The sequence below is a fragment of the Cervus canadensis genome, chromosome 1 (genome assembly GCF_019320065.1).
Source record: "Cervus canadensis isolate Bull #8, Minnesota chromosome 1, ASM1932006v1, whole genome shotgun sequence".
Taxonomy (NCBI): Eukaryota; Metazoa; Chordata; class Mammalia; order Artiodactyla; family Cervidae; genus Cervus; species Cervus canadensis.
Window position 1 is genome coordinate 34,501,311 of NC_057386.1, and position 144,179 is coordinate 34,645,489.

Below are 144,179 nucleotides of genomic sequence, written 5' to 3' on the forward strand. Positions count from 1 at the left end.
TTTGACTTGGGGCAAATTTCTTACCCTCTCTGGGCTTTTGTTTCATGGTACCTAATCCTCAGGGCTGTTGTAAGGATTCCTCTCTCGTTCCTTTGAGGCTTGTGAGGGGCAGGGGCCCAGCTTCTCCATGGGGGATTGCTGGCTGCTCAGCACTGCCCTGGTTTGTCCACACAAGCCCTGAAAGTGGGATCTTTGAATCGAAAAGACCTCCGAGATTCCAGACTTTCTAAAATCCATCATGAGTCAGGCGCTTGAGCAGGGCAGTGAAACCCATTCTATCCTTGTTAACTAGACAATTGCCTCATGTCACTGATGTGTATTATTATTTCCTCTGCTATAATGCATGTCTTTTAAAAAGAAAATTAGGATCTGTCAAGCATCATTACAGCATGAACCCGGCAAAGGGGCAGCCAATGGTTGCGCATCAAGCATCCATCCCCAAGGAGGCAGTCCCCCAAGGGGAGCAACTGTCTAGGGCCAGGTCATCATAGATGATCTGGAGGACAACTCCTAGCCGAGGTGTCCCTTCTGGGGTGTCTCCCCTCCCCCTCGGTCCCTGGCAGGTGTCCCATTTGTGGAGTGGGAAGGATTTGATACAGTTCTCTGGCTTGAGGAGCAAAATCCACTTCTGAAAGTGCTTGGAGTCCCCTGCCTGCCCCACAACTGCGGTACGTGCATACTAAGTTGCCTCAGTCTTGCCAGACTCTTTGCGATCCCATGGACTGTAGCCCACCAAACTCCTCTATCCACGGGATTTCCCAGGAAAGAATACTGGAAAGCTTAACTATACCCTCCTTAAGGGGATCTTCCTGACCCAGGGATCGAACCCAAGTCTCTTACGTCTCCTGCACTGGCAAGTGGGCTTTTTACCACTGAGCCACTTGGGAAGCCTCCATAGCTGCAGAAACTTGTGCAAATGAGAAAGATGGAAGAGCAGGTGAGGCACCATGATCGGAATGGCTCCTTCTAGTGGTCCCATCTTTTTGTGCCTGGTGACACTGTGGAGTCATCACTCAATCTTTAAGAGGGAAGCCCATTTCAGAGATGAGGAAACTGAGTCTTGGAAAGAGTCCAGCCTGGAACTGGTGAGTCTGACCCCAAAGCTCCATAGGTGGTGGTGCCTGCTTGCTTTCTGTGGGTCTGTGAGATATGGGTGAAGGAAGGCCAGTGATGCAGGGGGATTTGGCTTTTATCTACATCAGATGGAGCCAGCCTAGGACTCCTGTGGGACTGGCCAGTCACTCAGACACACTTTTGATTTCTCATGGTGCTGGCTGGTTGCTGGCAGGAGCCACTCTTTCCTTTCGATTCAAAGATCCCACTTTTAGGTCTGAATAGATGTGACATAGGACAGTTCTTTAGTGGTGGGTAAAAGATGTCAGATCAGGACTTCCCTGGTGGTCCAGTGGTTAAGACTCCTCCTTCCAATGCAGGGGGTGTGGGTTCGATCCCTGGTCGGGGCACTAAGGTCATACATGTTGTGAGGTGCAGCCAAAAAGAAGAAAAAAGACGGTAGTTTAGATGCTGTGTCCCCATCGGGTCTCCTAACTGGCCAAGAAATCCCATAAAACCCGACGGTGTGGTCCAGCATGGGCCCCGCCCTGCCCTGTGCTATTCTTCCCTGCCTCCTCCTTCATCTTCATCTCCCCTTCCTTCCCTCCCTCCTCCCCCTCCGCTTTCCCCCAGACAGCCCATACAGCTTCTCACCAGCCAGCACATGGGACTGGGAGAAAAAGAGAGCCAGCCTCACATGTGAGGAATTAAATGCTGAGCTGTGACAATCCTGCCTGCTTCAGAAAGAGAGGTTTTATGTAGTTTTTGGCATTTACAAATCCTTTGTGAAAAGGTCACCCTGTTCTTGGAATCTTTTATTAATGCTGAAGACTGGCCCCGGAAATGTCATGTCTTTTTACCAAGATATTTACTCAAAAAAGTATGACTAAGCATCTGAAATTCTATCAGGAGCTCAACCCAGACCAGGCTGGGGAATCTGCAGGGGACAAGTGGGTCCTGGGCACTCTGGAACAGTGGGGCGGAGTGGGCCCTCCTCCCCACCCCGAGCCCGAGTGAAGGGAAGGAGGGATGGACAGAGGCCACATACCCACACACACTGTCGTCCAAGCTCCTTAGTATCTCCCGAGAGTCAGAGCTGGAAGGGATCTTGATCTGTGTGTACAGTTCAGCACCCTCATCTTACAGGTGTGGAGACCAAGGCCCAGAGAGAAGAAGGCACCTGTAGACCCCAGGAAGTTGGGGGGGCAAAGTAGAGACTTAAGACCAGGTGTCCTGACTCCTGGGTCAGTCTCTCTTCCTGACACCGAGCTGTTGTCCAGATTCATCCTCATGCTGAGCCTGGAAAGAGGGAAGAAAGTAAGCTTCTCTCTTCGGGTCCGAGGTGCCAGTTCCTGCATCCAGGGGCCAGGGGAATGCAGTGTGGGGGGAGATATGGGCAAGAATGGCCCTACTGTGTGCCCCACTTCCCCTCCCTGTGATGCACAAGGAGAAGTGCATAGACCAGCAGTCCTCACACATCAGCAGGCATCAGAATCACTGAGGGGGCTTATAAAACTGTGGAGGCCTGGCCCCATGCCCCTAGGTTCTGACTCAGTTGGTCTGGGATGGGACCCGACAACCAGTGCTTCTAAGATATTCCTGCTGCTGCTCAGAAGGACATAGCTTGAATCTGTCAACACCTGCCGCCGTTGTCCACCTGGCATCTGCTCACACTATGTCTTTAGCTGCAGCTGTGCCCACCTGCATTTGGTGTGGGTTTGGTCTGAGAGGATGGATGGGAAGTATCAGTAGGAGTTGGGTGGTTGGGTGGAGTGGAATGCTCCAGATCATGGACCAGGCATGCCCATGTGGCCAATTCTCCCACTCCCTTAGATGACAAGGGATACCTCTTCTAGGATGGGGAGAAGGAGCTTTGCTATGTGGTAGTTACCCAAGCATGCCTGCACCAAGGTGCTGCAGTTTATGGAGAGGTACCAGAGCTGAGAGCCTTCTTGATCTGGAGCTTGGTATCAAAGCTCAAGTTCACGTTCTGCCCCACCTTCTTCTGCTGTGTGACCTTGTGGAGTACTTTACCTATGAAGTCCTGGTCTTCTCATCTGTAAAATGGGATTGAGGAAGATGTCTTCTCCACTACCACTGTGATTGTTTTGGTAGGAGGAGGCAATGGATGTGAAATCCACAGGTAAACAGTAGGCTATGTACATACACTTACTAGTTATTATTATCATTTTAACTTTGAAAGTAAATCAGGTTTTAGGTTTCTTTTATTTTTATCCTTGTGTTTAGAAAACTCAGATTAAAAAAAAATTGGATTATATGAGGCAAAGTCCAAACTTCAGCTGTTACGTCAACTTTGTTCATTTGGAATTACTTTATTTTGGAATGCACAGCAAATGAAAATTGTCTATGTTTATGGTGTACAGCATGATTTTAAACATTTTTTCATTTTTTTGCTGTGCTGTATGGCATGTGAGGTCTTAGTTCCCCTACCAGGGATGGACATTGCACCCCCTGTGTTGGAAGCATGGAGTCCTAACCCCTGGGCCACCAGGGAATTTCCTACAATGTGATGTTTTGATACACATATGTATTGTGAAATGTTTACCACAAGCAAATTAACATATCCATCACCTCACAAAGTTACTGTTTTGGGGAGAGGGTAAAAATGATCAAGATTTACTCTCCTAGCAAATGTCAAGGATACAGTACAGTATTGTGAACTACTATACATTAGATCTCCATAACTCACCCATCCTGCATACCTGAAACTTTGTACCCTTTAACCTACATCTTCCCTATTTTCCTGGTCCCTTAGCTCTTGAAGCCACCATTCTACTCTCTGCTTCTAAGAGTTGAACATTTTTACATTTCATATATAAGTGAAATCAGGCAGCATTTGTCTTGCTGTGTCTGGCTTTTTCAGTTAGCGTGGTAGATTTAGCCATGTTGTCACAAATGTCAAGATTTCCTTCTTTTTTAAGGCCAGACAAATATTCTGTTGTATATGTACACCACATTTTCTTTATTCATTTGTCAATGGACACTTAGGTTGTTTCTGAGTCTTGGCTATTATGCATAACACTATTATGCAGTGAACACAGGAGTACGGCTATCTTTCTGAGAGAGTGGTTTGACATCCTTTGGATGTATACCCAGAAGTGGAATTGCTGGATCATATGGAAGTTCTAGTTTTAGTTCTTAGAGGAACCTTCATACTGTTTTCCATAAAGACTGTACTAATTTATATTCCCACCAACAGGACACAAGGGTTTCCTTTTCTCCCCATCCTGGCCAACCTTGATTTCTTTGTTTTTTTTGATAAAAGCCATTCTAGCAAGTGTCACACCAACTTTAGCCAGGTCTCCAGTTAACATGAAAGATGGGGGCTAATTCATTCTTTTAGGTTTTAGAAATGTTGACATTTGCTGGTTTGGGACAGCACAACCCACATTTCCTCTTCAAGGCTGAATGTTAATATTTCTCATGAATGTTTCATAACCCTCAGAGTTGGACTTTGCAAACCTTGCCGAAATACACAAGACAACTCACTGGCACAGAGTTAACTGCATTTTATGGTGTGCCCGCTGTGTCATGGAGCTTCATGAACAAGATTTCATCTTTGAAGGTAGGCAGCCTTATTCCCACTTTGGCGGTGAGGAAACTGAGGCCTACAGATGTTGTCTCTTGACAAAGGCAGTGATTTAGTAAGTGGCAGAGTCCTTACCTTTTGATTGTACCCTTGGTTTCTCATAAGGGCCATGAAAATACGTTGTAAACCGTGCTGCATTGAACAACAGTAAGGGACTGTTATTACATTATCCCACCATCGATTTTTAGTGCTCAGAGTAATTTTCTTGAGCTTTTTATTTTCCTAGTTGAACAAATATCCAGCCACTTGTGCATATCGACAGCAACAGCACTGCCTACGTGGCCCCTGCAGCGTCCTGCAGTGCTGAGAACACATCCTCAGCCCCCAGTGACCACAGGCAAGGCGGGGACAATGAAAAGAGGGCTTTATGAGTCTTCTCCATCTTTTGTCCATCAGCCTATTGCCTGGGAAAATTTCAAGCTTGTTTCCCAACCCCCCCCTCCGCCCCCCGCCGCAACTCCAAACCACTTTGTTGCACCAGCATAATTTCTTACGATAACATTAACATATCATTGGAGCTCATTACCTTTGGTGTAATAGTTCCCTATTGAACTGTGTCAGACTAATTATGTCAGTTCCTTTTCATTCCAGTTTAGTGCTTCTCCAGAGAGTCTCAGTGCAGCACCGGTAATAATGATTAAACTGCTGTCTGATGCTCCACTGGACGTCCAAACCAAACAGGGGAAATTTCTTGCCAAAGATGGGACTTGCAGTGGCCCTTGTACTTGACGAAATTTGGTGTTTTAAAAGCCATTATCCGGTGGACATTTCCCTAGGACGGTGGAGGGCTGATAGTGTTTCTTGGGGTTTGGGGGGAAAAAGAGCAAATTAGGGAGAGAAACAGCTCAGCCAGCCACATCAGCGGCTGAGAGGCAACCCAGGAGCATTCTGGTCGTCTCTGAGCCCTTAAGTTCTGATCTGGTATATCTGGATCGAAGATTTGCCACTCAGCTGGCAGAGGTGGGTGCGCGGGAAGAGGCCAGGGTAATGAATCAGGACAAGCCAATATCAAATGCTTAAAGCTCTGTTGCTAGTGTCAGACAAAAGAACCCAGGGAAGATGAATGAAAATGAAGTCACTTTCACCTTCCCTGTCGTCTCAGACAGAGCTCTTTGCTCCAGTCTAGATCGAATGTGCTTTTGTCTTTTTGCATAAAGGGCAGGGAGGCTGTCTCCTGCTCCCAAAAGCGTAGAGACAGAGGTTGATGTTCCTCATAGCTTAATGGGATGTCAACCTGTTCTGAGCACCATTCTTTTCTTTTTTTAAAAAATTTTTATTGAAGTATAGCTGATTTATAATATTGTGTTAATTCCTGTTGTATAGCAAAGTGATTCAGATACACACACACACATATATATTCTTTTTCATTATGGTTTATTACACAATATCAAATGTAGTTTACCATGAACTCCTGTTCTTGGTAATTCTTAATGATCCTAACAATAATGACTAGATATCAGCTAAGCAATTACTTTGAGCCAGGAATTGGGTTAAGGGCTTCACGTCTCCTGGCTCGTTTAATCCACAAAATAACCTGATGAGGGACCATGGTGCAAGGAGAATAAGTAACTTGCTTAAGGTCACTTGCCAGAACCCCCATAACTGATCCCCAAGCCTGTTCATTCAGTCAACCCCTATGGTTGGGGGTGACTCCAGCCTTGATCTGTGTCCCTCGGCTGTGTCTGGAGCATCACCGACAGTCTTGGCTTTCTTGGGGCTGAGAGCTCAAGCTCAACTTCAGTTCAGGGTGATCCGTGCTATAACTGGGCAAAGGCCAAGGGCTGTGAGAACACCTTCATTCCCAAGTATTTATTTGAGTGCCTCTATGTGCCATGCTCTGCTGGGTCCTAGGATGCCAGGGTCTGCAAAGCTGCTACAGACCTTGCTTTCACGGAGACGTCAGTCCAGCTGGGAAAATGTAATCTCTACTTGGCATTTATTAAACTCTTCCTATGGGCCAACCAGGGCTTCCCTGGTGGCTCAGAGGTTAAAGCACCTGCCTGCAATGTGGGAGACCCGGGTTCGATCCCTGGGTCAGGAAGATCCCCTGGAGAAGGAAATGGCAATCCACTCCAGTATTCTTGCCTGGAGAATCCCATGGACGGAGGAGCCTGGTAGGTTACCAGTCCATGGCGTCTCAAAGAGTTGGACACAACTGAGCGACTTCATTTTATGGGCCAACCTCTGAGCTAAGTGCTTTTAAATAAGTCAGTGTATTTAATCCTCATAGTAGCCCTCTGTCACTCCTACAGGTGAGAAAATGAAGCCTTGGAGAGTTCTGCAATTGGTTCAAGGTCACTGCTTCGAACCACCACATTCAACCACAGGCAGACCTGACCTATTCTTGGAGGTTAGTATAATGGGGTATATAGAATTTTTCCCTTGAGGTCACCTTATTCTAAGAGGAAGAGGTCTTTGAGACTCTCAAGCCTCCTATGGGACCTGGGGGCCTGATGCCAGCTGGGCACATTATATCCATATGGACTCTGCTGCCAAATTGGCTAAAGTGGGAAGGAAGACACAGAAGCTCTGGTTCAATACCATGAGAGATAGCAGAGAAACCTGTGATGTCTGTCCAGCAAGGCTTTGGCTCAAGGAGGGGCATACATGCCATGCCCTGTCCCAGTGGGCCATGCGCCATGCCACTGCTGCTCAAGAAACACCAGCTGATGCTCATGGACCTTTGGGGATGTAGGTGCAATGGAAAGCTGTCTCTTTTGATCTTGACATTAGCCAGTGAGGTAAGCATCACTATCAATATTTGTGAACGAGGAAACTGAGGCTGGTGAAGTTAGCAACTTGGCCAAAATCAAAGAACCAGTGAGCGGCAGAGGAAGGATTTGGACTTGGGTCTGACTTCAGAGTTCAAACTATGCCCCGCCCCCACCGTGTTGTCTCACAAAGCAAGGCCTTCATACTTAGTGCTGTGTCCCTTCTCCAGCTGTCTTGACCTTTCCATCCTTCAAATCCAAATGCTGCCATGATTACTCATTCATACCTACTCAAGAGAAATGAAAACAGACATTCACAAAAAGACTTGTATGCACTGTTCACAGCAGTATCATTTATAACACCTAAACGTATGGAAATAACCTCAATGTCCATCAAAGGATAAGGAAAATGTGGTATATCCATATGACAGCACACCATGATGTTCAAAAGAAATAAAGCATGATACATGCTGCAACATGCATGAATCTCAAACATATTTTGCTGAGTGAAAGAAACCACATAGAAACCCCTACATATTGTATGATACCATGTACATGAAATGTTCAGAACAGGCAAATCTATAGAGTTATAAAGTAGATTATGGTTGTCCAGGGTGTAAGTGGGGTGGGGGACATAAGAGTTTCTGATAATTCACACATTGTGTATCTTTGCCGTGATGGCTACAGTCTAAAATGAGGTTTTGGTGATGGCTGCAGAACTTTGTAAATAGTCAGAGAATGGCACCTTCAGAAAGGCAAATTTTTATGGTATGGAAGTTATATCTTCATAAAGTTTAAAAAATTGAAAGAGAAAAATACCTTGAAACTTCTGGACAAGATGAGCCGAAGGGCCCTTCCAGAGCTCACTGACTGAGCTTCCTGGGGCAAACCTCCTCCCTCCTGACTCCCCAGTCAATGCTCTTCCCACAAAGACAGGCTCCAGACCCTGAGCTGACCTGTTTTCTTTTTCTCCCAGGATCGAAGTGAGCTTTTTGCAGAGTTTCAGTCTCTGGAGGGGTAAAGTCCAACTTCTTATTCACCATCAAAGGCACAGAATCTGGGTCAGCAGAAAATGCACATTTTTTTCCGCAAGGAGTGAGGTCAAGGAGCAGGTGTCAGGCTGGCAAATTAAAAAGGAGGTCAGGAGGGGCTGAGACACACCATCTGCCTCTTGGCTTGGGGCTGAGAAGGAGCTTCTGTTCAGAACCTGTGCAGGTCAAACAGGTGAGTACTTACAGAGAACAGGTGAGAGGGCTGAGCCGGGAGCGGGAGCATTTGCAAACCTGGGGCAGTGGAGGTTATTCCGTAGAGGGGGCTGAGGGCAGCCGAGCCCAGATCCGGGCTGGGCCGCTGAGAGTCGGGTGAGGCTGAGCGGAAGCGGGGCAGGGCTGTCAGAAGGCAGAAGAGGGGAGAGCGACTGATTTTGCCTCGGTTGGTTGAGAAAGACTTTTCTCCCCCTAGAAGAAATTACTCCCCTACCATCCACTCCCTGAAAACTTTTAATGGCAGCATAACTTCCAGAAAGTTGCACAACCCATTAGTGTAGAGCTCCATGGAATGCACACAATGCCTGAGCTCGACCTGCCATAACAAAGAACCACAGCCTGGGCGACTTAAACAACAGACATTGATTTCTCTCTGTCTGGAGGCTGGAAATCTGAGCTCAGTGTGCTAGCCTGGTTGGATGCTGGTGATAGCCTCTTCCTGGCTTGCAGATGGCCACCTTCCCACTGTAGGTGTGTTTTTGGCTGTGCTGGGTACTGGTTGTGGTACACGGGCTCTTTGATCTTTGTTGCAGCGTGCAGGATCTTTAGTTGCGGTACTCAAGCTCTTGGCTGTGGTATTTCTGTTGTCTCATCCACTCAGGCCATTGACTTTATTATGGCAGCTGGGGCAAACTGATACAAATTGCATTCTTATGCTCAGTGCTCACCTTATCTTGCTTAATCCCCATACCAACCCTGCGGAGTAGGAGTAATTATGGCCTCCATGTCACAGACACGGGACTGGGGCTTGGAGGTTAATGACTTCTCCCAGGGGTTAACACAGGGGTGTGCCCAAACTTCTTTCCTTTTTCTGAAGATGTTCAGAGAGGCAGGCTTTGCTGTTATACCCATCTTACAGATGGGGAGACTCAAGCTCAGAGATGTGTCCTAAGTTGCTTAACCAGCAAATTGTAGGACCCAGGACTGAAGTAGGAGGCCTCTGGCTTAAGTGCTGTTGATTGCACTGCATCAGTCTGGATAGGTCAGGTTGAGCTGCAGTAATAACAACAAAATCCAGATCTTAGTGGCTTATGGCAACCAAAGTTCTCTTCTTGCTCATCCTGTATGTTCATCGTGGGTGTCTAGCCATGCTGCTTCTGACCCTTCACCCTGAATCCAGGCTGACTGTGGCCCCTCTTTCCAACATTGCTGGAATTCTGGAGGGTCTCACATTGGCAATTAAATGCTCTAACTCCAAAGTGACAAGGGCTTCTCTGGTGGCTCAGCTGGTAAAGAATCTGCCTGCAATGTGGGAAACCTGTGTTCGATCCCTGGGTTGGGAAGATCCCCTGGAGAAGGGAACGACTACCCACTCCAGTATTCTGGCCTGGAGAATTTCATGGACTATATACTCCATGCGGTTGCAAAGAGCCGGATATGACTGAGCAACTTTCACTTTCCAAAGTGACAGTCACTGTTTTGCTCAGACTCATTGGCCAGAATTAGCCATGTAGCCCTAACCAAGGGCAAGGCCAGGGTGTTCATCCTACATGAACCCAGAAGACAGAGAGGGAGACAAGATTATTGAACAGCATGGAATGAATGAGTGAATGAATGCATACGATTAGAATCCCCATCTGAGTTTAGCAGGTGTTGATGGACCTGAGGGGGCTCCCCAGGGAGCTCAGTGGTAAAGAATTTGCCTGCCAAGCAGGAGACCTGAATTTGATCCCTGGGTTGGGAAGATCCTCTGGAGAAGGAAATGGCTACCAGCTCCAATATTCTTGCCTGGGAAATCCCATGGACAAAGGAGTCTAGTGAGCTACAGTCCATGGGGTTGCAAAGAGTCGGACACAGCTCAGCAATAAACAGGAACAGCGGCAGATGGACCTGAGAAAGAATAGATATATACTTGAAACCAGTCGAGCATTAGGGCACTGGGGGCTCTTTGGGTCCTAAGAATAGGTTTAAAAATTGTGAAAATGTACTGGTGTTCTGTCCCCCTGCATCATTTACAGCCCCTGCATGTTCTTTGTTTCACCAAATTTCTTTGCCATTGACTGAGGGCAGTGGACCCATCCTACCCACACAGGCCCCATTCCGGGGGTGATTGATGACTACTGGACACACACAGACGGACACAGAAGGAAATTTCTGCTTCTTCCACGAGTCTCAGGCAGCTGCGGAGACGGCAATTTTTCATGTGAGTGTTAGCTGGGAGTCTTTCTCAGGCTCCCAAGCATAACTAAGCCCAGACAGGCTCTGTGAGATGAAAAGTAAAGCGTTGTTTTTATGATGCCATGAAAATCCTTCTTTTTCCCCCTAAAAGAGAAACTTATTTATTTCTGTGTGTGTATGGGTTTGCAGTAAGTGTGGAAGGATTAAGCCTTTGAAACTGTCGATTTATACCCATGAGCAATGTGAAGTCTTTGTCTCGGGGAGGAGAGAGACTTCCAAATCAAGAAAGAAAAAGTCAGGCCCCTTCACTACTGCACTCAGTGGCTCCTTCGCTAAAGGGTTACTGAGTACCCATTGACCGGGATCTGGTGTCAGGGGATCCGGCTTCAAGGCTGTGTTGGATCGCTTTTTAGCTGTTTGTGCCCTGGACTTAATGTCTCTGAGCCTATTTCCTTCCGTATAAAGTGGGGTTTCACATGAGGACATAAAGATGAAATGTATTCATTCATTCATTCAAGCCAATATTGAGTGACCACTATGGGCTAGTGCTGTTCTAACTGCTGAGGCTTACTCCAGAGTGGAAGGAAAGTAAAGGACCCCTGGGGGGGTGGGGGGCACAGATTTAAGTGCTATGAAGGAAAATCCAGCAGAGTAGGGGGTAAAGCACGTCAGCGTGCAATGGAGTGGGGGTGTATTGGAGAGTCATGAAAGGCTTCTTGGAAGAGGTAACATGTGAGCAACTGATACAAGGGAGAGAACAGAAATGGGATACAGGGGAGATCACCATTGCAGACAATATTTCTGTACCTGTACTAAGTGTCAGGCAGTGTTCCAAGGGCTTTACCTGGATTCTTCATTAATCCTCTCTGTGCCCTGAGAGATATCATCATTGCACCCTATTTACAGAAGGCAAAACTGAGGCACAGAGTTAAGTGATTTGCTTAGGTCCCAGGGTTTGAACCCAGTGACATGGCTCCGGCAGCCACCATCCTAATCACCACACCACACCCCAGCCAGGGAGCCCAGGCTGGGATGAGCATTAATTTGGGACAAAGTGCTTTGCAGATGCAGAAGCAAATGTGAAAAGCCATTGCTAGTATTTTCTTCAGGACGTGAAGCGAAATCTATCAGTACTCCTGGAACCCGTGGTCTGCTGCCCACTTCTGCCAATTTCCTCAAGAACAAGGGGGCATCGGGGAGACCTATGGCCTCAACTCCCTACATGACTCTCATCAGGCTACAGGAAAATGTAATGTGCTGAGGGGTGGGAAAAACTGACAAACAAAAGGGACAACTGCATTTGCTCTTTGTAAAATATATCCACATGCTGAAAATATGGAAAATGGAGAAAAGAGGAAAAGTTATCCACGTCGTCACCATTTCAACACAAGCACTGTTAATATTTTGGAATATTTCCTTTTATCCCTTTTCAAGAAGGTGAGTGTTTTAGTAGTATGCAGCAGAAAATAAAGAACTCAAACATCTTAGAATATGTAGATGATAATATAATGTTATGTAACAGGAAAATATATGATATTGCACTATCTATTTAACTTCTATATTCTCCAAAGTATCAGCTCTCCCAAACAATTCAGGGCAACATTTACAGCCCTGTGGCAGATCACTAGAGACTGGGTTACAGGTTGGACAGTTCACTCTGGGATTATCTGTCAGCCTGATGGCCACTTAACTATGCTGTCACCTGTTCCTACGGTCACCAAGCATTTTGATTGTATACCCCTCTTAGGAAAGAACACTTTAGCATCTACTTTCAATATAGGCCTATTTCTTTATAAATTGTACTACTACCAGTCTGCAGATTAAATATTAGTATGATTGTCGCAATTGATCCTTGAGGGGCACCAACCCTTCTCAAAGTAAAAAATTCAAGTATAACGTTCTAGTCAGTCCCCTGCATCTGTGGTTCTGCGTTTTTGGTTCAATAGTACTTACTAATGAAAAACAAATCTACATATAAGTGGACCCGCGCAGTTCAAACTCATGCTGTTCAAGGGTCAACTGTACTTGAACGTTAGTATAGTATTTTAACATAGTTTAATTTCTTATTTTTATATAAAAGTACAATGTTCTAATATGGTCTTCCCACATTATTTCTTGGGCTGCTCACATCCCTTGATTTAATCCCTGCTCTTCAAATCCAGAGAGTTTTGTAGACAGTCATGGGGTATCCTGTTGCAGGGCAAAAAGATGCTATTATACTTTAGGCTAAAGCCTGAGCCCTGAGAACTCGGGGATTCTGTGTTGGGGTCAATTTTCTTCAAGTCTGAAAGGACAGGGTGACCCCAGCTGACCAGCCAAATCCCCGTAGTAACTGGGATTTGGCTTCAACCTCCCTAGCCCGAGTCTTCTTTTCAAATATAATGGGGCCACAGACTACCATGTAGAGAGTGAATGAGGGCTTTGCTATGCTGGCTGGGAGGGAGCCAGGGTTCCCCTCATGTGCGTAGCTCCCCAGGGTCTCCTCTGTACGTGAGAATATTTGTAAAGTCCTTTACAGATGACAAAGCCCCTGTACAGCCATTATCTGATTTGATTATCACAACACTGACCCTTTTAGAGTGAGAACGAGAGTGGGAAAAAAATGAGAGAGAGAAAAATGTAGGAGTGAGTTAAGCTGAAATGCTGAGACTGGTTATTCTTATTTTTATTTTATCTGTTTTTGTTTTTATTAAAAGCCTGGGTCTTTTGGACACAGATATCTCTGTGTCCAGCCAGCAGTCAGGTGGGAGAAGCAGGCCTCTTCATGATCAGACTAGAGACAGCCATGGACTCTGTTTCCAGCAGTGACAACTGGCCCCAGGGGAGCTTGCTGTCCTGACCTTGAACAACGCAGAGGTGCATATCTGAGGTCTGGGTCTTGGCCAAGAGTCGGGGGTGAGGGGTCTTGCCTGGCCTCAGCCAGTTTAGCTATGATTAGCTATAGCCATGGGGAGCTGACCTTGCCTTCTTCTCAGAGGTTATCGAATAATCACTTTCTGAGGCAGGTGTTAATTTTATGCCCATTTTACAGATGAGAAAACTGAGTCTCGGAGAAGTTCACACCTGTTCGTAAGCATCATAATCTGGTCTGCTTGACCTCAAAGTTTAACGCCTACACTCTACTCTGTGAAAAAGATTCATAGAGAAGCACAGCTTACAGGAAAGGATTATGTAAAGTGACTCATTTGCCATCAATCAGACCAAAACAGCAAGAGAAAGAAATACATTTAAAAGCTCTCCAAAATTTGTCATTTGCTTGGGTTTATCCTGATTTACACAGGAATTGAAACAAAGCTTAAAAGATTGTATCCCCCAAAGGGGAAACCATAGTTTGATTATCCAGGGATCCCCCAGAAGCCAAGGACTGTTGTTCCAGGGGAGAAATTTTCAGACTCCCAAATGTGTGTGTGTGGGTGTCATAGCTGAGGAGGTGAAGGGGAGAGAGAGGCAGAGCAGGAGGAGAGAGGGTGGGACCCCCACGTGATCTCCCTGAGGGGCCGACCCCAGACTCCCCCTATCCGTCTCCTCCCAGGCTGCCCAGGGGCCTAGCTAAGTGTTTTAACTGTCGACTCTGAAAAAGGCCATTTCCCGCCAAGACTATAAAATGGAAAAATGGAGAGGCCGTATGCACGGCAAAGAATCAAATGTGCAGAGCCTTCCACGGAATTTATAAATCAGTTACCAGGAGCATTAAAACGCCTCTTGCCGCACTTAATCTCCGGCTTCCTTTCTTCTCTTCTTCCAAATACCAAACACATCGTTCTTTTTTACTGGCTCTGGTGGACTCTTCAATGAAGTCTGTTCCTATTTCAGAATAAATATATGTGTATTCTCTTCTCTGACTCTGCTTGACTGCAAAACAAACAATGATGCATGCTTAGGCCGATTCTCCAGATGAATAGGAGAGCAAGCGGTCTTGCTTGTCTTGGTCTGGGTGCTTTCTGGGAGCAGGAAGCACGGCTGAGCTGAGTGCAGTGCCGCCGGCAGCACCCACATAACTTAGGACACGTAGTCTGGATGGAGTCAAGGCTGGTCTAGTAAAAGACAGGTGCACCGAACTGTACCCCAAGGTGTCCCTTAACAGCTGTATCACTGCAGGGCTCACAGAGGCCCTCCCTGGGCCAGGCACTCTCCTAAGCCCATTACATTTATTGACTCAGTTTAATCTTCACAATAACCCCAGTCCTGTTATGATTCCCATTTATGGAAAAAGAAATGGAGGCACAGAGAAACTAGCTTTCCCAATATTAAAAAATATAATTTTGTTTATTTATGGTCAAGCTGGTTCTTTGTTGCTGCTCATGGGCTTTTCCCAGCTGGGACGAGCGAGGGCTACTCTCTAGCTGTGATGCTTGGTCTTTTCATGGCAGTGGCGTCTCCGGTTGTGGAGAATGGGCTCTAGGGCACACAGGCTTCAGTAGTTGCGGCTCTCCGGCTCTAGAGCACAGGTTCCATAGTTGTGGTGCATGGGCCCAGCTGTTCCGTGGCAAGTGAATCTGCCTGGACCAGGGATCGAAACTGTGCCTCCTGCGTGGCCGGCGGACTCTCCACCACTGAGCCACCAGGAAAGCCCGAGCTTTCCCAGTTTTCTGCAACCAGTAGTTGGTGGTGCTGGGATGTGAATCCAGGCAGCCTGATCCAGCAACAGGGCTCATAAATGCCACCCACATTCTCTGCAGGAGAATTTCCCCCCTTACCATAGTTCAGGGAGTCTTCTGGAATGCTGTTTGGAATGAGAGGACAGAGCTGTGCAAACTACCAGTCTGCTTATTCCCAGGATGTCTGTCTGCTGGGCTGGTGCGCTATGGGCTGTTCCCATAACAGAGGAATCACCACCCTTTAAAACACCTTGATCAAGTCAATACTTTGAAGCTCTGATACTTTGGCCACCTGACGCGAAGAACTGACTCATTGGAAAAGCCCCCGATGTTGGGAAAGATTGAAGGCAGGAGGAGAAGAGGACGACAGAGGATGAGATGGCTGGATGGAATCACCAACTTGGGGCACATGAGTTTGAGCAAGCTCCAGGAGTTGGTGATGGACAGGGAAGCCTGGTGTGCTGCAGTCCATGGGGTCGCAAAGAGTCAGACATGACTGAGTGACTGAACTGAACTGATCAAGTCATAGATGAGTCTTCTGCCAGGTGGAGGGCAGTTCAAGCATCGTCAGCTGAAGCAGGCCCACCCCAAGCCCCATAGTCCCTGGAAGGCTGCCCTGGGGAGAAGCCTGGGTCTGGGGATCCAGAGGAGAGAGTCTTCCTCCTGAGGCTTTGAGAAAGCTTGGCTGGGAAAAGAGGAGGTGAGGTGGTTTGAACAAAGAGCCTGGGCTGAGGGTACATCTTTAATATGCCTGTGACATATGTGGGGTGATGAAGAGCGGCTTCAGAACCTGGCTACCTGGCAATACCCCAGCTCATGAATGCTGCATCTCTTCCTGAATGTCAGATTGTCTTCCTTGGAAGGCCCACTGCATCTTCTGGTGAACACTGTGTGGGGTCCTTGCCAGACATCCAGACACTGCTGGACTTGGCCACTCACCTTACACCAAGGTCTCTCTCTCCCGTTCCTTCCTGAAATTGGTCCAAGTGGGGCTCTTGATGGCTCCCTTATGGTCCATGCCCACGCACACACCCTCACCCTCACCCACACACCCACCCCAGTGTGTCCAGAGGATCTAGGGGGTAGTCTTGGTCTGGCACCCCCAGTGGGGTTGCTTGACTTCTCTGAGCTTGGTTGAAGTTGGTACCTGGGATCCCCTTAACTCCTAAAGGCAGGGCTGTGAGACCCAGGGTGGCTGTCACCAGGAGCTGGCAGGAACAATTCTGTGTGAGGGGTGTTTGGGTGCTCCATCAGGAGCCCTCGTGACCTCACCTGTAGGGCCTCTTCCTGCCTTGAAATCCCACAGTCCTTAGTGAGAATCTAAGGGGGGATGTAGATTAAAGATGGCAGGTTATTGAGGTGGATGATGACCTGTAACTAAACAGCTGAATTGTAAGGAAAAAAAGGAAAAGAGTCAAGCCTGGAAGCCAGGGTGGTTTCACGGGAAACAAATCACACTGAAGAATTTCCCTGGGAGAATCAGCAGCCCATTCTAGTGTGAAAACATGGAAAATGATCTCACAGTTGGACAACACTTCACAGTTGGGTGGCACCTCCCTTGACTTTGATTTCTCCCCTGCCCCTCTCATAAGAGTCCTGGGAAGTAAGTCTGGGAATCTAACACCTTCAGTTTATAGATGAGAACACTAAGAGAGGAGATGGGATTGGCCCAGACTCGCTCGGCCCAGGGACAAGGTGTAGACTGCAACTCAGCGTTTCCATCTCTGCTTCAGGGCCCTTTCTGCGGTGTGCATCAGGTCTCTTGATTTTAGCAAGATATGCAAAAATTTGCACAATCTCCTGGAGGGCCAATTAGAGAAGTGTCACCAGGGTGATGGCAAGCGTGGTGACTTGAACATCAAGGCCCTTAGCTCTTTAACAACTGAATGTGGGATTCTCTGGAGCACCCCAACACAGCGGTCCTTCCATGGCAAGTGTGCTAGAACCCCAGTCGGCTCCGTTGCCTTGCTCCTGCTCCCAGGTGGAGTTCCAAGTCTTAGATCGTACTTCTCAGCCTGGGACCTGGTGCTGCATTCCAGATTAGGACAATTTTCTTTCTCACCAACACACAAATCCCTCATCGGGGTGCCCAGTTATTTTCGAGTCCTCTGTGCGCAATCTTATCCCTCATTTCCAGGAACTGCATTGGCACCCGAGGCTCTTGCAAGTAGCAATTTACTAGAACAAAACCAAATCCCTAGTCAGATTCAAAAAGCAATGAAATAAATAGAATTGCATTTTTCATTCGATGTCAGGCCGGTAGAGACACACCCAGGCAGGGGCTCAAAAGTACCTTGTTTGCTGTCCTTTTAAAGAGACACTGCTGGTCAATCAATCAGCCATTTTCATTTAAACCTGGGAGCACAGAGGGAAACAGAGAACAAAAGCCGCTTTTCTCCTTCCAAGAGTCTCTGAGACCAGCTGTTCCTATTTCTTAAATCTGCAGACCCCCTACTCCCATCCTCTGAACCTTTCTCCTACTTCTTTTCCTCAGGAAATTTTCAGCAGGAAAGGAGCATCTGGAAACACAGGTTTCCATGGAAAAGACGGCAGGCTGGGCTTTGTTCTCATCTCCAGCTGATGGAGACATGCCTTTGTGAAGGCGGCAGGGAGCGCTGTCGGGGTCACCAAGTGGTGGAAGCCTTCTCTGCCCTGCAGCACATCCTCTTTTTGTTGCGCTTGTTCCACACACCGTCTTCTCCCAGAGCTGGCTTGATTTTAGCAGGACACGGAGAGCCTATCCTGGGGCTTCTCTGACTTTTCCCTGTGTCTCCAGCCTCTGCTCCATCCCATGCTGCACTGCCTGCTTCTACCTGACCGGGAATGTGATTCAGCTCTGTTCATTTACGGCGCAGTGGTGGCCGGTCAGCAGGACCGAGCTGGCCATTTCCTTGTTAGGGACCCAGAGAAAGGGGAGTGGTGGATGTTGTAGATGTAGGGTCCAAATCTCTCCTTTACAGATGAAGACCCACAGGCCCAGAGAGACCCAGAACTGGCTCAGGTGCACAGTGAGTGAGACACTGGGTCCCCTGGCCCCAAGCTGGGTGGTCTGTCCATTGATACATGGAGCCCAAGATTTGAGTCGGCCCTCCCGAGCCATGTCCTTGGTAGGGGAAGTGGAATGAGATATCTGGCAGGGCTAAGCTCTGTGGCAGAATGATAAATGGCCCCCTTGCATTGCTAGGAAGTGGGTTCTGGGAACAAGGGCAGCCAACGCAGCCATTTATCCACCTCCCAGTCAGCCATGGGCCAGCACTGTGGGGAGTAAAGAGAGGGGAGGCTACGGGCACTCCAATTTGTTACTGGCAGAGACTGCCGTCGGGGGTGGACCAGAGCCTCAGATGTGAGGTCTGTCTGTCCTACAGGTCAGGGCTAGGCCAAGAACATCCTTTTAATTTCAACTGCATTTAAAATCAGAGCTTTAAAATTTATGTTAATGGCAACTCTGAGCCTTGAAAGTTCATGTGTGCGTATATAAGATACATAAAATTTTTTTTAATGGTGTAGGATACAGGCTGTGGTAAGATAAGAATTCTCAGACATAGGTGATGAAAGAATAATTTTTTAGAGGCCATTTGGCAAGTGTCTGTGAAAGCCTTAAGATATTTATACTCTTTGTCTTAGGAATTCGATTTCTGGAAATACATCCTAAGAAAATGATTATAGATGGAGAGGAAGATGTTTATAGCAGCACTAAATTAGTTTCAATCTTAATACTTGGCTATTGAAATACAATGGTAAACTATGGTATATCCATTTGGAAAATTATTACGAATCATTTAAAAATGAGGTAAAGAATTCTAATGATATAAGAAATGCTTATGATACAATGTCTAATGAAGAAAGTAGAGTATTGTAGTCTAAGCCTTGACTGATCTGATTTTTTTTTTTTCTGTTTTGTAATGCAAGTGTCTGACTTAAGCTTTGATTTTGAAGGCATCTATTTAAAGAGGTATCTACTTCAAAGCTTCCCAGGTGGCACTAGTGATAACCTGTCTGCCGATGCAGGAGACTTAAGAGGTGTGGGTTTTATCCCTGGGTCGGGAAGATTCCCCTGGAGGAGGGCATGGCAACCCATTCCAGTATTCTTACCTGGAGAATCCCATGCACAGAGGAGCCTGGCAGGTTACAGTTCATAGGGTCACAGAGAGTCAGACATGACTGAAGAGATTTGGCATGTGTGGCACTACTTCAAAGCTGACTATGGAGACTAAACACCTGGCCAGTCACACCAGGCCACCTTCCCTCATGGAAGTGCCTCTGTTTTAGAGGTTGTAGTTGATTTCAATAACTAACCATTTGGGACGCTCCTTCTTTTTCTTTTCTCACTTCAAATTCCAATTCTTCTGTTTTAAATTCACCAATAAAGACTGAGCTGTAGGAACCCTAGGCCCCTCCCAGGACCCCAGTAAAGGCAGAACCCCAGACTCGTGACATGTGCGCGCTCTCTCTCCCTCTGTAATCTTGTTCTGTGGCCCCCGGAAGGCTGTGTGATTTCCAGGTCTTACAAGTAATAAACCTTTATGTTTTTTCAAAGCTTCCTGATGGTTATTGCTGAGGAGCATCTTGCAATCATAATAAGAGCCACAAGGGCCTGTCCAGCTGCAGTATCGCTTATTGACAGGATAAGACCACACAACATACGCATACAACAGGCAATACATATACATATATTCATTTTTTAAAAAAAATTTACTTATTTATTTTTGGCTGCACTGGATCTTTATTGCTGCGCATAGTAGTAGTCAAAGTCGCTCAGTCGTGTTCGATTCTTTGTAACCCTATGGACTATACAGTCATGGAATTTTCCAGGCCAGAATACTGGAGTGGGTAGCCTTTCCCTTCTCCAGGGGATGTTCCCAACCCAGGGATGGAACCCAGGTCTTCCACAGTGCAGGCAGATTCTTTACCGGCTGAGCCACCAGGGAAGCCAAAGAATACTGGAGTGGGTAGGCCATCACTTCTCCAGCAGATTTTCCTGACCCAGGAATCGAACCAGAGTCTCTGAATTGCAGGCGGATTCTTTACCAACTGAGCTATCAGGGAAGTCCATTGCTGTGCATGGGCTTTCTCTAGTTGTGGAGAGTGGGGGCGACTCTTTATTGTGGTGCGCAGGCTTCTCGCAGTGGCTTCTTTTGTTGCGAGGCACGGGCTCTAGGGCGCATGGGCTTCAGTAGTTGTGGTGTGCAGGCTTAGTTGGCCCCTAGGCATGTGGCGTCTTTCTGGATTAGGGATCAAACCTGTGTTCTCTGCTTTAGAAGGAGGATTCTTAACCACTGGACTACCAGGGAAGTTCAATATATATATATATTTATCTATCATCTATCTTTTCAGTCTTTTTTTTTTCTTTTGGTCATGTAGTGTGGCTTGCAGGATCTTAGTTGCCTAACCAGGAATGAAATCCATGTCCCCTGCGGTGGAAGCACAGAGTCCCACCCACTGGACTGCCAGGGAATTCCCTCTTTCAGTCTTTTTTTAAAATTTCTACATAATCTTAGAAAGATGGGCAAGAAGGAGGCAGGTCCAGTGTCTGCAGCAGCTTTTCTCTGGAAGCGGGGGGATTTGGGATGATTTTAAACACTTTCCTTAATTTTTTTATGCTGGTCTTGTTAGCAGTCCCAAGTTTATATACACAGTGAGGCCAAACAAACTGGAACTTGAGAGTTTGGGGCAGAGAGAGGTTTATTACAGGGCCATGGAGGGAGAGGGGCATGCCTGCCCCTACCCTAAAGTCCCTGAAGAATTTCAGCAAAGCATTTTTAAAATTAGTTTTTATTAGAGGATTGTTGCTTTATAATGTTATGTTAGTATCTGCTCTACAACACAGTGAATCAGCTGTATGGATATGGATGTATCCTTATGTAACAGATATGGATATCTGTGTGTGCCTGCAGCGTGCTAAGTCGTTTCAGTCATGCCTGACTCTGCGAGACCCTGTGGACTGTAGCCCACCAGGCTCCTCTGCCAATGGAATTCTCTAGGCAAGAACGCTGGAGTGGGTTGCCATGGCACATATATCCCCTCTTTTTTGGATTTCCTTCTCATTTATCCCCCATTTTTTTTTTTTTTTTCAGATTTCCTTCTCATTTAGGCCTCTGGGTCAGGCCCCATCTTCTGGGGGCACTCTGGAGTGGATCAGGCCAGGGAATTCAAAGTTAGTTTATACTTCAGGGCACTAAACGTAGTGCCGGCCAGGCATGGGGGACGGCGGGGGGGGGGGGGGGGGGGGGGGGGGGGGGGGGGGGGGGGGGGGCATGTGATCCTAGCTCAGGGATGGTGCTGGCACCAAATCCTGCCGGTCCTAAGGAGAGAACCTGCATTCTAACAATGGAACTAGGGGAAGCATTCTAGCGATGGAACTGTGAGGAGTAAGCCGGAAACATTCAACTGTCCTTGGGCTGATGTAAAGCATCCTGACCACCTCCCAGGCTGGGAGGATGGCTCCCGGGGAGGGAGTTAACACAGCCATGGGGTGAGGGAGGTGGGAAGCTGAGCCCATGCTTCTCTGGTTTCAAGTCTTTTCCAGCTTGTCTTGGAAAAGCAAATGCATGACTGTTGGCATCCCCTTCCAGTGGGTGGGCTTGGAAGAAGCATTTAGCATCTTATTCTCAAAGCCCTGGAATGTCAATGATAGCGGTCCCTGCCGGGCTGCTGGGGGTTGCCTTCTCCATTCCAGCCACCTAGACTTGGTGTTGCCTGAAGGAGGCTCTAAAAGCCAGGCTTTATTCAGCTTTATTCAGCTGCAAAGTCAGTGGGAGCCTGGGAGGCCGGCTGGGCACGTGCAGAGAGCTGTCTTTGCAGATCCTGGGCCTGTGAGCCGCCTGGCTCTGAGCTGAGCAAGGGGGGCCAGGCCCTGCCTTTCTAAGCCTTCAGATTTCCTACCATCTGCTTAGTCGGACCGCCTGTTTAAATTCTCTACTTGTCTCGCCTTCCACAAAATAATTAGCATTCATTTGTTCCTAGAGCTCGCGTGGTGACATTAGTCATTGTAGGAGCTTTCAGTGCAGCTCACAGAAATTTCCATTTGATGTAAAGTTGAAAATGGCTTTCGTGGGACTCTGCAGGGCCCCCCTCACTTCTGCTCTCTCACCAGCATCTGGCGCCTCCGTTGGTTCCCTCCCACCCGTTTCTTTGTTGCAATCTGAGTGATGATAAGGGGGAGTGGAGGGTGATGGGGTGAGAGGGGACACCATGGGGAAGGAGACTCACTTGGGGAGAACCCATCAGGGTGGGAGGGGGCCTGGGCTTTGGTAAGGGAGCGATTTTTGTGCTGGGCTGTGAAGGAGCTCTGTCTAGCTCAGACACACAATTTGCTGCGGAAAGGCTCTCGGATGTAATATCTGCTGCACAGAACTAAGCAGAGCAACCTGCTTCCCGCCTGAGTGGCTCAAGGTCCTTTGGCTTTTCTTGAAAGCAGTCGCTTTCCCTTTCTGAGAACTCATCTACTCTAGTGTGGGTTAATTGCACACTCCTGGGCCGGTGTCCTGGCTCGCCTACAAGTCATGAACACTGGGCATGTAATTCCCTGAAATCATGCCTCACCCTCTCTAGGCTGCAAAACCCGTTCATCTACATAGTTTTCTTTGATTCTTCAAACGACTTGCTAGGTGGGCATTAAGATCCCATCTGAGACTCAGGGAGGTGGAGGGACCTGCTTTGTGATTCTGGGCCTTTCTTTGCCCATCTGTAAAAAGGCTAGGTTGAGCAAGTTGCTCTCCAAGGGGCTGTGCATATTAAGCTTCTCCCAGATGGTGTGCGTTGGGACTGAGGGATTTCGTCCTGTGTGGGTCCATAAAGTGGACCCTTCACTGGATGGCACTGGTGGGCCCTGGACCATGGCAAGCTGCAAGGTATTGTAGGATGCCTTGGTCTGAGATGTAAGACAGATCTGGCATCAATTTCAGGCTCAGCTCTTTTTTAGCTGTCTGGCCCTGGGTAAGTGGCATCTCTTAGCTGGCTCTCAGTTTCCTTCCCATGCACAATGGGTTTGGGTGGGGGATAGTGTCATGATCCCCTTTTGTCTGCCTCACTCGAGTGTGAGCTTCAAATTGATGTGAGAATGCCGTGTGGACCAGACAGATGTAAAGGTGTGTTTGATTTTTTTGTGGAAACAATACACGCAAATTGTACAAAATTTAAACACTCTGAAAGGATGATGAAAAATAACCTTCACCCTCATCCTGATTCTTAGTTTCGCACTTCTGCTCCCTAGAAACAACCCAGTCTTAATTTCTTGAGTGCTCTTCTTTAGAGATTCTCTACATGTCCAGTCTATAAACATGTATCTCATGAATAGAGGACGTTTAGGATTTTAAGGAATATTTGTTCCTAAATATTTCCTCTCCTCCTTCTCCCACGAGCATACACCCTTGCTCTATTGATGTTGGACTTGGCCATGACTTGCTCAGGCTAGTGGGATATTAGTAGGTGTGACATGAGTAAAGATTCGAAATATGCTTACTTGCTGGAGCTCTCCTTGTGCTCTGCTCTGACCATGACAGAAACATGCCCCAAGTAGATGGCTGGATGGTCCTAGAAGGAGAAACATGTGGATTACAGCTGTTCCTGGCTTTCTGTAGTCCCCCAGTCTGAAGAAGTGCAACTGACTACATATTTTTGAACCTGATAATGAATGCTTATTGTTGTATGTCAATGATTTGAGGGCTTGTTTGTTATGTTGCAATAGCTGTTTGATACAATGTCTGTTGTTGTTCAGTTGCTAAGTCATGTCTGACTCTTTGGGACCCCATAGACTGCAGCATGCCAGGCTTCCCTGTCCTTCACTATCTCCCATAGTTTGCTCAAACTCATGTCCATTGAATCATGTCCATCTCATCCTCTTCCACCCTCTTTTCCTTTTGTCTTCAATCTTTCCCAGAATCAGGGTCTTTTCCAATGAGTCAGCTCTTCCCATCAGGAGGCCAGAATATTGGAGCTTCAGCTTCAGCATCAGTTTTTCTAACGAATATTCAGGGTTGATTTCCTTTAGGATTGACTGGTTTGATCTCCTTGCAGTCCAAGGGACTCTCAAGCATCTTCTCCAGTGTTTATGTACAGTTTAAAAAAAACAAATGGAAGCAATGTTTATATATTCACATGTTATTAAGGATCTTGCTTTCTTCAAATAATAAATGTTGGGAGAAATATGTCTTAGAAATTGTTCTATATTGAGACATGTTCATGTGTTCCATTCTTTGCAATGGCTATATAATATTCCATTGTCCATGGCGGAGCATGTTACTTATTGATGGGCATTTAGGTTGTTTCTGACTTTTCCTGTTACTACAAGTACTGTAATGACTCACAATTATTTGTAGGACAAATACCTAGAAGGAGAAATTACTAGATCAAAGGGTATGTTCAAAGAAGTTTAATCAGTTTCTTCTCCCACAGGCAGTATATGACAGCTGCTGTCTCCCCATGCCGGGGATAATACTGGGAAGATAGCTCTTTACCCCAGCAATAAGCCTTCTGACTTTCCATCGACAGCCCCATGGTCTTCAAGGCTCACCACAAGGTTTCTAAAAAGCAGTGTTTTCCCAAAGTGGTATATGATTTCAGGTGGCACCAGGGAATGATTTTTAAAAGGTGCACAGACCAGACACTCACTAACACTGAATCACGTAGAAAGAAAATTATTCCCTTTTCAAGTCTCTTTCACTCCTCTGATTACATTAAGGATAAAGTCCCACTGGGCTGCTGATGTATTTTAGTCCTAGCCAGCAGTCGCTAATTTCCCTTTTATCAAAAAAGGAAGAGGTCTTGAGCTCCAAGCTTTCAATGGCAGTAATACCTGGCTTTCACTGTATTCATTTTTACCACTTACTTAAAAAAGAAGGTCTGTTTATTTAATTTGGTTGCACTGGGTCTGTGTTGCTGTGCAAGGGCTTTTTCTAGTTGCGGTAAGTTGGGGCCGCTCTGCAGTTGCTGTGCACAGCCTTCTCGTTATGTTGGCTCGTCTTGTGGTGGAGCACAGGCTCTAGGATGTGCAGGCTTCAGTACTTGTGGTGCGTGGGCTCAGTAGTTGCGGCTCCTGGGCTCTGGAGCACAGGCTCAATATTTGTGGCACACAGGCTTAGTTGCTCCATGGGATCCTCCTGGACCAGGGATCAAACCCGTGTCTCCTGTTTTGACCGGTGGGTTCTTTCCCACTGAGCCATCAGGGAAGCCCTACTGGTTACTTTTATTGTGACTAATGACTGTCTTTTTTTTTTTTTTCTCACTTTGGGTGATGATGGCATGTTTCCCTTGAAAAGAAAAATTTATTTCATTAGCAAAAGAGCTACTTTTGATGTTATAAAATATATCATATATACAAGAGTTTATGTAACTTACACAGTTTAAGAACAGTAAAACAAAGCCCATGTTTCTAAAACAGTATCTCAAAGCTACCTGGGACACAGGAACTTTTCCATGAGAAGGATGGCCATCGTTCCCCCCTCCTCCCCCAGCCTCCAACACAGGAACCACCCGGGTACCACTGATGCTTCTGCTGTGACAGCTCTGTCTCCTTTGTCAATTGCACCAGCTTCTAATTTTAATAAATGACCAAAGCAAACATTACTGATCACTCTTTTTTTTTTTTTTTATGTACCAAGCCCTATTTTGAGCACTTTACAAAGAGTGTTTCACTTAAGTCTCCCAGCAACCATGAGATGGTAGTAACAAGAGAAAAAAATTCAGTAAAAAAATAACAGTTTGTGGGGGTGAGGGGGAAAAAAAAATAACAGTTTGTGGTCAGATTCTTTTTCTTTCTGTGAAAATGATTTTAGACCTAAGAGTGGTAGGGATAGTATGGAGCCTTCATGATTACCTTTCACCCAACTACATTCACTGCTAACATCTCACACAACCGTAGTACAATGATTGAAAACCAGGAAGTTAACACTGATTGGATGCTATTGACTAATCTTATTCAAATTTTACCAGTCTTCCCAGTAAGATCCTTTTTTTGGGTCCAGGATCTAATTCAGGATCTTATATCACTTTTTTGGTAGTCCTGTCTATCTAATTTCGTTCAATCTGGGATAGTTCCTCGGGTTTTCTGTACCTTTTGTAATCTTAATGCTTTTGCAAGAACTGGCTAGTTATTTTGTTGACTCTCAGTTTGGGTTCATCTAAAGTTTTCTCATGAACACCATGGAAGTGATATATTCCACTGCTCATTGCATTATACCAGGAGTTATCTGTTTGTTTCTGATAGTGTTTTATCTTTCAAAAATATTAAGTAGAGATATTAGTATGTCTACAAACAGAGTTCGTGAAGTTTTGCTTTTAACTGAAGTGTAGTTGACTTATGGGCTTCCTTGGTGGCTCAGTGGTAAAGAATCCGCCTGCCAATGCAAGGGGTGTGGTTTCAATCCCTGGGTTGGGAAGATCGCCTGGAGAAGGAAACAGCAACACACTCTAATATTCTTGCCTGGAGAATCCCATGGACAGAGGAGCCTGGTGGGCTACAGTCTGTGGGGTCACAAAGCATTGGACACAACTTAGTGACTAAACAACAACAACATATTTGACTTACAATGTTGTGTCAGTCTCTGCTGTACAATGATTCAGTTTTACTCATGTATACTTTTAAAAATATTCTTTTCCATTATGGTTTATCCCAGGAGATTGTTCCCTTTGCTATACAGCAGGACCCTGTTGCTTATCCATTCTAAACATAATAGTTTGCATCTATTAATATTAATACCAACCTCAAATTGCATTATACCAGAATATGTGTGTGTGTGTGTGTGTATTAGTTGCTCAGTCGTGTCCAACTCTTTGCGACCCCATGGGCTATAGCCTGTCAGGCTCTTCAGTCCATGGGATTCTTCAGGCAAGGATACTGGAGTGGGTTCTCGTTCCCTTCTCCAGGGGATCTTCCCAATCCAGGGAAGTGAACCTGGACCTCCTGCATTGCAGGCAGATTCTCTACTGTCTGAGCTATGAGGGAAGCCTAGGAGGTATCTGATGTCAATATGTCTTGGGGAGATATGTGTGACTGAGGTTTGGGAAATCCTTCTGTAGGTAGAGTGGCTGTACCCTGGTGGCATTTGTGACGTGGATTCGTGTCTCCATAACAGTTTCCCCCCATCCTGGCCTCTTGCAGAAAGCTGACCATCCTCAGCCCATGTCATAACTCACGGCCCAGCTCTGTAGTGGTCTCTATAGAAACCAGCATCTGCATCCCATCCCCCCTCCCCATCCCCTTGTTTCCTCCATTCTGTCTTGAATGGTGACTGGTCTGAGACTCTACCTAGCTTTGATGCCCATGCTTTTTGAGAAATGCTCCTGCTGGCTCAGATGTATAGTGAGAGACAGCTCTTTGGATCTGAGCTTCCCTCGGATGCAGCTTTTTAGGTTAGAAAATAAAGATGTCCCAGGCAGGTGAGAACTGTGACACCCCCGACAGAAGCATCACTGCAGTTTTTCCTTTCAGCCCCCAAAGAGATTTTCCCAACTGATCTTGTTCACCATCTGTTGCCAAATGGTTTGCTTTGTTTGACTTTCCCTTTGTGCTCGGGAAAATGGACTGTGAAATCACAACCTCTCTTCCCTCTGTGATCTGAAGAAATTCTCTCTTTTGGCTTCTTTCCCACTTGGATTCTCCCTGGGGCGCGGGCCTGGGTGGGTACTTCTGGGTTCTTGGATCTGCTGTTGGTTCCTGGGCAGCCTGCATTGGTTCAGGTCTTGGATAATATTGTCCTGAGGAGAAAAGCCAATTACCCAAAGCTATGACTAATTAACTACCACAGAGGGCTGAATTTCAGAAGAAAATACCTGACTCTCCCCAGGGCCTGTTTAATGAGATGACAGCCCCACAGGGTTGCCTTGGACAATTTCAAGGCCTGAAACAGATCCTACTACTCAACTCACGCTGAATCGGGCCCCCAACATCACCTCTGCTTAACTTCCGGCTCATACCCTGTCTGGTTTCATATGCTGTCAAAGCCATCCAAAGAAGATGAGAAATAAGTTAGTCATGATTTTTTTTTTTTTTTGGTCAATATGAGTCCTTTCTTCATTTCTCTCTCTCTCTTACATGTGAAGTCCTGGTTTAGGCACCAGAAAATGCACAGGAGACTTTGAGGAGTCTCTATCAAGGAGAGGAAGTCAGGGAGGTAAAGTGGGTGCAGTAGAATATGACTGACTGCTCTAGTAGAGTCGTTGATTAACTCAACAACTATTCACTGAGTACTTACTTATATGCGAAGTGGGGCTTCCCTGGTGGCTCAGATGGTAAAGAATCTGCCTACAATGCAGGAGACCCGGGTTCAACCCCTGGGTTGGGAAGATCCCCTGGAGAAGGGAATGGCTACCCACTCCAGTATTCTTGCCTGGAGAATTCCATGGACAGAGGAGCCTGATCTGCTACAGTCCATGGGGCTGCAAAGAGTCGGACATGCCTGAGTGACTAATGCATATTTACCATGTGCGGGGCACCGTGGTTGCTGCTGTGGAAACAGCAATGAATGGGCCGTTAAGTATGATCCCTGCCTTTTTAGAGCCTGGAGTTTTGTTGGGAATTCCAGATAACATTGAATAAGAATGATGAGGTCTAAGGTAGATGCTTTGGGAGTGAGGTGAAAGAGTCCTAACCCAGTGTGGGGGTGAAGAGTACATCTCCAGGAGGGACTTGGATAGTAGGTAGAAATTATGCAGCTTGAAGAGCCAGAGGTGGATGTGTTGGTGTGTTTTGGGCAGAGGCAATGGGCCACGATGCTTAGAGATAAGAAAGTGTGGTGCATTTGGGAAGCTGTTGGAAGGTCAAATTGGAACCCAGAATTCAAGCAGGAGAGTGGAGAGAGGTGAGGCTGGGGATAGAGGCAAGGAGAGCCTTGTATGCTCAGGGGTTTGACTCTTTCTAAGAGCAATGGGGAGCTATTTCAGGGTCCTATATGAGAGTAATATGTTCCGATATTCATCTTAGAACAGTCAACATGGCTGCTGGCTGGAAAAGCGAAGCAGGAACGATGGGCAGGTGTTGCAGAAGACCTGGGATGAGATGTTGGTGACTGGACTTGAGTGGGATGGAGAGAAGGGAATGCATGGAGAAGAGGTCTTCAGTACCACTCCAAACCTGGGAATAACAGCGTGGGGATACACTGAGTCTGAGTCCTGATTGGCTCTATACGTTTTTTTTTTTTTTTTTTTTTTAACAGCCACAGATCTCTGTGAAATCAGAATTTACTCTTTGTGGCAAAACCACCGTTATTGTTTATCACACAATGAGTTATAACCAATGGAATGTGAGCAGAATTGATGTAAGCTATTTCCAGGCCTGGTTTAAATGTATCTCACGTAATGCTACAGTGTATACCCAAAAGAGTGATTTTGTAAGATGGAAAGAGCCTGGATCCCTGAGTCCCCACTAGGAGGAGAGACCCAGGGGCAACTTCCTAGTTTGCTTTGGCCGTGACACGAACAAGAAACCAAACTGCATTTTGTTAAGTCACTGAGATTTTTAAACAATTTTATTCAAGTATAGTTTTACAGTGTTGTGTTAGTTTCTGGTGTACAGTGAAGTGATTCAGAGATATATATATGTATATACAAGCATTCTTATGTGGATATATATAACACATAATATATGTGTGTGTGTGTGTGTGTATATATATATATATATGTGCATTTTCAGATTCTTTCCCATGTAGGTTATTATAAGACATTGTATATAGTTCCCTGTGCTATACAGGAGGACTTTGCTGTCTATCTATTTTATATATAGTACTGTGTATCTGCTAACCTCAAACTCCTGATTTCTCTCTCCCCACTTCTTCCCCTCTGGTAACCATAAGTTTGTTTTTCTATGTTTGTGAGTCTGTTTCTGTTTCATAAATAAGTTCATTTGTATCATTTTTTAGATTCCTCATATGAATGATATCATGTATTTCTCTTTTTCTGTTTGACTTATTTCACTTAGTATGATTATGTCTAGGCCCATTCATATTACTGCAAAGGGCATTATTTCATTCTTTTTTATGACTAATATTTAATTATGTATATATCCATACATATATATGTACCATGTCTTCTTTATGCATTCATCTGTCAGACATTTAGGTTGCTTCCAGATCTTGGCTATTGTAAACAGTGTTGCTATGAACACTGGGGTGCATGTATGTTTTTGAATTAGAGATTTCTGTGGATGCATGCTGAGGAATGGGTTTATGTATCATATGGTAGCTCTGTGTTTAGTTTTTTATGGAACCTCCATATTGTTCTCCATTGTGGCTTCACCAATTTACATTCCCATCAACAGTGTAGGAGGGTTCCCTTTTCTCCACACCCTCTCCTGCATTTGCTATTTATAGACTTTTTGATGATGTCCGTCTGCCTGGTGTGAGGTGATACCTCATTGTAGTTTTGATTTGCATTTCTCTAATAATTAGTGATATTGAGCATTTTTTCATGAGGCCATCCAGATTTTGAAGTTGTTAATTACAGGAGCTGAAGTTAATCACCGGACCATAAACCAGCTGGCTCATAGTTTTCCTATCCCTTCTATGACACTTCAGTAGTTCCCAACTCTCTTCATCCAGGAAAGAAGGAAGGGTCACATTTCAGACACAGATGGAGCAGGAAGTATTGGGTGTCACTGAGGTGGGGAATGAAGTAAAAGCAGTCAGACGGATACAGCAATGTGAGGCCCTAACAACCAAGCATCCTACAGACCTGGGAAATCATGCAGTAATAGTGATAAAGATAATAAACTGAAATACCTTAGTGTCAAGGACTGTGCTAATGTTTCTTTAAAAGATTTATTTATTTATTGACTTTATTTATTTATTTTTGCCTGTAATGGGTCTTCATTACTACACTTGGATGTTCTCTAGCTGCAGTGAACAGGGGCTACACTTTGCTGCAGTGCATGGGCTTCTCACTGCAGTGGATTCTCTTGTAGCGGAGCACGGGCTCTAGGGCATGGGCTTCAGTAGTGTGGCACGTGGGCTTAGTTGCCCCGCAGCATGTGGGATCTTCCTGGACCAGGGATCTAACCAGTGTCCCCTGCACTGGCAGGCTGATTCTCAACCACGAGGTCACCAGGGAAGCCCCTGTGCTAATATTTCATTAAATCCACTAGATAGATGTTATTATGATTTTTTTTTTTTCAGATGAGAAAACTGAGGCCTAGAGAGGTTGAGTAACTTTCCCAAAGCCACACAAGATTTGAGGCCAGCCATCCTGACTCAGGAGTCTGTACTCTTAGTCACAACACAAAGACACAACCACAGAGGGCCGGAGATGAGGTCACGCACGCACTCATGACAGAGACAGAGAGAGTTTCGACTGACCTTGTCCCCAGCGTGAATACCATTCCGTTTTCGGGAAAGAGATGGCCTGATTGCAGCGGTGACAAGAACAGAGTGTTACTTTTAACAGAGACTCACTTTAATGAAATTCTCAGCTTGCTCAGGACATTTTGTTTCTCTCTAGATAACTTCCCGATGCTATCATTTTTTTGCATACCCTGTTTATTTCACCTGCTCTGTCTTTCCCTGGCCCATAAAGGTTTGTTTGATGTTCCTTAGTTACAAATGCTCTTTTCCTGAATAACAAATAGGATGCACCCTTCAGAGGAATTTATGATTCCCTTCTTGTTCTTCTAGTTTCCAAATGGGATACTTCCCTAGAAGGGGTTTCTTTCCGTCAAGGCCTGAAATTTCTTAGCAAATGGGTTGTCAGCTGAGAATGTGGGCTTGGTTTTTCAGTTCCTGGGCTTGGTACCCTGCATGGTACCCTGTGTTCTAACCTTGGAGGTCACATAATGTTACGTCTATCATGCTCCATCGGCTGAGGCAGTCCCAAATGTCTACTAGGACCAAGAGGAGGGAATGTTGATCCCATCCCTTGGTGAAGAGGCAAGATTCTAGAAGAGGATGTGGGGCAGCAGACATCATTTGAACCAACTTTGGGAAATACAGCATACACACCATTTTATATGTGAATCCCTTCTCTGTAGCCTAACACATGTCTACATGGCCTCCACACGTCTGATGGGGAGTTTACTGCCCTGAACTGGTTAGGGTTCTTTGACTTTAAGCCACAGAAGCCAATTCTGAATAACTTAAGTTACAGAAGATTTACTGGCACGAGGTCATGGGTATTCTTGGCATAAGAAAAGGACCATTGCATCCCCAGAGGCAGAAGAATGGGAATGTCTTGCCTAGGCTCTGCCTGGGGCACAAATGGATCCCAGCTTATGTCTGAGTCTTTTCCTCACTCTGTTTAGAATTGAAGTGATAGGGAGGAAGATCTGAACGACCTTGCTTGTGCCATGGACGTAATCCCTGGCTACTTGTTAAACTCTGAGCAAGTTACTTACTGGCTTCCAGCCTCAGTTTCCTCATTTGTAAAGTGCGGACACTAATAGTGGCTATCTCCTAGGACATGTGAAATAAAATAAGATGATGCTTACAAAGTGCTAGGGCATGATAAATCTTCAATGTGAGCTAACAACCACTACTGTTATTAGTGCAACAACTATTATTATTTTGGTTAGCTTGCACAGGATCAGGCACAGAGTCAACGCTCAGTAAATAGTATTGACTGAATGAAGAATGACTGAACAAAGAAATGAATGACTTCTGCTGTAATACATGGCAATAAAGTTTTTTGAAGCATCTTTGAACACTTTTTACAACTAGATCAGAACAAGGAGACTCAACCGACAGCAGTCCCAGTGCACTTAAACATTGGATCCACCCTCCTTGTCACTGATTTCTACCTCTCCCGTCCTCATTCTGAAAAGTAATCTCTGGGATTGCTCCTTGCCCAAGTCCTTCACAGATGCTGCAAACAGTAAACAAAGAAACTCCATCCCGAGGACGTGAATAATATGCCAGCGGGATTTCATTCCACATCAATTCTTGTGTCATATTTGATTAATTTTATATCTAGCTTCATTATGTCTCATCCCTCATTTCAAAGGCGTCCTTCAGATGGGACACTCCAGGAGGCAGAGAGGGGAGACCAAGCAGGGGGCAACCCAATGCAGAGAATTCACAAGTACCCAAAAAGAGGAGTGATGGAGAAATTTAACACTCTCAGAGCCTCCCGGGTGCTCACGGAATGAGCTCATTGCTGGCGCAGCGGCCTCTCCCAGGCTCCAGTCAGGGTGCCCCAGCCACTGCCAGAGCGATGGCCACTTTGCACACTATTAATCAGCAGAGTGGCCGGGAAATGCTGACCCACTTGGCTGTGATAGTCAAGCAGGTGACCGCTCCTGGAGCTGACAGAATCTGGCCTGGGGGCATATGTCTCTGGGTGGGCTGTCTGGGGCTCTGTGATCTCTACTTGGGTGACTGTGCAGCCCGAGGTAACAAATCCAGCTCCTTGGGCAAGAACTTGCTTAAATCGGTCAGGGCAAGATTTAACTCTTTTGGTACATCTGAGTTCTGGGTCCTTCTTTTCAAGAGGGCCAATGACATCCTCCTTCCAATCTCCTCCCCATGTGTCACATCTTATAACTCTGAGGAATCATCTAGCATTTATTTAAGTCAATTCAACAACTGGGTATTGAGTCCTGTGGCAGACAACTCAGGTATTGATGTCAGGTCTGTCCTACCGGTTCACCTCTAATTTCAGCTGCAACTGTCTGGATGTGTGACCAGAGCTGTGACTATGGATGGAGGCTGAGCTTGGATCTTGGCTCCAGACTGCCTTGATCATGGGCATAGACTGAGTTCTCATCCTGGTCACAGGCTGAGCTCTGATCACAAGAGAACATGGTGAGAGGATTGAGGATGGCTCAGCTCAGGCCACCCCCACTTCTATAGTCGCAGGTGGGATCCTTGCCCTCTCGGTGGGATACGAGGAGAGGAAGAATCAGGGTACAGGCCTCGTGCTCACAGCCAAAGATGGTGACAATTACGGCAGCTTGCATTTTCAAGTTTCTAACTCAGAAAAAGCCACGGCAGTTTCAGGCAGAGCCTAATGAGGTTTTCAGATCTGTGTCTCGTTCCCTTTAGCTTATAGAGGTTATTGTGTTTTGCAGGAAAATTAACTGGCAATTAAATTTCTGAAAAAGTGTTTGAAACTCCTACAAGCTGTGCCTCATTGTTTTGCAAGATTGGGTACACAATGTAATAATTCCATCTGCAAATTAATTTTCTCTCACTCACAGTTTCTGATGTAACGGCAGTGTCATTCATTTAGTTACTCATTCATCCTTTTATTCCGTGCACATTTACTATGTACCTCATATGAACCAGGCAGTCTGGGGGAAGACAGAGGTGGGTCAGACACAGTCTCTGTCCCCCAGGCAGTTCTCTGTCTGGAAGGAAGGCAGAATTTTCTCAGAAATAAAGGTCACAGGAAACAGAATGTGAGCCTTCGTTTCAAAAGATATAGTGCTTTGGACTTCCAGATGGGGGAAGGGCAACTTCTGACTTTGTTTCTGGGGACAAAGAATAGAAATAAAGCTGTTGATAGGAACTATTTTTTTTTAATCTTTTTTAAGAATTGAAGTATAGCTGATGTACAACATTATATAAGTTACAATGTAGTGATTCACAATTTTTAAAGGTTATACTCCAATTATGAGGCTTCCCTGGTGGCTCAGATGGAAGAATCTGCCTGCAATGCGGGAGATCTGGATTCGATCTCTGGGTCGGGAAGATCCCCTAGAGAAGGGAATGGCTACCCACTCTAGTATTCTTACCTGGAGAATTCCATGGACAGAGGAGACTGGTGGGTTACAGTCCATGGGAACCCTAGAAGTCAGACACGACTGAGTGACTAACATTTTCACTCCATTTATAGTTATAAAATATTGGTTATATTCCCTGTGTTGTACAATATACCCTTGTAGCTTATTTTATACCTAATAGTTTGCACTTCTTAATTCTCTATCCCTGATTTGCCCTCCCCTCTCCCTCTCCCCACTGGTAACTACGAGCATTTTCTCTATATCTGTGAGTCTCCTTCCTTTTTGTTCTATTCACTAGTTTGTTGTATTTTTTAGATTCCACACATAAGTAACATCATACAGTATTTATCTTTCTCTGTCTGACTCATTTCACTTAGCTTAATATGTTCCAAGTCTATCCATGTTACTGCAGATTTCATTCTTTTTAATGTCTGAGTAGTATTCCACACTGTGTGTGTGTGTGTGTGTGTGTGTGTGTGTGTGTGTACACACACCACATCTTTATCCATTCATCTGTGGATGGACACTTGGGTTGCTTCCATATCTTGGCAATTGTGAATAGTACTGCAATGATCATTTGAGTGCATGTTATCTTTTCGAATTTGCGTTTTGTTTTTTTGGGTATATGGCCAGGGTGGAATTGCTGGTTCACGTGGTAGTCGCTAACAGTTATTGAACACATGCTGTATGTAAGACCCTGTGGTGGGTATTTTGGCATCTGGGATCTCACTCAATCCTTCAAACAGTCCTGTGAGGTAAGGTTATAACCACCATTTACAGATGGGGAAACTAAGGCTCAGACTGGTTAGATGATTTTCTTGGGACCATGTAGCTAGCAAATGTCGGAGTCTGTACTGGAACTCAGAACTGTCTGATTAAAACGTTTCCCACTAAATATACTACTTCTCTAAGGATGATTTCTTTGCCATGTGGGTAGCTTTCATGTTTTCTTTCAGCACAAATGAAGGAGCTGGGAAGGATCTAGTTGGCAGATATTCTAAGACTGAAAGGACATCAAATGTGCTCTGAAGAAGGAAGCTGCTGAGGTTGGAGGAGAGATGGCTGATCTATAATTTTTTGAGTGTCTGCTCAATTTCTACTTGGTGCTTTCCATACGTTTGTTCATTTAGTCCTCACTTCTACTCTATGAGCTGAAGTATTGAAAGTGAAAGTCGGTCAGTCATGTCTGACTCTCTGCCACCCCATGGACTATACAGGAGTGGGCAGCCTTTCCCTTCTCCAGGGGATCTTCCCAACCCAGGGATTGAACCCATGTCTCCCACTTTGCACGCGGATTCTTCACCAGCTGAGCCATAAAGGCGGTCCAAGAATCAGGAGTGGGTAGCCTATCCCTTCTCTAGAGGATCTTCCTGACCCAGGAATCGAACCAGGGTCTCTGGCTTTGCAGGTGGATTCTTTACCAACTGAGCTATTAGTGAAGGACCACTCTATGAATTAGGCATTGTTATCTGCATTAAAAAAAAAAAGAAAATGGAGCCTTAGAGATATAAGATGAGCTATCTAAGGTCACACAATTAATAGATGGTGGAGCCATGATTCAAGGTTGGGTCTGTCTGACTCTGAAATCTGACTCCTTTTTCAGGCTGCGCTGTGTCTTTGTTGCAGCACCCAGGCTCTTTTGTTGTGGCCTGTGAGCTCAGTAGCTGTGGTGTGTGGGCTCAGTTACCCTATGGCATGAGGGAGCTTAGTTCCCTGAATAGGGATTGAAACTGTGTCCCCTGCATTGGAAGGCAGATTCTTTTTTTTTTGTTTTAAGCTTTTTATTTTTGTATTGGGGTATAGCTGACTATCAGTGTTGTGATAGCTTCAGGCGAACAGTGAAGGGACTCAACCGTACACATACACGTATCTTATCTCCTCCAAACCCCCTTCCCATCCAGCCTGTCACAGAACATTGAGCAGAGTTTCCTGTGCTCTATAGTAGGTCCTTGTTGGCTATCCATGTTAACTATAGCGTGTGTACATGTCCATCTCAAACTCTCTAACTATCCCCTCCCCCCATCTGAAGGCAGAGTCTTAACTGCTGAGCCACCTTGGAAACCCCTGAAATCTGACTTTTTTCATCACACCTTGCTGCCTCTTGTGTGATGTGGTGTACAGTCAGCCTGGGGGTGTGATGGGCTGTCACCAGGTACACCATGGAAGTTGTTCTTATGGTTCATTTCTTTGGTTAGGAATAAAGAAGAAGAGATGATGTTCCTGGCTCAAACTCTAATCCTGATTCTATAGCCCTGTCCCTAGTAGGCATCTCAGACCAAGCCAGTTATCTTGTCTACCACTTCCTGCGAGGTGACCTATCCCATGCCAGCTACTAATGCCTAGACATAGATGATATTCTGTCCCACCTGGATTCTTCTTCTGAGCTCCAGATCTGTTTATCTCCCGGACACCACCTTCTACATGACCCAAGAATGTAAACCCAGCCACAGGAATGCAAACTTGGAACACCCAAATGAAATCCCCTTCTCCTTTCATCCTCCATGTTCCCTGTATCAGTGAATGGCACCATCTTGAGAATCTTCATTGCCAATTCTTTTTCTCACTCATCCTACAAAAAGCAGCTTGTATTGTTAGTTGTTGATTGGACTGAGTCTTATCGTTCCTTAAGAGATCTCCTTTTCTCCAATCGCATTCCACTGCCTTGGTTCAGGCATCATCCCTTCTCCCCGATGATCCTATTTCTGTTTATGATCCAAGCAGTCCGTATACTGCAGCCAGAGTGATGGTGTGTGGGGGGACATGGGTTCTGAATTGCTTATGGCACACTTCTTAAACTCTCTGTGTCTCATTTTCCTTGTAAGTGAAATAAAGATAACAGGAACTACTTGGTAAGGTTGTTGTGTGAATTTACAGAATGGTATGTGGGAAGGATGTAGAAAAGGCTCTAACTGATAATAAACACCCAATGACATTAGCTAACATTATTAGTAGGTAATGCTAATGCTATTATTAGTAGGTAGATTTGATGATGCCTACTGTTGCTCACATCTTTTTGTTTGCTTTGATGGTTTCTCATTTCCTCCCGAATGAAGTTTAAGCTCCTTATTAAGCCTTTTTTTTTTTTTTTTTTTTAAATATCAGGACTCTGACTATCTGTCTTGTGTCCTGGTATCTGGAATTCTCCCTGTGTGTGTGCTAAGTTGCTTCAGTCATGTTCAACTCTTTGTGACCCCATGGACTGTAGTCCACCAGGCTCCTCTGTCCATGGGATTTTCCAGGTGAGAATACTGGAGTGGGTTGCATGCCCTCCTCCAGGGGATCTTCCAGACCCAGGGATCGAATCGGCATCTCTTACATCTCCTGCATTGGCAGGCAGACTCTTTTACCACTAACGCCACCTGGGACGCCCAAGGCCCTCCCATCTTTCCTCACTTTTAATTCCAGGTAGCTCAGATAGTGAGGAATCTGCCTGCAATATGGGAAACCCGGGTTGGATCCGTGGGTTGGGAAGATCCCCTGGAGGAGGAAACGGCAGTCCACTTCAGTATTCTTGCCTGGAGAATCCCATGGACAGAGGAGCCTGGCAGGCTACAGTCCATGGCGTTGCAAAGACTCAGACATGACTGAGTGACTAAGAACACAGCAGCACACACATATTGATTGTTTCCAGGCTTCAGCACAGGGAGGGAAGCCAAGATCCCAACAGATTTCCTGAGCTGGGAAGCTGGTCCTGAGAGACCGGGAGATGTGGAGAGGAGAGAGCTGCACAGAGAACTCTGGAGGTCTCCAGGGTCCCACTGACGTACTCAGTTGAGAACTGACCAGAGCCTGCATGTGGGGAAACTACTTGGCATCAGGGAAGCACCATCCAAAGGGTCAGAAGTAACAGTGCCTGGTGCTCACATAGGGCTGAGAAGAATGCCTCTTGCCACCAGCCAGGTTAGAAACCGTGAGATTCGCAAGGGGGTGAGTAGAACCCAAGGAAGGCTCCAGCCCCAGCAGGAGGGAAGAGTGAGCTCTGCTCTGGTCCTGCCTGACAAATCCGAGAAGCAAAACCTGCAAGGATTAAATGTTTGTTTGCAAATAACTTAGAGCACAGCTGCCTCCTAGAACACAGCTCAAGAATATTTACAGAAATATACAAATACCCAGCACTCAACCAGGCAAAATTGACAAAATTGTGTATCCAGTAAAAAGTTATTGGGCATGAGAAGAATTAGGAAAATATGATTCATAATATTGGGTGGCACTAGAGGTAAAGAACTTTTCTGCCAATGCAGGAGACTTAAGAGATGTGAGTTTGATCCCTGGGTCAGGAAGGTCCCTTGGAGAAGGAAATGGCAACCCACTCTAGTATTTTTGCATGGAGAATCCCATGGACAGAGGAGCTGGCGGGCTCCTCTTGGTCCATAGGGTCGCACAGAGTCAGACATGACTAAAGCAACTTAGCATGCATAAAATATTCATATATTTAGGCCAGCCACTATTCACAGACTCTCTGGTATTAAGAGAAACTATTCCTTAGGGAGATTACAAGAAAGAAGTTGCAAAGCTTTTGTCAAAATATTTGGCCGCCAAAACGTTCCTGTTCGCTTAACAGAGACAAATGCATGAATGCCACAGTGCTATCTGTTCTATGCTTCATGATCCTCCCCCAAAATAACAGCCTCTGTTGACATGTTCTGGCAATCTGAGAATAAAGAAACTTGAGAAATCAATTAGGTAACCAGTTCAATATGGTGGACAATGAATATGGGGTAGCCCCAACCTGCAACCTAGCTTCTGATATAGTTAATTTAACTCTTTTAGTGTTTGTGTTGAGAATGCCTAAGATTTAAAAACAAAAAATTCGTTTGGCTGTGCCGGGTCTTAGTTACGGCATGTAGGAACTTCCCTGTGGCATGTGGGATTTTAGTTCCCCGACTAGGGAGTGAACCTGTGTCCCCTGGAAGGCAGATTCCTAACCATTGGATCACCAGGAAAGTCCTGAAAATGCTGAAAGTTTATTCTCAGCAACTTTCAAGTATAGAATACCATGTTATTAACTATAGTCACCATGCTGTACGTTAGCTACTCTGAACTTACTCTAAAAACTGAAAGTTTGTACCCTTTGATCAACATCTCATTTTTCCCCTCCTCCAGTCCCTACAACCACTATTCTACTCTCACTTTCCATAAAATTGGCTTTTAAAAAAATTCCACATATAAGTAAAACCATACAGTGTTTGTCTTTCCCTGTCTGGCTTATTTCACTTAGAATGCCCTTAAGTTCCATTTATGTTGTTGCGGAAAGCAAGATTTTCTTTCTCTTTAACGGCTGAGTAATATTCCACAGTGTGTGTGTGTGTGTGTGTGTGTGTGTGTGTGTGTCTATCAGTTCAGTTCATTCAGTTGCTCAGTTGTGTCCGACTCATTGCAACCCCATGGACTGTAGCACACCAGGTTCCCTGTCCATCACCAACTCCCGGAACTTACTCAAACTCATGTTCATCGAGTCATTGATGCCATCCAACTATCTCATCCTCTGTCGTCCCCTTCTTCTGCTGCCTTCAATCTTTCCCAGCATCAGAGTCTTTTCCAAGGAGTCACTTCTTCACATCAAGTGGCCAAAGTATTAGTTTCAGCTTTAGCATCAGTCTTTCCATTGAATATCCAGGACTGATTTCTTTTAGGGTTGACTAATTTGATCTCCTTGCAGTCCAAGGAGATCATTTTTCTTTATCCATTCATCTGCCAAAGAACATTTACATTATTTTCATATCTTGGCTATTTATGAATAATGTTGCATTGAACATGGGTGTGTAGATATTGTATCAAGATACTGTTTTCATTTCCTTAGGGTATTTGCTCAGGAATAGGTTTGCCAGATCAGATGGTAGTTCTATTTAAAAATTTTTGAGGAACCGATGTACTGTTTCCCATGGTGGCTGCATCAATTTATGTTTCTACCAACTGTGTGCAAAGGTTCCCTTTTCTCTACATCCTCATCAACACTTTCTGTCTCTTTTCCTTTTGTTAATAGCCATTCTAACAGGTGTGAGGTGATATCGCATGGTATTGATTTGCATTTCCCTGATGATTAGTGATGCTGAGCACATTTTCATATACTTATTGGCCATTTGCATGTCTTCTTTGGAAAAAATATCTACTGCAGCACTCTGCTCATTATAAAACTGGATTTTTTCTTTTTTTGCTATTGAGTTGTATGAGCTCGTATTTATTTTGGATATTAACCTCTTATTGGATATATATGCTGTGCAGTGCTTAGTTGCTCTGTCATGTCCAACTCTTTGCGCTCCCAAGCACTATAACCCACCAGGCTCCTCTGTCCATGGGGATTCTCCAGGCAAGAATACTGGAGTAGGTTCCCATGACCTCCTCCAGGGAATCTTCCCGACCCAGGGATGGAACCCAGGTCTCTCACAATGCAGGTGGATTCTTTACTGTCTGAGCTACCACGGAAGCCCATTGAGTATATAATTTACAAATATTTCTCCCATTCTGTAGGTTGCCTTTTCAATTTATTGATTGTTTCCTTTGCTGTGCAGAAGCCCTGGAGTTTGTTTATTTTAGCTTTTAGCTTGTTTATTTTAGTTTTGTTGCCTGTAGTTTTGGTATCTTATGCATGAAATCATTGCCAAGACCAAGGTCAAGGATAGTTTTCCCTGTTTTCTTCTTTTACACAATGCTAATGACTAGTATTAGAAAAATGTAAGTTTAAAAAAAAAACTCTACTGAGGTATGGTTGATGTGTAAAAGCTGCCATATTTGTACACATTTAATACACACAACTCAATGAGTCTGTGGACGAGGAATACACCCGTGAAATCATCACTAGTATTCAGGCCATAAACATATCAATCACCTCCCAAAGTCTCCTCTCATTCCCTTTATTATTGTTATCGTTTTAAAAATGTAAGTTAAATACTTGTGAGGAAAAGCTGAGAATACCAGTGAGAGAATAAATAAAATATGTAAATTCTAAACCTGGAAGAAAAGTGAAACGAAGCAGATTTTGTCAGTTCAACCAAAGAAAGGAAAAAATAAGAACAAGAAGAAAGTGTGGAAAACACAAAATTATTTGACATGAGTAAGTCTAAGTAACCACAACAATGTGTTAAATTGTCTTATTAAGAGACAGAGATTCACAGAATGAGTAAAAGAAATAAAATCCAGATATATATTATTTGCATGAGAAATTCTTAACAAAGTGATGAAGGAATGTTGAAAATAGACAAAAATATTAGCAAATAAATCTGGAATAGTGATATTAATATCAGGAAGAATGGAATTTAAGGTAAAAAGCTTTATAAGGGGCAAGTTAAAGCACTATTTATAGATAAAAGGAATAATACATCAAAGTATGATCACAAGTATGAACTATTCCATGACAACAACATAGATTTGAAATATTAAAGCAAAACAAGATAGAAACACAAGGAGAAATATACAAAGCCACAATCATATATAAAACTGAAATATGAATGCTAGGAAAAAATGGACAAAATCACATACTTTAGTCATAAGTTGACATAGAAAATAGATAAAAAAATTAAGAAAACAGGAAACGTGAGCAGAAAGTGAAAGTTTTGATTTTGTTAGTTTTGTGCTTAACACAATATAGTTTTCTTTTCAATTATATCACTTGTGATTCTAATTTAGATTAAAAATCAATCCAAGTAGGACCACAATGGAAATGTCAATAAACTCTGAAAGGCAGAAGCAAGCCATTTTTCATACAGGCTGATTTAAACAGGCCATTTCCATATGCAAAATGCAGTAGAATTAAAAAGATAATCAAGCAATCATATATATATATAAAAGCTTTAGAAAACCACATGTGCATTTTGAATTACTCAGGTTAAAGAAGAAATCAGAATGGAAATTAAAATCTCATTATATATTGAGAAAAATAATATTGTGTAACAAAATTTGTGAGTTATGGAAAAAAAAAGTGTTCTGAGGAAAATGTGTAACCATATATATGGCTTTTATAAAAATAAAAGAGCTTAAAGTCAAATTAATCTTTTAGTCCAAGAAGCTAGATGAAGCACAAATACAAAATAAGATTCCATTCCTGAGTTCGGGATCTACAAGTACACACTGCTATATTTAAAATGGATAACCAACAAGGACCTACTTACTGTGTAGCACAGGGAACTCTGCTCAATGTTAGGCGGCAGCCTAGAAGGGAGGGAAGTTTGGGGGAGAATGGATACATGTTTGTGTATGGTTGAGTCTCTCTGCTGTCCACCTGAAACCATCCCAACATTGTTAATCAGCTATTGAATTGAATTGAATTGAAAGTCACTCAGCCGTGTCCAAGTCTTTGAGACCCCGTGGACTATACAGTCCATGGAATTCTCCAGGCCAGAATACTGGAGTGGGTAGCCTTTCCCTTCTCCAGGGGATCTTCCCAACCCAGGGATCAAACCCAGGTCTCCCGCATCACAGGCGGATTCTTTACCAACTGAGCTATCAGGGAAGCCCCACACTCCAATCCAGAAAAAAAAGTAAAAAACGACTTCATTCCCTATTAAAAATAATCTCTTCAAACTAGATACAGTAGAAAACTTGCTTTATTAGAAAAAGGATATTTACAAGAGACCTACAAAGTAAGACAATAAATGTTTCTGAGATTCCTAATAAGTCAGGAACAAGACAAGCATGCTGCATACCCCTGCCCCTTCTCAGAGCTGCACCTGAGCTCCTGGTTGAGTGGTCCCCACTCCACGTTGTGGATCAGAAACACATGGGAGTAAAAATAGAATGAAACAGAAAAGAAGGATCTGTATAGTTTGATACTATTGACAAAATTATCAATATTTTTACTATGAATTTGATACTTAAAAAGTTAACTGGAAATAAATATGGATTCTATGAGCTTACAGAATCTATCTTGAAAGGAAGGTAGGGATCAGAGTCTGTGGTTCGTGGCTGGAAACTGATGCACAGGAGGCGTATGAAACCATGGGGTGCATGGAGGAACTTAAAATACACGTAGTCACCAAACATCTGGGTGCATGAGCTAAGTCCTGTGTATGGAGAATTAAGTCTAGTAGCAAGGAACTTCCATGTTGAAAATTTATTAATCATTATTTACTCAACTTTAAAAATTGCTATTGTCTCGCTCTTAGTATTCACAACAGAGCAATACAGTAAATTAAATGCACCTTCAATTATTCAAAGCTGCTCCTCCAGAATTATTATACCTAAATATTGTGTTTTAATGAACTGTACTTAATTTCAAGTGATGGCCTTGGGCTGCATCTTCCTCCCAGGGGTCTGAGACAGTCTGTCTGGTGCTGTCGGCAACACGTGGTTTCAAAAATCCTTCTGCAAACACCTTCCTGCTCTCCCACTAAGCCAGGTTCAGCAACTCTCTTCTTATTTATTGTGTATAGTTCTAGGAGGTGAGGGGGGGAGGAGAGGGGATGCTGCTTATAATTTCCAAATTGGGAGATCTTTATCCTGGAGAGAATAAAGGAAAGTTTGGAAACAGTGAATGCCAGTCTATGCTCTTAGGCTGCAGAAAACGGAAGCAATAACAGATTCACACCACTTCCCCATCCCACTTCCTTGGTGGCTCAGGCGGTAAAGCATCTGCCCACAATTAGGGAGACCGGGCTTTGATCCCTGGGTTGGGAAGATTCCCTGGAGAAGGGAATGGCAACCCACTCCAGTATTCTTGCCTGGAAAATCCCATGGACAGAGGAGCCTGGTGGGCTACAGTCCATGGGGTCGCAAAGAGTCGGATACGACTGAGCAACTAACACGCTTCTCTCCCCTTTCCAGGTATTAAAATCTGGAGACTTTGAGACCCAAGCTCAGGAATGGGAAGAAAGTAAACAGATAAAATATGGCACAGTTCAAAGTCAGCACACTTTCATTGCCCACCTTGCTGTCTCAAGTACGAGACAAATTCACATCAGACACATTTGGACAGAAAACCTCCCTCCTTCCACTCAGTTAATACTCTATGTGGCCTGAATGGCCCCCTCATTTGTCCATGAAATGGACTTGTTCTCGAAAGTCAGAGCTGTAGCATGCACTGAGGGCCTTGAAGCCTCCCTCATCCTTTCTCTCAGGGTTTCATTCAGGGAAAAAGGATCTCTAGGCCAGGCCAGGAGAGAGGTCATGACCTTTGCCCAGCCTTGGTTCCTGGAGCCCCTCCTGCCCATTTTCTGTTAAGGGCAGTCTAACCATACGGCTATTGTTAGTCAAGGTTACAGTTCAGATACCTTATTTTTTTCACCCCATTCCATGGATCCTCTTCCAGTATACTATTTATTTAATTTTGTTTATTGTTTTCTCTTCCTCTACTAGAATGGAAACTCCTCCTAAGACCAGTATTTTGATCATTTTGTTCACTAATGAACCCCTAGTTGTTTAGTCACTCAGTCATGTCCAACTCTTTTGCGACCCCATGGACTATAGCCCGGCCGGCTCCTCTGTCCATAGAATTCTCCAGACAGGAATACTAGAGTGGGCTGCCATTTCCTTCTTCAAGGGATCTTCCTGACTCAGATGTCGAACCTGTGTCTCCTGCCTTGGCAGGTGGATTGGCAGGCAGATTCTTTACCACGGAGTTACCATGAATGCCCGATGAATCCCTAGTAACTTCCTCATAAAAGCCTGTTGGATAGATGGATTGAATGAATGAAATCTTCCCTGTACTCATGTATCACGGCATGTTCTCCCCACTCAGGCACCCATCCTCCCCTAACCACTGCATTAGCCAGGACAGGTTAGGTCATGTTGCAGGAAAATTAACTCTGAAATCTCAGTCATTTAATACAACTACAGCTTATTTCTTATTGATGCAACATATCCAGCTTTGGTAAGCAGGGGGCAGGGCTGAAAACACACGGTCCCTCAGGGACACAAAGTGATGAAGCTGTGGTCACTGAAGCACCCGAAGAGACACCTGCTGCTGCTGCTAAGTTGCTTCAGTCGTGTCCGACTCTGTGTGACCCCATAGACGGCAGCCCACCAGGCTCCCCCGTCCCTGGGATTCTGCAGGCAAGAACACTGGAGTGGGTTGCCATTTCCTTCTCCAAAGCGTGAAAGTGAAAAGTGAAAGTGAAGTCTCTGAGTCGTGTATGACTCTTAGCGACCCCATGGATTGCAGACTACCAGGCTCCTCCGCCCATGGGATTTTCACCTAGAGGGTCACAAATTGGCTCTTCCATGCTTTTGCCCAGAAAGGGCACAAGTCGCTTCCGCCCATAGTCTATGGAGTAGTCACGAGGGTCCTGCCTCACCGCAAGAAGTGGCTGGGAGGTGTGAGGGGTTGCTGGACGACTGGGGGAGCATCATTGTCTCTGCCCACTCAAGCCTATTCATATTCATTTATATACACTCACACGCACCCACACCCATTCACACCTACCCATGTTCACTCTGACCCAGAGCTGCTCCTACCCACCCGTCCACCAGGCCCAACCACTATACACCCTTGTGCAATGTCTAAGTTATGCCTCGCCTATTCTCCCTGCCCATTATACGCAGCCTACCTCTCATGTCTGTTCATAGCCAAGCATATCTAATCCCCAAGACTATCTAATTCCTCTTGTTTCCTCCAAAACAAATTGCTCTTGGGCACAGGGGCACCTCTTGGGGAGAGCCCTGGATGCCATCTTTTGGGATACAGGGACTCCTTTGTTTTGTTAAAAAATGTTATGGACTCACATGTTAACAGCAATATTTGCAGTAATTTTGTTTTTTCCTATTTTTTCGCTGCATTGTGTGGCATGCGGGATCTTAATTTCCCAATCAGGATTGAACCCTGCAGTGGAAGCGTGGTGTCTTTAACCACTAGACCGCCAGAGAAGTCCTTGTAGTAATTCTTGATTGAACAAACACTTAATGTTAAGAAAAGCTGCCTTGAATTCAGGAACTTGGAACCATCTGTATCTGCTAGAGACATGATTGTGCATTGACACATAAGCATACAATTTATCGAGGTTGCAGACAATGCCTGGAATGTATACAAGTTCAACAGTCCTTTGCAATATGCCATGGTTCTTGAGTTGGAAGCTGCTGAGGCAGAACAGTGCCGATGGGCCGGCTGGCCAGTGAAGCCAACCTCAGGCGGTGAAGCTGATGCCTCGCTCCAAGAGTGGCTGGTGGTTGTTTGCAATCCTCAGTCAGCGGCTGAACTTGAACCACATTGTTGCTCTCTCCTCAAGCACAAGCCCCATTTGCAATATAGACCTCAGCTTGCAGCTAATAGAAACTGATATTTAGAAAGTGATCCATTATCTCCCCTGCTGTGGTCTACTCACCTCCAGCATTTCATTTCACATTTGAAGGCACCTGAAGATGCTAACGTTATCTCAAGAACATTCTGAAAATGAGAAGGATTCATTTAAGGGAGCTCTGCCAGAGCTGAGAAGAGATTCTGGGACATGTGGGTATGAAGTGTCCGGAGAACCAAGCCTGGCTCTCTGGACCCCCATCATCCAGTGCTGATTTCATTACTTCCTCCCACTTCCCCATCCATTCCTCCCTGCATCACCCAGAACACCCATCTCAATAGTCTGAAGGACTTCCAGCCTAGGGTCTGCTTCTGCCAAGGGCAGTGAAGGGTGGTTCTAGAAGCCATAGCTGCTTCTTAGAAGTTCCTGAGAATCCTTAGCCCAAGATTCTTTCATCCTTGGGCTGAATTAAAATTGGTTCAAGAGTGAATTAAAATTGGTTCAAGTCCCTTCTCATGTATGGTGATTCTCGACTCTGCACCCGTCTTCAGAGTTGAGATCTCCTCTTAGACTGTTGTGCACCTCACATGGGGTTTAGTAGGAAGTTGGCTCTTTCTTATGAGCACTGAGGATGGTGGGATGGGTCATGCCCCTGGACAGGGTACCTCAGTGAATGGTGCTTTGGAGGTGAGTGGTCCCCATCCTTCTAAGTTATAGCCAGCTTCCCTGAGCACTACTCTCTGCCCCCAAGTCCCCACATTCACTGCACCAACTAGAGACAGTCCATGTCCTATTGCTCTCTTTTTAAATTTATTAAGAAGTTTTTTTTTTTTTTTCAATGTATTTGACTGTGCTGGGTCTTATTTGCAGCATGTGTAGCTGCAAATTTTAGCTGTAGCATGTGGAATCTAGTTGCCTAACCAGGGATAGAACCCAGGCCCCCTGCATTGGGAGCATGGAGTTCCCTGTCCTGCCTCCGCTGTTGCCAACCGTTTTCCTCTTGTGTTACAATTTCTCCTCCGTGTTCCTTCCTATTTACCAGAAGCTGGCAGTTCCCTCTTCACCTTGGAAATGAAGATCCCTTCTACATCTTTCCTTCTTGTATAAAGTCTTCTCAGTTTCCAGGTTTCTAACAAGTCCCTCCCCAGTTTTCAAATGTGGCTATGTACAACATAGTGCGTACAAGTGTGTTAAGTTGCTTCAGTCACATCTGACTCTTTGCGATGCTATGGACCAAAGCCTGCCAGGCTCCTCTGTCCATGGGGATTCTCCAGGCAAGAACATTGAAGTGGGTTGCCATGCCCTCCTTCAGGGAAACTTCCTGATCCAGGGATCGAACCTGTGTCTCCTGAGGCTCCTGCATTACAGGCTATGTATGCACATGCTTATTTTTATGTTGTATTTATTCTTCTTTTAAACGTCTCAATTGGAATTTATGTTTCAGAGCAGTTTTAGGTTCACAAAATTGGGCAGAAAGCACTGAGGGTTCCCATAGACTCTCTACCCCCATACACACAGCATGTCTGTTTTTATACCATCTACATGATTTCTGTGGATTTGGGGGTGGGGTGGGCAGCAGCCTGGGCTACCATTTTGAGACCAGAGGTGCATTCCAGCATCTCTCTGAACACCTCAAGGATTCTTGGGTGCAGGTGCTAAGCCCCAGCCTCTGCTGAGTTCTTGATCATCCTGAATATTCTGTCCCTTCTCTCAGCTGAATTACCTCTCTGGGGATCACATCACCTCACGGGGAACCCCCCAACTCCTTCACTCCCTGAGAGTGCCACAGCATCAAGGCATGCATGAGGTACAACTCAGGAAAGTGCTGGGACATTGGGGAAGTTTCTTTCTCAGATTCACACAGTAAAGGACATAACATGGATATTAGGAATCTCTGGGCACAGAAGCCCTGGGCTGTTCCTGAATAATAAGTAACTGCTCTGGTATCCTTGTCTCGTTGGGCTCCAGGCTCTGTCGCCTTCCTTTCTTATCTCTCTGGCTCCAACCCCCAGGCCCCATTTCCCCTGTAGTTCACACAGAGCCAGTCACCTGACTCTTTATCCAGGTCCGGATCTTCCAGGCTATGCACAGATGGTCTTGTTTTCAAAACCCAGCACCCGTGGAGGTGTGTTTCTGTACAAAGATGCTTCTCCTTCTGAGAAGAACACCTGACCCACTCTCTGTCCATCCTTCTCTTTGCCTGTGATACTTTCATAGGGCTTCCCTGGTGATAATTTCATAGGGCTTCCCTGGTGGTGTAGTGGTAAAGAATCCACCTGCCAATGCAGGAAACACCGGAGATGAGGGTTCAATCCCTGGGTCAGGAACATCCCCTGAAGGAAGAAATGGCAACCCATTCCATTATTCTTGCCTGGAAAATTCCATGGACAGAAGAACCTGGCGGGCTTCAACCCATGGGGTCACAAAGAGTCTCATGTGACTGAGCACACACACATGGGATACTTACAACCTTAGATTCACAGAAGCTGGGGCTGAGTGAAACCTCAGAGTCCATCTGGTTAAGCACCCATTTGATGCTTGATGGACAGACCCGACTTACAGCCCTCCCTCCTCCAGGGTGAATGGTGGTCCAACTTATCTTGTTACATGTACAATTTACACATCTTCTCGAGCCTCTATGCTCTAATCTGTAAAAGAGAGACAATAGACTAATATTTGTCACCAGAGTTGTCAGAGGATGGACTGAGGTGTTACCATCCAGTACAGACTTAGAGATGGTTCCATATGCATTATTGCTGTCCTGTATTGGAGCAGATCTGATGGATCAAAGGAAACAGTCTCACATGCTAAGCTGATCTGTCCTTGAACCTGATTGTTTTTAGCCAGACCCCCAAGGAGGATGTCTGCCATGACAAGGCACTCTGGGCTGCCAGAGACAGGAGTGCTCCTTCTTGGAACTTCTGTGAATGACAGTGCCTGTCATTGGGCAGATTTGATTTTTATAAAACTAGAGAATTTCTGGGAGATGAGTGGCAAAAGGAGAGGCAGGGGCTTGGAGGAGCAGCTCTCTGGAAGGTTTGAGGCTGCTGATGTGAGCCTGATGAGATGCAGGCTTGCCTACCAGCTTTGATGGGACTTTAGCTATGTTGGATAATGGGCAGGTGATGAAGGCTGAGCCAGGACAGCACTCCTGTAGGAATCTTTGCGGCCTCATGACTCGACCTTAGAGAGTGGACTCTGCCTGACAAAGGACCTTGGCCACATATAAAGCCGCTATAGTGACAGGCTGAGCCCAAACCTGGCCCTCCCATCAGGCCAGCCACATACTGGCTCTCGCCTCTGGGTGAAAGCTTGTTGTCACTCAGGGTCCCTTCTCACCCCCACCCCCGCCCAGGGGCCTACACCACTGACTGCTGGCGTCAGCACTGGAGCTGGCAGATGGCACACGTCTGCCTCAGAAGGGTTCCCAGTTCTGTTCACAGCTCCCCTAGGATACCACTGATGTTCTCCAGAGGGGCTGTGAAATTCTCAGATAATTCTCAAAATAAAAGTAATTTTAATACACTTTCATTTAAAAATAATAAGTGCTAGACAGAATCAGAAAGTCAGTTGCAGAAGAAAGTCAGGAAATGAAGCCAACCACCATGAACCACCTCCCTAGGGAGAGCAAGCAAGGGTGCTCACAAACACCCTCCGGAGATGTCAGATCCCTAAATTCACCTGTGGGGGAACCCCATACCCCATCACCACTCCTGCAATGTGAGAACCTGAGCCCCAGACTCCTTGAAGGAGGAGCCTGTCCTTTGGCACTGCTAAGATGTGTTTATTGCAGATCAGGGAGGTCCAGGGACCCCAAGACAAACATGCCAAGCTTCTCCCTCCTCCCCTTGACATTTCCCTGAGCTGAGTTTATGGGCTGACATCCCCTCTCTTCTCATGCCCTCATTTCTCCTTATAGCACCTCAGTTTCTCAACCTTCCCCTTCCCTGTCTCTCTACCCTTTTCTTCAGTCTTTTTTCCCCCTCCTTTGAAGTCAGAGAAAAAAGAACTTGAAGCCTGAATAGACAAGTGTGGATAATCTGATCCAAGCTCACCCTTCTTTCAGAATATTTCCCTCCCCTCCCATCACTGTCTTTTATTCCCATGGTCTTTGACCTTCATCTGTGTGGACTTCCCCCTGTTTCTGACCCTGAGTCTTGTCTCGCCCCTTCTCCCCTCTCCATCTGTGCCCTCCCTTCCTCTCCTACATCTCAGTTCCTATCACGACCCTGTCTCTGTCCCCACATCTCAGAGGCTCTTATGCTTTATCTGCCCCTTGCCCCTGCTGCAAGAAGACAGACCTCCTCTGTCTCTATGCACACGACCCTGGTTCTCTCTATTCTTCTCACTCTGTCTCTCTGTCTCTGTGTCTTTGTCTTGTCCCTGTCTCTCTTTCAGGGACTTTCTTAAGGTCATGGCTTTAGTCCTTGTTTCTTAGTCATTTGGGAGATGCTGAGGAGTGGGCAGCCCCGTGACATCTGACAGGACTTTGGCTTGGTTGGCTGGCTTCATTCTCCCCCATCCTCCCTGCTTCTACTCACTCCAGGATGGAACCTGCACCTCCAGAGGAGCCCTTACAGTTAAGCCCTGGGTCTGAGCTGCTCAGAAGCTGGCAGAAGACAGGCTTCCTTCATCCCTGGGGCATCAGCTCTGAGGTGGTCATTTGTTGGTTTGGGGATTATCTCCTGGCTGCCACTTTTTTGAGTGGGTTACCTGGAGAAAGGCAATGAGATGCTCCTGATCTGATCTGAGGGTGATTCTCAGCTCAGATTTATTTGTATTCTAGTCTCTTGAAATTTGTTGTGGTCTTGGGAGATGGAAGAACACCTGGGTGGGAGAGATAGGGAGAGGTGGGGCAGGAGAGGGATACACACACACACACACACACACATATATACACACGTAGAGGCCATTTTTCAAGTGTGTGTCATTTCTCTCTCTTGAGCGCGACGTGACTGCCTTACTATTTCCTTCCATGGACCTTTCTATAGGTTTACCTTCTTGGCTATGCTAATTAATTCAACACTTCGGAAGTGTGCCTACAATATGCCAAGCTATCTAGTGGGTTCTCCCTGGAGGAGGGTATCACAATCCACTCCAGTATTCTTGCCTGGAGAATCCCATAGACAGAGGAGCCTGGCAGGCTATGGTCCATAGGGTCACAAAGTGTCAGACATGACTGAAGCGACTAAGCACGAAAGCATACTGGGTCCTAGGGACAGAGATGAAAAACTCAGTCCTTGCTCTCATGGAGCTGATGGGTTTATAGAAATAGATATTCTGGGTGTAGCAATCATTCATTCCTAAAAGGTCTTCTGCCTTTTCATAAAGACTCACCACTGCATCCAGACCCTCAGTCTCTCTCGGCTGGGCCACTCCATAGGCTGATCTTAGAGGGGTTCTGCCCCCATCCCATGGAGAGAGGGACCATCCTGGAGCTGGCTGCGTATCTGAAGGCACCTGCATTTCGTAGTCCTTACTCTGCCTCTCACTACCCGCAGCTGCACTGACTGACCTGTCAAGCAGGTTTCAGGTCTGAGCCACGGTCTCTAACCTCCCAACCCCAGTCTGACTCCAAACAGAACCTGGTCTGCTTGGCACCCTGGACCTGGTGGTTCCCTCCCACAAACGTCCTCCATCGCTCATGCACGAGTGAAATGGCTACATGCAGTGACCGCGTTGTTTTTTAGAGCATCAACCCAACTCTAGTTCCAAGAGTTTATTCTGATTTCCTTTTACTCAGTTGAGTTCCTAATCTCACCCACCTTGCTACAGTGTCTTGTTCAGTTAACCCAGTCAGTCAGCGCAAGGCCTTCCCCTGGCCAAATAGATTGGCTCTGGGATGGGTATGTGACCCGAATTGGGTCAACTGTCAGTAAAGAATCTGTCTGCAATGCAGGAGACCACCTGTAATACAGTAGACTTGAGTTTGATCCCTGGGTTGGGAAGATGCCCTGGAGAAGGGAATGGCTACCCACTCCAGTGTTCTTGCCTGGGAAATCCCATGGACAAAGGAGCCTGGCGGGCTGCAGTCCATGGGGTCGCAACAGTCAGACATGACTTAGTGACTTCACCACCACCAACGGGATGTAAGGAGAATTTTCCCAGGTGATTACGGGAAAGAAGGTTCCTTACTGGCCTGAGAGATCCATTGAAAGCTAACCCTCCTCTCTCCAGATGGTGGAATACAGAAGATATATCTGGAACTTCTGCAGCCATTTTGCCACCATGAGAGAAGATGACTCGAAAGAAGGCAGAGAGGAGAAAAGAGAGTACCAGATCCCTGATGATATTGTTTAGCCATTGAATCCAACCAGCTCTGAAGTCTGTCTTTCCTCAAGAGCTTCCAAGTCCTGAGTGGATAAATTCTTATATTATTTAGACCAGTTCGAATTGGGCTTCTGAATTTGGAACAAATATTCCTGGCAGGATCAGAGTCTATAGAGATTTCTGCTGACTGGCGCCTCAATCTCTGCTCCCTGCATGACTCTGCTTTGTCCCATCAGAGATGTAAATGAGGTCCTCTCTGCTGACAAGTCTCTGTGGCTGGTGCAGCATTGACCTGCATATGTAGGGGCCTTGGGTCAACTGCACATGGGCTTCAGATTCCATCCATGTCCCTCACAGGCTGTGTAGCCTTTGACAAGTTACCTAACCTCTCAGTGTTGAAATTTTCTTCTCTGTGAAATGGGACCCTGCCCTCCCAAATCAATCTCATTCTTCTCAGGGCTCTTGTGAATGAGGCCATGCATATAAAACCTGGCACACAATTAGGACCACAGCCAGGATTGCCTCCACTTGGTTCTGTTCCTTCCTCTTCACCATACAGCACACTTTCCTGTTACTCAGGCCATAAAGGAGATGCTGGTTCTTCCAGATGTAGGCCTCTCTGACTTAGAATCTCAGAGATTTCCCAAGAGGAAAACAAATCCCCTTTGCCAGAGAAGATGAACAGCTCAGCCATTTGCTAAAACAAATATTAGCTCAGTGTTGTCCAGGGAGAGCAAATGCTCCAAGCGCTGTTTGTGTTTTTGTATCCTTCAAGGAGCTGATGAATATGCCGCTGAGGACAAACATCTGGGGGGAGTGGTGGGAGGAGGGACAGCTGCTCTGGGAGCTCCCACCTCACCTCCTGTTCCTCCTGCAGGCATCATTTATCTGGGACCCAGGGCATTTTTCCCATGATGCCCTCCTTGTGTCTTAAGGCTGGTCTTCTGGCCACCACAGCCACTCACGCGTGGGGCCTGGAGCTGGCTTCATCTGTCAGACTGGCCGTGCATTCAGATAAATCCTGAGGGTTTTGGGAGGGGGGATTGAGTCCTTGCTCTTGGTCTTCATGACCCAAATGCCAACCCAGGACTCAGCCACACTGGCACTACTGATGCCATGGGTCTGGCAATGCTTTGTTTTGAGGGCCGGTCTTGTACATTGAAGAATGTTTGACAGCACCCCTGGTCTCTCCCCACTAGACACCTGTAGCTCATCTATCCCAGTTTTGACAACCCAAAATATTGCTAAAGATCCTTTGGGAGAGACCTCGCCTTTGTTTGAGATCCATTGCTCTAGCTGAAAGCAGGGGAGAACTCTGGAGTTAGCCATATCTTCAAGTTCTGATCCTATCACTCACCAACTGTGATGTCTGGCTGGTTAACAACTTCTCTGAGCCTCGATTTGCACACCTGTGAAATGGGAAGCCTCATAGTACCTGTTTCATAGAATGGTTGTGAGAGGATGACATGAGATCATTTCTGGGGAGGTGCCCGGGAGCCAGTCTCCTTGATACACGTTAGCCTGCCCCTGGTAGATTGTAAACGGCACGAGGGCAGAGATCCTCCCTGTATCGTTCACCACTGTGTCTCCAGCACCCTGCACAGGGTCTGGCTGTACAGATGCTGCTCAGGAAATAATTGCTGTTCTGGGGGCTGCTCTGGACCCTGCTGAATTTTTACTTTACTGCTACTCCACCCTCCTGCCTGGCAAATCCCTTTAGCTCGTGGCCTCCCTGGGGGAGGAAACCTTTTCTCCCTCTCATCTGGGTTTTATGTACTTGTCCGAAGCTCACACTTGCCTCCCTTTCCCTCCCAGGACACCCTGAAGGGAGGCTCTAGGAAGGCTGCTTTGGCCCTGGCTCATTCTCACCACCCTCAGTCTGCATGGTACCCAGAATATCTCTCTCCAAATTTGTATTGCTGACTCCCACGACATCCTCTAGATCATGGCTTATTGGCAGAGCAGAGATGATTGACCTATCTTGTGTCCAATGATCAAGTCCTTTCCTGCTCAAATGACCAGTTCTGCCTGCCTTACCAGGTTCCCTGGATGACTCAAACGTAAGTACCCTCGTTGGTGGACTTTCTTTCTTTCTTTCTTTTTTTTTTAATAATTTCCATATCTAAAGGCTGGTTTGAGAAGCATAACTACATTTCCAGAATTATTTCTATCGAAGGAAGAAGGATATTTCACTCCAGTAGTATCTGTCTAGACCTGTACTAGATCTTAGGGGACTTTGGAGGACAAGATAGGCTTCTCCCTGAAGGGACTGACGATTAAGTATGGAAGCCAAGACTAACAAGGTGACAATTAAAGAACATGTGAGCTCTAAACTGATGACAAGAGGTTGTAAGTGGAGATGGAGAAGCCACTCAGGAGACTGGTTTTTCTAATTCTTATTCTTCATCTCCATCACCTCCAGTGCCAACAGTGGGATTTAGGTTTCATCATCTCTGGCCTGGAATGTTTCAACCAGTACCTCTGGTCTTGCTGCTCCCATTTTCTTTGAATGTGCTTCCCTAGAGTTGCCAGGGAGATTTTTCTAAAATGCTAATATGATTATATCACAGCACACCTAGAATCTGTTTAAATTTTATCACGGTGTTATTTGTAATTATGGAACATTGGAAACAATTGGGGAATGGTTAAATAAATGCTGGTAAGGATATGGAAATATTTCATAGCCATGAAAACTCATGTTTTAGAGACTAATTAAAGGTATGAAAAATTACTTGTACCATTACAAGAAAAAAAATCTGGATTCAAAACTACATGGCACAATACAGATTTAGTAACTAGATATGTGTATATAATTACATGGAATCACAAAATTGGAATTATTCGTATCTGGGGAAAATAACAGTGGCTGTTTCTAGTTTGTAAGATAGAGAAGATATTGATTTCTTCTAGACTACAAGTTTTATGAGGTTTAGAAATAGTCTATCTGGCTTGACGTTAATTTCTGATGTCTAGTGGAGTACCTGGTGTACACAGGTACTCAAAATGTTTGTTGAGCGGAATTGAGTGTAGCTTTGTCTTTTTCTCTGGAGTGTAGCTGCTTCACACTGCTGTGTCAGTTTCTGTTATACAGCAAAGTAAATCAGCCACATGTATACATTTATCCTCTCTTTCTGGGGTTTTATAATTTCTAAATTTTGTCCAAAAACACGGGCTTAGATTGCATTTCCCCAGAAGAAGATGCTGAGACAAGGATTTGAGGGCAAGTAATTTGTCTGGGAGGGGGCTTCAGGTTGGTGGGTGGGGAGATAGGACAGAAAGGGAGGGGGGTCAATGGAATCAGTTACTGAGCAGGGTACCAGCATGGGCAATGGTGGTTTGATCCTGTTGGGCAGCTCTGGAGATCATGGAGGACACCCTTTTAAAGTTATGTATCAGGGACCAGGAAGCTGTGGTATTGATCCTCTAGTTGGCATCCTCCGTGGTAAGGGCAGCATCAGGGGCTCTGAGCCCCCAGGTGACTGCAGCAGGACAGTCTCATCACACACCAGAATGGCACATGCTGAGGGGATAGGGCAGGACACTGATAGGTCTATTACATGATGATTTAGAGATAATGAGAGAAATGTTTTAAAAATATTAAGTCATAATTAATTATGGTCTTGGGTAAGTCACTGAATTCTCTGAGCCTCAGTTAACTCATGTTCAAAGCGGGGACAGTAACACCTGCCTGATCTTACTCTTAAGACTCAGTCGGAGAGGATTGTGTGTGTCCATGCGATGAACTAAATGTATCCTTCTCGAATTCATATGCTGAAGCCTTAACTCCCGATGTGATTGGATTTGGAGGGAGAACCTGAAAGGATGTAATGAAGGCCGTGTGTGTGTGTGTGTGTGTGTGTGTCTGTGTGTGTGTAAAGTCACTTCAGTCACGTCTAATTCTCTGCAACCCTATGGACTGTAGCCCACCAGGCTCCTCTGTCCCCGGAATTCTCCAGACAAGGATACTGGAGTGGGTTGCCATGCTCTGCTCCAGGGAATCTTCCCAACCCTGGTATCGAACCTGCATCACTTTACGTCTCCTGAATTGGCAGGCGGTTCTTTACCTCTAGTGCCACTTGGGAAGCCCTGTGATGAAGGCTGAATGAGATCATAAGGGCTGAGATAATAGGGTTGGTGTCCTGCAAGAAGAGGAAGAGACCCCAGAGTTCTCTCCCCACAACACAGCAAGACGACAACTCTCTATAAGTCAGGAAGAGCAGCTTCTCCCAGGGACTGGATCTTTGGGCACCTTGATCGTGGGCTTTCAGCCTCCACTAAGCTGTGAGAAATAAATGTCTGTTGTTTAAGCCACCCGGTCTCCATGGTATTTTGTCATGGCAGCTTGAGCCGACTAGTACAGAGTGTGTATTTTAAAGCAAGAAAATGATGTAAATGTAGCTCATGTTTTCTGGGTCTGGCTTGGCAGAGGTGAAAATAAGATCTCTGTTAGAGTCAGTTCTCACTTTGGATGGCCTACGGCAAGTCTGGGCTCAGTTCCTCTTAGAGAATTCTAAGAGTGCCCAGTGGGTGGATTCTGGGTGCTCTGTAGTGAGTCCTTTCAGGGGCCCTGTGGAGCTGGCATTCTTTCCCTTCCATGTTGCTCCTGGTGGTGATGTGTTGTGACTGTCCACCCCAAGGGGAAGCAGCCAGGCAAGAGCCCGTGCCACCTGGGTCAGGACAGCCAATGTGTGGTGCTGAAGTTGGTGCTGAGGGTGTGGTCCTTCCTTCACCTGTGGGAGTTACTGCCAGGATGTCCTGGGCTCTTGATGTCCCCAGAAATGGCTATAGAGAAGTTCTTCCAATGTTTCTTATGCTTCAGTAGCATCTCTCTACCCTAAGGTCACAAGGGGGCCTTAGGGTCCTTGAGCATCACTGAGTGACGTGACCCACACTCAGAATCCCTCCCCCAAACCTGGGCTCTTGGTATTTGAATTTTGCATGTGGGTCTGATTCTTGTTGGAGTGCGCTCTTCCACAGGAAGTTCCTGCATCCTTTACATAAATACATGCATAACATCTTCAGACTGGCCCAGATATGACTTAGTTTTAGGCTGACTCTAACTTGGGCTGAGACTGGGCATCTCCTGCTGCCTGTCTCCTGGTTAAGCCTCTGTGCTCTGCAGTTGGCTTTGGCAAAGTTACTTAACCTTTCTAAGCCTTCAAGTCTCTCATCTGTAAAATAGGGGTGATAATAACACTTTTCTCATTGGCTTGTGAGGATTAAAGCAATACGGCATGCAAAGTGCTTACTGTGTGTGTGGCAGATGCTAGGGACTGAACTGTGTTCCCCCAAATTCTTAGGTTGCAATCCAAACCCTCAATGTCATGGTATTTGGAGATGAGCATTTGGGAGATGGTTAGGTTTAGGTGAAGTCATAAAGAAGAGGGGGCTTCATGATGGGATTAATGTTCTTATAAGAAAAGACCCTGGAGAGTTTGCTCCCTGTCTCTCTGTGCATATATAGTGAGAAGGTGACCATCTGCAAACCAGCAAGAGAGCTCTTACAAAAAACCAAATTGGCCGACACCTTGATCTTGGACTTCCCAGTTTCCAGAGCCATGAGAAATAAATTTCTGCTCTTTAAGTCACCCAACCTATGGTATTTTGTTATGGCAAACCTGAGCTAAGACAACAGCTAATAAGCTTTCGATGTATTTTAACTATTGTTAAATAACAATAGCAATTGTTATTGTTTACTATTTTTATTAGGGAAAGAACACCAGTTTCCTGACAAGAGACCTGTATGATCATAATTATTGCTGAGTTGGTATTGCTAAGATTAATATTTTTGAATGAAAATCAAGCTGGAAAGAATCCTAGATACCACCTAGGTGCAGATATAATACCTGGCTCTAAGCCTTCTCTGGTGGCTCAGACAGTAAAGAATTTGCCTGCAATGCAGGAGACCCAGGTTCAATCCCTGGGTTGGGAAGAGTCCCCTGGAGAAAGAAATGCAACCCACTCCAGTATTCTTGCCTAGAGAATTCTGTGGCCAGAGGAGCCTGGCAGGCTACATACAGTCCAAGGGGTCACAAAGAGTCAGACATGACTGAACAATTGATACTTTCATTTTTCCAAACCTACCTGGCAATTTTATAAACCCTCAGAGATCTAAATTCTTATTCTTGCCTTTCTGTCCTGTCCCCTTCCCAAATCCAAACATTCTGCTTGGCCCGGCTCTCTGTTCCCACCTGTGAACATCTGCAACTCAGAGTTCAAAGATCAGGATGGTCCCGGGTCCCAGGGATGAGATGAGCCGATGTTCCTAGGAATGTCCCGAACTTTTACAGCCTCTTCAGTTCCTCTGAAGGCTTCAGGATGTTTCCTGGGTCCAACCAGACTGGGTCTTAAAGCTTCTGTCCCCTGGAAGAGCAGACAGTGCAGTTCTGTGTTCACACACTGGCTGGCTGCTTCCCCCTAGCCTCCATCAATGCCCCAATTACCAGCAAATTGCAAACACTCGAGGCAACTCTCTCTGCATATTAATTCAGCAAGAATGTGTGCGTTTGGGAGCCTGGGCCCCTGAGTGCCCGTTGACGTTATTTGCTCTGCAGAACCAGGTAATTTCCTTGCTGGACCTTGGTGGGAAGTTGAAAAGCAGTGTCAGCTTCTCCTGCTCTTAATTAGGGCTGGGCTTTCTCGGGTAAATCACTGATCATTATCAATGAGCTTGTAATTTTATGTCCCAGAATTAGAGGCTGATGATGAAAGAGGAAAACTGAGGGGTTGCTGTGTAGGCCCAGCCTCTGTAGATCTGGGCATTCTTTTAATCTCTATAATTTATTCCACTGTGACCTTTTCCTACAGCTTTGCTGAGACTTCCCAGAGTTGCAACATCTCTTTCACTTTGGGAAGGGGAGGGCCGTTTCCCCTTGACTTTCGGCTGGTAGCGGCCAGCCCTCCTGGCTGGTGGGAAGTAGGCTGGTGGCGTGTCTGGTCTTTGTACAAAGAGGAGGTGCAAGGGGTGGCCCAGGCACTCTTCTCTGCCTCATTTCCCCTTGGTCCTGAGTGACCATTCCAGTCCACTGCTGGGATGGTTGCATGCAGTGCAGCAGAGCTCATGGGGCTCCATCAGCACAACAGTAGGATGGCAGAGGCTTCATTCTCTCTGGACTCTGATGCTCCACTGGGACCCTCTATGGGGCAGAGCTGGCATTTTACCTGCATCCATTCTCCTATCTTCTACCACGACATCTCACTTCACCTTTTCTCCTCTCAGTCCAGTGACGAGGGTGACGTCCCTCTTCTTTCTGTCCTGAAGCCTCATTATCTCTCCCCTGGGGCTCATTCCTCACCCCACCAGTGGGCTCAGCTTCTCTAAAGATCCAGGATCCATCCTGGGCCCAGCCAGAAGGGATCTTAAATCTTTCATCCCCAGTTCTGGGATGTAGTTCCAGTTCTGACCTTGTGGACCACTTCCCATCAGGGTCTTCTGCTGTGATGGTGTGGCCCCATCTGAAATCCGACTCCATTTCCTCTATGACTTCAGGCCTCTTATGTTTCACCTGACCCCAAACTTCGTGTGTATTTTAGCTCCTCTGGGAGTTTGGGGTCTCTTTGTTCCCTGGACCTAGTCTATTCATATTTTGATCTTCCAGCCAATCTTCTGCAGAATTAAGGCACAGTTATGAGACAGAGTGGGCACTTGGTAAATAGTAATTGGATGGATGGATGGGAAATGGCATGGTGGAAGAATGGCTGGATGGCTTGGTGGATGTACAATGTGATGATGGATGGTGGATGAACGGTAAATGGGGGATGGATGCCTAGATGGGGTTCATTTTGGTAACAATGGGCTTGGCTTGATCTCTGGATCCCTTTACTGTCATACTCCAATGCCTGGTCCTGGCACCTCTGGTCCCAGCCTACCTGTCCTGGGTTCCTGTCCACCTGCCTATACTTTTGCCCAGTGCTCCAATTCAGCTGCCTGCGGTGTGCTGGCAGGTCTGGCTGGTTTATGGTCCCTGACATCCTCAGATTTGGCCTGCCATGTGCCAGGAACCTCCAGGAGTGCCACTCACGATCAAAGCCAGAGAAATGCATGGATGAGGGCCAGCCTGGGGGAGGGTGGGGGGAGGTGTGGAGCAATGTCTTAAAACTCTGGAAGAGTCAGCTCCGGGCCCACCCACCATTCTCCATTCTTCTCTCCAGAGGGGCAGTTTCCTTGCCTCTGACAACTAGCTCTGCTTTTTCCCTTTATGAAAAAATAATCAAAGCCCAAATGCGGCTGGCAGAGTTTCTGAAAGTCAATAGAAAAGAAGCAAAGGAAAGGAGCCAGCTGAGATGGAGATAACGTTCAATGCCTCTGACTAAGGCGGGCCTAATTAAAACAAATCTTTAAAGCTCAGAACTTGGAAGTTGGCCCCAGAGGGAACGGAAATCTCCGAGACGGACACTCCTCCCGGGGTGAGCGGGTAGTGGTGCTAGGATACACACCCGGGCTCCAACTCCCTTGGCTCCTCCCAGAGCAGCCTGGCTACAGAGCAATGGGCCCAGGTCTCAGGGTCCTGATCCTCCTGCTCCCCCGCTGGACCACCCACCCCCAGAAACCCAGAGCCAGGGCTTTGGGGAGACACAGTAGACAGTCTGCCAAGACCTCCCTAAAGCAGGCAGCTCAGGAAGGGAGTGGGCTTTGCCTTTCCAAGGCTTCTGAAGGGCTTTCGAGGTCCAAGCCCACATTCCTGTGGAACGGTCGGTGCTCATCCTTCAGTTGTGTTTGTTACCCACCCACCTCTCCAGCTCTCCCTTAAAATACTCCCATCTGGCATCAGCGTCCTGATGGGTTTTGCTGCCTCTCCTGCACGCCTCCTGGCCCTTCCTGTTTGCAACCTCAAAAAATGTCCAAAAGTACCTGAAAAGATGTCACTCCTCTGACTGAATGTTCTGAGACTGGCTTGAGGTCCTTAAGAGCCCCTTGTCACCCCTAAGGCAAAAGGCAGCAGCATTGACAGCCCTTGGCAATCTGGTCCCCCCCAACTCCCACCTGTCGGCTAAACCTCAGCTATGGTTTCTCCACTTTTATTTTTATTTGATTTTATTTCCGTAAACATCACATAACTTAAGAGTAACCACTAACCATTTAAGCATGTACAATTCAGTGACATCTAGTAAGTTCACAGTGTCATGCAACCATCACCAATATCCAGTTCCAAGACACCTTTATCACCTCAAAGGGGAACCCCATACCTACTAGTAATCACTCCCCTTCCCTTCCTCTCCAGCCTCTGGCAACAACTGGTCTACTTTCTGCCTCTGTGGATTTGTCTGTTTTGGACATTTCATGCAAATGTACTCACTCGATGTATGACTGTGTCTAACTTCTTTCACATAGAGTGAGGTTTTTGAGATTCATCCGTGTCAGCACTTCATTCTTTTTTTTTTTTTTTTTAGCACTTCATTCTTTTCTGTGGTTGAGTAACATTCCATTGTTTGTATGCACCACATTTTGTTTATCTTTGTTTCCCTTGATAGACGTTTGCATTGTTTCCTCCTTTTGGCTCTCAAGAGTAGAGTTATTAATACTATATCTATTTGGGACTTCCCTGGTGGCTCAGGTGGTAAAGAAGCTCTCTGCAATGCAGGAAATCAGGGTTTGATCCCTAGGTTGGGAAGATCCCCGGGAGAAGGGAATGGCAACCAACTCCAGTATTCTTGCCTGGAGAATCCCATAGACAGAGGAGCCTGGCGGGCTACAGTCCATAGGGTCGTACAGAGTCAGACATGACTGAAGTGATTTAGCACACATGCACACTCTGGGCTTCATGTTGCCAGGTGTTTGTATTATATTATAGTTTTCTGTCTGTTTGCTCTCCCCTACTGGCCAGAGTGGGTGTTCTTTGCATACAGGATCCTATCTGGGTCAAGTTCACTTCCTTAGTGCCCAGGTAGGTGCTTATGAGAATGTCTTCTGGAGAATAAGTGAATGGGGCTCCACGTGTGGGACTTGGAGTGGAGATTCCTGGTGTCTCCATTGCAGAGATTCTCGGAGGCTGGAGCTGGGCTTTTGGGGGGCCCAAAGTGTCCCAGAATGGCCTCACTTGGCTCCTGGCAGCTCTAACATCTGTCTGCCTTCCTCCTATAGCAGTGGTCAGCAGCCAGCTCTGCGCGGAGTTGGCATGGTCATGCTTGTAGGATTGTTCTCGTTGCTATGAGCTGAGGTTTCCACTGTTGCTAGGTTGTCTTTTGTTTCATGTGTATCTCAAGATTTTTTTTTTCCTGCTGGCAAATAATCAGCACCCAATTAATTCTGAATTTCTCAATGTTTGTTCCAGCTGTCGAGCTCCTTGCACGAGCAAAGAATAATTGTTCAATGTTTTCCCTGCAATGAACTGGGAAAGTTGGCAGGGTCACACTCGGTCTTGAGGAGAAGAGAGAGTGAGGGAGACAGACACAGAAACACACAGAGAGGTTTGAGGGAGACAAATGAGACAGGGGGATAGAGACAGAGACACAGAGGGTGGAAGAGAGAGATATAGAGGAAGAGAGAGGCAGAGATACAAACACAGAGAAAAAAGATTTGGAAAAAGGACAGATACATCAGAGCCATAGTCACAGATGGACAAAGGGAGAGATGGACAAAGAGACACATACTTGCAAAGAGAGAGAGAGAGAGAATGAGAGAGAGAGCTGGGTAATAAGAGAAATGCTGAAGGTTTGGTTCTCTTCCTCCAAAACAGAGATAGCGCTCCGTGAAGTGAAACAGCAAGAATCCAGCCCTCTTTTTTTTGACAGTGACAGAGTTCTGTGAGATGAGAGGCTGGGTCAACAGCTGTCCTCCTCAGACAGAGAGACAGCACTGTATGCAAAGAAATGCTGACTGTCTGGCCCTTCACCTCAGAGAAAGAAACAGCGCTCTAGTAGAGAAATGCTGCAGTCTTGGACTTCCTTTTCTGTCAGAGTCAGCAACCTGTGAGGGGACATTCAAGATGGCCAGCTGACTTTTTTAGAGGGACAGAGCTTTGTGTGGAGAAATGCTGGATGTCAGGCCCTCGGCCTCAGACAGAAGACCAGCAGTCTATGGGCAATAATCATGGAGGGAAAGCCAACCTCCACGGCTTTCCAAGTGTGCCAGTGTGCTAAGTCACTTCAGTCATGTCCAACCGCAGGCAGAGACAGTGCTCAATCTATGAAGACAAATGTGGAATGGCCAGCCTTTCTCAGACAAAGAAAGCCCTCTGAGGAGAAATGCAGTTGTTTTGTTGCTTAGTCTCACTTGGTTTTTTGCTTAGTCTCGCTCAGTCCTGTCTTACTCTTTGCGACCTCATGGACTGTAGCCCTCTGTCCATGGGATTTTTCAGGAAAGAATACTGGAGTGTGTTGCCATTTCCTCCTCCAGGGGATCTTCTGGATCCATGGATGGAACCTGTGTCTCCTGCTGCTGAGCCAATCCTAACCCTCTCCCCTTGCACCCCACTCCCAGCCCCACCCCAACATGGAGACAGAGAAAGAGCTGGGTTAAGAAAAATAAAGCAGTGTGCTGTGTTGGCCCTTCTTTTCTGGGCAAAGAGGCAGTGCTCTATGAGGAGAAATGCCAGATGGCCAGCTCTCTATTTTAAACTGGCAGATAGCTCCCTCTAAAGAGAAATGCCAGAGGGTTGGCCCTCCTACTTCCACAGAGAGACAGCCCTCAGGAGGAGAAATGCCTAATAGCCAGCCCTTCATGTCAAACAGAGAAACAGAGCTCCAGGAGGAGAAAGGCAGGAGAGTTGGACTGTCCCTTCAGTCAGAGAAAGTGCTTTGGGAGGAGACATGCTGGAGAGACAGCCCTCTTCTTTAGACAGGGACAGTGAACTCTCCATGAGGAGGAATTCGGGATGGCCAGCTCACTTTTTCAAATGGAGAGACAGAGCTTTGTGACAAGAAGTGCCTGTTGCTTGGTTCTCCACCTCAGATAGACCACACTCTGAGGAGAAACACCAGATTGCCAGTGCTCAACTTCAGAAAGAGAGACAGCACCTTATGAGGGCAAGTCCCTAATGGCCAGCCTTCTTTTCAGAGAGAAAGCACTCTGAGAAGAAAGACACATGTCCAGCTCTCTTTTTCATTTTCTATGAGGTGAAATGCTGGGGGCTTGGCCTCCTCCTTCAACAGAGAAATAGCTCTGACAGAGGAAAAATGCTTGATGGTTGGGTACACTTTATCAAAGATAAAGACAGCTCTCCATGAGGAGAAATGCCCAATGGAGAGCCCAGCACCCTCCACAGAAACAAAGTACTCTATGAGGAGAGATTCCAGATGGGTAGACCTCACCTCAGAAAGACAGCCCTCTATTTGCAGAAATGCCCCAATGCCAGTTTTCCACCTCAGACAGAGAGTCAGCATTCTTTCAGGAGAAATGTCTATCTGTTGACTGACCCTCTACTTCAGGCAGACAGACAGCCCTCTGAAGAGAAATTCTGAGTGGTCAGGTCTCCACCTCAGAGAGAGACACAGGAGTCTATGAGAAAAAATGTCTGATGGTCAGTACTCCAACTGAGAGAGAGAGGAGAGGAGAGAGAGAGAAGGAGAGAGAGAGAAAAAAGGAGAGAAAAAGAGACAGACAGAGTGCTCTTGAGGAGACTATGCCAGATGCCTAGGTCTCCTTTGCCTACATGGTGTCAGAGCTCTAAGAGGAGAAATGCCCTGGGATTGATCCTCTTTTTTTGACACAGGAATGGAGCACAATGAGGAGAAATGCCAAATGCTGGCCTTTTATTTTAGAAAGCAAAACAGGGTTCTGTGAGGAGATATGCCTGAGTGTCACCCTCCTCTTAAGACAGAGACATCTCTCTGTGAAGAGAAATGCTGAATGGCCAACTCCCTCTTTCAGACAAGGAACCAACCCTCTCTGAGGAAAAATGCCAGAGAATTGGACCTCCTCCTCCAACACAGAAGCATCCCCCTATGAAGAGAAATCACAGGAATTTGGCCCTCCTTTATTGACAGAGACAGAGCTCTGTGAGGAGAGAGGCTGGGTCACCAGTCCTCCTCAGACAGAGAAACAGCACTGTATGCAGAGAAATGTTGATCGTTAAGAGGGAGAAACAGAGATCTAGGAGGAGAAATGCTATAGCCTCGGACCTCCTTTTCAGTCAGAGTCAGCACCCTGCAAGGAAACATTTGGGATGGCCAGCTGACTTTCTCAAAGAGAGGAACAGAGCTGTATGAGGGGAAATGCTAGATGTCAAGCCCTTGGGCTAAGACAGAGGACCAGCACTCTGTGGGGGAAAACTGTGGAGGGAAAGCACATTTTTTTAAAAAAGAGAAAGAGACAGTGTTCAATCAATGAAGACAAATGCTGAATGGCCAGACTTTTTCAGACCGGAGAGAACACCCTTTGAGGAGAAATGCAGGATGTCTATTTCTCTTTTTCAGACTGGGAGATAGCTCTTTCTAAGGACAAATGCTGAGGGGTGGACCCTCTCCAGAATGTGTCTCCCCCCTTCTCCCCCTCCCCCCTGGTTCAACACAGAGACAGAGCTCTGAGAAGATGGTGTGGTAGGTCAGCCCTCTTTTCTTGGGCAAAGAGACAGAGTTCTATCAGGAAAAATGCCAGATGGCCCACTCTCTTTTTTAAACTGGCAGATAGCTCCCTCTAAGGAGAAATGCTAGAAGGTTTATGTTATGTGTCTTTTAACACAGTTAAAAAAAAAAAGACCTGTAGAAGTCCAATTAAAAAGGGTGGCAGGGGAAAGTGGAAGGATGGATGGATGTAGGCCTGGCTGGCGAGCTGTTGGTAGAGAAGAAGGAGGGAAAAGTTTTGTGGATGCCAAGAGGGCAACTCTCCACAGAGCAATTAAGGATGGCAAGTCAGGACGGAAACTGAGATCACAGCTCTAATAGTGAACCCTGAGGTAGCAACCTGAAAAAATGCTTAGATGAAAATGACTTTTCTCAGAAGAAAAAGCAAGAACCATAGACATTTTCTTCCCAAACTGTGGATCTATGGCATGAAACTGTGAACAGTATATAAACATTGTTTTTAGGGAAAAATAGACATCTAAGTATCTTTTTTAGTGAATCAGGCAATTAAGTCAACTACTACTTTATCCCCTGTAGGAATTCTCGCCCAAGGGTGAGCCGCCTTCTGAGATGCCCCTCTCTGAGATGCCCCACTCTGAGATGTTTAATCTGGGGTCTTGTCCCCATTGCCTGGCTTGGGTTCTCATGGGGAGGCAGGTGGTCAATATTTAGGATTTATTTGCTTTCATCAGTGTAGCTTATAGCTGGAGGTTTCCTCCGGTGACAGCCAAATTTTGCTATTTGTCATCCAGAGGTTTTATTTAAAGATTAAAAAAGAAAAAACTTTGATAATGAAGGTTGAAGCACCATGTCCCTCACCACCTACCCTCCTGCCCCCCACAAAGGGTTTGGGAGAGGTGAGCAGAGAGAAGGAAAGAGAACCAGAATCTGCTAAACACCTACTATGAAACTCTGGCAGGTGCTTTCCTGAGCTTTTTCATTTAATCCCCACAGCAATCTTGTGAGTTAGGAAATATTAGTCTTATCAAACTGTAGAAACCAAAGTCTAAACTGTTCTTTAGTTGGGGAGTGAGGATTTGGAATTAGTTTGGAGGACTCCACACTCAGAGTTCTGCTCACTCCATTCAATTCATGCTGCTTATGCTTTGGAATTTAACCTTCGCGCCACGGGCAGCCGCTGAGGGTTCTGAGCAGGGTGACATGGTCAGAAATGAGTTTCAAGAAGAAGTTTCTGGCAGTGGGTTGGCTGATGGGTGGGAAGAGGAATGTCTGAAGGCAGAGAGACCAGTTCTGAGATTGTTGCCATTGACTTGGTGAAAAATGATGGCTGTACTAGGGTAGAGGCAGCAGGAAGGGGAGGGGGAGAATGTATGAACCTTATTCAGATACTATGTTATTTAGTTCTAAAAAAATGACTCAGGAATTTCCTGGTGGTCCAGTGGTTAGGACTCCGCACTTTCACCGTCAAGGGTCTGGGTTCAATCCCTGGTCAGGGAATTACAATCCCATAAGCCAAGTGGCATGACCAAGAAAAAAAAGAAAAGCTTCTTGGTGGCAGAAAGTATCATTGCTATTTTATAAATAAGGACACTGAAATGACTTGGCCCAAGTTCACCACCAGAACTTGGGTTCATATGACTCCAAAATTCCTACAATTTCCTCTAAACCATACTGCAATATCTCTTGCATGGGTGATATTGGATGGGATTGGATCTGGACTCGGGAGAAAGAGAAGATGGAGGAGCTTCACAAGTTTTGATCTTGGTAGTGGATTTTTAGGCTGGGAGAGGGCAGTCTGGGACAGCCGGTTTGGACTCAGCAGGGCATCCCAGTGTGGTGACACTGAGCCAGTATCTGGGTGTTGGAGGTCCTGGAGTCTGGAGATCATGGTGGGGAGGCTGGTTTGAGGGTCTTCAGGGCAGGTGTGCTCTCTGGAACTGTGGGAGTGAAGGGGAGGGAGAAGAAACAAGCAAAGAAAGAGGAAAGAGAGCAGAAGAGGTGAAGAGAGATGCTGTGAGGACCTTAAGGAGGCCAGTTTGCCTGGGTGGGGGGGGGGGTGGTCAAAGGGAGGAGGAGGGAGACTGCAAAGGAGACTGAGGGTGGAAGCGAGACAAGGAGAACGGCCAAAGGGGCGCTGGACCAGGAAAGGGGAGAAGAAGGGGATCACAGTCAGATGCTGTCGAGAGGGGTGGAGGAGGCAGCAAAAAGGACACCTCTCAATTGACCCTCATTGGCTGGGGGTCAGTGGCCTTGGAGAGCTGGGGAGGAAGGTGCCTGGGTGGGGGTTCCCCTGGAGCATCCCCTGGGGGGTCTCCCATGAGGACTCGAACTAGGACTGTACAGACGACGTCTTTCTGTGCAAGTTATTTTTGCTGTTAACCCACGTGGTCGTGCCTGGTAATTATAGGGTAAAAGGAATTAAGAAAGACATAATTTCTCCCCATCAAAGCCTGACTGTTTTACATCTCCACCTCGCACTGGCAGCCAGGCTTTCTGCCTTCACAGGTGCCACTTTGATTTCAGTCACGTAGGAAGGGAATTGGAAACACTTTCAAAGTGATTAAAGAGAGGAAGCTATTGCAAATTTGGGCTAAATGCAATAATCACATTAACTGTTTGCAGCCGTGGGGCTTTCAGGAGGGGAGTCCTGGCATTAGCTGAGGTAGGGGTGGGTTGGGGCTAGGGCTGGGGCAGGTCAGAGCTGTGGTGGCAGAAGGGACAAAGACACTGAAGATGCAGGAGGGAGTGGCCCTGCTAATCAGAACATTAATTCTTTTTATTATTGCAGCTACTGTTCACCGAGCCCTTACACCTCACCCCATGTTCTCCCCTTTAATCTTCACTAAGGCCCCATGAGCTGGGCGCTATGATCTTTACACTAAGGAAACCGAGGTCCAGAGAAGTTCATTCTCTCATTCTAGATACACCGCTGAAAAGTGGCTGAGTTTGGATATGGAGTCAGTACTGTCTGGTTTTTGAATCCACTCAGACTTCTGCCTCACTGTGTGGGGTCTGTCCTCTGTGGCATCCCAAGGTGTCCCTGTCACAAGTTTAGCAAAATAGACCTGAATTAAGTGGGTGGGACCCCGGCTGATTATTTCTCTGATGCTCCTGGGCTTGAGGGAATTTGTGTGGCTCAGCCGCTCCATGAGGAGGCAGCTCTGAGGGCTCAGGAAGGGTGTTACAGAGGCTGAAAACACCGTCCAGGAAAGGATGGAGCAAATTCACAGAACGAAGAGCCACGTGACCAGGCCCATGGGAGGGTCTAGGAGAGCTGATGTAATGAAGGAGCATCTTCCTCTCCCATGGGATCCTGCTGTGGCCATGGAGATGGCATCCCTGAGTTCCCACTATAGCTCCCAGGAGCCCTTCCACTTCCCCCACATCCTCCTCACACTGAGATCAAATCCCCACATCTCTCTTCTTCACTGAGTATCCAAGCAACCATATTTTCCAGTATGAGCAGGACTCTTGGACCCCTTCATAAAACACCTTCAGTTTTTCCCCTGGAAACCCTCTCTGTGGGCCAGACTTCCCCCTGCTCCTGACGAAATCACCAGGTACCCCATATTTTTCTGCTTAAACTTGGATCATAAAATATCCCCTGGTCACCTTAGCCTTCAAGATAGTTTCAGCTCAGTCATTCAAATGTCCAGTCTGGAGTGATACCCAGAGCTCCAAACTGAATTTCAATCTTGCAATCAGAAAAGGGAGTTGCCAGAGATTTTGCTCTTTTCATCTCTCTGTATTGGTTTCCTGCTGCTGTGTCACAAGTGACCACAAATTTAGTGACATGAAACAACACAGCGGTCTTATCTGAGAGTTCTGGGTTTGTGATCTTGCGGTTCAGAAGTCTGAAATGGGTCAGCAGGAAGGCATTCCTGGTGGAGGCTCTAGGGGAGAATCCATTACCTTGCCTTTTCTCACTTTCTAGATGCTGCCCATCCTTGGCTTGTGGCTCCCATACCTTTCCAATCTCTGCCTCTGTCACAGCTCCCTGTCTCCAGGGCATGCTTTCCCAACAGCGAATCTCCTAATTTTATCATCTGCAAAGTGAATAGGCTGAGATTTTCTCCAACCATTCTCCGAACAATACTTTTCCTCAATTTCTCTCTTTTATCTTCCATTTCACTAGAAGCAGCCAAAAGAAACTATGCTGCTCCTTCAACACTTTGCTGGGAAATCTCAACTCAGATTCCAAGCTCATCGCTTAACCAGTTCTGCCTTCCATGCACTGCAGGACACAACTCAGCCAGGCTGTCTGCCACTAGACAGAGAAGATCCCCTTTCCTGTGGTTTCCAATAACATGTGCCTCATTTCCTTCCGAACCCTCGCTAGAAGCATCCTTAACGTTCATATTTCTGCCAACAGTCTGTTCGCGATGATTTAAGTGTTCTCTAAGAAGATATAGGTTTTCTTACCATGCTCCTCACTTCCTGCTAGACCCTCACTGGCAGAGTCTTTAACACCCATATTTCCACTAACAATCTGTTCCAGACAATCTTGGCTTTTTCTCTCATGCTTTTCAATTTTCTCCCGCCCTATGCCCACTGTCCAGTTCCAAGGCTACTTCAACATTTTTGGGTGTTTGTTACAGTGATCCTTCACTTTCAGGTACCAAAATCTGTATCACTCAGAGTTCAACCAGAGAAAGAGAACCAGTGGGAAAGTTGTATTAAGATGTTTATTGAGCAGGATTGGCTCATATAATTATGGGGCTAGTTGGGCAGAGCTGAAATCTGTAGAGCAAGCCATCAGGAAGAGCAAGGTGAGCTCTCTGGCATGAGCTTTCTGCTTTCTGGAGGTGGAATTTCCTCTCCTTTAGGAAAGTCTCAGCATTGCTCTTAAGGCTTTCAACTGATGGAATCAGGCCCATTCAGATTTTCTAGGACAGAATCCCTTAAAGTCAACTGATTATGGACTTTAATACCATCTATGAAGTACCTCTCCACTTCAATCCCTGGGTCAGGATGATCCCCTGGAGAAGGGAGTGGCAACCCACTCCAGTGTTCTTGCCTGGAGAATTCCATGGACAGAGCCTGCGGGCTCCAGTCCATGGGGTTGCAAAGAGCTGGAGGTGACTGAGAGCACACGCGCGCACACACACACACACACGCACAGTACCTTTATGGTAACCCCTAGTTTAGTATATGATTGAATGACTGAGGGTTGCTGCCTAGCCAAGCTGATACATAACCCTGATCATCACACTCTTCCCCTCCTCATCCTGCTAGGTAATGAAGTAACTGAGGGAGGTGGACTGGGGCAAGAGAAGAGGTCAGAGGGCAGAAATGGTCTTCACAACTGGTGGGGCATCTGGCAATTATTTCCTCTAATGTTGACTGCTCTTACAGCTGACCATTTCCCTCCTAGATGTTTTGAGAGCTTGTGTATCTCTGGTATATCAACCTTCACTGGATGCTGCTGCTTAACAAATGGCACCAAAACTCCAGGGCTTAAAAATCAGCATTTATTCTCATGGTTGTTGGTCTGTAGGTTGATTGTGAGTCTTTAACTGAGACCACGTTGAGCTGGTGGGTCAGCTCCACGTTGTGGGTCTGGTTCATGGATCTGGTTCCTCCATATTCATTTTGGGTCCCAGGTTCAGGGCCACTCAGGAAAAGTCTTTCCCTCAATGGGTCACTGGAGAGCAAGAGGGAAGGCCTAACTGAGCAGGCATTTTGCAGCCCTGCTTCAGGAGCATACCTTGGTTGTTGCAAGTCACTGACCCAGCTCAAGTCGAGCGCTATGGCAGAGGACTGTGCTCCTATGAGGCACAAGCCAGAGAGTAATTGTGCCACTCTACTATTAAAAAGTGAATCATTGGAACCTATTACTTGTTTGTCTTACTCATCCCAGTTCTAGCATCTCTCTCACCAACCTGTTGGGTGGGTAGTTATGGTATTTCCTTGGCCTTGAGTTCTTGCTGATCTTCTTCCTCACAGACTATTTAAAAAAAAATTTTTTTTTTAAATTTATTTTTTGCTTTGCTGGGTCTTTGTTGCTGTGCATGCTTTCTCTAGTTGTGGTATGTGGGGGACTACTCTTTGTTGAGGTGTACGGCTTCTCACTGTGGTAGCTTCTCTTGTTGTGGAGCACCGGTTTTAAGGCACAGGCTCAATAGTTGCGGAACACGGGCTTAGTTGCCTCGCAGCATATGGGATCTTCCTGGGTCAGAGATAGAATCTGTGTCTCCTGCATTGGCAGGGGGATTCTTCACTACCGAGGCACCGGGGAAACCCACAGACCATCTTTTGAGGTCTCATTTCTCCTCATAACTCAGTTGGTAAAAATTCATATGCAATGCAGGAGACCCCAGTTTGATTCCTGGGCTGGGAAGATCTGCTGGAGAAGGGATAGGCTACCCACTTCAGTATTCTTGGGCTTCCCTGGTGGCTCAGATGGTAAAGGATCTGCCTGCGATGCGGAAGACCTGGGTTCGATCCCTGGATTGGGCAGATCCCCTGGAGAAGGGAAGTGTTACCCACTCCAGTATTCTGGCCTGGAGAATTCCATGGACTGTATAGTGCATGGAGTTGCAAAGAGTTGGACGCGACTGAGCGACTTTCACTTTCACTCGCCCCTACAGGTGGCTCTCTTGAAATGTCTTTTAAGGACCCTCCCCCCAATCCGCCACTGAACCATCCATCTTACCTCAGCTCTCACAACGAGGCTGCCTTGGGCCAATTCAGCCAAACTTTTGCCCTTTAGATTTCTCAGATGTGAGTCAGGCGCCAATCCACTGTGTTCTCCAAAGTTCCACAGGGACGTGCAGCCAGTAGTCTTGAAGCCCTTTCCCTAGCACCCCTCCCCACCATCCCTCTCCTGAGACATCTCGTGGGTCCCCAGGCCTGGCCCGGGTTTTGTTTGTGCAGGAAGGATCAATTGCCAAGTTCGGGGTAATTGGGCTTTTCCCTCCAGTCACAGGCATTTTTCTCTTTCTCTGTGAAGCGTGTCCTCCATGCCGCTAGCTTTCTGCCGGACACTGCATTTGTGTTTGGAGATGAGACAATTCCTGTCAGGTCCACTCTTTTCCACTGAGCTGGGTGTTGTGTGAGCTGTTCATTAGGACGGGCTATTATTTCTGATTCCCTTCAGTGGCTGAGGACAGTTCATTCTTCTGAAAGACCGGCATCTTGGCTCCCCCCGAACCTCAAACCTAGAGGTTTTTAGCTACTTGGGCGCCATAAGATGAGGGCAAAAATGCCTGGCTGGTGGCTGGATGTGTGCTTTATACCATGTGACACAGAGAATTCATTTGGGCAATGACGGGGCGAGTGTGAACACTGATTACATTTGCAGGTACCAGGCAAATGAAATGAAGTGTAACTATATGATGTTAGGCAAATTTAAAAGATTGTTATTTCTGCTGGGCCCAACTGATACTTCCCAGCATCGAAGAGTCACCTCTGAGGTCAAATCCAAATTGCCTGTTTTATGCTTCTGTGAATCTAAGTACAATACGAGAATGCTTCGGGCTAAAGAAGCGGGTCCTGCCGGCCGGCCATCTGTGCCTCTGTACTGTTACCCACGATTAAGCACCCTCTGAGTGGTGGCCTGGTGTGGCCCAGCTGGGTAAGTTGCATCTTTCATGTGTGACAGGATGAGAGGCTGGCTGTCCCCCAGAGGAGTAGAGAGGGCTCAGATGGTTTCCCACCCTGCTTCTGAGGATGTGAAGTTCCAGGGCTCAGCAGTCTCAGGAGTCTGCTAATAGCCTTACCTTGCCCGCATCAGCCACTCATCCTTCAAGCCTTGGGGGGATCCAGTCTTTGCTGAAGCCTTCATGCTGATGTGTGTCTTCCTCTGGGCTGCCACAGCATCTGCTCTCCTGTGTGCTGTGACGTGGTCCACCTGGCTCTTAGTCACCTGCAGATTTATTCTGTTCCTCCTCTAAGCTGTGGGCCACTGTCGGCCTGGCTTGGGAGCATCTTTGGGGCCCCTGACACGCAGCAGAAGCTCACTGGTTGTAAGCTGAAGAGGTAGAGAAGAGAGGAGAGGCAAGGGAACATTTTCCCCCCTCAGCAACCAAGGGACCCAACCTGGGTTTCTGGGTGTGACTGAAGCGCAGCCATGTTGCAGAGTTTCTGTGAAGATGCCAGGTGTCTGGCTGTTTGACCATGACTTTGAGGAGATGTTTGAACACTGCTCTTCTCCACTTGGGCTTCTCACCAGCGCTTCCCTGGTGGGGTAGTGCTATGTAAATGTCTATGGTAGTTTCTTCAGATGGTAAAGAACCTGCCTGCAATGTAGGAGGCTGGGGTTTGACCCCTGGTTGGGAAGAACTCCTGGAGAAGGGAATGGCTACCCACTCCAGTATTCTTGCCTGGAGAATCCCATGGATGGAGGAGCCTGATGGGCTATATAGTCCCTGGGGTCACAATGAGTTGGACATGATTGCTGCTACTGCTGCTGCTAAGTCGTTTTAGTCGTGTCCGACTCTCTGTGACCCCATAGACGGCAGCCCACCAGGCTCTGCCTTCCCTGGGATTCTCCAGGCAAGAGTACTGGAGTGGGGTGCCATTGCCTTCTCCGTCGACATGACTGAGTGGTTAATAATTTCCCTTTCTTTCACTTCTCTGCCTAGGAATGCTGCAGTGTCAGACCATCCCATCCTAGCTTCACTTGCCTGGTGACAAAGCAGATGTGCCTAGCAGAATCCACTGGTCCTTGACTGCTTGTTAAGCAACATGGACCACCAGATGGAACATTCTGACAGAAAAGAACTATCGAGCCATCCGAATGATGAGCTATTAAAAATGTTTTGACTCCCTCAGGAAGTTCACTACTTTTTAGCAGTGAGACCTGAGGGAAGGTATTTCTTCTGCAAAATGGGGCCAATGATAGATCTATTTGATACAGTAGTAGTGAGAGTTAAATGAGTTAATATATATACAAAGTGCTTAGAAGCAAGCCTGGTACATAGTGAGTGCCACGTAAATTTCTGCGGTAGGTCTCTTTGTCATCGTTGTTGTTGTCATAACTATCATCATTGGACTAGGTCTTTAGTCCCTAATGTGGGTCTCTGGACTGTGGCTGGTCTGGGAGGGATGCTTTCACCACTTAGTCAAAGTGAGAGTGTTGCCAATATTTCTTTTTGTGGAACATTATCTTTTTATTTTCTGCAACGATGTCCTTCCTACTCTCTTAGTGCTAACATGTTATTCTTCAATGAAATACTAATTTCTGCAGATTAAAAAAAAATCCTGTCTGGCAAAATGAGAGGCTGGTGCCCATGCCGAGGCTCTTAGACTTCACTGAGTCCAGTTTACTTGTTCTTTGAGTGAGGAGCCCCTGATCAGAGGGCAAGTGACTTGGCCAAGGTCATGAGACAGAATCTCAACCCACCAAGCATCTGAGGAGGAAACTGGATCCTTGTTGTGATTAAAGTGGTTCCCTCCAAAGGAAAAGAAGTGGCTCTGAAACCCGGGTGAACTTCTCCTCAATCATCATAAGGCAGAAAGTATAACTAGGAGAAGTTGTAAACATTTAGGTCAATTCCACCGACCTTGACAGAGCACTAGGTAAGGCCATGTCACATCCTCACAGATGTCTGTCTGACCCCTGCTGCCACCTCCCTGCCCCACAAGGCCATTATCAGTTGTGTACCTACGAAACGCCAATCTTCACAGGAAGGGAAGCATGGTTATAGGCCCATTTTACAGGGGAAGAAAGTGAGACTTGGGGAAGGACCATAACTTAGTCACACAGCCCGAGGAAGAGCTGAGAGGAGCCCAGGATTGACTTCAGAGTTGGGCTTGAAACCCCCAGCTTAGGCCACCATTGCAGGCACCAAGTGTGCCCTTGGCTCTACCCAAAGCAAGTAACGAGTGGGCATCTGCATATATGATTATTCACTTCATGTCTGCCCCCTGATAGCTCCTGGGGGAACAGAGAGTGAGTGCTTTTTGCTCACCTCTTCTCCCCAGCACCCAGCATGGTGCCTGGGGCAGAGTAAACTCACTGAATACTTAGTGATTAAATGAATGAATGACTATGTTGAGAACCACCCAGGGAAGCTGCTTAAATATTAGAATCTAGCCCCTACTCCACCCCAATATTCTAATCAAGGAAACTTGGAGGGGGTGTACACATTTGCCTTTTAAGCAAGGGCTGGGCAGTTCTGGTGCCCACGACCCACACACTGTCCTCTAAAAATTTCAGCCATAGGGAAGTAAACTTTTCTGATCATCAGATGGGGGAGTTGGTATTTTATGTGGCAGGTGATGGGGGACCATGAAGGTATTTGAGGAGGGGAAGGAATGCTATCCAGAGCTGCACTTTATAGAAATTCCCTGATAGCTGGGCCTGTCTCCTTGCCTGACACTGATGCCCACTCCCCTGCTTCCCCCTGCCTTTTTTTTTTTTTTTTTTGGTTTTTGACAACTAGACTCATTCTGAACAAGAGAGATTCGTGACAAACATCATCAGGCAGCAGCACAGAGAGGCCTGTTCCCTCCCAGCCTTTTGCTCCCTCTCTGACAGCAGGCAGGCCATTAGGGGCTCCCTGGCCTTCCGAAATGCCTTGTTAGTGCATTTAAGCCCTTTGTACAAGGCTCTCCTCTGCTGTAATTGGGCCTTCGCTCTGCTGCACTTCCCGGCCACAGAGCTTGTTAGCTGTCAGGCAAAGCTGTGAATTTGTGGAATGGCCAGCAAGATTCATCTTCCACAGGCAGCCTCTCTACATGAGCACCCAGGGGACTCCAGCAAACCAGGAGGGTGCCCTATGGTGGAGGAGGAGAGAGGAGTTAGGGTTCAAGTTGGGAACGGGGTGCATGACAGAATGAGGGTCTCTGCCCTGGCGGTTTCTACAGCCTCCAGTTCAGTTCTGTGCTTGTTTGCTGAATATCTGTGTCTATGGCCCTTGCATTGGGTTTGCTGCCAACCCAGTTACCACAAGGGAACAATAACAGTGTCTTCTGATCCTAGACTGCCTTTGCTTGGATGTTTTGAGAAGGAGGCTCATTTGGGCTGTGTGTAAGCTTGAGGAGAGTAATCCTTCTGGAAGGGGGCTGGCAGTAGTGCTAACGTAGAACTCAGCTCAGTGGAGAAAACTTCTATGGCCCTGGCTCCATGCAGAGGGGACACTGTGGAGCCCTGTGAATATCCACGGCTCCTAGATCTTGAATTTTTGGAGTGGATCTCATGTGTTTTCTCTCTTTCTTGACATTAACTAAATGCCTCTAGGCTCCACAAAGCTGCCTTGGACCAGGGACTTAGGGAAATATGTATGTGAGGGATGAGAGGAATCTTTGTCAAAAGAGAGCAGAAAGGAATTTGCAAGGAGAAGAAGGGAGGATCGGAAGACTCTGCATCCTCCAGTTTGCCAGTAGCCTTGCAAACTTGAGCTGGGGCAGATGGACAGGATCGTAGAAGCAGGGTGAAGAGTGAGAAGTGTCTTCACAGCACAACTTACACTGAATCCATTAGAAGTTGCAGGAAGTACCTTCAAAGTTCTGTCTTTGAGTCAAATCTCATACTTTTTCCCCTAATGATTCATTATGTAATTTAATATTTGTGTTTATGTATTTATTTTTGTCTGTGCTCTTTTGTTGTTGTTGTGCATGGGCTTTCTCAAGTTGAGGAGCATGGGCTTCCCATTGTGGTGGCTTCTCTTGTTATAGAGCACAGGCTCTAGGTCTCAGGCTCAGTAGTCATGGTTCCTGGTCTTAGCTGCCCCATGGCATGTGGAATCTTCCTGAACCAAGGATCAAACTCATGTCCCTTGCATTAGCAGGCAGTTTCTTAACCACTGGGCCACCAGGGAAGTCCTTATTACATGTTTTTTGAGTGACTTGTATCATCTTATCCAAGGTGCTGGGGATATAGCAGAGAACAGTAAAGACATCTACACTCAGGGAATTTGTATTCTGAAGATACAGAACAACAACAACAACAAAAAGAATAGATGTTTAAAATAATGGCAGATAATCAGTGCAATGGAGAAAAGTGAAGCAAGAGCAAGAGGAATTATTGCTATTTTAGATGCACTGGTCAGAGAAATCTCACTGGAGGAGATGACGTTTGAGTAGGGACCATGAAACGAGCCGTGGGAGTACCTGAGAACACATGTTGGGCAAAGGAACAACAAGGACAAAGGGCCTGAGTGGGTGCCTCCTTGGTGGTGTTTAAGGAAGGCAGGAAGGCAAGATGGCTGGAATGGGGTGAGCAAGAAGGGGAGTGGGAAGAATTAAGTCAGAGAGATAACATCTCTTCCCTCCTCTTTGGGGTTCAACTCTTTAAATCCTGGATGTTAGCATTTTTCCTTTTCTCCTGGAAACTCCCTGATTTCACACTACCAGCTTCTGAAGATGGGCTCACTTTTGATCCTGCATGGGGCCTCATAGAGCTGGGCTGCAATGCCATCTTCCACCAGCAGTTGTCACTAGGGCACCTAATGCCTTCCGTTCTCTCCTTTCCCTCACTTCTAAGCCAAAAACATTTCTCCAGTGCATACCTGGGGCAGGCACAGCAAGGCTCCTGGGCTGTGACGGCAAGTTAGATATAGTCTAGTAGAGTTGAAGTTCAAGGCTCCAGTGAAGTGACCCTTGTGATGACTGACTTCTGACTTCAGTGAAACAGAATAGGCTGATCTCTCTGCTCTCATCCTTCTGCTGAGAACAGTGTGAGCTCTGTCTCTCTTCTTCCTCTTCCCTCAGCCTGAGCCTCAGAACACTTCCCAATCCAGTCAAGGCCTGTCTGCAACCTCAGTTACATGACAATTTGCTTTTTTGGTTGAGGTCACCCTTCAAGAAGGAGAAGCTCACTTGTGATTTTTCTGAGAAGCAGTGGAAAAGAACAGTCCTTCCTCTCTTTGTGTTGTATGCTTCAACCCCCTTCCCAGTCCAACTCGCTGGATTCTCACCACGACCCTGAAGATTTGGTATTATCATCCCCATTTTACAGAGGAATGTAAAGGTCAGAGAGGCAAAATCAGGTTCCCCAAAGTATGATACTGATTACAAAATGACTGCCTCTCCCCTCCAGACCTGCCCTGCTATACACTCCTTTGCAAAGCTGGAGCTGAGACGTTCTCACTTGGCCAATTAGTTTCCTATTGGGTTTCGCCTATAGGGGGCGCTAAGGGGTTCTGGCAGGCAGGAGAAAGAGGAGATACAGTCCTGGTTTTGCCTGCAATCTCTTCCTTTATGGTGTGGTCACCTTTTGGTCCAACTGCCTCAGATGCTAAACTTGCCCTGGGCTGGTTCTCCAGACCCTGGGATCCTCTCCGAAGAACTGGAGGTGGGTGGGGTGGGAGGCGGGGCAGCTCCTCTTCCTCACAGCTGCCTGGAAAGTGCTGCAAATTCACTCATACTCTTAATTTGTGAAACCTCCTCAACTTGTCTGTGAAGAGCTCCTCAGAAACACCCTTCTCATTACAATGTTAAATTAAAATTTAGTAGACGAGGCACATAGCAGAATAAACTTTCAATTAAAATATACACACTGCAATGGTGAAGGGAGGCTGGAGAGAACTTGCAGGCATCTTTGCCGCGGATGTGCTCGAGATTTAATTTTACTATGACATCTCCTTGGAATTACACTGCTAATTGATCACATTGTGTCTGTCTGTTATTTAAACTTTCAATAAAACGGAGATTAATGGAAGGTGTAATCCTCCCGGGCAGAACAAATATTCCCATTGCTCATGTCAGGTACAGAAATGGAAATGCTTGGCTAACAGCTTTTTGCATTCAATCTGCGAACATGAAGTTAATCATGAAAAATGCAGTGATTCTTTAATTGCTTAAATGAAATTTTTTCTGCCTGCCCCATTTCTCACCCAAAATAGCTGCCCTTGTCGGAGACTGGAGCGAAGTGGTAGAGAGGCAGAGATGGGTTTCAGAGGCTGGGGCTCTGGGGAGGGGGCTGGCTGGGGTGGCCGGTGTTGGTACCTGGCACCTGAGAACAGCATCCGTCACCCCTGATGAGTGGTGTGGCTGTAGAAGGGATTGGAGCTGGGAAGGGGAAAAACCCAGCTACTGCAGGGGGCCAAAAGCACCCCCTGTCCTGTGGTGACTTTGACAAGACTTTGTGGTGAGGTGTGGGGAAAGGGCATGCCTATATCTGAAACCCCTAAGAAAGGAATAACAGATGCTAGGAGGCCACTAGGAAGAGACCTTGAGTCCTAGTTCAGGTGGGGGCAGGGTACTGTAGCAGCTGAGAGTAATCCAGCTTCACCAGTTACTAACCAGTGACCTTGGATAGAGTACTTAAATTCTCCATGCTCTGTGTCCCCTCCTGTGGAGGAGAAGGAGGGTCAACATGCTGATTCTTTGGTGTTGCAGGTCATCTCAGAGAGCATTTCCAAATTGCCTAGACAGTGGTTCTCTCTGGGAATGGTTTTGTCCCCTAGGAACATCCGACAATGTCCGCAGACATTTTTGATTGTCATGACTAAGGGGAGTGCTATTCTAGCCAGAGGGTAAAGACCAGTATGTGGTGCTCTGTCCCTTCAGTTGTGTCTGACCCTTTGAGATCCTATGGATTATAGCCTGCCAGGCTCCTCTGTCCATGGGATTCTCCAAGCAAGAATAGTGGAGCGGGTTGCCATGCCCTCCTCCAAGGGATTTTTCTGACCCAGGGATTGAACCTGCATCTCCTCCATCTCCTGCAATGCAGGCAGATTCTTTACTGCTGAGCCATCATGGAAGCTTGGGTAGAGACCAAAGGTGATGCTAAACATCTACAATGCACACAGCCCTTACTCCCCAAAAGAAGAATCACCCAGCCCAAAGTGTCAACAGTGCCAAGGTTGAGAAGCACTGATCTAGGCTAGATGCTAAGGGGAAGAAGGGTCAGGAATTGGTCTGTTGGCTCCTACATCCCTTTGGTTAAAAATTGCCCACCCCAAGGGTGTTAATTCCTGATGTTTCTGGGTTGTTTATCTGGGAAATCCTGTTGGATCTGGTGGTGTCTCTTGTCTCAGCAGCAAGGAGGAAGTCCTAGGATGGGAGGTGAGGGGCCTGTGGAGCAGGCATGAGGTGGGGCTATTGCGATGCACCCCAGAGCGATTTGGGCGAGTCCCTCACCCACCCCGTGGTGGAGGCAAGGACAATCTGAAACTACACGCCCTCAACCCATGGCGACAGTTGTTCCAGCAAGAAATCAAGGCAAATTTGCACGCCTCCAGTGGCACATCCACTGAACCCTCTGTAAGCTCATCTTTTTGAGACAGCACCTCCAGGACACAGTTTTCTGGCTGGTTGAATAGATTGGCATTGTATCAAGTAGCCAGTCCAGGGCAGTTAGCCACGGCTCTGTGTGGGGAAGAGTGGGTCAGGGTCATGGGGACGTGAGCTATAAAACAGGACAGCTTATTCAGCAGAAACCGTAGGTAGAGAAAGTTCCATTAGAAGTAGGCGTAAGTGGGACTGGCATTGATTAACAACTTTGACACACTCAACTTTGGAAAATCCACCTCAAATTCTGGGCAGAAGGAGGTGCGTAGAGAGGGGTGGCCCCCATTTGTATATTGGCTGCTTTTCGTGATGTAAATATTTCCACCACAGCCGATTTCAAGTTATGAATGGATTAATAATCAGCTTGTGGATTTCCTGAAAATGGAACAATTAGCTCCCCGAGCCAGTGCGAACTGCTCTGGCATGCAACTGCGTAAGTAAATCAATTAATTAACAAAGGAAGAGATTAGCATGGCAGGAACGTCACTGGAAAACATTGTAGACCTTACTTATCCTCCTTCAGTAAAACCTTCCCTCCAATTCTAAGCAGTCCCATCATTCTGTGTTCCCTGCTTCAGAGAAGGGGCATGGTATGGTGGAAAGGAAGCAGCTGTGAATTTCTTCCTGGATTTTATGTTCTAAAATAACACTATTAGAACAGAAAGCTCTTTTGGACATTTAGACAGAAATGTTTAAGTCTAGGAGGTTGACAGAAGTAGTTGCCATCTGGTTGCTGAAACTGAAAAAATTCCAAATGCTGGGAGAAGAAAAAAAAATGGTGAGGGGAAAGGCTGAGAGTACAGTTGCATGCGAGTCCAAGATAGAGCACTGCTGTCCCTCCTGGAAGAACCCTGGGGAGGCAGCGTGACCTGAGAGGTCTGTGGGATCTGGGAACAGGGAAGATCTGTGCCCCATTCACCTGGTGGACCCCATGGGATCCCAGGAAAAGAGGGTCCAGCTATGACAGAATTCCTGCTCTGCCATGGGGTGAAAACAGTTGATGGTTCCTGGGTTCTCTGTGACTCACCCACCCTGGCAGGCCCGCTGATGTCTGAGAAGGGGAGGGGTTGGGGGGACACCTGCAGCCTGCTGGTTGCTGAGCAACCGGGGCTACTTCTCTAGCCAGGGGGGACAAACCCAGCTGAGGGTCTTGGTAAGTTCATGGTGCCACCAAAGCTATTCCAGAAAGCCAATCCCAGGTCTCATTCTAACGCTTCTGGAAAACAGCCAAGTGCCCAGTGCCTGTTGAGGAACAAGTAGTCTAGCAATCCTTTTCTATTATGTTTCTGTTACACAGCAAGCAGAGCACTTGCTCCTGACTTCAAACAGCTTCATTATAATCAAGTTGTATCAACCTGTCTTATGGTTTTTATTTTTAATTTTTATTTTTGTATTGAAGTATGGTTGATGTACACTACTATATAAGTTATAGGTATAGAACATAGTGATTCACAATTTTTAAAGGTTATACTCCATTTATAGTTACTATAAAATATTGGCTATATTCCTTGTATTGTACAATATATCTTTGTAGCTTATTTTATACTTAGTTTCTATGTACTTCTGAATCTCCTATCCCAAGATCCCCCTCTGCCTGAGCCCCACCCCTCCCCAGCCCTCCCCACCCCATAACCACTAGCCTGTTCTCTATATCTGTGAGTCTGCTTTTTTTAGAGCTATATTCACTGGTTTCTTGTATTTTTGAGCTTCCACACATAAGTAATATCATACAATATTTGTCTTTCTATATCTGACTTATTGCGCTTAGCACAATGCCTTCCAAGTCCATCAATGTTGCTGCAGATGGAAAAATTTCATTCTTTTTTTTATTTGCCTGTTTCTATGTTTAAGGCTGATTCGTTTCATCTAGTTTGGAGGACACTGTTCGAGCAAGAGAAAAGTACCTGGTTACAAAGTGGTGAATTCATGGCACTCATAGCCCCCAAAAGAGGATTTGCGCTCTCACTTCCTACCCATGTGATCTTAAGCGAATTTGCTTTGATGAGCTCATTTTCTCTCCTGTAAAGCTAATTGTGTCTACTTCAAAGGCTCTCTGAGAAGATCAAGAGCAGATATACGTGTAAAGTGTGCAGCACAGCCCTTGGACACATAGTAAGCACTCGGTGAATATTTGCTATTACTATTTTGCACTGAGGCTGCGGTCAGTGATCGTGTGGTAGCTGCAGAAGGCCAGGACCAGGGCAAACGGGTTCCTGGAACTCCCCCAACAGCCCGGTTTGTTGATGCCCTGTTAAACTAAGGCCCATTAATTCATTGTGAGAGTAAGCCTTAAGAAGGGCCTAGAATTTGCAGCTCCTTGTCCTGAATTAATGTTGCACAGCACTGCGTGATTTTAAGAATAACAAGCACTAAAAAAAAAAAAAAGAATAACAAGCACTAACCCAACGGTGGAGAAAACCTGGTTGCTGTGCTCACCTAGGGGCCAAGCTGGTGGCTCCGGGTGTCACCTGCTCGCTGGCTGGAAGTGACCGTGTGTTTTCCCAGCAGTGAGTCAGGCCCAAGGCCACGGCCCCCAGTGCACATTGCGGATGTGAATAGGTACAGATGCCTTGCCGATGGTGAACAGGTGGAGACGAGGCCGGTGACTGATTGAGCTGGTCCTGGTCTATTGCAGGGAGTATTTCAGCACTCTGTGAAGATGCAGACTAAGATGCGGGGGAGGAGGAGGGGTCGCTAAGAGAGTCCTGAGAGAGGGCAGGAGCTGCACTTGACTGGTAAGGGTCAGGGGTCCATCTGGGGTAGGAGTTGCGGGTGAGTCTGTGAAAGGCTGATATGCCTTCCAGTCTCATCAGTCATAGTCTTTACCACCTGATCGCGTGGCTCAGGGCAGCCATGCCAAGATGAACCCAAACCAAGGACATAGAGGAAATGAGAATCTTGTAAGAACGCCGCGGCAAGACAAAGAGAGCGCCAGAGTATTAAGAGGCTTTATTGGGCAATCGCTCCTGGGCAGAGCTCCCAGACGCAAGCAGGGGGAAAGCGGGAGTCTGCAACCTGCGGGAAGGGGAGCGACACCTATATACCCTGGCGGATGCGGAAGTGGCGGGACCTTTCCATATACAGTTAGAATCGGGCTCTAAGGTGCTGATTGGACTTTTCGGTCTCGTGTCAGTTTTTGATTGGCCGGAGTCTTGGCGCCTTCGCGTCCATCAGTCTGCCTGGCAACGGGGCTGTTGATTGGTGGATGTCTGTCCCAGGGACTTATCCGGGACTTTCCGGCGGGGGGCTTCTCTGTCAGCATTTTCCGGCTGGTGCTTTCCCGCCTGCGGTCAGCGTGACCTTTCAAATCTGACCTATTTGCTGATGTAAGGGGGTCATTTCACAATTGACAAGTGACCCCCAAAGCCCTCAAGTTCAAGAAAGCTGCTTATTGTGATTCCTAAAGATAACCTCCAGGTATAGATGGTTATGGCTGAAAGAGACTTCATAAATCCCTCCATTCAAATATCCAATATAAAAAATGTACAATTTGTACTGTTTTTCTTTTATCAAAGTTATATCTAATTTAAAGAGCCTAATAGATCTGTGAAATTTGTTACTAGAAACAGTCCCTTTCCCTTTGTTCCATCACCAAAAGCAACAATTTTCAAACTTTTTGGGCTTCCCAGGTGGCTCAGACGGTCAAGAACCCTCCTGCCAATGCAAGAGATACAGGAGACCCAGGTTTGATCCTTGGGTCAGGAAGATCCCCTGGAGGAGGAAATGGCAACCCACTGCAGTTTTATTCTTGCCTGGAGAATCCCACGGACAGAGTAGCCTGATAGGCTACAGTTCACAGGGTCGCAAAAAGTCAGACATGACTGAGCAGTGAACACTTTCATGCTTTCAACTTCTCAGTCTATTATTTTGGTATTTATCTTTAAATACGGAGCTTGTAGCTCCTTCTTGAATTTTCAGTTTTAGGCACTGTCTACTGGTTTCCTCCTGTAGATGACAATGATGTTTCTCGGTCGCCTTCCCCCAGCGCCCTCGCCACCCATTTCCTCTTCTCCCAGGACACTGTAACAGTTTTGGTGAGATCACTCTGAAACGAACATGTTCACATCATGTTTGAACCGGGGTCTCCTGCATTGCAGGAGGATTCTTTACCAACTGAGCTATCAGGTAAGCCCTGTTCACAATATGAACATTGTTAAGTCCCCTGACAGCAGGATCATGAAATATCTTAACCTTACTTATCCTTTCTTGCCCAACCTTTTTGGCTTCCGTGCAGTTCATAACTGGCTTGGGTTTTTTAATTCACTGATTGTCTATGGACCTATTAACAGCCCAACACCAAACTCTCTGCCCATTGTCTAAATCTCTTCTCAAGGTGTTCAGAGATACCGGGAATCCTGTACTTGCCATTTCTTTGCCCAGTCCTGGTCTGAGCTCTGTGTCCCCTCGGCCTGCTGCTTGGTTGTCACCTGCAGACCTTGGTTGTCACCTGGGACCTCCTGTCTCAGCACTCTGGAGATTCCCTCTGTTTCTCTCCCCCGCCGGAGCGCCTGTCTCTTCTATTCCACATTTTTCTTTCTCTGTTTACTCCTCTTGTTTGCTGAAACGCATCTCCCTGTCTTCTTGAGAAGGACGCCTGGCAGGCAGATTTTTTTTGACATCTTGCATGTCGGAAAGTACTTTTATTTAATCTGTACACATAATTGATAGCTTGGCTGGGTAAAGATTTACAAGCTAGAAATCATTTCCTTCAGAATATTAAAGGTATCACTTCCTTGTTCTCTAGTTTTACGAGGTTGCTATTAAGTTTTAAGCCATTCACTTATTGATCCTTTGTATGAAATCTGGAAGCTTGGGGTCATTTTGTCCCCTGTGTTCTGATGTTCTGGGGGCATGTGCTTTTGCATGGGCTTATTTTATTCACATTGCTGGGCATCTGGTGGCCCCTTTCAACTTGAGTCTTGCAGTTCTGCAGTTTTATCCTTCCACTAAAAATGCAAAACAAAACCAAAAAACCTTATGGGTTTATCCCTTAAAAGAAAATCATTTTATTGATATTTTAGTGGGGGTGTGTGTTTAACCCACCATCTTTCATGGGAAATTTCTTTTTTAAAATCATAAGTAATACATGTTTACTGGAGAAAAACTAGAAAGTATCATTGAGAAAAAAAGAAGAATACAATCAGAATAATAATGCCTTTACCTCAGGAAAACCACTGTGAATAGCGTAGATGGAGATCCTTCCATTTTTTCACGTATTTGAAATGTTAGGTAGAATAGGAAAAAGGAGTCCATAATGGCAGTGGCTAAAAGGCAAAGAAGGGAAAGACCTTTGAAAATAGAACAAAGGAAGGTCCGAGGACTGGAGTGATTCCTTTTCGTATTCTAACTATCTAACAAATTATATATAAATATATTATACATCTATACAATCATTGGAAAGCAATAAACATGTTTTTTAACTTGTTTCCTCAGTTACCATTATATTATGAACACCTTTCCAAGTTGCTAAATATATTTCTAAAATTATTTTAATGGTTTATAATATTTCACAAAATATTTCATAATGCAGTATACTTTGGTCCAGTTCTGTATTATTAGTCATTTTGGTTTTGTTTACAAATTTTTCAGGATGGTATTAATAAAAATTCTAATGAACAAGTCCATTCCCAAAGATTTCTGTAATCCTTGACTATTTCCTTAGGTTAAATTCTTAGACTTGCTCCACCAAAGCTGTACTCATTGTAATTCTTTTAATTCTCATTACCCAGGTGTCCCTGCAAATGTTGACATGCATTTCATCATCACTATAGTAGAGGCTGGTCTCTTTGCCTTTGCCAACACGAGTATAAGATATTAGGACACTCCCATCCAGGGGCCCAAATGGTGTTTTGATTTGTGTTTCTTGGATTCCTGCTGAGGCCCAGTATCTCTTCTTATTCATTGGTGGTGTATATTTCTTCTTTTCTGGATGGACCTGGCAGTGGGTTTAAGATTTACAGTTACACTCAGATGTGCAGAGACGTAACTTTCTTCACTGTTTTATAACTAAGTTTCACTCGTTCCTGGGTGTCCCCGATTTTACTCTGCAGAAACAAACCAACTTTTGATTCAAAGTAACTCACTGCTGAGTCACCTCTAGGTGAAGGCATCTTGCCTTCTGGTCTCCTCTCCCATCCCTTTGTGGGAAGGGTGCTTGGTCTCTTTACTACTCTCAAGCACCTTGGTCTCTGGGTGGCAGCCTCTGTACCTGCTGCTGGTGACCCCCAGCACACACTGGCAGCACCCCAGAATTCAGAGTATGCTGAAAGAGCATCCCAGCATTGTATGCATTTAAAGCCCTCCAGGTGACTCCTGAGTGTATCAGGACAGAGGATTGCTGTTCCAGGCTGTGACTGCCCTCCCCATCCCAGGGGCAATGGATTTGACCTCCCTGTCCTTGAAGGGACAAGGGCCCCAGGCCCCTGGGGGACAGAGCTGGGCTCTGCCACTGAGGACGTGAATGGCTGTCAACATCTGGGCTCACACCTGCATCTGAGGGGAGGGGCTGGAGGCAGAGGAGGCCCTCAGCTGGGTGCAGAGTCCTCATCAGCTGGTTTGACAGGCCTGAGACTGGGGCTTTGCAGATGGATCCCCTCAGGGGCCGGGGGAGGATGAGTCTGCCCCAGGCACCAGGTGGAACAGGTTCTCATTAACTTGGCCTCAGCCAGTGCAAGAGGGAAAGGGTTTCCTTGTTGCTGGAGCCTGTCAAGGACCAATATGTTACAACATATGTTGTACAGCTTCCTGGGGTCTCTGATAAATCTCCTGAGACTCCTTTATTTGCCTTTTCTCCCCCAAGGTTATGAAGCCAACTGTTCCCCTCTGCTTACAGATGCGCCGAGGCAGGGAGTTCTCTTCCATCGGAAATTGGCCTCAGAGGAGGGAAGATGCTGAGTGAGGCTGGTGCTCTGCCTCTAGGAGGAGGTTGCAGGCAGGGGTGGGGGTGGGGAAGCGTGGGGGTTGGTGGGAGACCCCACCTTGGCCATGATTTTATATATATACGATCAGAACTCAGGAGAGAGGGTGATAGAAACTACTTTATTCTTTTTTTTTTTTTTTTTTTACAGCTGTGTACTTTTGCTTTCTGTGCATAAGACATTTCAATTAGACACATACCCTGTCCTCAGGACACTGGGCAGGTAGCCGGGGAGTACTGTGCTGTGCTATGCTCAGTCGCTTCCCTTGTGTCCGAATCTGTGTGACCGCCAGGCTCCTCTGTCCATGGGATTCTCCAGGCAAGAATACTGGAGTGGGTTGTCATGCTTTTATTTCCACATTTACTGCATGTCAGGCACAGGTGATGGAGATAATAATAGTATTTTTAAAAAGGCCCAACTTACTGAGTTTCTGATGTGGGCTGGCCCTTTGGAACAATCTGGATTCCTCACAGGAATTGAATATATCCTGCCTTGCTACTGGAAGGCTGGTCCTGGACCAGTAGCAATCACATTATCTGAGAAAAACAGAATATTAGACTCAGCCCAGACATGCTGAATCTTAATCTGCATTCCAACAAGATGCCCAGGGGGTTTCTGGACAGACTTTTATTCCTATTTTACAGGTGAGGAAACACAGGCTCAGTGGGAATTGAATGACTTGTAGAAGGTCACAGGGTAACCGGAAGCTTAGTAGGGATATAGACATGCTTCTCAGGACTCAAGTGATGGTAAAGACTAGCCTGCAGCACAGTTGGGGAGCTGAGTTCTGGACAAAGAGCATTCCCTAGATTTCAGAAGGAGGGTCAGCCAGAAGGGCTGCCTGGAAGAGGGGGCATTTGAATCAGACCTAGAAAGGTGAGCAGGACCTCCAACTCTATCTGAGATGGAGGAAATAGCATGAGCACAGACAGGGAGGAAGAAGAACGAGTGTCATTCACCAGAACCTTCCTTGAGTGGCTGCTGGTACATTAATTAAACAAGAATCTATTAGTCTGGAGAGGTCCTAACACCTTGACAATGTACATACATAAACAAATCCAAACTGAAGCCTGTATGTGCCTCATGGTTAGGAAATCAAAACTAAGGACAACCCATCACAGCCAAAGAGACTTTCCCAAATCAGGCCACCATTTAAACTGTAGCCAAATCATCGTTGATTTGCTTCCGTATTTTTTCAAGAGTTGTGTCTTGAGTTCCTGTTGGTGGAACACTCCCAACCACTTGCTGTTTGAAACTGCCAAGTCCGAATTGATTTTTGCTCAGATAAACTCTTAAAAATTTAAATATGTCTCAATTTATCTTTTGACACTGCAGTCTTCTACAGCATCAGAAGCCTTCTACAGAAGCAGCAAAACACTGGAGTCAGGGTGGTGGTGATTCAGGAAAACTTTGATTTCCTCTTAATCTGCTGGCGAGGTGGCCACATAACTCCAGCTTGGGCTATAGGATGCTCATATAGACCTGCTTGAGATGTTCCTGGCCCTTGACCCCTGATTATCTGGAGCTTATGACCTCTACTCTCCCCTCATTTCCTGCTGTAGCAACCCCCTGTCCTGCTCATGCTCAGAAAAGGGCTCACAAGAGCCCCTGGCCTTTGAACACAGAACCCCACTTCTGGGCAATAACCAGTGGTCCGATTGGAATCCATGCTGCAATCTTGTCTCCTGTCCTTGTTCTCACCTCTAGGCCTCTCTGTTCAGCCCAGAACTTGCCCTTGACTCTCTCCTGACTGTCACATCCTCCTGGTCCTGACTCAAGGTTGCATCTTGGAAAGCATTTCCTGGCCTTTCCAAGTTGGGTTGGGAGCTCCTGCTCTGTGATTCCACAGCTCCTATCCTGCCTGCTCTGCTCACACTGCAAGTATCCACTCTGACCCAGGAGAGACAACTAAGGTAGTGAGACAACTAAAGTGTTTATTAGGAGGAAAAAGAGGACAGTATGTGTGGTTAGATACATGGGTAGGCTCAGAGGAATAGTCATGCCCTTGTGGTAGTTTAAATCACTTATATGGGGGCATTTATTCCTGGTTTTCTTTGACTGTTCATTTTGATTTGCCTGGTTCAGACTCCACATTTGGTATATCTCAGGATCTTCCCCTGTGCGTACGTGCATCTCTTAACCAAGATGGATTCTACCAAAGAGGCCTATGGGTAGTTAGCATCACTTAGCATCACTCCCCTTTTGACCTCCAAGGAGATCTTATGCACATGTGTAGTTGGGGAGACCTCCTGACTTTGAGATTGGGAACCACGTGGTCTCTTATCTTCTATCTGGGAAGGGCTTAGCCTCTTTCCTTGTTTGTCCTGCTATTTTCATCGTGGAGAGAACGAACTCTAGCTGTTTGTCTTAGGGGTCCATCTATCTCCTGCCTCACCAGCACCTAGGGGAGCAGCTGACATAGGAAGTGCTGGGTGAGTAATTGTTAGACCAGGAAGGGTAGGTTTCTTTGCCTCTAGTGTCCGGATGTGGAGAGCTGATGAGAGTGTCAACATGGCAGCTCCATCCTGGTGACTGTTGCTCTCTGGATCCCCTCCTCCCAACTCCTCACCTCCTACCCACCTCCCAGCCTCTTCATTGTCTCTTCTTTGGCTTTAATGCTTGTGAGATCATCCAGGATAATTAAGAGAAAGAAGTTTTATGCTGTTTATGGGGCTTCGATCAAAGATTTTAATTAACCTACCTTGCTTTAAGCCTTTAAAAGTTCATTCCCCAGGGTTGACCATTTGATAATGGAATTAGTGCTTCTAGGCAGAGTTGAGGGGTGGGTGGAGGCTCCAACAAGGAGGGCCTAGTGTTTGTCTCATTAACTCTTCCCAAGATGGATAGATTTCAGCTCAGCATAAAGGACTGATCTCAATTTGAGCTGTTCATGGATGAATGAGGTGCATCCAGCATGCGAGATCTTTAGTTGAAGCATGTGGGATCTAGTTCCCCAACCAGAGATCAAACCTGGACCCCTGTATTAGGAGCACAGAATCTTAGCCACTGGAGCCCCAGGGAAGTCCTGAGCAGTATTTCTTTAGGGAGCCATTTCTGGGAGAGTTGTGTGGTGGATGTAAAATGCCAGGTCCGACGAGGAGACCCTTTCCAGGCTCGCATGTGAGAGAGTGAGGATGGCCTAGGAGGGGGGCCTTGGAGAGGAATGCTACGGAGAGCAGGGTTCCTGAGGCGGGAGAGGCTGGCAGCCATGGGAGATGCATGAGAAGAGGTGCCCAGGGGTCTTGTTCCACATTCAGAAATTGGGTGCAAGGCCTGAAGTTTTCCTATGCCTCCCTGAAACTCAGATGAAGAAAAAGCTCAGGTTCTGTGCTACAAAGATAGGATACATTTAGAATTTGATTCAGCAATAAAGGAGAACATGAGCTGGAGTTATTTGGAATGGTTCTTGTTATAATGCACACTTTAATAAGGCGTGGGTTCTGAGTTTCCTCCTAGAGCCTCCTTAGCTGAGGGGACTTCAGAGGTCCTTCATTTCTAATCAGGGTCCCCCATACCCTGGCTCTGATCTCAGCTGATCCCTAACTGGGAGCATAGCTGAGTCTTTTCTCTTATCACAGAATGAGCCATAGTCTTGGCCATATACTCATCCCTCATCCTTGCCACAAATTGACCTCAGTTCGTGACCTCAACCTCAATCCTGACAGCGGTCACTGATTCACTGATTAAGCCCTGACTTACCAGATTAACCCGTGCTTGGGACCCTTCTCAAGGCACAGTCCCAGACAGAACTGCAGCTCGGCTGCTCTCGCACGAAGGGGGATGAGCAGGAGAAAATGATGGAGTTGTGCAGGCGTCCTCCTCCCCCACCACTGGCGGCTCAGATGAGAGCCCCCAGGCCCCATGGGGGGCTCCTGGGTAGGGGCATGTGGAGGGCTTGGGCACTTAGGGGCTGCTGTGTGGGGCTTTTCAGGACCTGCCCTGGTTTCACATGCAAGGCTGATTAACATGTACCATGCTTCCCCCACTTCCCCAAGCGCCTTCTCCAGATCATTGCTTCACTGATTAATTCCTCAGAACAAAGCACCCGGCACTTACGTGCAGATTGAATGGAAGATCCCAGAGGCCCTTCCCAGTGCCGGCTCCCCAGGCCTTTCCACAGCGCTTGTTCTGTGAATGTGTCTAAGGGTACAGATGGCCGATAACTGGACCAGAAAGAAGATAATGTTCTGCCCCTGGGATGCTGGACTTGCTGGTTCTTGGGAGATTCTTTCACCCTAGAGCCGGCTTAAGAGAGTGACATTTGACATTCTGACTAACTGATTTTGTTGTTCAGTCGCTCAGTCGTGTTTGACTCTGCAATCCCACGGACTGCAGCTTGCCAGGCTTCCTGGTCCTTCACTATCTCCGGGAGTTTGCTCAAACCCATGTACTTTGAGTAGATGATGCCATCCAACCATCTAATCTTCTGTTGCCCCCTTCTCCTCTTGCCCTCAATCTTTCCCAGCATCAGGGTCTTTTCTAATGAGTCGGCTCTTCGAATCCGGTGGCCCAAGTATTGAAGCTTCAGCTTCAGCATCAGTCCTTCCAGTGAATATTCCCAGGACTAACTGATGTACTGGGTTAAAAATCTGTCAGCAAGTAAAAGTAGTCCTCTTTACAAACACAAGATAAATGTAGAAGTTATCTCATTACCAGCATGACTATCATTACCATCACCAGGACCATTATCATCATCATTATATCATCATCATGGCTCTCTATGGGAGATGCTTTACCTGTATCATTTAATCTTTAAACACCAAGAGTAACTTTGTGTACATGAGTATCACTGCGAGAGAGGCTATGTCACTCCACTAAGTTCAAAATCAGGCAGGCAAGTTCCTCAGTGAATTTGTAGGTTTCCCATGATCAGCCTCAGAAACACGTGAAATCCATATCATTTCCCTGGTTTCCTTGACTGCAAGGAAATTCCAGAATTTCTTTAAATTGCTGAAGCTTTTCGCAGCTGGAAGCTTATCAGTATACCTTTCCTCTACCCACCTGGCTTTGTTTTTTGTCTACTTCTCCCAGTCCCCAAATCTTGTTTTTATGGCATTTGAGTCTGTATGACAAATAAGTGTGTGTATAAACAAACTGATATGTCATATCTTGTTCTAAAGTTGATGTGTACATCATGTTTGGATTTCTCTTCCAGTATGGTAGAGTAAGTGCCTAATAGACTGAACATCCTTCAGATAATAAACTATAGATAAAATATAAAAATGCTGAAGCCTCTGAGAACAAAAGCAGGCAGATTTTGTAGGGTATTTGAAACTTGGAAGAAGGGACCAGCATGAGGTGAATTTCCCATTTTCATGACTTTTAACCTAAGGTAAACTGTAGCCATGATACAGCATAAGGCAGTGAAAATTCTGATTGCAAATCATTTTTGGAGCCTGACTAATGGGAGGACAGAGCCAGAGGAATAATTGCTGGAAAGTGAGGGAGGAATTCTGGAAAGGATAAAAACAGAGAGAGGGAAGCCCCAATTACGTAAATAAATTCTGCCCCAAGTCTCTGGCTGAACAGAGTGGCTTATAGCTACGGCTGAGGGAACTGAAATGAAATTTGATCTTCTATCCACTGCACATCAGGCACATGAGTCTAACCAAGTTAGACGCCTATTAAACAGACATGAATAATTTGCAGAGTAATACGAAGAATCCAGAGTTGTCAGAACATAACCTGAAAAATTCAGATGCAATGCAAGATTATTGACACATGAAAAGCCAGGATAATGGGACAAATTCTCAAAGGAAACGACAGTCAATAGAGGCCAAACTTGAGGTGTCCTAGATATTGGAATTACCAAATAAAGGCATTAAAGCAACTATTATAATCATAGCAAATGTGCTTATAGTAAATAAAAAGGGAAATCTTAGCAGATATATAGACACTATAAAAAAGAACCAAATGCAAATTCTAGAAACAAGAAATAAATATCTAAAATAAAAAATTCACTGGGTGAACTTCACAATGAAGTGGAAGTGATGGAAGAATGAGTGATCTTGAAGACAGACAAATAGAAATGACTCAATCTGAAGAAGGGAGAGAAAAAATATTGGGAAAAAAAGAACAGAGATTCAGGGATGGACGGGGGTAATATTAAAATCTCTAACATACAAATAATTGGCATCCTAGAAGCAGAGAAGAGAGAAAATGGGACAAAAGCTGTTTAAAGAAATCATAGCCAAAACTTCCCAAATTTGGTGTAAAAATATACAGATCCATGAATTTCAGCAAATCCAAGTCGGAATAAATAAGAAGCAGATGATGCCTAGGCATATCAGAGTTTAACTGCCGAAAACAATGAGTCAGTCAAATGGGGTTTTACTATAAAGGAGTGTTTTTTCTAAATTCAATATTAATGAGCATGTATTATGTATCAGGCACTGTTTGGGTACTGTGTGTATAACCTAGGGCTGATCTTCTTTGGGAGAGGAAAGGGAGGTACTGGAATTGAGTTTTGTTCAGTAAAACCAGATTTACATGAAGAAGATGAGCAGAGCAAACCCAGAGTCCAGTATCCAGAGCATAGAGGCAATTCAAGAACACCGGACTATGTTGAACCGAGCATTTCAGAAAAAGAGCACTACAAGTAAGTCAGAAAGAGAAGAATAAATATCATGTATTAATGCATATCTTTGGAATCTAGAAAAATAGTACAGACGAACCTATTTGCAAAGCAGAAACAGAGACACAGACATAGAGACACAGATGTAGAAAATAACCATATGGACACAAAAGAGGGAAAAGGGATGTGGAATGCATTGGGGGATTGGGAGTGACATACATACAGTGTGTGTATGTGCTCAATCATGTTTCACCCTTTGCGACCCCATGGACTGTAGCCCGCCAGGCTCCTCTGTCCATGGGATTCTCCAGGCAAGAATACTGGAGTGGGTTGCCATGCCTTCCTCCAGGGGATCTTCCCGACTCAGGGACTGGACCCACGTCTTTTGTGTCTCCTGTACTGGGAGGCAGGTTCTTTACCACTAGCATTACCTGGGAAGCCCCAAATATACACTATTATGTATAAAATAGATAACTAATTAGAACCTTCCTTCTCTCGCTGGGTCCCCAGGGGCGCTCACTTCTCCAGCTCCTGGCTGGTGTCTGGTGCAGCCAGGGCCGAGGAGCCCTTAGGCTGAGCAGCAGAGAGCCTTGCAGAGGGGCTGATGGTGACCTGGAGGTGGGGGTAAGAGCCCACTGCCCAGCCACCTATACCCAGGACTTTGGATGTTCTTCTAAAGTGCAAAGGGAGAAGCTTTTAAGCAGAGTGAAATGACCTGAGTTAATTAAGGAGAGGTGCAAACCCCCGCAGAAGGTGAGGGAGGGTGGAGTCCAGGGCACAGTGGTCCCTGAAAAGAACAGAGACATTCTTCACTGAGACAGGAGTGAGGATCTGAGTGTGGGGACCCAGCGGGCAGATTTGGAGAGAGGGAGAGGAGGGAGTTTCTGTTGATGGTTTCCTTTTGGTCCTCCTTGAGGAGTGAGATGCCCCCCGGTTAAAATGGGGACAGGAGGAGGTTAAAAGGGAGAAAATGCAGAGGGCATTTTTTGCAGGATTCACTTCCCACCTCTCTGCTCTTGTTTGAATTTTGTCGGCAGTGTGAATCTAAATTGTAACTAATCAGTTCATTTAAAGTGATTTTCTCTGGCAGCATTTAGCGGCCCTGCTGCTGGCAGAGAGAAGTGTAATAATTGGGTTCAATCAGGCTGGGGTTTTGCCAGGAGAGCACAGCCCCAGGTGGGAGGAAAGGGTGCTGGGCACCCCTCTGCAAGGAAGACCTGTGATTGCAGGCCCATGGGGTCAGGGTGGTGGCTGATGCCCAGACACACATGTCTGTGTGCTCAGGGCACTGGGGAGGGATGTGCATCTCAGGGTGAGTTTGGCTTTGGAGGTGGTTCTTCCGGGAATTCATGCTCCATAACTGAAAATTTGTTTATTTCCACACCATGTCCTTTCCGCTTCACTCCTTTCATCCACTAGAAGAGTAGTGAAAAACATACACGTGAACTAGCCCAATGTACCTTGCTGAATTGCAAAAGCTTGTTTTGACATCAAAATGTTTTCTGAACTTCCAGATGAGAGAGTTGTTTAATAGCTGTTGATTAAGAAGGGAATGGCTACCCACCCCAGTATCCTTGCCTGGAGAATTCCAAGGACAGAGGAGCCTGACGGGCTACAGGGGTCACAAAGAGGTCACAAAGACATGATCGAGCAACTAACACTTTGACTTTACACTTTCAAGAAGCTATCTAATAAGGGGCTATATTTTGGGGACATTTATTTATCTAATTACATATTTCATAGGTATGTTAATATGCTCTTACCTTTATAAGGTTTAAACAGTACAGAGCAAACCATGGTAAATTAAAATTTCCAGACATAAGTCAAGGTTTATTGTGTGTGAATGAAAACTGTAGTGTGTATAGTAAAGGGAATAAACCAGTGCAAATATCCTGGGAGAGATTTACCTTTCTGAGCCAGGCACAGACTTCTTCCTTGCCTCAAGCTGGCTACCTGGGCATCACTTGCTGTTTGACTTCATCTGATCCTGAGAAATCATGTTACTCTTAGTGGTAGGTTAGATTGGTGGCATGGATAATTTGTAACCGTCATCAGATATAACTTACTAATCACAAATATCAAGTCATATTGCTGAGAAGTAAAGGATAGTGAATTGATCTGGGGCTATTAATTGGATATTCCAAACAGCAGGGCTTCATCTCTGAAAGGAGCCCATTCACCTTGGGGTGTCAGCAGTCAGAGACCCACGGCCCCACCATCCCTTCAACCTCTCAGAAAAGGTTTCCAACTTGCCCTCAAAGGTGCTAAACACACAGTCTGCTTCAATCTCAGTTTTGGGCAAAACGTTTCTCCCATACATGAAAGTCATCTGTTCTTGGCTTATCACTCATCCTCCTTCCCTAAAGATAACCACTGTCCGTACCTTAATGTCTATTCTAATTTCCCTGTTTTTCTTTATGTAGGTGTGTGTGTGTGTGTGTGTATGTAAACACAAGTGGTATCATACTGTACAAATTATTTTCAACTTGATTTTACTTGATGACATGTCTTGAACATCTTTCTGTATCAGTACATGAAAGTCTACTACATGATTTTAATGTTTGCAGAGAATTCTGTTGTTCTAGAATTTATTTAGCCACTCTCCTATTGATGTACATTTATGAATTCCCCAACCCCCTGTGGTTTTGCTATTACCAACCAGGCTACAAGTATTGTTGTATATATTAATTTTTGCACACAGGCCAGTATTTCTCTAGGCTGGGTTTCTGGAAGTAAAATTGCTGGGGTAAAGGGAATGCATATTTAAGCATTGGTCATGATGCCTGATGACTTCCAAATGACCTCATAGTTCACAGTGCTTCCAGTGAGTATCTGAAAGCACTTGTTTCTCCATATTCTGGCTAACATTTGTTACTATCAATCTTTTTAATTTTTGGCAATATAATGAGTGCAAAATCATCTCTCATTATTGTTTTAATTTCCATTTCCCTGGTTTCTAGTGGAAGCCGTGTTATTTTCTCATATGGTTATTGACATTTGTATTTTTCTTCAGTGAATTTCCTATTCATATACCTTGTCCAATTTTTATTGTGTTGTGTGTCTTTTTTAAAAATTGACTTGTATGAGATCTTGATGTATTACAGCTATAAATTCTTTGTGTGTTAAATGTGTTGCATATAATGTCTCATTTGCTGCTTGTAATTTAACTTTGTATGTAAAGTATCATTTTTCAAGAAAGTATTTTAAATTTTATGAGATTAAATATGCTAATCTTTTATTATGTGACTTCAGGGTTATATGTCTTGTTTTAGGAAAGTCTTTCCAGCACCAGAATTATAGGAATTGCTTCACATTTTTATCCCAACCTTTTTATAGCTTTTTTTTTATGTTCAGCTTTTTAATCTGACTGGAATTTATATTTATGGTGTGAATTGTGTATCCAACATTTTTTTCAAACCAACATCCAGTTTTCTTTAAACTATTTATTGAATAGTTCTTTCTGTTCCAGGGATTCAAAATGCTGTCCTTATTGCAAATAATATTTGGTCACTAATTATAGATGTATGTACTAATTTATTATAGTAGAACATTTAAAATAGCTCCTACTTCTTATATTATTATTTTCATTATAGATAAAATTGACATATAGACACAAGATATATATATATATGTGTGTGTGTGTATTTATGTAAGGAGATCAAACCAGTATATACATAAATATATACATATGTATGTACATATACACACACATATATATCAAACCAGTCAATCCTAAAGGAAATCAACACTGAATATTTATTGGAATGACTGATACTGAAGCTGAAGCTCCAATCCAGGCCAATACTGGCCACCTGACGAAAAGAGCCAACTCATTGGAGAAGACCCTGATGCTGGAAAAGACTGATGGCAGAAGGAGACCTGGGCAGCAGATGAGATGGTAAGATAGCATCACCGACTCAATGGGCATGAATTTGAGCAAACTCCAGGAGATAGTGGAGGACTGCACGGCGTGCTGCATGCAGTCCATGGGAGTCATAAAGAATCAGATATGACTTAGTGACTGAATAATAACAAATATACATATATAAGATATATATGTATATATATAGTTATAATAAAGCTTCATTACAAAAACAGGTTGTGAGTGGGTTTGGTGATTATGCCAACTTCTGCTCTAGCCTATTACATTTTTAAAAATTGTTTATTTCTATGTATTTTAAAGCTATTGATTTAAAAATTTTGATTCTGTTTTTTGGTTGTTTTTGCTTTTTAAATTTATTTTAATTGGAGGCTAATTACTTTACAATATTGTGGTGGTTTTTGCCATACATTCACATGAATCAGCCATGGGTGTACCTGTGTTCCCCATCCTGAACCTCCCTCCCACCTCCCTCCCCATCCCATCCCTCAGGGTCACCCCAGTGCACCAGCCCTGAGCACCCTGTCTCATGCATTGAACCTGGACTGGCAATCTATTTCACATATGATAATATACATGTTTCAATGCTATTCTCTCAAAACATCCCACCCTTGCCTTCTCCCACAGAGTCCAAAAGTCTGTTCTTTACATCTGTGTCTCTTTTGCTGTCTCACATTTAGGGTCATCGTTACCATCTTTCTAAATTCCATATATATGCGTTAATATACTGTATTGGTGTTTTTCTTTCTGACTTACTTCACTCTGTATAATAGGCTCCAGTTTCATCCACCTCATTAGAACTGATTCAAATGCATTCTTTTTAATAGCTGAGTAATATTCCATTGTGTATATGTACCACAGGTTTCTTATCCATTCGTCTGCCAATGGACATCAAGGTTGCTTCCATGTCCTGGCTATTGTAAACAGTGCTGTGATGAACATTGGGGTACACATGTCTCTTTCAATTCTGGTTTCCTCGGTGTGTATGCCCAGCAGTGGGATTGCTGGGTTGTATGGCAGTTCTATTTCCAGTTTTTTAAGGAATCTCCGCACTGTTCTCCATAGTGGCTGTACTAGTTTGCATTCCCACCAACAGTGTTAAAAAAAATTTTTTTTTGATCTTATAGTTAGCAAACTTAAACTCTCACATTAGTTCTAGTGCCTTTTTATTTGATTTTCTTTAGATTTTCCAGAGAGACAGTTATATGATCTGGAAACACTGACAAATTCCCTTCTTCTTTCCCAGTGATTAAATTTTACATTTAATTTTCTTGTCTTGTTACATTCACTAGAACTTCTAGCACAATGCTGTATAATTATGATGATAGCAATCATTTTTGTATTTTTAATCTCTTTTTTTGAGGAACTATTTCAGATGTTTCCATCATTAGTTGTGATGTTAATTGTAGGTTACCAGCAGATGGGCTTTGTAAGATCAAGAAAGTTTTCTTCTATTCCGAGTATCCTGAGGGCTATAAGAGTGTTGAATGAATTAAATGGGTAAAAATGGCCAAAGGTTCAAATTCCCAGTTGTAAATAAGTCCTGGGATTATAATGTACAGTGGGGTGACTCTAGTTAACAATACTATATTGTATATTTGAAAATTGCTAAGAGAGTAGATCTTAAAAGTTCTCACCACAATAAAAATTTCTGCAGCTATATGTGGTGATAGACAGCTAGATTTATGGTGGAGATCATTTTGTAATGTATACATATAACCAATCATTATATTGTATGCTTTAAACATGTCATATATGTTAATTGTATCTCAAAAAAAAAAAGAACGCTGAATTTGATCAAATACTTTTCTAGCCTTAATCAAGATAATCTTGTTTCTAGTCATTTACTTTATTAATGTGGTGATTTACAATTACAGATTTCATAATATTGAATTGTTCTTACATGTCTGGTAAAAATTCTTGATGATAATGTATTATTCTTTTAATAGAGTGATGCATTTGATATGCTAATGAATTTTTAAAAATTTTCACATTTAAGAACTTAGATTGGCTTGCAGAATATTTTCTGTGTTACACTCACTTGGCTTTGTTTGGTATCATGGTTATGCTAAATTTTATGGAGTCGACAAGGATGATTTCTGTATACTTAGGAATATTTTGTACAGTTAAATATTTTCTGTTTAGAATTTGTTCCCTAAATCCTGATGGAGTGGAACCTATTTGTGAAGTAATTGTTGACTATTATTTCAATTTCTTCCACAATTAGTTCATTCAGAATTTTCATCTCTACCTGAATATGGCTAGGTAATTTTCCAGGAAAGTATTTGTTTTATCTAGATTTTAAAATTTGTTGAGTAGCGTGATTAATGTTCTCTTATAATTTTAAGAGTCTTCTCCATATCTGTAATTAGGTGTAATTTCTCATTTTGAGTGTTATTTATATTGCTTCTTTTCTTATTTCTTTATTGCCACTGGAAATTTGTGTATTTCTTTGATATTTTAAAAGACAGCTTTGATTTTACTGATTAGGTCATATTTTTTTCTGTTTTGGTTTTTCTTTCATCTGTAATGGCTATTTATTTACTATGTGTGTATACTTAGTCACTCAGTCATGCCCAACTCTTTGCAACCCTTTAGATTGCAGCCCGCCAGGCTCCTCTGTCCATGGGATTCTCCAGGCAAGAATACTGGAGTGGATTGCCATTTCCTCCTCCAGGGGATCTTCCTGACCCAGGGACTGAACCTGAGTCTCCTGTGTTTCCTACACTGCAGGCAGATTCTTTACCTGCTGATATGTCCAGAAAGAAAATATTAGATTATTATTTTTGAGTTTGATGCTCAAAATTTTAATTGTTAAACTATGTGATTGATATTAAAGAGATTCTTTTATTCCTCTTTGAAAACCTGAGTTTGTTGAGTTTGATTTCTTTCTTTCATAGTGTTGGTTTTCTATAAATACTTAGTGAACTTTTGATGTGTCCCATATCTAAAAATACATGCTGCTGTGTTTTCCATGGCCTGCCTGTAGTGCTTTGAGGGAGGAGTGGCAAGTACTCATTGAGGAGGGATTGAATGGTAGTGTGTTTTTTTGGGTGTATAGATTCCTATCCTTCCTGAGGGTCAGTATCTAGGGGCCTCACTGAATATGTGACACAGAGCTTCACCCTACTGCCTTCATTTCTTTATTAAAAATTTATTTATTTTTGGATGCGCTGGGTCTTGTTGCTGTGCGTGGGCTTTCTCTAGCTGCGTCAAGTGGGGGCTACTCTCTAGATGCAGTGCTCAGGCTTCTCATTGCAGTGCTTCTCTTGTTGTGGAACATGGGCTTCAGTAATTGCAGAGCGTGGGCTCTAGAGCCCAAGCTCAGTAGTTGTGGCACAAAAGTTTAGTTGCCCTGAGGCATGTGGAATCTTCCCAGAGCAGGGATCAAACCCATGTCCCCTGCATTGGTAGGCAGATTCTTTTTTTTTTTTTTTAAATTAATTAATTTATTTTAATTGGAGGCTAATTAGTTTACAATATTGTAGTAGATTTTGCCAAACATCCACATGAATCAAATTCTTAACCACTGGGCCAGCAGGGAAGTCCATGGCTTCACAATCCTAGAAGAGGGAAGGGGCTGATCAGTCTAGATGCCCTGAGGGCTGCTCCCAAGTAATCTTTCTCTGAATAACCAGCGTCCACTGGCTGTTCTTCTCTCTGATACCTGTGGGTTTAGAGTGCCATGGGACAACTTCTCCCTTCAAAACGGATTTTCTCTTTGGCAGTTTTCCTCTGATTTACTTTTTTTCATATCACATTCTGTTTATTTATATTCTTCTAAATTTCTTCACCATCTCTGAAATACTAACATCATTTTCTATTGTTTTCTTGGGCTTTTATAGATTTTTTAAATTGTTTTATTTCATTTTGTAGAATTGTATATTGCACATTCACCACTCCAAATGCAATTGTACTTTTAAATAGATTCATGTTTTATTAACCTCAAACACCCATATATATTCAAAAATAGTTGTACCTCTATATAAGATATAAGAGTTATGAGATATACATTATTAATCACACATGTAAGAGTTTTTCTATGTACAGAGAATATGTAGCACCTCTATGAATCCGAGACTTCCCAACAATCTAAGGTTCACAGGTTGAGAATAATGCATTTGACCGCCAGGACAGTGTGGCCACTTATTAGACTCTTAAGATAGGTAAATATGGAAATGAATATAACCTATTTGTCACCATGATTTTCTCTTCTGAGATTTACCAATTTAAAAATTAACTTTTGGATACTTATGTGGATTACATAAATTTCTGTATGAGTGGTGGTAACAGACATTGTATGTTGATTAAGATAAAAAAATATGTTTGTTGAATTGGGGTTTGGTCATTTTAAGTGTGTTTGCATAATGAATATTAAATGTAACACTTCTGTCGGAAGTCCTCAAGATCATCTCCAGGTCTGATTTGTTAGAAGGACTCTTGAAAGAAAGTGAAAACCTTAGTCGCTCAGTAGTGTCCGATTCTTTGAGACCCTACGGACTGTAGCCCACCAGGTTCCTCTGTCCATGGGATTTCTCAGGCAAGAATACTGGAGTGGGTTGCCATTCCTTTCTCCAGGGGATCTTCCCAATCTGGGGACTGGGATCCCGAACTGCAGGCAGAATCTTTCCATCTGAGCCCCCAGGGAAGCCCGATAGGATTCAGTGTGTAGCTGTACTCACAGCCGTGGTTTGGTCCAGCAAAAGTACACAAGCAGAAGCCAACAAAGAAAAGTGCACATAAGGCAGAGTCTGGAGGAAAGAGGTTCCCAGAGTCCTCTCCCGGTGGAATCACACAGGCGCACTCAATTCCTAGCAGCAAGTTGTGACAACATGTGTGAAATGTTGGAAGCAAGAGAAGCTTGTGCTGAAGCTCCAGTCTTCTAGAAGGAGAGGAGGTGTTCATCATAAATCATACAATTTGTGTGAATGATCGAAGCACAAGGCATCCCTCTTCTCTTTTAGGGAAAGCTTTATTTCAGTATAAAGACATGTTTATCATTCAGGTTTCCAGATGCCAGCCAAGGGCCAACTTGCAAGCAGGCCTTTCTAAAGACAGGGGTCTGTGTGCTCTCTTTTCTGCACAATTCATAACCCTTTTTTTTTTTTTAAATAAAAAAATGATATTCAACTGGCCATTAAACATTTAATTTATTTATTTATGTCTGTGCTGGGTCTTCATTGCAGTACTTGGGCTTTGTCCGGTTGAGGCACCAGGGGACCTCTTAGTTGTGGCAAGAGGCTTATTTGCTCCACAGCATGTGGGGCCGTAGTTCCCCAACCAGGGACTGAACCTGTGTCCCCTGCACTGGAAGGCAAATTCTCACTGGACCAGCAGGGAAGTCCATACCCTTTGCTTTTGAATAGATGAGATGGAACAAATAATATGTCAACTAAATCTACAAGAGATTTTTTTCTCCCCTTCTTTTTCCTACTCATGAGCCAAAGACATGTCAGTTAATAGCATATGAGAATTTCTGGGATGTAGGTTTACAGACATTTATTAAATATCTACTATGTGCCAGGTGGGGCTTTCTAGGTTGAGCAGTGGTAAAGAATCCTCCTGCCAATGCAGGAGACATAGGAAATGTGGGTTCAGTTCTTGGGTTGGGAAGATCCCTTGGAGAAGGAAATGGCACCCCACTCCATATTCTTGCTGGGAAATTCTGTGGACAGAGGAGCCTGGCCGGCTTCAGTCCATGGGGTGACAGAAGAGTTGGACATGACAATAACTGAAAAGCAACAAAACTGATACACGAGTCGGTAGTTCTTTTTTTCTTCAACTTGGACTTTGAAAGGCATATCTGCCACAGTGAATGAAATACGGTGTGGACTCGAGCGCAGGGCATTCATTCAGAGTCAGGTGAACACTGGTACTCTTGCCTCTTATAGTCTGTTGTGAAAGCAGCTGCCAGAGGGATTCAGTTAAAATCGAATCAGGTAACATCTCTTTCTGGTCAAAATCAACCTCCTCTTCCCAGAGCGTGGGTTCAGTAGCGGTGGTACATGGGCTTAATTGCTCTGAGGCATGTGGGATCTTCCCAGATCAGGGGTCAAACCCATGTCTCCTGCACTGGCAGGTGGATTCTTTACCAATGAGCCACCAGGGCTTCAACTTTTTATTCCATTTGGCACATGGGGAAGACCGAGTCCCAAAGAGGAGAGCTGTTCTGGCTAACGTCATCCAGCCCAGGTCGTGAGCTTCTCAGCTTCCGTGAAATTGCATATCGTCTAGAAGACAAAACACTGAAGATCTCTACATATCTTTGGTTCCTGGGGTCTTTGGAGAGCTTTGTCCCTTGGCAATTACCTCTTCTTCCCACTGTCTATGTTTTCCCCATACTGATCCTGTATCTGTGTCTTGAGCTCGGGGGCACTGCCCCAGCCTGAGCTTCCACCGGCACCCTCCCACCCCTAAAAGTCTGGAACCCAGTACCTTCCTAATTCATGACCCCTCAGGGCTTATCATATCACAAAGGTACGATAAAAAGAAAATCTAATATTCAAGCAACTCTGCTAAACAAGCAGCTCTTTCAGGGTGACTATTTATTGCTATTTATGATGACAGATTATCTTTCTGATTTCCCCCAGCACATGTCTCCAGAGGAAATTAGATACAGTACTTTCCTTAAGCAGGGCCAGGAGAGGATGTTTCTATAAATACTTAACAACTTGTCAGGGGAGATTACAAATACTGGCACGTCCTTCACAATGTCATGTTGGTTATTGAAGCTGTTGTAAGAAATCAGGATAGTTTATTTTCTTCCTGTTTGAAGGTAGTGATACATTTTTTTGAGCCAGAGGAGGTGCTTCTAGAGGCAAAAAGCTCCAGGACTAGACTCAAGGCCAGGATTCCGGCATCCCCCAGTCTTCATATGGGACTATTAACAGCACGGGCTTTGGGGCCAGATGTCCCATAGGCTCCATTATTTCTCAGCTCAGGGACCTTAGGCAAATTCCCTGAGCTTCTCAGAACCTCACATTTATCTTCTGAGTGATGATGATATTATGACTCATCTCAAAGGTGTTGCAAAGAGGGACTTTCCTGGTGGTCCAGTGGTTAAGAAACTGCCTTCCAAGGCAGGGGATGCTGGTTCTATCCCTGGTTGGGGAACTAAGATCCCACATGCCTCGAGGTGCCACAATTAAGGCCTGAAGCAGCCAAAATTAAAAAAAAAAAAAGGTGTTGCAAAGATTAAATAAGATGATGTGCAAAAATTCCTTGATCCATAGTAAGTGATCTGCAGTAGAGATCTCATCCTCTCCTCTTTTCAGTCCATTGAGAAGACTTCCCTCATCAGCAGACATGCATGGCCCTAAGTCCTGTTGCCTTCTGACTTTTTGTGTTGCTTAGGAGAAATTTGACAATGATGAGAATAATAAATGCAGTTAATGAATACTAACATTGTCTCAGTCTCTTACCACATGCCAAGATTTGTTTTAAGGGCATCACATGGATTCAGTCATTTAATCCTCCAAGCAACCTTATGAGGGAGGTACTAGCAGCAGCCAACTTTTACAGAGGTGGAAACCAAGACAGAATAATATGCTTAAGGCCACACAGGTAGAAGGGATGGAGCTGAGAATGGCCTCAGGCACTCAGGTACCCAGCAATGTGGTCTCCAGAGGAAGGTTGGCTCTTACTCCTTTCTGATAATCTCTCTCTTCAGTCCCCTCAAGAAGAATTTTCTCTTTGTCCTAAATGTTCTGAGTTTTACCATCATGAGTATAGGTATGGTTTTCCCTTCCTTTTTTAAAAAAAATTATTTATCCTGCTTAACACTTGGTAGAATTTTTAGATCCAGGGAATCATGTCTTATTTAAGTTCTGTGAAATTCTCGGCTGTTATCTCTTCAAGTACCGACTTCTCTGTGAGCTCTGATCAGACCTATTTTAGAGCTTTTGGAGTCGCGTTTCCTGTCTTTCAACTTTTTCTTTCATATTTTTAAATCTCCTATCTCTGTCTGGCTCGGTTCTGTTTGATCTTTGTGTTCTCAATTTTCGCTCTTCCGACCTGTCCAGCATCCTTGTCAATTTCTCTATTGAGTTTTAAAATTTCATGAACTCTCTTTTTCATTTCTAATTGGTTCCTTTTTACAGCCACTTCCTTTTTATTTCACCATTTTATTTCTTGTGTCACAGTTGTGGATCCTTTCTTGACCTCTGTAAGTCTATGATGTGCTTGTTACTTATGGAGTCCTTCTTGGAAGCATCAACTTGATCCCTTTTCCTTCAAAGATAAGTGATTTCATTTGTGGAGTTTGTGGTTAGTCCTTCACGGTGGTGACTTTCCTCGACTGATTTGTGCCTACTGTTTTTGAATTTACCCGCTGGATTTCTCAGCAGCTTCCATCCGGTTTCTAGGTCCTGTCTTCTTGGTAACTGGGTACAGGATGTCTCAGGGCAGTCGTGGTTGGGCAGGAAGTAGGTTTCAGATCCTTAGCTTCTTTTGGGAGGCCTCCGTCTGGCCTGCAACCTGAGGTCGGCTGTGTGGTTTCAGATCCATTTACTGCTGCTAGGCTAGGCATGCTGCATTCCAGTGTTACTTTTAGGAGTCTTGCTTTAATATACAGGAATATCTTTTATTTTTGAGCATGCCTGTGTGTTTTTCCTTAGTACTAGGAATTTGGAGCAGAAATTCTGGGAAACAGCACCACAGATAGCTCTGGGAAACTGCTCCAGAGAGGCAGGGAGGAAAGGCCAGTATACATGTGACTTATGGTGAATGGGGAATTGTTGCTGTTCACTTGCTCAGTCGTATCTGACTGTTTGCGACACCACAGACTGCAGCAGGCCAGGCTTCCCTGTCCTTCACTATCTCCTTGAGTTTGCTCAAACTCATGACCATTGAGTTGATGATGCCATCCAACCGTCTCATCCTCTTTCTTCCCCTTCTCCTCCTGCCTTCAGTCTTTCCTAGAATCAAGGGTCTTTTCCAATGAGACAGCTCTTTGCCTCAGGTGGCCAAAGTATTGGGGCTTCAGCTTCAGCATCAGTCCTTCCAATGAATATTCAGGGTTGATTTCCTTTAGGATTGACTGGTTTGATCTCCTTGCTATCCAAGGGATTATTCTTCATTAAAATGAAATAACTAATATATACAGAAATATCATACCTAATATTTACTATGAAGCATAATAGTAAATAATAAGACAAACACCAGTGAACTGACCCTCTGCTTAAGCACTAGAACATGACCAGGGCTGTTGAAGTCACTGTGTATTCCTCCTTGACCTCATCTCTTTGTCTGCTCCACTTCCAGGTGACCACTCTTGGGAATTTTCTGTTTATCTTTCTCTTATTTCCCCCTCCATTATTTTTCACCAATTTATTTATTTTTTTCCTGCAAGGAAGTACAGTAACTTTCCTTAGAACTGTGCAATGAAGTCACAAAAATAATTAAAACACATTAGCACATAAATGAACCAACAAATCAATAGAACAGAACAGAGAATTTAGTAAGAGACTCAAGTTTGTAAGGGAATGTATTAGACAATAAAGGATGTATTCTAAATCAAGGGCAAAAAGGATGATCTATTCAATAAACTGGTGTTGGGCAATTTGTTATCAGCTTGGAACAAAATACATTTTAGTTTCTTATCTCACACCTTATATAAAAGTGAACTCCTAATGGACTAAAACAAATCTAAATTAGAAAAAAGACCCAAGTCATAATAGAACTAAAAGAAAATTTAGGAGAATAATTTTATAATCTTGGCGTAGAAATGCTTTTCTAAGCAATACACAAAACTTCAAAGCTATGAAGGAAGAGATTTATACAGTTAATTGCATCAACATTTAAACCTTTGACACAGCAAAATAAGATCCAAAGACAAACAACAGAATGATCAAGAATATTTACAACACATATAATAGATTCAAACCCACATGTATGCTTGTTTATATATGTTTTAAATGCAAGAGGAGCACTGGTGGGCTATAGTCCTTGGGGTTGCAAAAGAGTCGGACCCGATTTAGTGACTGAACAACAACAAATGGATTAAAAACTTACTACACCATAAAAAACAGAAGTTATCTGTAATTCTGCCCCTTAGGACCACTATTTACATTTTAGTATATAGTGTTTCAGATTTTTCCCTCTTGTGCATTTTTTCTTAGTCGCAGTGCTTCCATCTCTGGGATTATACTGTGTATGTTTTCTTTTCCCTATGACTTTTAACTTGGTACAGGGTAAATGTTTTCCCATGTAAATAAACACATGCAAATGATAATTTCTTCTGCAAAAATCACAATGTCTATTTAATGTATAAAAGTACTAAAATTTGTTTAATAGTTTAATTTCCCAAAATTAACATGCCTAATATAGGAGGGACTCTGACAAATCAGTAAGTTCCAGACAAACATACAATGGGACAAAATAAATGAACAGGCCATCAATCCACAGAAGACTGAAGGAAAAAACCCTGCAATGACCAACAAACACAAAATGCCAATTTATCTCACCAATAATTAAAAAATCTGCAAGTAAAGCATTTTTTATTTATACCCCTGAGAAAAAAATTTCAAAGATATTTAATGCTTGGCAAAGATGTAAGGAAATAGGCAGGCTTACAATTTTTGGTAAACTGATATAGTATGTCTCAGGTAACTTGCCCATATCTATAAAAATTTTTTTTTAAATACATACCTGGGATGAACATTGGGGTACATGTGTCTCTTTCAGATCTGGTTTCCTCAGTGTGTATGCCCAGCAGCGGGATTGCTGGGTCATATGGTAGTTCTATTTCCAGTTTTTAAGGAATCTCCACACTGTTCTCCATAGTGGCTGTACTAGTTTGCATTCCCACCAACATACCCTCTCCAGCATTTATTGCTTGTAGACTCTTGGATAGCGGCCATTCTGACTGGTGTGAGATGGTACCTCATTGTGGTTTTGATTTGCATTTCTCTGATAATGAGTAATGTTGAGCATCTTTTCATGTGTTTGTTAGCCATCTGTATGTCTTCTTTGGAGAAATGTCTTTGGAGAGAAAATGTTTATAATAGCCAGGCATGGAAGCAACCAGATGCCCATCAGCAGACGAATGGATAAGAAGTGTGGTACATATACACCATGGAATATTACTCAGCCATTAAAAAGAATTCATTTGAATCAGTTCTAATGAGATGGATGAAACTGGAGCCCATTATACAGAGTGAAGTAAGCCAGAAAGATAAAGACCAATACAGTATACTAACGCATATATATGGAATTTAAAAGATGGTAATGATAACCCTATATGCAAAACAGAAAAAGAGACACAGATATACAGAACAGACTTCTAGACTCTGTGGGAGAAGGCGAGGGTGGGATGTTCTGAGAGAACAGCATTAAAACAAGTATTCTATCAAGGGTGAAACAGATCACCAGCCCAGGTTGGATGCAGGAGACAAGTGCTCAGGGCTGGTGCACTGGGAAGACCCAGAGGGATGGGATGGGGAGGGAGGTGGGAGGGGGGATCAGGATGGGGAACACATGTAAATCCATGGCTGATTCATGTCAATGTATGGTAAAACCCACTACAATATTGTAAAATAATTAGCCTCCAACTAATAAAAATAAATGGAAAAAAAAATACATACCTGGGTTCTGGCTTAGCAGCCCCACTGAAATCATAGCTGGATAGAAGGGCACTGTGATGTGGTCAAGGACAGAGGGGAGGGTGGTGCATGGGATGGAGGGAGAGGTTTTTAAGTTTGGTTGATTGTACTTCTAAATACTCTTGGATTATATGTCTTAAAAAAAAAAAAAAACTTTTGGTACATTTTCAGTCTTCCTAAATTTTTCTTGGTAAATATATTGCTATCAGAATCAGAAAGTCAACAATTTTAAGGAAAGGTTTTAAAGGGGAATAAATCAATGTTTGAAATGGTTATACTTTATAAACCTTCAGTGTATATCTCCCACAAAAACAATAGCAAAAAAAAAAGACAAAATAAAAACTCTAGCTATAAAACTATACAAGAGACAAACAGTGGTCACCTCATATCTCATTATTTTCAGGAAAAAAAAAAACTCAATTCCTTAGAATGAGATACAGAAGGGATATGGATCTGTATGTAGCCTTCCGTGACTTCCCAGGTCACCCACTCTTCCACGCTCCAAGTACTTGAGTTCAAGCAACCCCCAACAGTTTCCTGGAGGTGAAATGCTCTTTGTTGACTGGGCTCAATGCACAGGCTTTCCTTGCCACCTGATGGATTGCCCTTCCCCTGGAGAACAGACGCTGGCCTGGTTGTTCAGTGTCTGCTTAGGACCCAGCAGAGGGACTTATAGACAGCAGTCACGGTACATATGTGCTTTATGAATGAATGAAAAAAAGGAATGAATCGATGGCTTAGAGTTTCAGCTAGAGACAGACCCAAGACCCCTGTAAGACAGTGAGGGAGGCAGGCTTCATGTGGCTCTCTGCTAGCTGGTTATTTTCCCCACATCTGATCTCTGCTTCTTCATAGTTATTATGATGAGAAAGTGGTAAGGGCACATGAGTGGCTTCTGAGAGTGGAAAATGGCCATGCATGTTCATGATGACTCATTGGCTGCCAGATTCCCATTTTATGTGGAAGCCCTGCCTGCTAGGGGGTCCTGGGCTGCAGAACACCCCTTCTGTAAAAAAAGCCTGAACTGCTCGGAGTCTTAATTTAACAAAGACTAAGATAGAGACCGCAGGATGCCTTTGATGGTGGGAGGAGAGCCTGGGCAAGGCAAACCTGGCCATGTATCTAATGTATGCAGGTGGCTTTGTTCGGTGCGTTTGGGGGCCCCATGAATAAATCACGTTTTTATTTGACAACAGCTCCATCCACACAGGAGAGTCACTTGGGTCATCTCTCTGTCCAGGACTTGGCATCCATAGGGCCTCTCATGAGCCCCGTTATTTTGAGCTGTAATGAAAATCATAACAAGCAGTGTCATGTACCTCATTTTTGCTAACTGATACAGAGTATCTTTTTCTTAATTATCAAACTGGCTATAAAAACTTTTAAATTGGGGGGTATTTTCAGTGTTCAAGGAGGAAGCCACTCTAGCATTCATGCGGGATGACAGGCAGTCAATGAGGAGAGAAAAAAACCCCAGGCTTCCTCCGTCGGTCCCTCTGTTCTCGCCACACTAAATTACGGAATTAATAGGCTCTTAGAAAAGACTGACACTCAGTTACTGTGAGAAAGACAATTAAATGTAGAAACCCACTTTTCTCACGGCATTGACTTTTAACGGGAGGCTTTGAAACTCAATAAATCTCTTTCCTATTTCTTCTCCTGTGTCCTATAGGTTCTTCAAAACAACATCTAGAACACTGAAGAGGCTCCTCTCTATCTTGATCCTCTCAAACTCCTCATTCAGGTTGTGATTTTTTCCAAGAATTTTCTTTTGAGATCAAGGAGAATTATAAATATCCATTCAGTTCAGTTGCTTCCCAGATGGTCCTCTTGTTCCTGTCCTTACCTCTTCCTAACAGTCTAGGCCAGATTCATTCATTCGGTCACTCCCTCATTTATTCATTCACTCATCTCTCATTCATTTGTTTATTCCCTTGACAAACAATCCTTGGAGCTTGGGTTCTCTAGGTGCTAAAGGTGTAATTCAATCTAAGGAAGAGAGAAAGATGTAAGTGAAGGACTCTATACCTGGGGTAAGAGCCTCAGAGATGGACGTAGAAGGTGCAAGAATACCTAGAGGAAGAGTTAATCCCCACACAGGTGCCCTCCTGCCTCCCTGCCTCCACCGCATCTCGCATCGTGACTCTGTCTGCAGCTCCTCCGCCCTTACCCGGCACAAAACAGGCACTTGCTAAATGTGTCCCGAATTGACTCAACTTCTCAACCTTTCAGTTGAGTCCTCCCAAGGTTATGCATCCAACTCAAATTAGTCTGCACTCTGCCCCAGTGGCTCACATGATTAATTGAGAAGAAAAATCCTTTTTGAGGAGAGGAGGGTGAATTTTTTTTTTAAATCCCGCTTTTCTCCCAGCCTCAGCTGTTCGGCAGTCAAGCATTTGTCATATTTTAGTCCTTTAACCACTAGTCATTTCTGACTAATACTCAGCAGGCCGACATGGGGTACGATTTCCAAGATGATAAATGTCTGCCTTCTTATCTTTTGATATCTGAAAGTAGAAAATTTCAAGGAAAAAGGGTTTTACACCAAGACGACCATAAATCTCATTGTGTTCACAACAGAAGGCTGACCAGAGGAGTTTATTAAATCCGTAAAGGATTTGATGTATATCAAACTGTTACATAAAGTCAATACTTTGCAGAGAAGCAGACAATAAATACTCAGCAAGAGGCAATATTTCTATCAGGGAGAAGGCAATCGCATAAAGATTAGGGGAGCAATTTCAATATTGCCCGTCTCTCTGCTGTAAGGAGACACGTCTTGTTTTCCAGAATAATCACAGGGGAAGGAGAGGGGGTGGGGCAGCAGTCTTCTTTACTTGGCTAATCTCACCATCAAGCCCGAACTAGACGTTAGGCACTAAATGTTTGTGTTCCCTCCTACATTCATATGTTGGAGCCTTATCCTTCAGTGTGACTGGATTTGGAGATGGGACCTCAGGGGAGGTGAGTTAGGTTAAATGAGGCCATAAGGGTGGGACTCTGATCGATAAGGTAATAGAGTTGATGGTTTTGCCAGTAGTCATGTACGGATGTTAGAGTTGGACCATAAAGGAGGCTGAGCGCTGAAGAACTGATGCGTTCAAGTTGTGATGCTGGAGAGGACTCTTGAGAGTCCCTTGGACTTCAAGGAGATCAAACCAGTCCATCCTAAAGGAAATCAACCCTGAATATTCATTGGAAGGACTGATGCTGAAGTTGAAGCTCCAATAATTTGGCCACCTGATGTGGAGAGCTGACTCATTGGGAAAGATCCTGATGCTGGGATGGCAGCTTGCTGGTGGAGAACAGAGACTTTGTCTCCCTTGTCTGCCCGTCAGGACAGATGGTCTTCAGAGGGACAGGTAGTATACTGAGACAGTAGGTACTGTATTGTGCATGTTAAAGCATGTTAGGAAGATAGATTGTACATGAAGTGTGCTTACCACCAGAAAAAGTCCCTAAGCCCCCAAACCAGAACACAAAACAGCAACAACAAACCATACAAAGAACACAAGTGCATTTTTGGAGAGGATGGACATGTTTAATGCCTTGATCATGTTGATGGTATCACAGGTGTATTTACATACTCAAACTCATCAAAATGTATATGTAAGATATGTGCAGTTTTTTATGTATCAGTTATATCTCAATAGGACTTCCCTGGTGGCTCAGATGGTAAAGAATCTGCCTGCACTGTAGGAGACCCTGGAGAAGGGAATGGCAGTCCACTCCAGTGTTCTTGCCTGGAGAAATCCATGGACAGAGGAGCCTGGCAGGCTATAGTCCGTGGGGTCGAAAAGAGTTGGACATGACTGAGCGACTGATACTTTCACTATATTTCAATAAAGCTTCCAAAATAAAAAATAAATGAAATTGCAAGGGAGAAAGGATAGCACTGCCCACAGTTGTAAGTACATGCAACAGTGCTTTCAAAGGGGAGTTCCTTGTGCCAGGAAACAGGAAGACATCTTTGAATTACGCCAGCTTGTCAGGGTTTCGGGAGGCCATCTGTGCATACTAGGAGCTTTTGGATGCAAGTAACAGAAAAATCCAGCTGGCTAATGTCTTGGCTCGTGATAGGGTGAATCTTCAGGGTTGTCTTGATGATGATGCGACCAAGCCCCAGGTTCCCTTTTTGGCCCCCTCCTTTGTGATGGTTCTTTTTCCATAGTTCCTTTTTCCTCCTCTCGTGGCCACCAAGATGCCTGCCAGTTTTGGAGGGCTGTTTGGTCCCTGGTTCATGGTCCTTGGGGAGAAGGGTATTTTTGCCCCCCAGCCAGCAAACAAAATCTTCAGACTTCAGCTGGTTGGATCCACTTAGGTGAGAAATCTCCAAGAGGATGGAGCTCACAGATTAGTTTAGGCCTGGCACATGGCCCCAGGGGTGGAGGGAGTGGGAGCTGGGGGATGGAGTCAGCTTCCTCTGAAGCACCCAGGATGTGTGGGGGAGAGTAGATGCCTGCCTGAAAATCCTGAGTTGTTAACCAAGAGAAGGGAGGGTCATGCTGGGAAGCTCCAAACAGCACATGCTCGAAACAGCAATGTCTCTGCAGAATTTTCAGTGGTGTGCCAAACCCAGAGACAGAGATGGGAAAGAAAGCGGACCAGGCTGTCAGACGTCACCAGGTCCAACTTCCTGATTTTACAGATGGGAAAGCAAAGAGTCAGAGAAGGGGGTGAAAGAGCCCCCAGGCTTCACAACAAGGCACGGCAGAGCTGGGATCAAAACTCCTTCTCCTAAGAATCTTTTTCCCCACTCTAACGCACAGATGGGAGAGAGAGAGAGAGAGAGAAAAGAACAGGGTGGGTGGGTGTTCTCTGAGATTTCTGGCTTTTCCCTCTTTGGAGGGTAGGAACCCTTCAGCAGAGCTGCCCATGAGGCAAGGCCAGCTTGGCGGTTTGCAGAGAATGACAGGAAAAACAAAACCGATGGAAAAAAAGCAACAACACTCCAACTAGAAAATAGGCTAAATACATGAATAGACATTTCACTGAAGGAGATATACAGCTGGAAAATGAATCTAGGATGTTCAATACCAGCAACTGTTAGGGAAATGCCAATTAAAACCACAATGAACTATCACTACACACCTATCAGAATGGGTAAAATAAAAAAAAAATAATGACAACACCAAATGCTGGTGAGGATGCTGAGAAACTGGATCATTTAGGCATTGCTGGTGAGAATATAAAATGGTGCAGCCACTATGAACAACAGTTTGGCAGCTTTCTTACCAACTAGCAACTATGGTACAACCAGGCAAGCATACCAACATCCTAGATGTTTACCCAGAGAAGCGAAAACTTATGTTCATGCAGAAGTCTGTGCACAAATTTTCAAGACTGCTTTACTGGCAAGTTGAAAACTGGAGTCAGCCCAGATGTTCTTTAATGGTTAAATGGTTAAATAAACAGGTACATCCATACCACAGGCTATTTACTACTCAGCCATGAAAAGGAATATACTGTTGATTCAGCTTGGTTGACTATCCAGAGAGTTGTGCTGAATGAAAAAAGCCAGTCCCCAAAGGTTACAGACTGTATGATTTCATTTCTGTAACATTTTTGAAACAACTAAGCTACAGAGATGAAGAACAAATTAGTGGTTGCTACGGATTAGGGATGGTGGGTGGAAGGTGACGGGCGTGATTTTAAAAATACAGAAGGGTCAGTATATTTAGTGTGGAGTTGCATACAAGGTGATAGAGTGACCACTACTAACATCATCACTACCAGAAGATAAGATTGTACAGAACTTAATTTTTGCTGTTCAGTCACTAAGTTGTGTCCGACTCTTTGTGACCCCATGGACTGCAGCATGCCAGGCTTCCCTGTCCTTCAGTATCTCCTGGAGTTTGCTCAAACTCATGTCCATTGAGTTGGTGAATACACACAAAAGGAGTACAAGGAAAAGTGAGGGAATCCGAACAAGATCAGTGGATTGTATCAATGTCTGTTTCAGGGTGGTGATGTTACAGTACAGTTTTCAAACTGGACAAAGTGGACAGGGTTTTCTCTGTGTTGTATCTTTCAGAATGTGATAGATTCTTTTTCCTTAAAATTTTTGTTTATTTAGTTTTGGCTGCAGTAAGTCTTAATTGAGGCATGCAGGCTTAAGTTGCTTGTGGGATCTTAGTTCCCCAATCAGGGATGGAACCTATGTCCCCTTCATTGGAAGGCGGATTCTTAACCCACTGGACCACCAGGGAAGCCCCTCTGTGTTATTTCTTACGATGGCATGTGATTCTACAATTATCTTAGGTGTGTTTTAAAGGAGCAGAGGACTTGGCGGTGGACATTTTCACCTTTTCTATTGCTAGGAATGTCTGGTCTTCCCCAAAGCTGCTAATGTGTGGGTGCTCAGAGACAGGAAGTCAGCTCCTGGTCTGGGCTTTCAGGAAGGTCGGGGTGGCCTTGATAACTGTCCCCCTGCTCCCCATGGTCAGAAGCAGGGGATGGTGTGTCACGAATGAGGCATCATTAGGAAACCTGTTGCCAATGATAAAGTCATCCTGGATGGCCCCTGTACTGTCCAAAATAAACAGTGAACACATGGTTGAAGAAACCCTTTCACAAAAGGGACTCGAGATGGAAAGTTGTTTTATTTTGCAGAGTCCTTGGGAAAAAGACCCTGACATAATCACTCCTAGGTCGAGGATAAATGAACACAAAAAGTGCTTCAAAAATGCAGTGAGTCTGATGGATTTTATTGATCGGCTCTTCCCTAGGTTTCCTCGGGAAATGCTCCAGCTCCCTCGTCTCGGCTCCGGAGACATGGACACAATTGTTTTCATTACAGGAGGGCCTTTCCTTGGAATGAAATATGAAGTGGGGTGCGTTCCACTCTCACCTCGGGCCGGTATGGTGCCTGGGCTCCGATAGACATTTCATTATTTCCAAACAAATATCAACTTCCATCAAATATTGGTTTTATATGAAACCAGAGTAATCACGAGTGCTTTTTGTCACTAGAGTAAAAGAACAATGAACAGCCCAGGGGTCATTAATTTCTTCCCAGAAAAGTGATTGTGTGTGTGTGTATGTGTGACTCAAAGAACAAGAGGAGAGAGGTAGACCAGAAGAGCCATCATCTTTCATTCTGACCCTTGATGTTTCTGTTTTTCTCTCTCTCTAGGAGAGCTCACAGCCTTGCTGAGTTTGTCCTCCTATCTGGAGGGAACCAGAAATGCCAGGAAGTGTGGGGTAGGAGTGGGGTCTGGGGGGTGGTACAGCGGTGGATGGGGTGGTCTGGAAGTCAGCTGCCTAGTGCCTGGGACCTAAACAGCTCTAAACAGACCTGCTGTATGTTCCCAGAACATACTTGCCCTCTCTGAATCCCCATTTCCTCTTGGGTAGCAGGAGGTTCGGAGCCTAAATGGCCTCTAGGGTCTTCTGGCGCTGGTGTTCTGAGGCGTTTATGACAGCCTGTGAGATTTTTTTCCATCTGTGGTTTTCTTTGCTGAAACCCACTAGGAGTCAGGAGTGGCCCAAGAAAGGTGTCCAGGATCATTGATGCTTCTCATCCCTGTTAGTCACCTTCTTTTGTATTTCTCCCACATCTTGATTTTTTTCCCCACTTTCTTTCAAACTACTTCTTCATATTGGACAACCCCAGCTCTGTCTTAGGCTTGAATACCTCCAGTGATGGACGCTCCACACCTTATAGGCAGCCCCTCTATTGTTGGGAAATTTCACTCTTGGAGAATCTCATGCAGAACAAATGGTTTCCCTTTACCCTTCATCCAGCTCTCTGTCTTCATGTGGGGCAAAGCTCGTTTTTCTCACAAGTGACAGCTTTCATGTGTTGAAGGATTGTGATCAAGATCTGTTAGTCTGTCCATCTCCAGACTAAGTACTCCCAGATGCTGAATCATTTATGGCTTGAAATTGTGAGAGTCTTTATCATGCTGGTTTGGTTCTTATAAATAAGTCATACAGCTGAAAAATGTCTCCTCTTAAGTATATAAGAATTGATCATAAAGGGAATGTAATATCACTATAGAAAATTTGTTGACTAGAGGATAAGAAAAAAGTCACCAAAGTTCTCATTTTTAAACTAATTATGATTCATACTTTGGTATATTCCTTTCTGGCTTTTTCCCTGTCGAATTTCTAAATTTGAATATTTTTTATCCCTTTCTCCACTTCACAGCACATTAGAATTTTTTCCTTCTTCCTCCTAGTCTTTACTTATTTAAATTTATTTTTTAATTGGAGGAAAATTGCTTTACAATGTTGTGTTGGTTTCTGCCGTACTGTTATTCACGTTGTTACATGAATCAGCCATAATTATACATATATCACCTCCCTCTTGAGCCTCCCTCCTCTCCCCTCACCGCACCCCACTAGGTCATCTCAGAGTGCTGGGCTCCCTGTGTTATATAGCTGTCTATTTTACACATGGTAGTGTATATATCGGAGAAGGCAATGGCACCCCACCCCAGTACTCTTGCCTGGAAAATCCCATGGATGGAGGAGCCTGGTAGACTGCAGTCCATGGGGTCGCTAAGAGTCGGACACGACTGAGAGACTTCACTTTCACTTTTCACTTTCATGCACTGGAGAAGGAAATGGCAACCCACTCCAGTGTTCTTGCCTGGAGAATTCGAGGGATGGGGGAGCCTGGTGGGCTGCCGTCTTTGGGGTCGCACAGAGTCGGACACGACTGAAGCGACTTAGCAGCAGCAGCAGCAGTGTGTATATATATATATATATATATATATATATAATATATACTATTATTACTACAATTATACTATATAATATATTATACATATTATAATGTATATATATACACTATATATACACTATTTCCCTTCTAATCTTTATAAGTATCACTTTGAAAGTATGTGGACTCTTCCATCTACTTATCCATTATATGAATGGATTATAATTTATTTAACCAAACTCATACTGTTGGACATTTAGATTGTTTGTTTTTATGCATCTGTAATGAATGCTGTGAAGGATATTTTTGGTTGAGGCTTCTTCAAGAAAAATGTCAGTGAGATGCATCATTGGCTCTGAAGGTTTGAATATTTGTGGATTACTAGGTATGGCCCCAGTGCTTTGTAGGAGAGTTACCAGGTGTCTACTGTCAGGTCCAGCACCTGGACTGAGCTCTGGAGAGAATGCTCTGAGTGGACTGGATAACACTGGGCAGTAGTGGGTGGCTGGCTCCCTGATGCTGGACCCCGAGGGTCTGTCTACTGATGGAAACAGTGTCAGATAATGGGAAAGAGTTTGAGCTTCAGAACCTGGCAGGACTGGGCTGAGCCCTGGTCCTGTCATTGGTCTGTTGTGTGATCTTTGGTTAATTTACAGAGACTTGATTTCCACATCTGTAAAATGGGAGCAACACTTACCTGCACTTAGCATGGTCACCAATGGCCTGTGTACTAGTTTCTGCTCTAACAAATATCCACAAACTTGATGGCTTTACACAACAGAAGTGTATTCTCTCACAATTCTGGAGGCCAGAATCTGGTGTCGTCAGTGTTACAGAGTTTGGCCATTCTAAAAGATATGTAGTGATATCTCACTGTTGTTTAATTTATATTTCCCTGATGACATAGTTTGTGGAGCCATCTTTTCATATGCTTATTTGCCATCTGTGTATCTCCTCTGGTGAGGTGTCTATTAAGGTCTTTGGCTCATATTTTAACTGGGCTGCTTGTTACCTTATTGTTGAGTTTTGAGAGTTCTTTGTTTATTTTAGATAACAGTCTTTTTTCAGATGTGTCTTTTGCAAATATTTTTTCCCAGTCTGTGGCTTTTCTTCTCATTCTCTTGACATTGTCTTTCACAGTTCACTATATTTTTTGATTTTATAAAATGAGCCATCAAGATAACTGAAAATAAGACTAGAGTCTCAACTACTGAAAGATAAAGAGAAAAGAAAAGATGAAGTGTGTGATAATTTTCTCATCTTTTACAGCAGAAGTAGGCACATGAATGCCCACGGGCCAGTTTCTGCTTGTCACCTGTTCTCTCTCTCTCTCTTTTTTTTTTTTTTTCTATTTTTTTTTTTTAATTTTTTTTTCCAGTGGGTTTTGTCATACATTGATATGCATCAGCCATGGATTTACATGTATTCCCAATCCCGATCCCCCCTCCCACCTCCCTCTCCACCCGATTCCTCTGGGTCTTCCCAGTGCACCAGGCCAGAGCACTTGTCTCATGCATCCCACCTGGGCTGGATGATCTGTTTCACCATAGATAGTATACATTATGCTGTTCTTTTGAAATATCCCACCCCTCACATCTCCCCACAAAGTTCAAAAGGTTCTGTTCTGTATTTTGTGTCTCTTTTTCTGTTTTGCATATAGGGTTATCGTTATTCACCTTCTAAAATTCCATATATATGTTGTTAGAGCTGATAATGTTCTTATCTTTCTGGCTTACTTCACTCTGTATAATGGGCTCCAGTTTCATCCACCTCATTAGAACTGATTCAAATGTATTCTTTTTAATGGCTGAGTAATATTCCATGGTGTATATGTACCACAGCTTCCTTATCCATTTCATCTGCTGATGGGCATCTAGGTTGCTTCCATGTCCTGGCTATTATAAACAGTGCTGCGATGAACATTGGGGTGCACGTGTCTCTTTCAGATCTGGTTTCCTCAGTGTGTATGCCCAGAAGTGGTATTGCTGGGTCATATGGCAGTTCTATTTCCAGTTTTTTAAGGAATAGGAATCTCCACACTGTTTTCCATAGTGGCTGTACTAGTTGCATTCCCACCAACAGTGTAAGAGGGTTCCCTTTCTCCACACCCTCTCCAGCATTTATTGCTTGTATGACTGATAGCAGAAACATCCTGAGGAGCTAACACCTATCTTACTCAAAGTCTTCCAGAAAATTACAGATGAAGGTAAGCTTCCAAACTCATTCTATGGGGCCACCATCACCCTAATTCCAAAACCAGAAAAAGATGCCACAAAAAAAGAAAACTACAGGCCAATATCACTGATGAACATAGATGCAAAATTCCTTAACAAAATTCTAGCAAACAGAATCCAACAACATATTAAAAAAATCATACACCACGACCAAGTGGGCTTTATCCCAGGAATGCAAGGATTCTTTAATATCCGCAAATCAATCAATGTAATACACCACATTAACAAATTGAAAGATTAAAAACCATATGATTATCTCAATAGATGCAGAGAAAGCCTTTGACAAAATTCAACACCCATTTATGATTAAAACTCTCCAGAAAGCAGGAATAGAAGGAACATACCTCAACATAATAAAAGCTATATATGGCAAACCCACAGCAAGCATCACCTCAATTGGTAAAAAACTGAAGCATTTACCCCTGAAATCAGGAACAAGAACCAAGGGTTGCCCACTCTCACCACTACTATTCAACATAGTGTTTGGAAGTTCTGGCCACAGCAATCAGAGCAGAAAAAAAGAAGTTAAAAGGAATCCAGATAGGAAAAGAAGAAGTAAACTCTCACTGTTTGCAGATGACATGATCCTCTATATAGAAAACCCTAAAGACTCTACCAGAAAATTACTAGAGCTAATCAATGAATATAGTAAAGTTGCAGGATATAAAATTAACACACAGAAATCCCTTGCATTCCTATATACTAACAATGAAAAACAGAAAGAGAAATTAAGGAAACAATACCATTCACCATTGCAACAAAAAGAATAAAATACTTAGGAGTATATCTACCTAAAGAAACAAAAGACCTATACATAGAAAACTATAAAACACTGATGAAAGAAATCAAAGAGGACACAAACAGATGGAGAAACATACCGTGTTCATGGATTGGAAGAATCAATATTGTCAAAATGGCTATTCTACCCAAAGCAGTCTATAGATTCAATGCAATCCCTATCAAGCTACCAACGGTATTTTTCACAGAACTAGACCAAAGAATTTCACAATTTGTATGGAAATACAAAAAACCTCGAATAGCCAAAGTAATCTTGAGAAAGAAGAATGGAACTGGAGGAATCAACCTGCCTGACTTCAGACTCTACTACAAAGCCACAGTCATCAAGACAGTATGGTACTGGCACAAAGACAGAAATATAGATCAATGGAACAGAATAGAAAGCCCAGAGATAAATCCACGAACCTATGGACACCTTATCTTTGACAAAGGAGGCAAGGATATACAATGGAAAAAAGACAACCTCTTTAACAAGTGGTGCTGGGAAAACTGGTCAACCACTTGTAAAAGAATGAAACTAGAACACTTTCTAACACCATACACAAAAATAAACTCAAAATGGATTAAAGATCTAAATGTAAGACCAGAAACTATAAAACTCCTAGAGGAGAACATAGGCAAAACACTCTCCGACATAAATCACAGCAAGATCCTCTATGACCCACCTCCCAGAATATTGGAAATAAAAGCAAAACTAAACAAATGGGACCTAATGAAACTTAAAAGCTTTTGCACTACAAAGGAAACTATAAGCAAGGTGAAAAGACAGCCCTCAGATTGGGAGAAAATAATAGCAAATGAAGAAACAGACAAAGGATTAATCTCAAAAATATACAAGCAACTCCTGAAGCTCAATTCCAGAAAAATAAATGACCCAATCAAAAAATGGGCCAAAGAACTAAACAGACATTTCTCCAAAGAAGACATACAGATGGCTAACAAACACATGAAAAGATGCTCAACATCACTCATTATTAGAGAAATGCAAATCAAAACCACAATGAGGTACCATTACACGCCAGTCTCTCTCTTTTTTTATCATCTGGTTTTGTAAATAAAGATCTATTGGAGTGCAGACATGCTCATGCATTTGCCTAATGCTGGTGGCTCCTTTCATGCTACCACAGAAGTGACTAATTGTGCAGAGACCATATGGCCTGCAAAGCCTAAAATATTTACTCTCTGACTCTTTATTTTAAAAAATGGTGACCATTGTTTTAGAGCAAGACCTCTAAGATGGAGGGATTAAATGTCATTCATAAAATTATAAAAACATCTGCTGGAGAGTTAGGACATATTTTGTGTACTTTGCAACTCACAAGAAAGAAAACTTTACTTGAAAAATGTAGAACAACTTATGCAGGAAATAATGGGCATCAAGAAAGCATTTAAAGCGACAAAAATGAGGATAAAATAAGACCCAGAAATATCTATTATTTAAATAAAATAGATGAGACAAGCCTACTCATTAAAATAAACAAGCTGAATGTTAAGTTGTATTTAAGAGATGGATTAAAAATAAAAACAGTGCAAAAATTAAGAGTTAAAGAAAGGGAGTTGTGGTTAAAATTACTAGGCATTACCGTCCCCCAGAGACCTACTAAAATGATAGCAAGAGAAAAAAATCAGTATAATTAGTTACGTCAAAGTGAGCAAGTAAAAGTTTAGCCATGGATAGGAGACTTCAACAAATTCCTTTAAGACAGAAAAGACGTAACTGGCTCTGCAGGGTAGAGAAAGTGCAGAGGAGAGTTAAGGTAGACAGAGACAGAGATTAAGAAGACTCTCCCTCTAGAACCCAGAGCAGCTTGAGATCCTGAAACCCTAGCAAATGGAGTGAGAGAAGAGGCTGAAAGGAAGAAGTAATTGAACATCTATTTACAGTAACACCCCCTGCTCCTCTTCCCTCCACAGAAAACCCAGCAGTCAGGTATCTGCTGCCTTCTTTGGGTAACAGATCAGGGTCTTCTTTTAAATAAGCTGAAAGACCCCAGAGAAAAGGCCACCTGCTTTTTCTGTCCTTTGGGGACTTCCGTTATTCTGACCACCTCCCTACCTGAGCATCAGAAAGCAAAGCAGCACCTGTAAGTGAGAATCTGAGGAAGTGGGAAGGAGACCCAGGTGCCTCCCAAGACGACTCATTCACATGGCTGTGAGAAGAAGGCCTCAATTCCTTGCTGGCTGTTGGCAGGAGGTTTTAGTTCCTCAACTCGTGGACCTCTCTACAGGGCTGCTTGGGTCCTCATGACACGGCAGCTGGCTTCTCCCAGACTGATGGATCAGAGAGAGAGAAAGAACAAGCACTACAAGGAAGGCTTTTGCAGCTTAGTCTTGGATTGTACACCATCATTTCCATTTTCTTCTATCATTAGAAACAAGTCCCTGAACCCACATTCATGGGGAGGAGAATTAGGCTTCACCTCTTGAAGGAAGGAGAACCAAAGTGTTTGTGAACACATTTTAAAACAACCACAGACTCTAACTAAAAGAAGAGGTAAAAATCAATAGATAACCAAAAATAATTTTAGAGAAAGCTGAGGTACTACAAAGGAGACTAAAAGAATGTAAAGGATATCCTCAGAGAGACTATTACATTCATTAAATAAATAACAAAATGGATGTTATGGAAAAAAAATGAAAAGAACCAGATAGAGATCTTGGGGATTAAAAGTTGCTGATTTCTTTTTTGATTCACTTGCCTTTTTTTTTTTTAATTGCTTTTTTTTTTAAATTGAGGTGAAATTTACATGATGCAAAACAAACCGTTTAAAATACATAATTCCGTGGAATTTAGTGCATTCACAGTGTCGTGCAACTATTCCCTCTGCCTAGTTCTAAACATTATCCTCATCCCCAAAGGAGATATATCCTCCCTAAGGAGACTCTGTATCCATAATGCCTGGCAGGTGTTCCCCAGCCCCTCCCCAGCCTCTGGCAATCACCCATCTGCTTTCTGTCTCTATGGACTTGCCTATTTTGGTCAGTTCATGTAAATGGAATCACACAAAATGTGACCTTTTTTTTTGTCTGACTTTTTTCACTTAGTATGATGCTTTCAATTGCTGATTTTTTTTAAAAAATTTCAAATTAGTAGAAGGATTGGAGGCTAAATTAGAAGAAACATCAAAGAAAGGGGATCATACAGAAAAAACAAGGGAAATACAAGTGAACAGCAGTGTTAGGAGATCAATCCAGTGATCCAGGATCTAATATAAACTCCAGAATGAACAGAGAAAATGGAAAGGAGAAGTTTATGAAAGAAATAATATAAGAAAATTCCTCAGAAATAGGGACTCAAATGTCTAAAAGAGCAGCATAATAAATCACAATAGGCCAACATTAACACAATCTATTGTGACATTTCAAATCACAGGGGTACAGAGAGAGAAGATATTAAAAGTTTCCAGAGGATGCGGGAAAGACAAAACCCAGGAAATCAAATGCCTGGAAATTAAAGAAAAACTCTCTCTAAGATAACTTCTAGGTCAAAAATAAATTAATGCTGACAATGAAGAATATCTAGAACATAAGAATATATGAGAATGAAAACATTAGGTAATGATGCTTAGAAATACCTCTTGAAGGAAAATCTTCCTCTTAAAATACTCGTATAACCAAACAAGTATAACCAGTATGTTGAACAAGCAGGACTCCTTTAATTCTCTTTTAATGAGAAAAGCATCTTTATTTTTGAGCATCCCTTTCATCTGTCTGGTTGGGTTGTTCTTCTTCCCCTAACACCTAAAGGATACTTGAGTATACTCAATCCTTTTCTGATAACTCTCAGGTAGTTAAAATTGCATATAATCACTTTAGAGCACAAGCACAGTCTTGAGTAATTCAAAGTGTTTCTCACACCGTCATTCCCTCTCCAATCCCCAGCCCATTTTGGTTTGGAGCTGAAGGAAAGGAGAAAAAATGGGGCATATAAAATGTGTACTTGCCAACACTGTCCTAAGATGGCTGACATGGTCTGTACTTGGGATGTGGTTACAACAAACTGCCTTATGAGCGCTTTCCTCATTTTCTAAGAGGTCCCTCTGCCGCCTCCTTGACTACAGCTCTTGTTTCTTGGACAGGTTCTCTTCGTCTGGTCCCGCGGGCCTCCCTCGGCCTCATCTGAAGCCATGGGGTCACCTTCTAGGTGCAGTCATCTGTGCTTTCTCAGGGGTGGGTCAGACCTCAGTTCTCTGTGTCCCCAACTGCAGAGAACTTCCAAACTCTGCTATAACCCGCCCACACACTTGGCCTCAGGAGGTTGCATTGTCCATGCTGCTCCTTGGAGTGGGGTCTGACTTAAAACACGGCTCTCTCCAAATAAATCCTCTCCGCAAATCGGTTCCAAACCTCTTCCCTCAATCCTACTGTATCCGTATTGTGGCCCCTAACCGGTTCTGGAGCACTGTGTTTAAATGTTCTGCATCATGTTGCATCTCTGATCTCAATTTTGGTATATTTGGGGGGAATATATTGTTCACTCAACCAAATTCTGCAATTTAGGAACATGTTACACCAGAAAGAATTAAAATCGATGACTTAAAGAATTAAAACAAACAGATTAAGCATGCAATTTAAAAAGTCAGGAAAGATCAACTAAATTAACTCAAGGCTCAAAAAAGTATTATTGAATTAGAAAAAAAAATCAATGGAGCTGATAAATAAATTTAAGAAGTACTGTGTATGGAAGAGGGGGCTTTCCCGGTGGCTCAGGGGTACATAATTTGCCTGCAATGCAGGAGACAAGGGTTCAATCCCTGGATCAGGAAGATCCCCTGGAGGAGGGCATGGCAATCCACTCCAGTATTCTTGCCTGGAGAATCCCAGGGTCAGAGGAGCCTGGCAGGCTACAGTCCATAGGGTAGCAAAGAGTTAAACATGACTGAAGCGACTGAGCACTCATCTATAGGAGAACACACAATAAAACTGATAAAACATTGAGAAATAACTCAAATACACTACATTGGAAACAAACAAGAGAAAATACTGCTGATCTAAAAGAAATTAAAAAAAGGGTTTTTAAACTTTTTATTTTAATTTGGACTTTAGCTGATTAACAATGTTGTGATAGTTTCAGGTGGGCAGCAAAGGGACTCAGCCATACATATATATGATCCATTCTCTCCCCAAACTCCCTTCCCATCCTGGCTGCCACCTAACATTAAGCAAAGTTCCCTGTGGTATGCAGTAAGTAGGTCCTTGTTGGTTATCCATTTTAAATATAGCAGTGTGTACATGTCAATCCCAAGCTCCCTAACTATCCCTTCCCCCCACATCCTTCCCCCCTGGTAACCATAAATCCATCCTCTACGTCTGTCAGTCTGTTTCTGTTTTGTAAATGAGTTATTTGTATCATTTCTTTTAAGATTCTGCATATAAGGGATATCATAGGAGATTTCTCTTCCTCTGTTTGACTTGTTTCACTTGGTATGGCAAGCGTTAGGTCCATCCATGTTGCTGCAAAGGCATTATTTAATTCTTTAAAAAAAAATTTTTTTTTGCAAAAAATTCAGAGGAGCTAAATTTGTAAACATGGATGAAAAAAGATATTTTCCAGGAACTATAAATGGTCAAGATTGATTTCATAAGAGACGGAAACCCGAATAGACTAAAGGCAATGGAAGAAATTGAGAATGTTATTAAAAAGCAACCTTTCCACAAAAGTGCAGATCCAGATGGTCTCAAAGGTAAGTTCTTTCAAATGTTCAAGTAACAGATGAACCTGATACTATTTAAACTCTTCCAGAACCGAGAGAAATAAGGATGGCTCCCAAATTCTTTTTATAAGACTATCATAACATGGATACCAAAATTTGACAAAATTAGCACAAAACTAGAGAACTTCAGACCAATCTCACTTAGCACAACCATGAAAAAATATCATTTCCACAGCCTATTAAAAGAACAAAATACCACATTCAAGTGGGGTTCTTCCTACAATTCAAAGGCCTTTCCAAGTTATAAAATCATACATTAATGTATCAAAGGGAAAAGACAACAGAAGACCAACTCACTTAGATTCCAAAAAGGAATTTTAACTGAATCCAACATTAACTCCTAATTTAAAACAAACAATAAACTAACTTCATATACGGGAGTGGGTACATGTGTGCGTGCTAAGTCACTTCAGCCGTATCCGACTCTTTGTGACTCTATGCACTATAGCCTGCCGGTCTCCTCTGCCATGGGATTCTCCAGGCAAGAATACTAGAGTCGGTTGCCATGCCCTCCTACTGGGGATCTTCCCAACCCAGGGATGGAACCTGCGTCTCCTGCATTGCAGGCAGATTCTTTACCCCGAGCCACCAGGGAAGCCCACATCTGAGAGTAGATGGTACACTTCTCCAGTGTCCATTCATTGCCCACTGGGGCAGCCGAGAGTTTGGGTTTTACTGACCCTCACCCTGCTCCAAGGGAGAGTCCTCAGCCCTAAATTGGTTAGTATAATTCCACGCCACAAGGAATAGTTAAGGATGGACAGTAACACAGCAAGCTGTTTCCTGACCACAATGACTGCTTCAAATATGAATAAAGAGTCTTAGGACAGTGCAGTCAGAGTACACCTCAAGACTTTTAATATCTTCAAAGCTGAAGGAAGAGAAGCTGTCTTTCCTTTTGGATTATACGGTTTGCAAATGTCAGGTCTTGAACTGGGTAATCATTTTTTTTTTCCCCCTTAAGAGGAAAACCAACCAGACAGCAAAGCTAGAATACAGAGGAGAGCATAGCTCAGAGAGTTGCAGTGACCCTGGAGTCCTGATCAAATTGCACCTGAAGCTTAACCTACCTTTGGGCTATTTTTTTTTTTAAGTTCTCTTTACTGTTTGAGGCAACTCGAGTGGGTTTTCTATGACTTGCAGCCAAAAATACTCTGATTCAGACTGATATTTTCTTACTATAATTTAAAAAGTTGAGCTCAAATCAATCTAAGGGTGAGAGACTAGCAGCATGCTCATTAAACCCAGGGTATATAAATGAAAACAGCATCTGCAATAGATGGCCTGGGGGAAATCCTGGATTTCTGGGCATCTGAGGTCAAAGAGGGATGGATAAAAATGAGGCTGAAAAGGACTGACAGCTCTGGGGACTCTGAGATGAAGAGCCCAGAGAAGACAGATGCTCTTTGCTGACTTGCTCAAAATCAGCTCCCGGGTCAGGGGACTCTAGCTACTTTCCCTGAGGCCTGTGGTTCTCATCTGGGGCTGATTTTTCCTTCCAGAGGACATTTGGCAGTGTTTGAAGACATCCCTGGTTGTCACCTTCAGCGGGGAGGTGTTATTGGCATCAAGTGGGTGGAGGTCAGAGATGCTCCCAAACATCTAACAAAATACAGGGACCCTCCCCAGGCCCTACCTCCACCCCCACTCCTGAGAAGGAATTATCCAGCTGAAGATGTCCCTAGTAAGAATGCGTGCATGCGACCCCAAGGACTGTAGCCTGCCAGGCTCCTCTGTCCATGGGATTCTCCAGGCTAGAATACTGAAGTGGGTTGCCATGCCCTCCTCCAGGGGATCTTCCTGACCCAAGGATCGAACTCTTGTCTCTTATGTCTCCTGCACCAGCAGGTGGATTCTTTATCACTAGCGCCACCTGGGAAGCCCCCTAGTGAGAATGGATACATGTATATGTGTGTCTGAGTCCCTTCATTAAACGACTATAAGCCCAATACAAAATAAAAAGTTGTTCCTAGGGCTGAGATTGAGAAACCCTGCCTTTACGCTCTCGGTTTTGCTGGTTTATGTCTGCACTACCTCCCTTGGCTGTGTGGGCAACCTCGCGGTGTGGCTAATGTGCTCTCACAGGACACGTCATTGAGGTTAGACCAAAGACAAGAGTACTAAGAAGCAGGAGCCAGATGTCATTATTCACAGATGATACTACTCTGTACCTGCAGATTCTAGGCTAGCCCACTGAAAAACTGTTAGAAACAACAGGAGAATTCAGCACAGTAGTGGATTCCAACATAAATATTCAAGACCCACCATTTTGCTCTATACTAAAAATATCCCCTTGAAAAATACTATAAAAAATCTAAAAGAATGCCAAACATTTGACTACATAGTTACTCTGAGCTGATCCGTATCCTTGCTCAGACAGTAAAGAATCTGCTTGCAGTGCAGGAGACCTGGGTTCGATCCCTGGGTTGGGAAGATCCCCTGGAGGAGGGCATGGCAACCCACTCCAATCTTCTTGCCTGGAGAATCCCCATGGACAGAGGAGCCTGGTGGGCTATAGTCCATGGGGTCACAAGAGTCAGACACGACTTAGCAACTGAACAATAACAACAAAGAAGACTACTAACTTCTATTGAGAGACACATAGAAAGTCACTTCAGATCAGAAGCAAGTTCTTGTTGTTGGGTAGTAATAATATTCGACATCACAAGGGAGCATGATTTCAAAATGAACTGATCAATGAAATTCCAAATAAAATTTTGTAGGATTTAAAAAGAAATATGTTAAATAAAACCAAAGTTTATCTGGGGGAAAAAACCCTGCAAAAATAACTGGGAAAATCCTGAGAAAAAAGACTGCTGACATGGGGCCAGCTTCATTAAATACAAAAACATCTGAAACTTGGCAATTAAAGCAGCTTGATACTGGAGGAGTAGGCAGGTGGGTGAAACAATAGAGAAACCAGAAATAGACTCAAGGACACCAGAGAATTTGGTTTATGGGAAAGGTAGAATTTCATGGGACAAATCTCTGGGGTAATAGAAAACCTTCTCAACCCTTCGATCTGTGATTTAGACTCCCAACAAAGGTTTCATTTTCAGAATATAGAAATAACTCGTTCAAATCAATAAGAGAAATGAAAATGAACAAAATGGACAGAATACTTGAACAGCCATGGGATGAAAGAAGCTGTCCCGGTGGCCAAAAAGCTTTTGAAAAGTAGTTCAGCCTTGTTAGTTAGGGAACTACAGATTAAAATCCCAGTGAGATGACATTGCACACCCACCAGCAAGGCTGAAATTTAAGAGACAGCACAAAGTGTTGGTGAAGACACAGAGCAACCAAAACTCTTATACTGTGGTGGGAGTGTCCATTCATGTAGCTACTCTGCAAAGCTACTTTCTAAGCTCTTTGGAAAACTAAATTTAAACAGAGTCCACAGACCATGACAGAGAAATTTCCCTCCTTGATATATAACCACCTGAACCACTCAAATGTCCATCAATAGTAGAAAGGACCATTTTTTGTGAGGCTCAGACAATGGAGTATATAGTGGTGGAAATGAATGAAGTCTAACCACATGTAACAAACATAATGTTGAAAAAGAGAATGGTTCTGAATGAGTGCATTTATAGAACGTGAAAGCATAGGCAGAACTAATCTATGATGACAGATGTCAGGTTACCTTTGGGGAAAAGGAGGGTGTGACTGGGCAGAAGCAGGAAGGGTTGCTGACAGTGTTCCATTCCTGATGAGGCTGTGTTTCCTTAGCGAAAATTCAGGGTATATTTGGGCGTGAAGGGGAGGGAAAAGTTTTCCTTGAGCCTCTTAGGGTGCTTGGCTGATCTGAAAATTAAACTGACAGGAACAGATTAAGAGAAGAAAAGCATGCAAATTTATTGAATGTAAGTTTTACCTGACATGAGAGTCTTCAGGAGGAAACGAAGACTCAAAAAATAGAACTGAGTATTTTAGGCTGAGTTTGATGAGGAGTGGGCAATTGGGGAGGCTACAAAAGGGTTAGGCATATGAGGTTAGTTAGGAAACTAGGGGCAACGTAGCGAGGTCGGTCTGTTAGGATTCTTCTTGGCATCTCTTTGTAAGGACAAAGATGGTCCTTTCCTCCAGGTATGGGGAGAGCACCTCTCACGTGAAGGCTTTATGATTTGTTTCAGAGAAGGAGGAGGAGGGGTGGAGAAGGTCAGAGTGACCTTCCAGCTTCTGTCATTTTTCTCAAAATCCTTCAGCTTAAAATATCCCATATGTCAAGGTGCTGCATTTGGTGGGGAGCGTGTCCTGAACACCATTAGGCGCTTTTCTGTACGTATGCCATGCATCAATAAAAAGGTTAAAAAAGAAGTACAGAAACGTAAAGCTTATTTGAAACTGCTAATGAAGACTCCGTGCTGTGTTGAAGGCCATTCAGCAGCATGTCTGTGACTCGTGGCTTCCCTGTGATACACAGAGCGAATATTGCTGACCTCAGATGGTTTTTATGAGAATTAAATGAGACAATGGATACAGAAGAGTTTTGTAATCTGTAAAGGGCGCTGTAGTGACTTTTATCATTATCGTGGGTTCCCACTGCCGAGAAGGGCACACACAGAGTTATGACTACCAGTGCTTTCTGGGCCCGCAGCCCTCTTGTTCAGTTCTTTTATGGAGAATTCTCTCTTTATCATTTAAATCTGCCCCAGCTTTTCCTCTCTTCACTGCCTCGCCACCCCACTCCCAAGATTAATTCTTCCCCTTGGACAATGGAAGATGGATGACCTTCGTGTTCCTTCAGCTGATTAAAATCATTTCCTGTCTGTTGAGAGTCCATTCATGTGAAACTGTGTTTCTGAGCGCTGGCCTCAGAAATCCAGCTCCATGCACTGGAATCGCAGCCTTGTGATAGCCGAGCTTCCCTCTTCCTTCCTGGCAGCATTCCCCGGGCCTCAAAGATGCCTGGTCCACAGCGGCATCTCGGGGCTCAGGTGGAGGATGGCCAGCTGAGGGGAACTGGCTGTGGATGTAGCCGCATCTGTGTATATGTGAATATTAACATGCAATCATCATAACCACGAGAGCTGCCATTCATCCTGTGCATGGCCACTGGGTCCTTACTTCACCGCCTGTGGGGGAGATAACACAATCCCCATTTTACAGCTGTGGAGACTGAGGGTTAGAGGCAAAGAGTGACTAAAGCAAAGTCACGGAGTACCAAGTCACAGAGGAGACTTGAACCTAGGCTTGTTTGACTCCAGAACCCAGGCTAGTTCATCTATTCGACAACAATTTATGAAGTCCCTGCCATGTGCCAGGCGCTTGGTTATGTGAGTGAGAAAGCTTCCTGCTGCCAGGAGCATACATTCTGTTGGAGGAGATAGACAACTGATAAACATAACGAGTCAATCCATCATGCAGGCTGCCAGCAGGACAGATGCTCTGGGAAGAATGAGTTGAGTTCAGCAAAGGGGATCCGAAGTGCCTGGAGGTTGGGAAAGGGGGTGTCTTGGCTTGCAGTTGAAGTGATGGTGGTCAGGAGAGACTTCTTTGAGAATGTAAGATTTGGACAAAGTCTTAAAGAAGGCGAAGGAATTAGCCATGTGGCCAGCTGGAGAGAGAGTGAGTCAGGCTGAAGGAGAACCCAGTACACAGATCCTACTGTGGAGAAGCTTGGCATGTCTTGAGAGATAGAAAGGAGGCCAGAGTTAGTGAGGAGTCAGTGGTAGTCGGTGAGGTGAGCCTGTGACTGAGGGCCAGGTGATGCAGAGACTTGCAGACCATTCCCAAGACCTTAGCCCTCACTCTGAGCAAAATAGGGACTTAGTGGGCTTGGGGCAGAAGAACATCTCTGTCTGACTTGAGTTTGGAGTGCCAAGTTACTCCCAAATGTTATAGGAACGTCTCCCCCTTTCAGGGCCCAAGAGTGGGTTCTTGTCTAACATTCAAAAATGAATTGTCTGAGGAGAAGCACATGCTGACAAAGCAAGAGACTTTATTGGGAAGGGGCACCCAGGCAGTGAAGTAAGCAGTGGAGAGCAGTGAGGTAAGGGAACCCATCACATGTGGCTGGGACTCGAATCCGGCCAAGCAAACCTGGCTGGGATGCAGGCATTACTGGGATGCTTGTTATTAGCAGATGCCAGGCCTACCACAGAATCCCACATTCTGTGACCACGGCCAAGGTCCTGGACACCCCTCTTCCTGTCCTCAGCTTGCGCTGTGCTAAGTCACTTCAGTTGTGTCTGACTTTTGGTGATTCCATGGACTGTAGCCCACCAGGCTCCTCTGTCCATGGGATTCTCCAGGCAAGAATACTGGAGTGGGTTGCCATGCCCTCCTCCAGGGGATCTTCCTGACCCAGGAATTGAACCAATGTCCCTTATGTCTACCTACACTGGCAGGCGGGTTCTTTACCACTGGTGCCACCTGGGAAGCCTTGTCCTCCGCGTGCTCTCCCTCTAATCCTGTTTCTGTTCGGCTGCCAGTCTTGGCTCGGGGACCTACTTTTGTTCTGGCCTCTCCTCCCTGAGTTCCTACCCCTCTGGTAGCACCTCCTGCCGTGAGCTTGATTGTCCCTTGATCCAATTGCAATTGAACCAAGGAGAAACATACTTCCTCTCCCACCCCCACGCCTGGGCGGAGCTGAGCCAGACCCAGAAGCTCACAGGCAGATGTTTGGGTTGGAGGGTCCACTCTACAAAGGCCGAGCGGTCAGCCAGCCTGGCCCTGGTGATGGTGACGAGGACACTGAACTCCACCAGCAGGACTCAGACAGCTGGTGTCTGACTCTCTCTGGTAGGGAGAAAGGGAAGAAGTCAGGGGGGATGTTCAGAATGGCTTGGGGGCAAGGTGGGGTGAGAGCGGAAGGCACTGGAGGGGAGTCACAGATTGTAACTGACCGACTCCGGAGGAGAAGCAGATCCAGAATGGCATCTCCACAAGGTGGCCTGAAGGGTCCTCTGTGGCTGGGAATCCCGGGGACATGGGGAGGTATTCACTGGAAGGGGCAAAAGGGACTGAATCCTGTGGATTCCATATGGATGGAATATCCTATGGAATCCATATGAAAACCCTATGGATTCTGATCACAGGGCTGCTGGCCAGGGTCTGCCGGCCAGGGTCTGCCATCCTCGCTCAGATGGGCTGATGTTTTGTTTTGTTTTTTTTCATTTTAATTGGGCACATAAGTAAAGGCAATGAAATCTGTATTCTTGTGAAAGGAAATGGAAGGGCTGGGGTGTGGAGGGGGGAGTCATCACTGCCAATACTCCCCACTTCTGGCACGTGGTAGGTGGGGCAAGGACATCCTGCTTTTGCAGTCGTTTATATCTGTGCCCCCTCTGCCCCAAGACAAGAAACGGGTTTCACAGAATTGTCTACAGTCTCACCCAGGCCCCATGGGGCCAGAGTAGGGAGAAGGATGGGAAGAACAGAATTCTGTCCACAGCCAGGATGAGGGCAAAATTGTGCCCAAGGTCAGATGTCAGTCCAAGGTCAGGATGGGAACAGAGTCTGAGCTCAGTGTACAGGGGGCCAAGGTTGAGTTTCCCTCTGTGATCAGGTCTGGGCTCTGTCGGATCTGGATAGGTCTCCTTTGTTTCCAGGGCACATTTGCCATTTGCCGGGTGTCGCTAGAGGCCAGCTGGTGATCAGCCATCCTCCTGTCTGCTTTGGTTTCCTGGTTTACCTCTGAGCAAACCAAACACATAGCGACTTGACTGTAAGTGCCCCACCCCTAACCCCAGCCCCCGGTGTAATAGGCGTCTGCCTCCCACAGCAAAGCTGATCTCCAACTGGAAACTGGAGTCCTTCCCAGCTTCTGGGTCCTTCCCAGACCCGACTGGCCCCTCTCCTCCTCTGTAAGGCCCACACTGTGTCCCACACTTTCCTAGGTGAGCTCTCCAGATCTTTAGAACAGACACTCGGGAGGAGAGGGTAAGAATTATCCCCATTTTATGGGCAAGGAAAACTGAGGCCCAGTTCTTGTCTGCATCAGGGATCTGTGTATTTCTTCATTTCAGATTGTTTCTACCCTCTTTTGCTTCTGGATCTAGAACACGTTTTTTCTTTTTCACCTGAGTGGTCCGAAGCAGGACCCCTGATGCAGGGGCGGGGTAATGAGACATGGTCTCCTCTCTAGTCAGCCTGGACCAGCCTGGGAGTCCTTTCCTTAAGGGTATTCCATATTGGGGGGGAAAATGGTCAAAGCAGATTTCTTCGCTGTGAGCGGGAGGGGGCCGAAGTGGGGGCAGATTGTCTTACCTGTAGAGGGGCTGTGATGTCCCGTGGCGGAAGCAGCCGATCCTTGCGCGGTGGTTCTAGCGTCATCACAGGCTCTCAAGGTGTTAGTGGGGGCCGGGAGGAGTGATGTTTACGGGCAATCCCTGGATTTTCGGTACCCACCTCTGAAGAGTGAACTGGGGGGGGTGGGGGGGTGGTCTGCATGCACTCCCCTCCCTCCTAGCTCCCCTGCCTCCACCTCGCTCCAGTGGGCCGCTCACTCCGTCCCAGGGTGGATGTGAGGAGGCAATTAGACCCTTTTGGCAGCTGAAGTCAGACTGTGCAAGGGTCTCGAGAACTTCTCATCGTTGCCTCCTTCCTCAACATAGCCTCCTTCGGTCTCCAAGTCTCCAGGTCCCTCTCTTTTCTGAAGCCCCTGCCCTCTTTCTTCCCCTAAAAGCCCCCGCCTGGCTTTGCGGAACTGACTTTCCCGTGGCTGGCAGGAGGGAGGAGGCGGCCGGGTCCTCCGCGTGCGTGCGGAACAAAGAGGCCCGTTGTTACTCCCTTTCCACCCAGCGCCTGTCAGGACCTGACAAACGAGCGTGGGCACCCTGGGTGACAGAGATGGATGGGGATCCCCGCGCTCGCGCCCCGCACACACTGCCCGTCTGTGTATCCCTCCCCTTGGGATCAGCCTAATCAGATGGCCGCTTATGGAGCCATTACTCAGTCATTTAGTTGTGCTCGGGGTAGGCGGGAATGTGAAGTTTCACAAAGAATATAATTAGGACCCCTTCCTGGCGTCTGCTGGAGTGGGCCACGTGAGTCCCATTAGGTGGCGATGCCGATGACAAACCCACTGGCTCCAATCAGATTGGAGGCCCACCTGGTCCTTCCCCGGGCTGGGCTGCGCTGACTTCATCCCCTGTCAGTCCCACTAGGGTGAGACCTGAACAGCCAGACCTCAGCTGTGGTCCAGTGGGTTTTCTGAGCTCTAGGGCTCTGGCCACAGAGAAAGGCAACCTGGATGCCCAGTGAAACTTCCAGCTATTGTTTGAAACTGGGGATCCAAGTGGGGCACAACACGTGGGATGGAGGCAATTCCTTGGGAAGAGATTCTCTTATGTTTTGGCAGCAATATATTCTCTGTCCCGGGGTCTGTTATTGTACAATGAAACAGGAAGCCTGGGAATCAATACAGAAATGTAAAAAAAAAAGTTCTGAATCATTTTCATAACCAGCAAATGTGATTTTCAGCTGAGAAACATTTTCCTTTCTATTCCGAAATGGTGGGAGGGGTTTTCAAGCCTGGTCTCTGGGACTAAAGCTTTTTGCTGCTTGTAGGAAAATATTACCCAGAGGAGAGGCCGCAACAGACTGGGCTGTGATGAGCTGAACTTGGCTATAATAATAATGGGGTATGTTACTGCCTACTTTGCAAGCATCTTTTGGATGACTATTTCCCAGGTGGCTAGTGGTAAAGGACCCCCTGCCAGTGCAGGAGACTTAAGAGATGTGGGTTCCATCTCTGGGTCGGGAAGATCCCCTGGAGAAGGAAATGGCAACCCACTCCAGTATTATTGCCTGGAGAATCCCATGGGCAGAGGAGCCTGGCGGGCTATGGTCCATAAGATTGCAAAGAGTTGGACCTGATTGAATCGACTTAGTGGATTGGGTGCCAGCTCTGTGCTAGGTATTTTTGTGTTGAATAAGTTATATGTTTGAACAAATCCTTAGGGTTCATCTGCTCTAGACCCATTAACATGTAGAAATTCCTCTCTACACTTCTCCCAACAGATGGGCCTAGAAGTTTTCCTTGAATACTTGCAGTGGGAGCAACTCACTAACTCCAATAGCCTATGCCATTTTCTTTTAATAGCTGTAAGTATTTTAAAGTGCTTTTGACTTGTGGTCATGGTGTTGGAGTCAGCACACACTAGAACCTTCCTGATCCACTTTCTAAACACATGCAGAGAGTTAAATATAAATGCTTTGTAGGTACAAAGGGAATTTTGTCTTATTTTTGATAAGACCAGGCATATTAAAAACACTATAATAAATTCCAAAAGCTAGAAATCAAATAGAGATACCAGTGTGTAGAGCCTGGAACTCTGACACCCTCAGTGCACTGAGACTGGAAATGGCCTGTGGGCCAGGAATTCACTCACACACACACACAAAACCCCCACAAAAACCAAAAACAAGACAAAACAGGAAAATGGAACATATAGTGATGGGGAAAAAAAAGAAAACTAATAGAAACTTACCCTGAGATGCCCAGATATTAGACTTAACAGACAGTCTTTAGTATATGTGCTGCCGAAGCGAGCACCAGACAGAGTCTTTAAAGCAGCTATATAAATATGTTCAAAATACTAAAGGAAAATGCAGTCTTAATGAGTCAACAAAGAGAGAATTTCAGCAGAGAAAAGGGAATTAAAAAGAAATGAAAATTCTAGAAATTACAGTAGTTGAAATAGAAAATTCACTGGATAGGCTTAATAGCAGTCTAGAGGTGATAGGAGTACAGATATGTGAATTTGAAGACATCAGTGGAAATGATCCAACTGGAAACAGCAGACAGGAAAATGATTGAAGAAAAATGAACAGAGCCTCAGAAGGGCATGGGACAGTACCAGATGGTCTAACGTACGTGTAACAGAAATTCTGAAAGGAGACTGTAATGAAAATTGGTCAGGAATAAGATAAAGAAGGCTGAGCACTGAAGAACTGATGCTTATGAACTTTGGTGCTGGAGAAGATTCTTGAGAGTCCCTTGGATAGCAAGAAGATCAAACCAGTCAATCCTAATAGAAATCAACCCTGAATATTTATTGGAAGAACTGATGCTGAAGCTGAAACTCCAATAAATTTGGCCACCTGATGCAAAGAGCCCATTCATTGGAAAAGATCCTGATGCTGGAAAAGATTGAGGGCAGGAGGAGAAGGGGGCGACAGAGGATGAGATGGTTGGATGGCATCACTGACTCAGTGGACATGAGTTTAAGCAAACTCCGGGAGATAGTGAAGGACAGGGAAGTCTGGCGTGCTACAGTTCATGGGGTCACAGAGTTAGGACATGACTGAGCAACTGAACAAAAACAAAATATTTGAAGAAATAAGTAGCTGAAAATTTCCCAAATTGATTTTAAAAAGAAGAGAAAAGCATAGACTTACAGTATCAAAAAGTTTAGAGACTCTTAAGAAAAATAAATTCACACTTCCCCATGTCATAGTCAGACCACTCAAAGCTAAATATAGAGAAAATCTTGAAAGGAGCCAGAGGGGGGGAAAAGACACATTCCATTTAAGGTAGCAATAATTAGAACTGCCATGGACTTCTCAGGAAGAGTGGGGGTCAAAAGACAAAGGAATGATATCATTAAAATGATTAAAAACCCAACCTGTCAGCCCAGGCAGTTCCACTCTCTATACTCAGTGAAACATCCTTTAAAAATGAGGATGACACAGAGTCACTTTTAGACAAATGAAAGCTGAGAAAAGGTTTTGCCGGCAGATAATCTGTACAGATCTGCTAAAGGGTGTTCTCCAGGCTGAAAAGAAATGATGGGAAGTTACCTGGTTGAAACTTGCATTATCACCAGGAGGGAAGGAGCACAGCTAATGTTTTACTCTCGTGAATTTGAGAAAAGACAACTGAGTGTTTAAAACCAAACGATAACATCTTAAGCATCGTTCAAAACATATGTAAAAAGTTAATGATCTGACAACAAAAACAGAGAGAAGGGAGGGTGTTAATACACTTATTACACTTGCGAAGTGGGAAACAGAAAAGGGGGGGCGTGTGAAGGATCATGTAGGAGGTGGAAAGTGTTTCCAAACTGACTAAGGATGCTTACGGTGAGCCCTAGACATTCTCCAGTTTTAAAAACCTTTTTATTTTGTATTGGGGTGGTTCAGTGGTAAGGAATTTGCCTGCCAATGCAGGAGACGCAGGTTCAATCCCTGGATCAGGAAGTAGAAAATGGCAGCCCTCTCCAGTATTCTTGCCAGGAGAATCCCATGTACAGAGGAGCGTGGTGGGCTACAGTCCATGGGGTCGCAGTGTTGGACATGACTGAGGGACTAACACTTTTGCTGGGCCCGTGAGACTCAACACTTGGCCACCTCCTATATGTTCATGGGGGGCCCTCTGTGGTGGTCTCTGGATTCCCAAGTGTCTCATTCCCAGAACAGAGGGGGCGGTCTTCCAGAGAGGAGGAGTGCCGTTTGACCCCAGGCCCTGGGAGGGTGCTTTATTGCCAAGAGGGCGCCAGAGACCTGGCTCTTGGCTCCAGCTCTGCCTCAGTCCAGCTTTGTGACCCTAGGGGAGCCAATTCTCATCTCTGCTTGAGGTTTCATCCCATCCGTGCAGAGAGGGGCTGGGTATGTCACGCCCTGGTCTGGGGTGAGCGAACATTTTCAGAGAGGGCCAGAGAGCCAATAGTTTTTGGTTTTGCAGGCCAGGCAGCTACTCAACTCTGCCTTTCTGGTGGGAAAGCGGCTGTACACAGCATGTAAACAAAGGATGAGGCTGTGTCCCAATCAAACCTGATTAGATTGGATTTTGCCTGTGTTAACTCAAGCTCCTGTGCCTAGCGCCTGGTAAAGCCAAACAAACAGAAACAATGGAGTTTGGAGCAGAGAAAGGTTTATTGCAGGGTTCTGCAAGGTGAGAAGGTGCCTCTTGCCCTAAAAGGCCTCGAGCTCCCCCAAGTGTTTCCACAAAGCACTTTTAAAAGCCAATTGAGGGGGTAGGGGTTGTAGGATCTGTGATGAGTTTGTGTACAATTCTCTGACTGGTTGAGGAGAGGCAACAGGGTGGTGTCACAGGGGTGAACATTATTCCTTAGGCTCCAGGAGGCCTCGGGTTATGTGCTCATGGTCATTAAGTCCTCAACATCTTCCTTTCGTTGGAGACAGGTTTTTCACATCTGCAAAACAACTCAGGAAATGTGCATCAAATACTATTAGCTCGATACTTCAGAGAGGAGCTGGAGCACAGGAAATGGGGGAGGGCTTGTCCCAAGAAGGCCCCATAGAGTCTTGCTGGATTACACTTGGACCCAAGTTTGTCAGCTCCTTTGCCTGGGCAGATCTCAGATTTCTGGTGCTAGAGAGATGGAGGTAGCTCATAGTCTGGGGGTGGGGGGATGCGTGGAAATGTTGCAGAAACCAGTACTTGAAAAACCAAGCACCACATTTGGAGAGTTGGAGAACTCAGGCTCATTATGCTGGTGGGCCCAGAGGAGTTAATACTCCAAGCTCTGAGCCTCGAACAAAGGGGTTATGGAGTTTTTATAGACAGACTATAGAGGGCAACACGAGCTGCTAATAGGCTCGTTTAAACTAAGGGGTTTCGCAGCGTGGGAACAGCTGTCAAGATGGGGAGGGGGATGCCTGACCTTTACACAGAAAGGCATGATTAAGCAGGTTTGCAGGGGCTGGGCAGTTGCAAAGAGCAGGACAAGGGTGAGTGAGATAAGCTCCAGTTCCTAGTATTTTAAGTCCCCACTTTCTGAGACTACATGACCTACCTGATCCAGACTTTGCAAGGAGCAAGTTGAGTTACAGAGGCAGAGAGAGCAGGAGGTTATGTAAAATTTTAACTTTTCCTCTTCAGGAATGCCAAATTAACAGTACGGTTAATAGAAAAGAAGAAATGGTTTAGAGGAGAGTACAGGCATGGGTGTGATTCAGGGAGGTCCTGGGGGGCTTCAGTGGTTAGGCTGAGTGTCAGTGGGTGACACCTGAGAGGGTTTGGCAGATGAAGGGCAAAGCACTCCCGGTGGGTGGAACGTGCAAACACCCAGAGGCACAGTGTTCCATGTTGCCACAAAAGCTGTGGAATTCGATGGCTGAAGCAGGAGGCACCAATGAAATCAAGGAGGACCTTAATTGCTGTGCTAAGGAGCTTGGACTTTTCAGCAACTAATTCACAGTTATTTAACTCCTCTTCAAAGACTAACATTTTTCTTGGAAAGCTTCCACCCTATAACTACTAATCTCTGTAAGGGGTATTGGATATGCAATTTCTTCTAATTATGTGGAAATACTGGTTGTTTCTTCTCTGTGGGTGCTGAGGCCCCGGGGTGGGGGGAGGGCAGCGATGGATGCCCAGGATAGGCAAAGGGGACAAGCTGATCCAGGCTGATTTGCACCACAGTGGAGCCCAGGGCTCTTTGATTTCACACTCTGCCTCAGGCCAGAGCGATTCCGCCCGTGTCATCATTATGCTCATCAAGGGAGGCTTTGTCTTCCCCTGATCGGCCTAATTGCTCTCCTCATTTGGACAGCCCTGGAGTCATTTAGTAATGAAAATCGCCACGCGCTAATATGGCATCAGGAGCTCACCTGCTTGTTGGCATTCGGAGCGGCGTGGAGAGAGGAAGAGGCCCGGCTTGTCATTACAGGTGCAGAGCCTCGCCAAGCTGTTGCTGGGCAATTACCGTCCAACAGCCTGGAAATTACAGTCCGGTTACAGCGGCTGCTAATGAGGACTAATTGCACCGCCACCAAGCTGCCCTGGACACTTAAAACAAATGGCCGCTGTGGGAATGGGGCAGTGGACAGGGAAAACCCCATCGATTCTTGAAACAGAGGGAAGGGCTGGTTGGGGTTGGGAAGGACTCAGCTAGGGGCTTCTGGGCATTAAAGTTTCGTTTCCCAATCAATGTAATCAAACTAGAGTTTCACGATGACATTGACCCTTCCATCCTCCATCCATCTAGCTACCTACCCATCCCCCCACCACCCATCCACCATCCATCCATGCATTCATTGTCCATCTTCCCCTCATCTATCCACCCTCCATCCATCCTCTTTCCATCTATCTTCTTCTGCATGTTTTTTCACCTGTTAACCCAGACATGCACCCATGATTTATCTGTCCTTCCTTCTGTCCACCCACCCGTCCATTCACCAATCTATCATGCAATCCTCTGTCTCTCCATCCATCCAACAAACTTCTACCCAATTATTGCTTCATAAAAGGCCTGCAGTTGATGCTGCAAGTCAAGGATGAGTCAGGAGTGATTCTGCACACAAGAAAACATAATAGACACAATAAATACTTTTGAATAAACAAAAAAGAGTAAATATTTTCTCAATAAAGAGCTGACTATTGCAGAGATTCAGGTAAGTGGGAGGATAAAGAAAGGGTCATGGTAGGTATGAGGACAGAGAGATATAAAGCGTTGTCCATCTCAGTCATACATGTATGTGAGCCTGTGTTTGAGTGTGGTAACTTCATCTGCTTGAGCTTCAATTTCCCTACCCATAAAATGGGAATAAAAATACCTGCTACCCCACAAGGTTTTTATGTGGATTGCCTAAAATACTTCATGTAAAGTTCTTAGAACAACATCTAGTTTATAGGAAGCACATAAATTATTAGATGTGTGTGCTGCTTTCCTTGACATCCCTAGGGCAGGGGTCCCCAATCTCTGGGATCTAATGCCTGATGATCTGAGGTAGAGTTGATATAATAATAGAAATAAAGTGCACAAAAATTTCTAATGCACTTGAATCATCTTAAAACCATGCCCCCTCTCTCTCCC

The 144,179-nt window shown here is 44.9% G+C and overlaps 1 long non-coding RNA gene across 1 annotated transcript; it reads left to right on the forward strand.

The window, feature by feature from the left end:
* The first annotated feature begins 4,552 nt into the window (after positions 1 to 4,552).
* Positions 4,553 to 57,406, forward strand: LOC122446544. The gene is made up of 5 exons (XR_006270902.1): positions 4,553 to 4,639; positions 6,916 to 7,013; positions 51,702 to 51,810; positions 53,333 to 55,485; positions 57,348 to 57,406. It is a non-coding gene; the product is annotated as an uncharacterized LOC122446544 (long non-coding RNA).
* Positions 57,407 to 144,179: the final 86,773 nt, after the last annotated feature.